Consider the following 123,134-nt stretch of genomic DNA (forward strand, 5'->3'; position numbering starts at 1 on the left):
TATTACAATGCATGCACAAAACCACACACACACATATACATGCAGACACACATATATACACAAATATATATACATACATATATACAGACTGGGCCACAGCAACGCGTGGCAGGGGATGGCTAGTAATCTGTAAAAAACTACACACAAAGTTAAAAACTGGGCATTATACTAAATTTCCTTTGACCAGAAGCTGGCCACTTGGAGTGCCTCTGGTGTCACTGTGAGAAGGTCCTTCATTGTGCATGTGACAGGGCTCAGACAGCATTGTAGTAAGTGGTCTGTGATTTGCTCTTCTCCACTCTCCACTTTGTAGCCACATTTCTTAAGGTTGGCTCTGCATCTCATGGTGCCAGAGCACAGCCTGTTAAGTGCTTTCCAAGTTGTCCAGCCTTCTGTGTGCCCAGTAGGGAGTGTCTCATCCGGTCTCAGCCACTGATTAAGGTTCCAGGTTTTAGCCTGCCACTTTTGGACTCTCGCTTGCTGAGGTGTTCCTACGAGTATTGCTGTAGATCTTAGAAAGCTATTTCTTGATTTAAGACATCAGCATGCTGGCTGATATCCGAACAGAAGATGGGCTGGAGATGTTGCTGCTTTGGTCCTTTCATTACAGGCTGCTACTTCCTGGCAGATGTCAGGTGGTGCAATACTGGCTAAACAGTATAATTTCTCCAGTGTTGTGGGGCGAAGACATCCTGTGATAATGCGACATAGCTCATTAAGAGCTGTATACTGTGGTGAGAGGTGTTCCACACTGGGTATGCATATTCAGCAGCAGAGTAGCAGAGCACAAGGGCAGATGTCTTCACTGTGTCTGGTTGTTGATCCCCAGGTTGTGCCAGTCAGCTTTCATATGATATTATTTCTAGCACCCACTTTTTGCTTTATAGTTAAGCAGTGCTTCTTGTAAGTCTGAGTGTGGTCCAGAGTAACTCCCAGGCATTTTTGTGTGCTGTAATGGTCCAATGGGATTCCTTCCCAGGTAATCCTCAGAGCTCAAGCTCAGAGCATCTCCAATGCAAATGCCTGAATGAAAAAGATTATTTTTCCAAATTATATTTATTAATAGATTTTGCAAGGCTTAAGAGAAAAAGAGAGTTTTTACAACGAAAGTGGTAGAACATATTTGTTATAATCAAGAAAGTAGGAAGAAGAAAGACAGAATATGGAGAGAGAGAAAAATGAAAAAGATTCATTATTGGGATGGGGAAAATAGACTTTTGGTGGTGAGAGCAGTCGTTTAAATGATAGAAATGGTGCAGTGGCCGACGAGGTCCTGCTTCTTGGCAGGGGGGTTGGACTGGATAGCCCTCGAGGTCCCTTCCAACTCTATGATTCTGTGATTCTAGGAGTGGAACATATGAGGACCAGCATTGTGGACCTATTTATATCACAAACAAGATTGGTTTTCTGCCAACGTCATGGCTTCCCCTGGAGAATCCTGGGAAAGTTCTGAAAATTATATTTCATATATTCCTAATCCCTCTCAATGAACCAGCACATTAAAAACCTACTATTTTGTTTATTTATTTATTATTTTTATTTAGACTCTGCCTTTCTCCCCATGAGGACTATAGCTCACTAAACTCCCAGACTGCATGGGCACTAGCTATATTGCTTGGGAGGAAAAAACTGTCAGAATTGTCATCTTTTCTGAGCTCTGTCCAAAGAGAAAGAGGAGTTGCTTGTATCATTGAAGTCCATGATTTAGCTTGAGATTCAATAAACGGATCTGTCTGGAGAAAGGAAGGAGAGGATGAAAACATGCATAACTATCAGCCTTCTCCCCCTGTCCCTGCTGTTCCTGTGTCTCCCTTGCCTCCTCACTGCCCTGTGTGTTTTGTTTTGGCATGCAGCTGGAAGACCAGCCTTTAACTGCACTTGTGTCCCTCCCTCTCTCTGATCCTGTGATGGCTCTGTTCTCCCTTGGCCCTCCCTTCCTTCACCTCAACGCCCCCTCCCACTCCCCAACTCTATTTGTTTCCACTGCAGGGCCTGGAAGAAGAAGGGCTGCAAGAAGGTGTTCTCCTTGGGCAATTCACATACGACCAAGAGGGAGATCCCATTCAGACATTCCACCTCCAGGTAGGACGAGAAAGTCAGGCACCAAATGCTAGGCAAAGTTGGAGTGTTAACTGTACTATAAAGAGGGCAATCAGAGGCTCCCGGTGCTTAAGAGAAGGGGGAAAGGTGGCTTACTCCCACCTAAGATACACTTTATTTATATTCCACTCTTCTCCCCTAGAGCAGATTACAGCATTTACATACATAGGCAAACTTTTAGTGCCATTACAATAATTTACAATGAGACACACAAACAAAGGCAGAGGCTTCTCCTTTCATTTCTGGCTTCTGGAGGCAATCTCTGGCTCTGGGGAGGTGCTTTCTCTATTTTCAAACCGAGGAGCCTGCATTATCACCTCCTGGTTGTGTTGCCAGAAAAAGCATCTTGGAGCATCTCTGCTTTTCCCAGCCGAAACGGTACCTATTTACTCACATTTGCATGTTTTCGAACTGCTAGGTTAAGGACTGGGCTGTGACGCAGCTAGTTAGTAGCCAGCTGCATTATTATTATTATTATTATTATTATTATTATTATTTACTGTATTTGTATACTGCCCTTCTCAGCCCTCAGGCAACTCAGGGTAGTTTACAGAAGCAACGATTCAATGCCCAATACACCATAAAACATTTAAAAGCATGAACACATAATATAAAACCATAACAATAGTATTAAAAACATACATCAATTACGCATCCTAATAAAAACGTTGTCCAATTTCATTGTCCAGTCGTTCCATTTCCTATGTCATTTACCTTGCATTGTCAAACACATTAAATCACTACTGACCAAGAGATCATGAGTTCGAAGCCAGCCTGGGTTGGAGTGAGCTCCCAACCATTAATAGTCTAGCTTGCTGTTGACCTATGCAGCCCAAAAAACAGTTGCATCTGTCAGGTGCATAAGAATGAGGAAGTACTCCATCAAGAACTCGGTGTCAAAAGTGAACTGTGAAGGGGCAGCTCCCCCTGTGGCTGGAATCGAGCATACCCTCATGAAGCCGGAAAGCTGTAATGTTAAATTGCTTCTGTGTCTCTCTGTGTATGTTGTATGTCTATGGCATTGAATGTTTGCCATGTGTATGTGCATTGTAATCCGCCCTGAGTCCCCTGCGGGGTGAGAAGGGCGGAATATAAATACTGTAAATAAATAAAATAAATAGGTTGGCAGGAACTGGAGCTGACAGACGGGCGCTTGCCCCGTCTTGTGGATTCAAACTGATGGGTGACTAAAATGATCAAGGGTCTGGAGAACAAGCCCTATGAGGAGCGACTTAAAGAGCTGGGCATGTTTAGCTTGCAAAAGAGAAGGCTGAGTGGAAACATGATGGTCATGTATAAATATGTGAGGGGAAGTCATAGGGAGGAGGGAGCAAGCTTGTTTTCTGCTGCCCTGGAGACTAGGATGCGGAACAATGGCTTCAAACTACAGGAAAGGGAGAACTTCCTAATTGTGAGAGCTGTTCAGCAGTGGAACTCACTGTCCTGGAGTGTGGTGGAGGCTCCTTCTTTGGAGACTTTTAAACAGAGACTGGATGGCCATCAGTCTGGGGTGTTTTGAATGTGATTTTTCTGCTTCTTGGCAGGGGGTTGGACTGGATGGCCCACAAGGTCTCTTCAAACTCTATGATTCTATGTTCCTCCCTGCTGGGAAGAGACTGTGCAATGTTTTGATTCATCCATTCCAACCGATGAATCAAAGAAAATCAAGCAAAGTTAGACAAGAGGAGGAATAATTCAATCCGTGATCATCCTCTCTTCCTCCACAAGAATTACAGACCTTGGTAATATTATGTAGGGGGATCACAATTCCCAGCAGACCTGGAAGTGTCCTAAGTCTACAAGAGATCGGCCAAAGAGATTACTATCCAATAGTATATCTCATTTCTCAATTAGGAAGAACTTCCTAATTGTGAGAGCTGTTCAGCAGTGGAACTCTCTGCCCCGGAGTGTGGTGGAGGCTCCCTCTTTTAAATAGAGACTGGATGGCCATCTGTTGGGGATGCTTTGAATGCGATTTTCCAGCTTCTTGACATGGGGTTGGACTGGATGACCCACGAGGTCTCTTCCAACTCTATGATTCTCAGACGTCTTCCTCTTTCTTCCCTTCTCTTCTTTTTGCCATCAGGATGAAAACAGGACATCTGCAGCCTTCCAGCTGATTGAGCTCAGAGTCCTGAGCAACTGGGGCCACCCGGAATATACCTGCATCTACCGTTTCCGTGTCCACGGGGAGCCGGTCTCTTAACCCCTCCTCAGGACCACAGTCTTGCTAGTTGGCTACCTCACGTTCTGCGCCTCGGACTGACAAGGGCTGACGGAAAGTGGTGCCAGGAAGGAGAGCCACTTGGGAAGGGCGGCGCGGCTGCTTCTTTTGCTCTGTTGCTCGTAGATGTGGAGACCTCAACAGCCACGCTTCTTGCTCCGTTGATTCTCTCCTGGGGAAAAAAAGCTTTCAGTGTGGAGAGAGGAGGACGAGGGCTCCTTAATTTGGTATTTTGTACTCAGCTGGGTTTTCTAATGTTTTGTTTTTTTTTTAAAAAAAAAAATAGCCTATGCAGTTGTTTATATCCTCCCTCTCTTTCCCACCCCAAACAAGGAATTGATTTCTGAATGTTCTTTTAGAGGGCCATGTCAGGGTAACTCTCATGGCTCTAGTGGCGTTGATGTAATTATCATATACAGGGGTGGGTGGGGTGATGTATTTATAAAAACCGCCTCAGATGAGAGTGGTTTGAGACGTTGTGCTATTGCTTATTCCTTTCTTGGCTTGACAGGAATGTATTGGGTTAATGTGTTGTCAAAGGCTTTCACAGCCAGAACCACTGGGTTGTTGTGAGTTTTCTGGGCAGTATGGCTATGTCCCAGAAGCATTCTCTCCTGACATTTCACCCACATCTATGGCAGGCATCCTCAGAGGTTGTGAGGTCTGTTGAAAACTTGGAAAACGGGGTTTATATATCTGTGTAATGCCCGGAGTGGGAGAAAGAACTTTTGTCTGTTTGAAGCAGGTGTGAATGTTGCAATTGGCCACCTTGATTAGTATTTAATTGCCTTGTAGCTTCAAAGCCTGGCTGGCCAATTGCACCATTCACACATGCCTCAAACAGACAATATTTCTTTCTCCCACCCTGGATATTCCATAACCCAATTTTCTTAGTTTCCAACAGACCTCACAACCTCTGAGGTTGCCTGCCATAGGTGGAGGCGAAATGTCAGGAGAGAATGCTTCTAGAACATAGCAGCAAACTCACAACAACACATTTTTTGGGTTTTCTTACTTAACCATAAAATATAGTTCTGGTGTAGACTGCAGTAGGGGTCTAGAGCACTGCATATTGGGAAAGACAGGGAGAGACAAAGCTTGGAAATGTTATTTTGGGGCCTACACATCCCAAAATCTTAGCTGTAGACCCAAAATGAATGTTTCCAACCTTTCACAAAATGAGCATTTATTTAAAAGAGTCTATGAAGCACTTGAAAACTGGAGCACCATGTCCTAAACGGGAGATTAAAATTAGCGGTTTTCCATGTGAAAACAGTGGAAAAATTAAATTGGAGTACAATAAACCACTCAGTCATATCACTTATTCTTGCATTGCTCTGCAGTGTCTCATTGGTTATAAAGGAATGCAAAGTGACCCTCACACTTACGTCAAATTCCCAGTAAATGAGGGTGATTTGACAACACTGAGTTGTGAATGCACTCGGTATGCAAATAGAGGCACTCATTCCACAGCTGAGTCCAGATAGTAAAAGATTCCAGATTCCAAGAATAAAGCTTGATGAGCCTTGGCTCAAATTATGCCTTTTTTCCACTTGCAATGGAAACAGCTGTGTTTTGCTCTCATGCTGCATGTTTTTTCTTAAAACTCATAATACATTGCTGTAATATAGGTTGGTTGTGCTACAACATAAATGACTTCCTATGGTCAAAAGGGGTTTGATACTGCTCGCTGAGCTTGTGTATTATATCTATTAATATCATGAGGTTGCAATGAGCTGTAGTTAGGAAGTGTCCACTGAACTAGCCAAATCATTCAGTTTGGCCTAGGAGTAATACAGGAGTCATTTTATATGGTGTGTATAAAGGTAAAGGTTTCCCCTGATGTTAAGTCTAGTCATGCCCAACTCTAGGGGTGGTGTTCATCTCAATGTCTAAGCCAAAGTACCGGCTTTGTCCATAGACGCCTCCAAGGTTATGTAGTCGGCATGACTGCATGGAGCACTGTTACCTTTCCGCAGAAGTGATACCTATTGAACTACTCACATTTCTATGTTTTCGAACTGCTTGGTTGGCAGAAGCTGGGGCTAATAGCGGGAGCTCACCCCGCTCCCCACATTCAAACCACCGACCTTTCGGTCAGCAAGTTCAGCAGGTTAGCAGTTTAACTCACTGTCCCACCAGGGTGTATGGTGTGTATACGACCTCATATTACCACCTAATCTTTGGAATTGGCCTGATGGGTGATGAGGAAAGTCAACACACTTCTTTAATTGATGTACTCCTGTAGTATATGAAATGAGGGCAAGGAGGTTAATGACAGGGTCCTCTTTGACACATAATGTTCTAACAACATATTCCTCAGACTCAGAAAAATACTTGTGCAGGGATCTCTATAGGATACCTCCTTGCTAGTGCATTGTTGACAAAGTTTAATTCGTGGTTACACTAGCATAGGCCAGAAAGAGGATTCCAGTCTCGTAGTTCAGGGTGGACAGTGAACTCTTACCACTTCAAAATATAAACAAAAGGATGATAATTTTGAATGTTCTCTGATTTTTAAAACACTCCATATGAGTTTAACAAAACAGCACAGCAAGGGGAAATATATATAAATAACTTGAGCAATGAGGCCAATGTGGCAGGAATTACAATTCTCATCAGGCCTAGGCACCATAGCAGTGGTAAGGAATTCTGGAAGCTACAGTCCAAGAACATTTGGAAACTTCTGCCTTGCAAACACAACCTTTGAACTAAATTCAGTGGGGACACATTTTGTCTTGTTGAAGTAGGACAATGGTTCTCAAACTGTGGGCCCTCAGGTGTTTTGGACGACAACTCCCAGAAATCCCAGCCAGTTTACCAGCTGTTAGGATTTCTGGGAGTTGAAAGTCAAAACATCTGGAGACCCACAAGTTGAGAACCACTGAGTAGGGGGAGGGAGGCTGAGTGCTGGTAGGGTGGCCTTCCATCTCCCCAGGGGTCAGTAATAGACTCTTACCCCTTGGTCAGTGTATTGTGTTCATCTAAGGCAGTGGTTTTCAACCTGTGGGTCCCCAGATGTTTTGGCCTTCAACTCCCAGAAATCTTAATAGCTGGTAAACTGGCTGAGATTTCTGGGAGTTGTAGACCAAAAAAACCCAGAGACCCACAGATTGAGAACCACTGATCTAAGGAATACTACTGAAATAATTACCTGGATAAAGTTGCAAGGTCCTTGACCAAACAGCATTTTGACAATGTAAAATACCTGCCCAAAGAGGAAAGAATCCATACTGAAAATCAGATGTATTTGCATCAATCTGGAGATGGGATGCCTAAGAAACATAGCATAGAAACCTGCACTTGCTCCTAGATAGAGTAAGTTGTCTTTCCTCCCTGTGAATTCAGAGATAAGAAAAATGTTGCTCTCTTCAACTTGGCTATTTCCTTTTGTTGTTGTGTTGGGGGGGGGGGGGGGGCAGCGGCGGCGGTTGGATATAGCTTTCATTTTTTCTGCTTGCCTAGTAACCACTGTGCTTTTGAATGCTGCACATCCTTGAGAAAATAGTGTGAAGATGTAGTACAACCTGTTTTGGGGTCCATGTGCCTGCCAAGAGGATAGTTGTGGAGGCAAAGGCAAGCTTTAACGGATGGCTGCAAGAAATAAAACATATCCCTCAGAGCTCCAGTATTATGTAGGCCCCACTGTTTCAGTGTTTCAAAGTCATACAGTTATTGGGTATGACTCAAGTGACTTAGTGTGGTTATTAAAAGTCTGAGATGTGTTTAGCTAGTTAGGAAACTGATGTAATTTCCTTGTATCCAGCGTAGCTTAGCAGGAATGTATAGATTAGGTAAAACCTCAGCTTGTGATCACTAGATCCTATAAAAGTTAGTTATAATGTAAAGCAGTGTTTCTCAATCTGGAGGTCGGGACCCCGGGGGGGGGGGGATTGAGAGGGGGTTTCAGAGCGGTCACCAAAGACCACCATATATTTCTGATGGTCTTAGAAACCTCTTTGGCAGAGAAGGCTGAAGATCTCTCCGCCTGTCCTTCTCTTCCTTTTTGGAATCAGACTTCAAATCCTCCCACCAAAAGTCCTCCTCTGCTGTGATTGGTCAGCCTCTCAGCCAAGGGGAGGGCTGTTTCTGAGACTCCCAAGTGGGTAGGGGAGAGCAGGCGGGCTTGGCACATGGCAGCATGGTGGGCATTTATGGGTGAGGGAGTGCGTGTGAGGCTGGAGAGAGGCTCAAACCAGCGAATCCCTTCAAGGCATGGGGGTTCTGTGTGAGAAGTTTGGCACAATTCTGTTGTTGGTGGGGTTCAGAATGCTCTTTGATTGTAGGTGAACTATAAATCCCAGCAACTACAACTCCCAAATGTCAAGACCTATTTCCCCCAAATTCCACCAGTATTCACATTTGGGCATATTGAGTATTTATGCCAAATTGGGTCCCGATCTCTCATTGTTTGAATCCACAGCACTCTCTGGATGTAGGTGAACTACAACTTCAAAACTCAAGGTCAATGCCCACCAAACCCTTCCAGTATTTTCTGTTGGTCATTGGAGTTCTGTGTGCCAAGTTTGGTTCAATTCCATTGTTGGTGGACTTCAGAATGATCTTTGATTGTAGGTGAACTATAAATCCCAGCAATTACAACTCCCAGTTGACAAAATCAATCCCCCGCAACCGCACCAGTATTCAAATTTGGGTGTATCGGTTATTTGTGCCAAATTTGGTCCAATGAATGAAAATACATCCTGCATATCAGATATTTACATTATGATTCATAACAGTAGCAAAATTACAGTTATGAAGTAGCAGCGAAAATAATTTTACGGTTGGGAGGTCACCACAACATGAGGAACTGTATTAAGGGGTCATGGCATTAGGAAAGTTGAGAAGCACTGATGTAAAGCAAGGGCTATTTACTCCTCGGTGGATCCAAGAGAGAGCTCTCATAGCTAGTATTTACTGGAGGCAGTAAATTGGCACACAGAGTCGTCATTGTTTGTTCCATCTATTGTCGAAGGCTTTCATGGCTGGAATCACTGGGTTGTTGTAGGTTTTTCCGGGCTATATGGCCATGTTCTATAGGCATTTTCTCCTGACGTTTCACCTTCATCTATGGCAAGCATCCTCAGAGGTAGTCTCTGAGGATGCTTGCCATAGATGCAGGCGAAACGTCAGGAGAAAATGCCTCTAGAACATGGCCATATAGCCCAGAAAAACCTACAACAACCCAGTTTGTTCCATCCTTATTTGCTATGGGTTTAAAATGGTGGAGGGCTACACCAACCAATAGTCTAGCTTTTCAGTCAAGGAGAGGGAAGTTGATAACTGTACTTGTATACCTTTGTCAGGCTTAAAAGTTCTCAAAGTAAGAAGCTTGTGCAATTTGAAGCGATATCAGTTCCAACAGACCTCACTACCTCTGAGGATGCTTGCCATAGATGCAGGCGAAACGTCAGGAGAGAATGCCTCTAGAACATGGCCATATAGCCCGAAAACACCTACAACAACCCAAAAGAGATATTGCCTCTTCACATCCTTTTGCATTGCAGACTCTTTGGCCAACTGCCCCCAAAATTGGGGTCTGGAGCTCTCTAGAAAAATTGGGAAGCTTGCCTCAGTCTTAGTTTTGGTAAAGAAGAATCAATGTATGAATATTTTTCTCTGCGGTTTTTTTACTAGCGAATAATGCTGGGATAATTTTCTAATTATAAAGAAATACCTTGAATGTTTGTTGTTTGCATATGAAGGAAATATTCAGTATTTTGATTCTTAGCTTAGTTTAACTTTGTACTCCCTACGAAATGGGTGAGTGTCGAGCACTGGTTTTTAATGTGTCGCAAATGTGTCTTTTAACATGTTGTAAAATGGGTGAGAGAAAAAGCAAGAGAAGCCTGTGGAGGTGTATATACTGTATATCTAAAATCCCGGGTTGGTCATTCAATTGTATGGAGCGAGGATACGTTCTAAACCAGGCATGGGCCAACTTGGGCCCTCCAGGTGTTTTGGACTCCAACTCCCACCATTCCTAACAGCCTCAGGCCCTTTCCTTTCCCCCCTCAGCCGCTTAAGGGGCTGAGGGGGAAAAGGAAGGGGCCTGAGGCTGTTAGGAATGGTGGGAGTTGGAGTCCAAAACACCTGGAGGACCCAAGTCTGTCCATACCTATTCTAAACAGTTTATTAGCACATCCATTGGTACTATGGAAACTGAATCAATTTCAGATCCATGTTCGCTCCATGATTGCAACCAGGGCACTGCTGTCTCATGCAGATTATTACCTTTTTGTGCTGAATCTCCTAGACTTAAGAGGGCACCCACAGAGTGGAATTGCCTTCTGCATTGCTGAGTTTTGCAGAGTACTGACAAACAGGAAACGCCGTCCACAGCATGGCTTCTTTTTCCCCCCTCTCCCTGTTATGTCTGGTCCTCTTTCACTCTGTAAAGCATCAAGCACAATGGTGGCACTGTATTTATAATAATGATAATAATGCTTCTAAGGAAAAGAAAAACAGCTTTTTACAATGCAGGGTGGGCAAAGGTGGGGGGTTTGTATCTTAAGACTGTAGCCTCTTGCAAATGCTGCACTGTTTTGTTCATTATTTTTTTTAATCTACAGATTGTAATTTTTTTGCCTATGCAAAAGGAATCCCAGACAATAAAAGGTTTTTTAAAAGGTGTCGAAGTTTGTGTGGTCTTCTTACTTCTTCTTAGGCGATCCCTCATTGGCCGAGTAGTATAGTAGTCTTCCAGGATCAGTTTTCTGGTGGATCCGTAGATGACTGTGGAGTTCTATTGATCTGCATCTTCTCCCGCAGTGAGGGAATTGGTTTCCAGGTGGAAGGCAATCCCGGTCTGGGTTGTCTTGACGCACCTTCCTCTTGGCACGTTTCTCTCTTTCGTCCTCCATTCGTGCCTCTTCAAATTCTGCAGCACTGCTGGTCACAGCTGACCTCCAGCTGGAGCGCTCAAGAGCCAGGGCTTCCCAGTTCTGTGTCTATGCCAGAGTTTTTAAGGTTGACTTTGAGCCCATCTTTAAATCTGTGTTCCTGCCCGCCAATATTCCGCTTTACGTTGTTGAGTTCAGAGTAGAGCAACTGCTTTGGGAGACGGTGGTTGGGCATCCGGACACCGTGGACAGTTTAGCGGAGCTGATGGCGGAGGACCATTGCTTCAATGCTGGTAGTCTTTGTTTCTTTCAGCACGCTGACGTTTGTCCGCCTGTCTTCCCAAGAGATTTGCAGGATTACCCGGAGGCAGCACTGATGGAATCGTTCCAGGAGTTGCATGTGATGTCTGTGTGGTATAGTGATTTGAGTATTGGACTATGACTCTGGTGCCACATGCAGAATTCTGAGAAATGTAGTTTAGGGCAGAGCCCTTTTGAATTCTCTGCTATAGAGGTCCTCATCTTCTCAAACTACATTTCTCAGAATTCTGCAGGCAGTAGAAATGCAGAGCTTCCAGCTTTAAAACCCTGGTGTGATAATATGTCTGGTGTTGATTCCATCTTCAGCTATGGAAATCATGAACGTGGCATCATGGCTTGTCAACTTATTTTGGTATATATATCAACTTATTGGTGACCCAGATGCAACGAAAATAGGGTAACCTGAGACTACTATCCTTCATTGAGTCCTTGAGAGCTTTTATTGTCACCAGGCATAGCAACCTGCTGAATTTAATCATAGAATCAAAGAGTTGGAAGAGACCTCATGGGCCATCCAGTACAACCCCCTGCCAAGAAGCAGGAATATTGCATTCAAGTCACCCCTGACAGATGGCCATCCAGCCTCTGCTTAAAAGCTTCCAAAGAAGGAGCCTCCACCACACTCCGGGGCAGAGAGTTCCACTGCTGAACGGCTCTCACAGTCAGGAAGTTCTTCCTCATGTTCAGATGGAATCTCCTCTCTTGTAGTTTGAAACCATTGTTCCGCGTCCTAGTCTCCAAGGAAACAGAAAACAAGCTTGCTCCCTCCTCCCTGTGGCTTCCTCTCACATATTTATACATGGCTATCATATCTCCTCTCAGCCTTCTCTTCTTCAGGCTAAACATGCCCAGTTCCCTAAGCCGCTCCTCATAGGGCTTGTTCTCCAGACCCTTGATAATTTTAGTCGCCCTCCAGCTTGTCAATATCTCTCTTGAATTGTGATGCCCAGAATTGGACACAATATTCCAGATGTGGTGTAACCAAAGCAGAATAGAGGGGTAGCATTACTTCCTTAGATCTAGACACTATGCTCATGATGTTCTTCAAACCCATCTGTTGTCCTTCATGTTGCATGAAGCTTGAAGAAACTGAAGGAAATATTTGGGGTTGCATGTGCATTCAAATAAAATGGGACATAAAGAATTCTCATTTGTCTGGAAACATTGCAGATAAGTCCAGTAAACTTCAGAGTGTATCTTGTTTTGAGATAGAGTTGTATGTCCCCAAAGTCTTATGTAGAGGCATTGCTTGAGGATACTTATCTTGTGAGGGCTTTGTGTCTCAGAAACTGACCTCTCTCAGCCTGGGCAGAGTTAAACATGACAAGATGGGTCACTGCACTGCTTTGGATACTGAGATGCCACTGCAGATGAAGGTGACCCAAAGAGTCTTGTTGGAGCAGACCAAAGGTGTATCTACTCTAGGATTCTGCACACGCAGTACCCAAACGGTTGCCTGTGCATACAAGAGAGTATCCGAAGAAAACTAAAAACCTGGCTGTTTGAACAGGCGTTCGGATAAACGGTGCAATTGTACATGATGAATATAGGATACGGAATTTGGACGATGAATTGGATCATGATTCTAGTTACGAGACATTAATGTGTTGGTATTGATGTGTTATTACCCTGTATATTATGTTGTTTAATGGTTTTTTTAATTTTTTATGCCTGTTGGATTGACTTTTTGCTCTTGTTGTGAACCGCGTTGAGTCGCCTACGGGCTGAGAAACTGCGGTATACAAGCAAAGTAAATAAATAAATAAATAAATAAATTTCTGTGTTCCATAAAAACCATTACAGAGACATGTTGTCTCTGATACATAGTAAAGATAAAGGTTTTCCCTGACATTAAGTCTAGTCATGTCCGACTATGGGGGATGGTGCTCACCTCCATTCCTAAGCTGAAGAGCCAGCATTGTCCTCCGAGGCACCTCCGAGGTCATGTGGATGTCATGACTGCATGGAGCGCTGTTACCTTCCCGCAGAAGCAGTACCTATTGATCTATTCACATTTGCATGTTTTCAAACTGTTAGGTTGGCAGAAGCTGGGACTAACAGCGGGAGCTGACCTCACTTCCCAGATTTGAACCACCAACCTTTCGGGCAGCAAGTTCAGCAGGTCAGCAGTTTAACCCGCTGTGGCACCGGGGGGCTCTGATACATAGCCACAAGTAAAAGGAAACACTTCTAAAAATTTCCAATAGTACAAGAAGTCGCCCTGAGGAAATGTAGATCTCCAACAGGAACATATTTCCTGTCTTCAAACAGGAACAGGGGCCAACAACACATTTTAAAGACCAAATCTGTGTACTAGTTCATAGCTTGGGTTCTCATGAGAAACTAAGGGCCCTTCTACACATGCGTAAAAACCCAAAAGAAACCAGGATAAAAAGGGGGCTAAATGAAATCTGTGGAAAGTGCAGGTGGAATTGGGTTAATAGCTGAAAAACACGTGAAGAAATGCGCTTAAAACCCAATTCCGCCCAAAAGAATGTGCATGACTGTATTATCTCTGCAGTTGTGCAAAACATTACTTCTTTCCAAGCCCTGTGTGGACTGCTCCAGCAAATATACATGTTTTAAAAGTCTGAATTAGCTGATTGGGCTGTCAAAAAAATTGAGCCGTGGATACACAGGTAGAAGCACAGTTGGAAAGCAATTAGAACTCTCTGCAACCATTCCTTTGTTCCAATGTTTATAATATTGGGCTTGGATTTATAATTGGATGAAAAGATAAGAAATCTGCTTGTACGTACATTAGGATTGCCATATGAGCGCATATGAGCTCCAGCACATCTTGGAGATATTTTTAAAAAAGAAACCAAACCACCGCCAGATGTCCCACCCACCCCCCTCCCAATCTTGTGGACTTGTAATTTCTGCTTCAAAGACGTGAGGATAGTGGGGAAACATTTCCTGGGACTGACTAGTCTTGTGTGTGGGCTTGCTGTCAGGTCCCATGGTTTTTTGCCCCACTTTTAAACCTGCATTTTGACACTGTCTGGAAGCACCCTAAGACCATTTTTCAGAATTCCCTACTTTCCATAAGTGAAGGAGTTGATACGCAGCTTGGCCAAATACAGGAGACAAAAAGAATTCTTGTGTAAAAGAGCAGATGTAAATAAATAGCAATTTGACAAGGACCCACTTATTTACACAGTGGTTCTCAACCTGTGGGTCCTCAGGTGTTTTGAGCTACAACTCCCAGAAATCCCAGCCAGTTTACCAGCTGGTAAGATTTCTGGGAGTTGAAGGCCCAAACATCTGTGGACCCACAGGTTGAGAACCACGGCACTTACAGTATGTTTCAGAGCTAGATCTTATCTCCTTTACACTTTTTGGATTCAAGAGTGGAAAGACATTCGCTGCTTCATCTTTTTTTACAGTGGGGAGAACTGAGAAGCATCACAGCATTGATTTTGATATTTTTAAGAAACCTTTCTCTTTTATTTTTCTGTCTTTTTTTCCACACCTTGCCAGCTTCAGTTGTCTTTTATTGTTGGTCACAAAATGAAAACACAATAATGTGTGATTTTTTTAAAAAAAACAAGTGTTTAAAATTGAACTCTTCAGCACTGCACATTCCTTTCAGAACTAAGGAATGAAAGGATAGAAAGGGGTGGGAAGCACACCACACAGAGGCCTTGCATTCCCTTGGAAACAGAGAGCAATGAGATTGATGTACTTCTTAATGTCACTATAACACCAGTGGCATTGAATGGAATGGGTTGCAATCTTGCTATAGCCACTTCATATTCTGCTTTCCTCTGAGGGTGCTATAAATACTGTAGCTGCCATAGATCATGGTGAACAGATGTTAAGGCAAACCAGAGCTTGGAAACATTGGCTGACATTCTGCATTGCAGCTGTGAATTCATAACCCAGAGTTATGACTCTGTAACTGCTCCATATTCCACTATCTTTTGTATTCATGACTGTGGCGTAAATGCTTCCCCAAACCCACCTTAAACTCAAGGGGCCAGCTCTAAGCAATGGAGGTTTGTAGCCCAGTTGAGTGGGGTGCTTCAGGACAACATCACCAGCTCTTCCCATGCAAAACCCTGAAGCACTCTACATCCTGAAGGACGCCATTGGACCTCTGTCACTTGGAACAGCTGCTGGGATTTAAGGAGCATTTCAGGAGAGTTTCAGGAGGTCAAATCCTTAGGTCATTTGTAGCTACATCTATGAACACAATGCAGAATCTCAGTCATTTTCTTTTAAGATTGAAACTCCCTGAATTCTCCAGCCATCATGACAAGCATCTATGTAGACTGGGGGATTCTGGAAGTCCAAAAAAGTAGGTTTCCAAGATATGTGCAAAACTGCCTTCCCCAATGTGGTGCCCTTTAGCTGCTGTTGGAACTGCTCCTATCATCCCAGGGATCTTGTCAATTTAAGCCAGTGATTCTCAGCCTGGGGTCCCCAGATGTTTTTGGCCTACAACTCCCAGAAATCCCAGCCAGTTTACCAGCTGTTAGGATTTCTGGGAGTTGAAGGCCAAAGACATCTGGGCCCCCCAGGTTGAGAACCACTGGTTTAAGTGATGGGGAGCCAGCCATTCTTCAACCCAGCTGAGGGTACCAGTTTGGAGAATTCTGGCATAAAATAAAACTTTTTTTCCTTTCCATCATTCAAACTAACTTTAAAGGGACCCATTCATTCCAAAAACTCTGCTAGGATAGAGAAAGTCTGAGACAGCAATGCAGGAGATTTTTTTTAAAGTTACAAACCGGTGAACTACAAACTTTGTGGTCTTGTCTTCTTCTTTTCAAGCAACAACATGATGCCAGTTAAAAGAATGGGTGCCTTAAACAGACACAGCAAACGTTTTCTATCAAAGTTATAAAAATCACAAACATATGTCCAAATCTGAAAGCACAGCTCAAAACCAGGTTCAGCAAACTGCAAGCTGTCTCTGTAAATGCAGGCAAACCCACCATGCGTGCCATGGTACAGGTAACACTCTTGAGAGGGAATGGAACAACAGGGCGGATGGGTGGGGAACCTGGCCTTTTGAAACTATAGCTAAATGCTCACTGATTTGTGAAGAGAGTGGTGTCTCCAAATACAAATACGTAGGAACGGAGCTGGGAAATGTTACTTTTTTGGACAAGATTCCCAAAACTGTCAGTGATCATGCTGGCGTAGGGTACATCTGGGACATGTAGGGCCCTTCCGCACTCCACAATTACAGCACGACTGTTCCACTTTAACAGTTATGTCTATATCCTGTGGAATCCAATGGTTTGTAGTTGAGTGAAGCAGTAGAGCTCTTTGGAAGATAATTCAATATATCCTTCCCTAAAAAGCAAATCTGAGTATTCCATTGGATTAAAGTGGACTCATAGTGCTACAATTGCAGGGTATAAAAGGGCTATTAATCTAAAGCAATGTTTTCAAGCATGTCTTTCACATGTTCAAAAAAAGGCAGCAGGCATCACTGACAGCGCTTGTTCTTGAGCATTTGGAAGACACGGTATGGAATTGGGAAGTCTCTCAAAGCCAGGAACAATACTGCGTCATCTTCACACCCCACTCTGCTTTGCAGACATAGGCTGCGATTCTACATCTACAGGCAATTCTGCACATACAGTACTGTGTCCTGACACAGCCTGTCAAGTCCTGGGAGGGGTCCCTGCAGTTGCCATTTACCAATGGGAAGAGGGAAGAGGGGAAAGGCCATTCAGAATACAGAGAAGCAGCTAATCTTAGCTCAGTTGGGAGGTAGCAAAATGCGGCTGTACTCTCCAATGGGGTGCACCTGCCCTTTCCTTTCCCCTGCTCAGAGCACCCAGATTTTCACGGTCATGAACTGCCTCCTTCCCAACTTTCCTCTCTTCTGGTACGCAACAGCTGCAGATGCCTCTCCTGGGGGCTCCATAGTGGGAGATTTTTGGACAGAGCACAAGTGCAAATGTATAGCTCTCTATGCCACAACCAAACAGGGACTTACATGCACATAAGTTACACTTACGTACATGTAAATCATTAAAAGGATGCCATTCGTGGCGGGCTGCTAATCCAGATATAGTCTGCGCAAGGACACTGCTTGGCTGGATTTGCAAGAAAAGCATTTGTTTTGAAACAATAGCTTGAAAAGGGACTGTGTGAAATCAACTTTTTTGCTTTAATGGGGACTTTTAGAAGCCACCGCAAGAGGAAGGAGTGTTTTGGGGGGCACCACCATGCAGTGGATTTTGGAGATCTAGGATCTCACTTTAATGCAACTTGGGTGGGGCTGCAGGTTTGAGGAGACCCTTCATGCCAATTAACCTATTACAGTAATTGCTACATTAGAACAAGGGAGGCCTGGCACCCATGTAAAAGCGCCCTGGTGCCAGAAGGGAGGAAGGACTAACTCATCCCAACCAACTAGCACCCTTATACTTTTAAAGGTCTGGGATTTCAGGCATCCATCATAGACAAGACACAGGCTTAGTTTTTAAAAAATGATGGGGTGTGGTAAGAAGGAGAAGGAGGCAGGTACCTTACTGTTTTTTTGTATACCTAGATTCTCCTGAGTCTTCATTTGCATACACACCCGCAAACACCCACACACCCACACACACATCCACCATAATAAAAACTAATAAAAATCATGACTAAGAGCTCACGATGTACAAAATGTTTTGGGGGTCAAGGGAAGAGAAGGTGGCAGTTGGTCAGTCCCACGTGTGCTTTGTCACCTTCGCTAGCTTAAGATACAACCCATCCCTCTCCTTTTCCAGTCCCTCAAGTCATTCTCCAGGAAGGGAAGAAGAGAGGTTCACAGCAGCCAATCAACTGGGATGGATTTTGGTTACGCTGCTCCGGGGTTTTTTTGGATTGACGAAACAGAAGGAAGGGGGATGAATTCCTCAGGGGTGAAAAGAAGATGTTCAGCAGCCACCAGCGGGAGTCATGATAGCCCCCTGGGCCTTTACTTTATGGCGCTGGCCTCCACGTCGCCGGCCACCTCCTCCAGCCTTGGCCTGTTTGGTGAGAGGGAGGGGGGAGGAAAGAAAAAGAAAAACCCAGGTAAAGGTTCAGCGGAAAAGAGAGCATCTGGATCCCATTGCTTAAAACTGAACAAGAAGAGTTGGAGTGAGCAGTATGAATCTAAGGAAAGGACAAATCAAACCAGCTGAACAGCTGAGGATCTTTTCATTCAGCTGGACCTTCAGCAATTGCTTTTTCTTGATAAGGAAGAGGATTTAACTGGGTGGGTTCTGCTTTTTTCCTCTTTCAATCCTGTTTCGTTTCTTCTGGTTATTATTCTTGTTTCTTCGGATTTGTCTTGTATTATTTAATGTTTAAGCTATCTATTTATTTATGCACAACATTTATATTCCACCCTTCTCACCCCAAAGCGGATTCAGGGTGTATCATGGAACACACATGAGAGACTCCCTCCTGGGCACACAGAAAACTGGGCGACTTGGAAGGCACTGAACAGACTGCGCTCTGGCACCACGAGATGCAAAGCCAACCTTAAGAAATGGGGCTACAAAGTGGAATCCACGACCTGCGAGTGTGGAGAAGAGCAAACCACAGACCACCTGCTGCAATGCAACCTGAGCCCTGCCACCTGCACAATGGAGGACCTTCTTATAGTAACACTAGAGGGACTCCAAGTGGCCAGCTACTGGTCAAAGGACATTTAATCTACTACCAAGCTTGCAAACTTTGTGTTTTGTTTGTTTGTTTGTTAAAAAATGCAATGCAACTGTTTGGTCTGCCCCTGACACGATAAAAGCTTCTATTATAACAAATTAAAGAGTTTGAAAGGACGAGGAAGGAAGAGGAAGGAAAGAAAAATGATGCAGCCAGGATGGCCTTTGTTCCCCAAGACAAATGAGCCAAAGCAGCAAGAGAATACAGAAATACCTTATTGCCTTCCCGGTTGTGAGGCTCCTCATCCAGTGCAGGCTGAAGGAAAGTGTTAGAAAGACAGAAGCAGAGATGAGCAGAAAGAGCAACAGTGAGAAAAAGAAGTTCCTTGCCTGGGAACTCCTCTGCATGACTGTTCAGAGTCAAGGCCCATTGATTTCAGTGTGACTTATTGCAAAGGGTTTATTAGGATCACAGTCCAAAATACTCCACAACAGTAAGAGAGGAGGAAAAGACACAAGAATTGTACACAGAGGCTTATACACACACACATGCACACCACTCCAAGAAGGGGAGGATAGCAAAGCAACAGAAGACTCGTTGTAACACAAAGACACAAACTAAGAGAGCTTTTTCAGACTCTTGGCAACCCAACTATAAAGCACAACTTGTATAACTTAGAGACAAGCCTGCTTCTTTGCTGTCCCAGTCAAGCAATTACCAGTTTAGCAGAAGCTTGAAATGCATTTCAATTACAACCTTGGAAGTGGCTTACAATCACCACATGTTTAAGACCCATCCTCCTTTTAAAAAATCAAGTAAATAAAAAAACAACAACATCCTAGAAGATTAACAGGAAGTGATATTTCTTCCATTAAAAAGATCAATAAGACTTGATATCCTCTTGAATAAGTATATTCTACTCCTGCCTTCAGAAAGCAATGCCGACTCCAGACAGAGTTCATGTTCCATCTTTCTGGCCAACACATAAAAGGTCCTTCTCCTTGCTGAGGATGTCCTTATTTCACACATCAAAAGGACACAAATTGCAATCCACAATTTGCAATAAAGCTGTAAGGCTCATACAGGAAAGGCAGATATTTCAAGCTCTGAAACTCAATACATTTAAAACCCTTTTCAGATTAGAGTAGGGACCTCTTCACTCAGGACATTTTGCCCCATTTTGCCACTTTTAGCAGCGGCTTGGAAGAGGCCTTACATGCACCATCTCACAACACATGGCAGGCCCCACCCACATTCCTCCCAAAGTGGGGTGGAAGCGCTGAAAGGCTCTTCCTCCACCGCTAAGTGGGAGGAAAGTGTTGTTTGGATAGTTCCAAAGGAGCTACCCCACACTTCCCTTCCTTTTGCTATGTACTGCTACCCTTTCTGCCATCTGATGGGGAGAAGGAAAGGGTGCCAATTCACCCTTGTCCCATTCCTACCAGGTGCTGAGGGGAGGAGGGAGGGTGTGCAGGGCGTCACGAGCCGCTCCGCAGACATAGGGCCATATGAAGAGGTGGCAAGATTTTTTTTTAAAAAAAAACATTTGATTCTATGATTCTATGATTTTGTCCTTGAACTAAATCTGGAGAATTTCTAATTTTGGTGAGAATTTATAAAAGAATTCTATCAGTTTCCCATTAATATGGAAATTGCATTTTTTACACACCACAACATGGCAAGTACCTTTGTTTTTGGAGAAAATTTTGCTACAAATTTATTCCAGTCCAAGACTGCAAAAACAGAACACACAATATGAATGGGCCTCAAATGCACCCATTTTAATTCTGCTTACCTGAACACCAGCCACCAATATTCCTGCACAAGTTTTGGCAGAGAGGGGGAAAAGGCTCCTCTTCATGACTAGCATTTTACTATGGAAAGCTTGACAGCAAGGAAAGATAACGCTTTGAAATGGGCAATAGGTACTGAATAAGCCATTGTGCATACCTGGGGTTGCTGGGCACTCGTTGGCGCTGATGGGACTGCTGCCACCGAAGTGGCTTCTTCTGCCACTGCGGGACCCGCTGCTGCCATTCCCGCCTGGGCTCCCCCTTCCTCTCGCTTGGTCAGGGGGCCTTTTTTTGTCGACTGCATCTTGATCTGCTGGGGCTTGGAGTTCATTGGAGAGTTATTTGTGGTCTGGAGTAACTGCCAGACAGAAAGAGATGAAGCAAGGTAAACAGATCTGGGGTTTTGCGTGCATGGTGATGCCTGCTCTAAAGCAAAGAATTGACGAAGCAGGGTTTTAAACAAAGGTGGAAATATATGGCCAGCGAGGGCCTTTTGCTTAGACCCTAGAGTCTGCCTACACAACACATTTCCACAAAGGCAAAAGATTGTACCTCTGTAAGACTTCAGGGAGCACGATTCTCTGGCAAAATAAGGATAGGCCCCTGTACCTTGTTTAAACCCCAACTCAAATTCCTTGAGCAAAAGCAGAAGTCAGCTTCCAGTCACTTTTATAAGGAATTGGAAGTACAGTCTCATGCAAAACAGAGTCACCTTAAGTCCCTACACTGGGAGAATGCTGACTGGTAAGTGATAGGGTCAGGAGAGCCACAAAACCCATCAGGCTGTTCATTCTTGATTTGAATATATAGAAAAGAAAAATATTTCTGTCAAATTACACCATTATAGTAGCTTGATAGCACTTAACTCTCATGACTCCATCCTATGAAATCTTGGAATTTCACGTACCATCATGTATTTAGCATCCCACCAAACAACAAATCCCAAAATTCCACAGGATTCAGTCACAGCAGAAAAAGTGGTATCAAAGTGCTTTAACTGTGGTGTGAAAGAAACTTAAGATGGGGAGTTTAATTTCATTGTAAAGCAGAAATATAAAGTGCAAAGGGCCCCACAAAGCCCACCAAAACCAGCAGTGTTACTATCAAGGATCAACAGACCCTTCCAGGAAGCACAATTGAGCAATTTCAAAGAACCTTGTACACAAATCAGGAAAAGGGAGGAAGAAACATGTTTGCATCGCCCTGAGAACTCCCCTTTGAGAAACCCCACACTGTCTTATCCCAAAGCCTTCCCCCACCTTGGTGATAGTGCCCACAGCTTTGGTCCGCCCCTCACGGAAAACCAGCCGCTGGTCTATGTGCAAGTACTCCGGGGTCTTGATGAAACGGAAGTGAACGGTAGCCTTGTCTCCTGTTCGTAAACAGTCTTTGTCCATGCTGAGAATAGTGGCTGTTTGGCGGATGCTGCCACAATGCACTGTGAACAGTAAGATTTTCACAGGTAACTTAGAAGCTATGAAGGAATAAATCTCAACTGCATAGATTATGCCAAGCCATTATGGTCTTTGAGTTTGTTTCCATGATCATGAGTCTTAATTTTGTCAGAAATATTAAAACTTAACTGGGTATTTTTTATTACAAAAGTGTGATTCAAGCACTGAAGTAGTTAATAGGCCGAAGCCTATTAGAGGCAGTGGGCCACAGCTAGTGTCCTCCTGAGGAGAGTGACTAGCCCGAAGCTTGTTAGAGTTAGTGAGCTGAAGCTAATATCGTCCTGAGGAGTGTGAAGTAAACCTCTGTGTGAGAGAAGCCTTGTGTGAGAAAGCTCCAGTGTGAAGGCTGCTGTGTGTAAAGCTACTATGTATTTGTTTATTTGTGTTATGTAAATAGTGCAACCATATTATTTTTCTATAAAGAAAAGCCTCCTATGGAAGAAATAACATTGGTCTCCGTGTTTTTGTTCTCTTTATCACTTTGGGCTACTGGTGCTGAGTCACACTGCTGCTAATAAGTTACTCCGCTGTACATTTATGAGGGGGGTCTTTTGTTAACAAGCCCACTCGTCCCAAAATTTTGCACTCTGTTACTGTAACTTGGGAAACGGGAGGCAATCCACAGTCTGCAGATGTCAAGCCCACCCATTTTTGCACCTCCTCCTGAATCTGTAACTCTGCTACCATGATTCTGGCAATTGTAAAAATTAAAAAAAAACCTCCCACATTTAAAAAGAAGCATGCAGGAAGCAAGCAGCAAGTTTTCACAGTATGCCGTGATGCCTCACAGACTCAGCCTGAAAACTAAATGCAGACTTCCCATGTGCCTTGTTTTGAAGACAAAATATGGCTAGGTTGTTGTAGGTTTTTCGGGCTATATGGCCATGTTTTAGAGGCATTCTCTCCTGACATTTCACCTGCATCTATGGCAAGCATCCTCAGAGGTGGTGAGGTCGCTACCTCTGAGGATGCTTGCCATAGATGCAGGCAAAACATCAGGAGAGAATGCCTCTAGAACATGGCCATATAGCCCAAAAAACCTACAACAACCCAGTGATTCCATCCCTGAAGCCTTCGACAATACAAAATATGGCTTTTTGGAGACACAGAAGTATATTTGGAAGTGCTGGTAGAGTAGTTCCCCTCCCTGGGGACTATGCAGTCCAACCTAGAGTAAACTGTATTGAACTATATTCTGTTACTTTTTTTCTTAGTAAGACAAAGATCATCTAAAACTTCAGAGGCAATCTTAAAAACTGGAAGACTTCCCAAGTGACAAAACCACAGAGACATAAGAATATCTATAACCCAGTGTCTTCAATGTGTAACCTGTGCCGCAGCCTTATTCCCTTCCCCTTGCACAGACACCAGATTGATAATTTCAATGGAACTGATCAATGAGACCAAAAATGATTTTTTCCATGGCCATCAACTCAACCTGCAGCTGAAGCATGGCTCTGACAGTGATACATCAAGCACTCCCTTGGCATGATTCCATTCACTGGGGTTTTCTGCCATTTGTGGCTGCTTTTTCACTAAGTTCTTTTAAGTATCACTAACCACAAACAGGTTCAGTATCTTAGGATCAAAGCAGAAGATGCATGCAAGCACCTCAGCAAACAGCAATACCTACCCATTGCCTGATAACGAGGACTGATGGTGGTCGGGTGATGCAGTACTAGAATTTCTGCTTCAAATTCCCAAGATGCTTGTGGATTCAACCGTGGGGACACCATCACCATACCTTTCCGTATAGAGGAACGCTTGATCTGGGAGCAGAATAATGTAAAACCAAATTTAGGAAGTACTCCAAAAGCTTATTCCAAAAATCAGTTTAATTCCACAGCACATTACAGAAGGAAAACCACATCAGAAATATAAAAGACAGTCATTCCAGAGGTATAACATGAGGGTCATCCAATAGTGCTGAATAGGCATTTTTCAAAAGTGAGAAGCAAAGAGAGGCAAACAGAAAAAAACATTCAAGCAGAGTTCAAAGGACAGTTTGGGTCAGTATAACATTCCTAACTTTAAAGAAAGCCTGGCCATGAAGCTAGTTTGAAGTGTGCTTCAAAGATTTTTATTCTCTGGTCCTTACTAATTGAATATGTTGACTAGAAACACATATGCCAGCAAAATACAAAACACCTAAGGCCTCTATGGCTACAATGCAATCCTATAATTATTAATATGACTAATCCCGCTAAGCGCCATAGAATTTACATCTGAGAAATTGCACATAAGATTGTATTCTAAGCAAGGGGGGAATCATCCAGACTTCCAGATGTTGTTGGGACTGCAATTCCCAGCAGCCTTAGCCTGATTCACTAGTGGCAGGAAATGCTGAGAATTGCAGATCATAATATCTGAATGCTAAAACTCCAGATCGTAACATCAGAAGTACTTCAATACTGAGGAGGAAATGTACAAAACTTCCACTCATCTACTACTCTCCCAAAAGTTTAGGAAAAGCTGTTTTTGGCCTTTGGATATTCTTGAAATACTCACATCTGCAGGCTCCAGATTCATGATTAAAACCAACCAGGGATCACCATGCCCCATATTATTATATAGTGGCAATATGAACAAAGGACCGTTTCAGACAGGGCCCAAAATGTGGGCCCTGTCAGACTTTTACCGTAGGCATCCAAACAACGCTTCAGGTAAAAGAGGATTAACTTGGGACAAAGCAGGTAAACCCTGCTTTGTCCTGAATTAAATAGATACCCCATTAGACCCAGGCATTCCTAAAAGGCCTGGTTCTAATGCAATATGAGCCCTGTGGGGACAGACTCCTGGGACTGCTTCTGCAGTCCCAGGAATGTCCCCACAGCCCAATATGCTTCTTTGAGTTCCATGAACCCGGAGAAGCAAAGAGGGCACCCACCCATTCCCCAACCCCCATGAAAAAGCCCTTAAAATAAGAATAAATGTACTGGGTGTCATGAGGCCTCTCCGGCAGGCCTACTGGCACATAAAAATAACGCACCAGGAGGTGTGTGGGGGGGGAGGGGGGATTCCTCCCCCCTCCCCCCACCTACTGGTGCATCATTTCTATGCACTAGGAAGCCTGCTGGAAAGGTCTCATGGTGCCCAGTAAGTTTATTCTTACATTAAGGGCTTTTGTGTGTGTGTGGGGGGGGGGGGGGGGGGGGTTGGGGAATGGGTGGGTGCCCTCTTCGCTTCTCCATGCCTCTAGTCATAACAAAGCATGCATGTTCACATAATTTAATGCTATTGGGCATGATCATCTTCCTTTTTTATATCCATATGCAGTCCTGGAATCAAACTTCCACAGATATGGAGGTCCCACTGTAATTACAAATATTCTCTCCATTCCTACTTCTGAGTACCGACATTTAGGGTACTAGTTATTTAATTTTTTTTCCCAAGAAGAATAGTACAAGGGATCAAAAGGTTTTCTTCTGGACTAGAACTCCCAGAGTCAGCCCACACATATATTACCACATGGTCCAGGAGATTATAAGAGTTGTGGTGTAAAAAATAGCTTTTCCAACCTCTCAGTATCAGTGAAGTTTACACTTACCTTTTTCAAAGCAAAGGAGGCAGTCTGTCCTCCCCGCACCTCTTTGACTGGCATGCGCTTGCGGTGGATGGACTTCACAGCAATGGGCAGGAAGTTACCCAGCGGGTCTGGACCTAAGAGTAGGGTGTCATTTAACTTGATCAGGCCTCTTAAGGTTGTTCCAGACACCACTGTCCCAACACCCTATATACAGGGAGAAATGAAAAAAGAACTGAGTTATTAACGCTGGGAGAGGAATGGCAGATCCTAGTCCCCATCCTTTCTCAACCCTGGAAAATACGGCAGAAGCAACCTTCCTAGCACCACTCTCCTTACTGGAACAGAATAAGTGTCATCTATTTGGAATTCTGCGGGTTCCTCTTCCCTGTAACTGGTCCTTGGAGACAGGAGATTGAGAAACATCTTAAGCAATTCCAAGTTCTCACCAGTGACATTGGAAATCTGGAATATTGGACACATCCTAATGGGAAAAAAAGAGAGTGAAAAAAACAGAAATTATTCATGACTTTGTGCTATCTTAAACATCATGTCTTGGGATGCCGTGAAAGGAAAATGCCATATAAGACATACTAGATGTCATACCACTGTAGACAGTAAGGTTGGAATCTTAGTTATAATTCCAACAAGTGATTTCTGTTGGAAATAGCAACCTTCTCAAACCTCCACTAGTTATTTGTTTGTATGTAATTCAGATTCCTTACTGTATTTCATTTGTGTATATTGGTATGCAATTTGCCCATAACTCTGTTGTGGGAAGGGCTGCAGACCATGTGATCAGGTCTGGGTTTGTTCAGGGTTCAGCATCCATTTTAGAAACAGACTTCAACATAGAAACTGTATGCTTTCAGACGCTAGCAGGAACAGTATGCTTTTAAGAAGACAGTAGGAACTGTATGTCACCAGCAAGCATAGTTGTTTTGTCTTTCAGCCCCAGTCTTTCAAAATGTTTACCCTCACAACCCCCTCAAACAGCTAAAATTGCTTGAAAACAAAACCAGAAGTGATATCACTTCCTGTGTGGTGTAGTGTCCACATGGAGGGCACTGCTGCGATCATAAATGCCTGCCTTGACTTTTCCTACACAAGACATTCAGAATCTCTACTACTTAACCTGTCAAAGCTGACAACGTGGGACCCTCCAGCAGACTGCAACTCCCATCAGCTCCAGCCAATAATGAAGAGCACTGGGAGCTGAAATCCAACAAGATTTCAAAAGGCTCACTTTGCCCACCCCTGCTGTAGAAGTAGTTCATCTTGCTACTGTGGCCTCTTTATGTGCTTCTCATTTGTCACCTTTCTGAGCTGAAGTTGGACGCAGTCACAATGACATCATCCTTGCTCTGGACCAGCACAGGGATCTTCCGGCATCCTGGGGACTTCAGAAGTCGCTGCAACAGCTTCAGGGTTTCTTTTTAAATCAAATAAAGAAAAGCTATACTTAACATCAAGCAAGTAGTAATTGCATGCAAGCGAGCTAAGCTTCAAATCTGTATCAGCTACTGTTATAGAAATAACTCAGGAGTTATGAAGAAATGGCAGAACAGATGTGTTTTCAATGTCACTGTATTATTTATTATTATTTTATTATTTACTTCATTTGTATATCATTTTTCTCATCGGGGGAGGGGGGGTTCAAAACGGTTTCCAACATATATACAGAAAAATTCAGTGCCTCACATACACAAAAACCTAACATAAAAACAATAACATACCGCTATCAATTAAATAATAAAAACGCAATTACATTTAAACAGTGAAACGTGGAGTTAAAAACATCTTAATATAAATGTTAAAATAACACAATCCAACAATTCTAGTCCAGGGCCATTCCAAATATCAATATCTATTGCACATGATCCTGATTTTTCCTTGTATTGTTTACTGCCCAAATGCTTGGTCCCATATCCAGGTTTATACTTATTTTTTCAAGGTCAGGAGGGAGGGAGTTCCATAGCTGAGGAGCTACTAGCGAGAAGGCCCTGTCTCTCGTCACCACCAATCGAAGTTGCAAGGGAGGTGGAATCGAAAGTAGTGCCTCCCCAGACGATATTAATCTCAGAGATGGTTCATACATGGAGATACGTTCAGATAGGTAAGCTGGGCCGAAACCATTTAGGACTTTATAGGCTAAAGGCAGCATTTTGAATTCTGCTTGGTAGCAGACTGGCAGCCAGTGGAGCTGGCGTAACAGGGAGGTTGTGTGCTTCCTGTACTCCGTTCCGGCAAGCAGTCTGACTGCCATCCATTGAACCAACTGGAGCTTCCAAACAGTCTGCAAAGATGTAGAGTGTGTATATACCTGTGATCCACCAGATGTAGTATTAGAACAGGGGTCCTCAAACTAAGGCCCGGGGGCCGGATGTGGCCCTCCAAGATCACTTACCCGGCCCTTGCTCAGGGTCAACCTAAGTCTTGAAAGCACACAAGAACAACAATCCTATTTCATCAGCCAAAAGTAGGCTCACACTTCCCATTGAAATACTAATAAGTTTATATTTTTAAATTGTTCTTCATTTTAATTATTGTATTGTTTTAAGTGTTTTTTGCACTGCAAATAAGATATGTGCAGTGTGCATAGGAATTCATTCATGGGGGTTTTTTTTCAAATTATAATCCGGCCCTTCAACAGTTTGAGGGACTATGACCTGGCCCTCTGTTTAAAAAGTTTGAGGACCCCTGTATTAGAGCTTCCAGCTTCTTTGGCCATCTGCTATATTAGCTGGTTCTGTTCTGCAGCATACATGTTAACAAGAATGGATGCTGAGATAGTCCTAAAAAAACCCCCACTCCACTATCACTAAAAATAAACACCCTTAAAAGCCCTACAAAAAGTAACTAGAAACAACCAAGCAGTAGTATATTTCTGATTACCCTTTCCAAAGGAGACAGTAATGATTTTTTTCCTAAAAGTTTACTTTGTATCTGTGCATACTTCCGACAGTCTTTTGGAAAACTCACTCCAATTCCTCAATATCCTGCTCCAATAGCAAAGGGACAAGGACAGAGGGTCTCACCACCAACATCCAGTTTTGAGGAATGATTGGGAGCAAGCATGCCACAATATCCAAAGTTACAATCAGCAAGACACCATTTTCGCCAGAGAGATAAATAGCTGTGGATATACTTGGTTCTTGTGGGTTTTTTTGGGCTATATGGCCATGTTCTAGAGGCATTTCTCCTGACGTTTCGCCTGCATCTATGGCAAGCATCCTCAGAGGTGAGGTCTGTTGGGACTGGGAAAGGGGTTTATATATCTGTGGAATGACCAGGGTGAGACAAAGGACTTTTGTCAGTTGGGCTAGGTGTGAATCTTTCAACTGACCACCTTGATTAGCATACAATGGGCTGACTGTGCCTGGAGCAAACTCTTCTTGAAAGGTAATTAGATGTCCCTGCCTGTTTCCTCTCTGCTGTTTTTGCTGTTGCAATTTTAAATTTTTTAATACTGGTAGCCAGATCTTGTTCATTTTCATGGTTTCCTCCTTTCTGTTGAAATTGTCCACATGTTTGTGTATTTCAATGGTTTCTCTGTGTAGTCTGACATGGTGGTTGTGAGAGTGGTCCAGCATTTTTGTGTTCTCAAATAAAATGCTGTGTCCAGGCTGGTTCATCAGGTGCTCTGCTATGGATGTGGATATAGCTTTTGCCTCAGGCCCCTTCTTCATTGCCATATAATCAAGATTGTCAAATCAGATAATTCACATTATCTGCTTTGAATTGGATTATATGAGTCTACACTGCCATGTGATCCAGTTCAAAGCAGAGAATCTGGATGTTATATGGCAGTGTAGAAGGGGCCTCGGAGTGGGTGGCTTCATTTTTCGGCTGACAAAATTGGCAATGTTCTAACACAGGGGTCCTCAAACCCCAGGGGCTGGATGCGGCCCTCCAAGGTCATTTACCCGGCCCTCGCTCAGGGTCAACCTAACTTTGTAACAACTTGAAAGCACACAACAACAACAATCCTATCTCATCAGCCAAAAGCAAGCCCACACTTTCCATTGAAATACTAATAAATTTATATTTGTTAAAATTGTTCTTCATTTTAATGTATTGTTTTTAAGTGGTTTTTGCACTACAAATAAGATATGTGCAGAGTGCATAGGAATTCATTCATGTTTTTTTCCAATTATAATCTGGCCTTTCAACAGTTTGAGGGACGGTGAGCTGGCCCTCTGTTTAAAAAGTTCGAGGACCCCTGTTCTAACAACTTTGAAAAGAGATGTCCAATTTAATCTAACGCCTTGGTTTAAAAACATCTCCCAGCAAAAATAATAAATTGTATTTGCCAGAGCAAAATCATTTCTCCATGAATCCTAATTATCATGATTAGGAGTGAAAAGCATAAGATGCATTTGAAAAAAACAGCTGCTAAGGGCAGTCCAGATATAACACCATCAACATATTTTACTAGAGTCAGCAGCTCTGAAGAACACTGAGTGCCAGCACAGCCTCCTCATCACATCTCTGCTTTCTACCAGTGCGCTAATTATACACTTGAGATGATCCTTGGCTGTCTTATGCATCACATTAACTCAAAGGACCAACAGTCACTGTGTCAGAAGACCTATGGGGCACCTGCACTGTAAAATTAATGCAGTCTGATACCACTTTAACTGCCATAGATCAATGTGACGGAATCCTGGGAGTTATAGTTTTACAAGGTGTTCAGCCATCTCTGGCCAAGAGTACTAGTACCTCATCAGACTACAGATCTCAGGATTACATAACATCGAGTCAGTTAAAGTGGTATCAAACTGCATTAATTCTAATTAGTAACAGGCTATTATTTCCAGCAGCCAATAGGGCTTAGCCTTCTTGTTTCCTATTCCATAAAGGCAAGGAAGGAGCCCCCGGTGGCGCAGTGGGTTAAACCACTGAGCTGCTAAACTTGGTGACTGAAAGGTCGCAGGTTCGAATCCAGGGAGCGGCGTAAACTTCCCCTGTCAGCCCCAGCTTCTGCCAACCTAGCAGTTCAAAAACATGCAAATGTGAGTAGATCAATAGGTACCACTCTGACGGGAAGGTAACAGTGCTCCATGCAGTCATGCTGGCCACATGACCTTGGAGGTGTCTACGGACAACGCTGGCTCTTCGGCTTAGAAATGGAGATGAGCACCACACCCCAGAGTTGGACACGACTGGACTTAATGTCAGGGGAAAACCTTTACTATAGGCAAGGAACATTCATTTCATTTCAGATGGCCTATAAAAGGAGGAGCCAAGTACATACACATCTCAACCCACAAATCCTTTGACAAAGAAGCTCCCTTTTTCTAAGTCTTTTTATGCTGGCCCAGCCAAGCTTCTCCTCTTTCCTTGTGTTCTGTTTCATCGTGAAGTGTTTTTAAATTTTTAAAACAACTTTGGGATAGCAAGGATGGTGCAATGGCGCTGGAGAACCACTACCACAGCATACCAATAGAATTCTAACCAATGTTACCATAAAGCCACTAAACATACAGAAAACATGCTCTGCCAAGGCAACTTCAGCGTCAATGCTGAACAGAAAAACATTACAGAAAACAGAAAAGAGTCCATCGTGGACACAATAATCAGGCACTGAAGATTTTAGACATTGGGTTGATGTGAGTTTTCCAGGCTATATGGCCATGTTCCAGAAGCATTCTCTCCTGAAGTTTTGCCCACATCTATGGTAGGCATCCTCAGACATGAGGTCTGTTGGAAGCTAGGTAAGTTACATTTATAGATCTGTGGAATGTCCAGGGTGGGAGAAAGAACTCTTGTCTGTTGGAGACAAATTTGAATGTTGCTTAGCATTTAATGGTATTGCAGCTTCAAAGCCTGGCTGCTTCCTGCCTGGGGGTCCTTTGTTGGAAGGTGTTAGCTGGCCCTGATTGTTTCCTGTCTGGAATTCCCCTGATTTTTGAGTGCTGCTTCTTGATTTTAGAGGTTTTTAAAACTGGTAGCCAGATTTTGTTCATTTTAATTGTTTCCTCCTTTCTGTTAAAATTGTCCACATGCTTGTGGATTTCAGTGGCTTCTTTGTGTAGTCTGACATGGTAGTTGCTAAGTTTTCTTGGAAATCTACTTACGGCCCCCTCCCTTTCAAAAGAGAGTCAAGACTTGGCTCTTTGAGCAGGCATTTCCAAATACAATGTAATAGACATAGGAAAATGGAATGGTTGAACAATGTGATTGGACAATGTTTTTAATAGGAGATCTAATGTTGATGTTTTTATTGATTTTGTTATGGTTTTATTATCTGATTTTTTTTATTGTATTGAAATTGTATTTTATGGTCTCGGCACCAATTGTGAACCACCAAAGTCGCCTGCGGGTTAAGAGGGATGGTATATAAATATAGTAAGTAAATAAATAAATAAAAGCCATCAAAGGATTCCCCCATGTGGTAAGCAGCCAGACCTTGAAGCTGAAAAGTTATGCAATGCTAATCAAGATGGGCAGTTGCAACATTTTTCTTTAGCTTGTTTTTTTTTCCTCTCTTTTTTTAATTGTCTTTTCTCTCTCAATGTAGTTTTTAATTGTAAACCTGTGTTGAAAATCAATAAAGATTATTGGAAAAAAAAGATAGGCAGTTGCAACATTTACGCTTGCCTCAAGCAGACGAGAGTTCTTTTTCCCACCCTGGACATTCCACAGATATATAAACCCCACTTGCCTAATTTCCATAAGACCTCACAACCTCAGAGGATGCCTGCCATAGATGCAAGTGAAACGTCAGGAAAGAAGGGTTCTGGAATATGGCCATACAGCCCGGAAAACTCACAGCAACCCAATCAAAAGGTGGTTCCTCAGCCTTTTCACCATATCAAAAGAAATGGTTTTGAAAACCACAGCTAATCTAAGATGACTATAGAGATCAAACTGTAAAATGTTAAAGAAGGAAAACTCTGTAATTAAAAAGCAACAAATAGCATAGGGTTATAAAATGCTCTGGCGTGGGCTGGTCATGAAGAGTCGGAAGTGACTGAACAAATACACAACAACATAAAATGCAATGTCAAAAAATACAAATCAGAAATTGACAATTACTGGAAAGAAAAAAATATTTTAAAATTAATCTAGTTTATCTGCAAGCAGTCACCAAGAAAGAAGATGGCAAATACTTCTTGATAAAAAGAATATGTTTGTGTTTACATCCACTTACCTTGGAGAATATTGGCAGGACACATGTCAATCTTGGTCACTACCACAAAGACTGGGACATTGAGTGCCAATGCCAGACCCAAGTGTTCCTTGGTCATCCCAACAATCCCAGCATTGCTGCCCACCTACAACAAGACAAAACATGAGGAAAGGGGTGGTAAAAATAGATGTGGAGAGACAACCACTCTAAAGCTCTGGCTCAGGACCAAACAACACCTACAGCAAAGGAAGTGGGATTGGGAGACAATTAGCCTTTTGAAGGGAACATTTTCATGAGCTGTCTTCCCAGAACATTCAAAGTATGAATGGAGGACATAGTATGAAGTGTGAATGGAGGACACAGTTCTATCTATAGCAAAGTCTGAAATACAGTGCTACACTAAGGAGGAATCAAAACAAACCATATTGGCATCCCTGAAGCCATTCAACTTTTTTGTACTGTGAAATTACCCATTACATTACACATATTAACTTCTAATTTCCTGAATCTCATCTGATAGTGAGAATTTAAGCATCTATTGTTTTCACCAATACCATAACATTACAGTATGACAGATGCTGGAGCTAAATAGCTATTGTTACAGTGACAGCTTACCATTAACATGCAGAAATCAGGTAGATGCCCAGTCATGCCAAAGACAGTAGTCTTCAGGTACTTCTCATGCCCAGCCAGGTCAATGAAAGTAATGACCTTTGTGGATTTCTCACAAATCTTAGTCCATTCCAAACTTCCACCGTGGCTGTCAGGCTTGTTCACAACATTGCCCTCGCTGTCGAAACCCAAGATGTCATTGCCTACGCTGCTGGTGCGCCCCGATTCAATCTCATGCTTGTGGCGAAAAAGCTTCTGGCGAGCAAAACCACGCCCATTGTCCAGCTCACCATGGGTGAGGACGCCCAGCAGAGTGCTCTTCCCAGCATCCACGTTGCCAACCACTGCTACCCTGTAAGAAAAGCAGACAAAAAAATCTATATTTGTGCACTTAAGCCTTTCGAACAGCCCCCTCAGGGCTAGCCCTGTTATTAGATAGCGTGAGACAGGTGCTTTGAGCAACAGAGTTGAGCTGATGTAAAAAGAGAGCATATTGTTAGTTATTCTATTTGCTTTTATTATATTTTTAGTGCCAGGCATGGAGGCAGATGAAAAAAGAACTCACCTGGCTTAGCTTACTTTGCAACAAAATGACTCAGGCCATTTCTAAGTCCCAAATAAGAGGAAACTCTTTAGCATATACAAGATATAAGAGTTTATAGTTAAACAATCACTTCGTAATTATCTATTCTCAAATTGGAGGAATAATAGGATGCTAATGCTCTGAAAGAGACAACTGAATAAACTGAATATCCATGTTCATAGCCAAAGTTCTGTATAATGGGCTATCTTTAAGATAACCATTTTTGCAGGAGTCTACCATATCCCATGCAGCTGTGGACAAGTCTACATAGGGACCACCAAACACAGCATTCAAATGCAAATCAAGGAACATGAAAGGCATGCAGACTAATTCAACCTGAAAAGTCAGCCATAGCAGAGCACCTGATGAACCAATCTGGATACAACATATTATTTGAGAACACAGAAATGCTGGACCACGCTAACAACCGCCATGTCAGACTACACAGAGGAGCCATTGAAATCCACAAGCAAGTGGACAATTTCAACAGAAAGGAGAAAACCATGAAAATGAACAAAATCTGGCTACCAGTTTTAAACAGGACAGTAAATAAAGAGCAATACTCAAAAAATAAGGGAATTCCAGACAAGAATCAATCAGGTTTAGCTAACACCTCCAAACAAAGGATTCCCCCAGGCAGGAAGCAGCCAGGCTTTGAAGCTGCGATGCCATTAAATGCTAATCAATGTGGCCAATTGCAACATTCACACTATCCTCAAGCAGACAAGAGTTCTTTCTCCCATCCTAGGCATTCCACAGATATATAAACCTCACTTGCTTAGTTTCCCACAGACCGCTCAACATCTGGGGATGCCTGCCATAGATGTGGGTGAAATGTCAGGAGAGATTGCTTCTGGAACATGGCCATACATCCTGAAAAACTCACAGCAACCCAGTGATTCTGGCCATGGAAGCATTTGACAACACATTGAACTTCAGTTGTATTACCCTCAGTGGTAATACAAATATTTTTAAAAGTCTTACCATCTTGTGCAAACTCTGTAGTTTGAACGATGATGCTGCAGGTGGAAGAAAAAAGGGTGTGCTCACAGGAGTACACCCTCTTTTTCCTTCTCCTCAGAGTCCAAACCAGCTGCACCTTAAACATCAGAACTGCCTCTCTAACCTTCCCATTAATAAGCAGTCGCTATTTTTTTTGTCGTGTCAGGGCAACCAGTCAATTATATTACATTTATAACAGAACAAAGCAAACAAACAGACAAAATACAAATTGTGTGAGTTTGGTAGTTGATTAAATGTCCTTTGACCAGTATCTGGCCACTTGGAGTGCTTCTGGTGTTGCTGCAAGGAGGTCCTCCATTGTGCATGTAGCAGGGCTCAGGTTGCATTGCAGCAGGTGGTCAGTGGTTTGCTCTTCTCCACACTCGCATGTCATGGATTCCACTTTGTAGCCCCATTTCTTGAGGTTGGCTCTGCATCTCGTGGTGCCAGAGCGCAGTCTGTTCAGTGCCTTCCAAGTTGCCCAGTTTTCTGTGTGCCCAGGAGGGAGTTTCTCATTTGGTATCAGCCATGGATTGAGGTTCTGGGTTTGAGCCTGCCACTTTTGGACTCTCACTTGCTGAGGTGTTCCAGTGAGTGTCTCTGTAGATCTTAGGAAACTATTTCGAGATTTAAGTCGCTGGCGTGCTGGCTGATATCCAAACAGGGGATGAGCTGGAGATGTCTCTGTCTTGGTCCTTTCACTATTGGCTGCTACTTCCTGGCGGATGTCAGGTGGTGCAATACCGGCTAAGCAGTGTAATTTCTCCAGTGGTGTAGGGCGCAGACACCCCGTGATAATGCGGCATGTCTCATTAAGAGCTACATCCACTGTTTTAGTGTGGTGAGATGTGTTCCACACTCAGCAGCGGAGTAGCACAGCGCAAGGGCAGATGTCTTCACTGTGTCTGGCTGTGATCCCCAGGTTGTGCCAGTCAGCTTTCGTATGATATTGTTTCTAGCACCCACTTTTTGCTTGATGTTCAGGCAGTGCTTCTTGTAGGTAAGAGCACAGTCCAGAGTGACTCCCAGATATTTGGGTGTGCTGCAATGCTCCAGTGGGATTGATAGCTGTTGGAGTGAAATTTTGCAGAAGGCACAAAAGGCTAGAAAACAGCCTTCTGAACTCTATTCAGAAACAGTGCTACATGCTTGTAAGCCTCACTTACATTCCTGTACTGACAAGATATTGCCTGTGAACGAGCTCTAAGCTAGAGAAAATTCTTGAGTACCATTTGGCCTCTTCTTTGGTTTTTGTACCATTGACAACAATGACACTTTTTCAGTTTGATACTCACAAAGTTTTACAAAGCAAACCTGGAAGAATATTTCCAGTTTTTAAGCATCCAATTAAAATTTCAGGAAAGGATAAGGATTAGGAAGAGGTGAAAATCAAAGACAACAACCCCTCAACTGTTCAGTTTGATTAATTCCAGGTAATTTGTCCAGTCACAATATACTGTTTTAATCTTCTGAGGATAATATTTTAATTGCCACAAGAAATAAAAGTTAATCTATGTACTACCCTAGAAACCAAATGCCATTTCCATGAACCAGTCTATACCATCCGTTCCACTAGCAACTTTACACAAGATGTTTTTTAATCTACAAAGGCAAAACTAAAATAAATCTGGTGACTGATAGACATAAGGACATGGCTTGAAAAGTGTTGTGCCCAGTGGGGGAAAAATAGAATAAAACCATAGAATAAAACCATAGAAAAAAATAGAATAAAAGCCTCCTATTCAAAGATGGCTTTATCAAGCATGTCTTCAAGATCCTAACTTCCAGCAGTCTGTACACATAACGTACAACAGAAAGAGAAATTTTAATTAGCAAAGAAAAATCGAGTCACTTTCACAGTCAAACCAGAGTAACCAGCTTTCTATTATGCTGCAAGAGAAGCCTGCCAACTAATTATCTCTCCACCTATTTCCTCACCTGACCTCCAAGAAATCATTGTCACCCACACGTTTCCGAACCAAATAGTCGCGCACTTTGCCTCCCGCCTCTTGGTGTTCTCGTAAGAGGATCACATCTGCATCGATTTGCTCTGCCATGCTCTTCACGGTTGCATATGAAGCTTCCATGTCTGCATCACTGAGCCCATACTCAGTTCCATCTAGTTAAACATGGGAGAGAAAGAAAAGGGGATCAGAGACTTAAGAGTATTGTTTTCCCACTTGATACAGAACTTCTACTCTAATCTTGTTAATGTAAACTCATCTTACGACTGGAAGTGGTTATCGTACTTAGAATAGACAAGAGGAATTGTTTTTTGCCCCAACAGCTAAAGTTTGAACTTTAGACTTAAAAACCAAAAAAAGGGGGACGTGGTTGTAAATGTCTTACACACTGGGTGATCTTGAGCAAGTCACACACGCTCAGCTTTAGGGGCCAACCTCCTTGGAATAAAGCTTGTCCAGAAAAACTATGAACATTTTATCATAATTCAGGCCCCTTCTACACTACCCTATATCCCTGGATCTGATCCCAGATTATCTGCTTATCCCAGATTGTCTGGCAGTGTAGAATCATATAATCCAGTTCAAAGCAAATAACCTGGGATCAGATCCTGAGATATAAGGACAGTGTAGAAGGAGCCCCAGAGTTGATTTGAAAGTACATAAAACAATCTGAGGAATACTACAGTGGGGGTGAACAAGTTCCCAGTAGAAGAAGAGCATGCTAAATTCCTTGCCAACCAACCCACTTAACCCACTTAAGAAGCACAAATCAAACTCTGCAGAACACAAATTTATTTTAACCCAAGACCATATTTCTCACACACTTATTTTCGATTAAAAAAGTAACAAATGAAAAATCATTTTTTCCAGCATATAGGTACAGCAAAATGGGTGGCAGTAGAGTCACATGTGAACCACATGTTGCTCGTGCCTACAATGGAAGCAAACAAAAAAAATCAAGTGCACCTGAATGACAATTCCAAATGCTTATACCTTTAACTGTTTGCTCAGACCTATCTTTAATCCAAGCTGGATAGTACAGATCTACTAGTGCATGTGTGTGCATGAGCATGTGTGACAGAAGAGGCAGACTGTTTTATACTAATCAAATGCCTTCTTCCACTACTTGAAGACCCAGCAGGAAAAGCCCAATTGGATCCCTGCTTCTAAGTCAAGGGTCACAATCATGTGGGCCACAGGCCTTCAGAACCATTTTTGCAGCCCTTGGACTCCTCTCAGTGTCCTTTCCATTGTGATTGTTTTGTTATAAAGGGAAAATGGCTGCTCTTTCAAAACAGAGCCCACCCTGCATCTTTTATTTTGCCTAAATTTTCCCCCTGCCAAAAGAGGCTTACAAAACCTGAAACAAATTTTGCTTACCTCTATTTTCTTTTGTTGAGGGCCTGCTTTGGCCTGTGGTGGCTCCAAAAAACTGACATCAGGATACTCACAACCTGCCCACCCATCATAAATAGTTATTCAAATATTTAAAAAACTGTGGTAGTACAAAGGGCAGGAGCTCATATTTGCAAAGACATCATGCAAAACATGTGCATAATGGAAGTCTCATTCACACAACAAATATTCAAGTGCATAAATGCCCCGTGGTTCATGAACTGAAGGGAATTATTTTTGATCACTGGTTTCTCATTCTTTTGAGGATTAGGCTGATTGCGGTTATTTATTTATTTCATATTAAAAGTATTGCATAAATTAGTATAAAATTAATAAAATTAGAAGGAGCACAAGCAGCTAAATATCTTTTGACCAAAAGTAGGTAACAGCAACTGCACTGTCTGTAGCCTCAAACAATTCTTCCTCTGTACATGAGGCAGGACATTAAGGACACGCATACAGATGCAGAATTGGCTGTTCTGCTCCACAGTTGCACAAGGTGGAGGATTCTTTTAGGCAGTGCAATTTTGCCAGATTGACTTTTGATCTGCCACTCCACTTCTGAGTCTGTTCAGGGACTTCCAAGTTGCCCAATTTTGGTTTGCCCCTGGAAGAAGACCCTCACGGGGGGGCCACCCAATTGGGTTGCTGCTATGCTTCCTACTGATATAAGTGCTAAAACCTTTGGTTACTTTAGTGGGGACGAGGAGCCTTTCCCCACTAAATATTCCGAGGAAAGAAAGACAATATGCCCATCTTACTGGGAAAATAGATAGGGATTAATTTTTTGGAATGTTTTGAACTTGCTTTGTTGAAAATTAGAGCACATACACACAAAAATGTAAAAATCCAAGCATTCATTTTGGACAAAAAGCAAAAATACAAACAATACTGTGAAAGTGTCACAGGACACTACATTGCCTTCAACTGGTTGCCTTTTGCTTATTCAAATACAGGTTGGTGTTGTCTATGAAAATGCTTCGTGTTGCTATGGCAGAAGGCAAAATGTGACCAATAAATTTCAAAGCATTAGTCACCTACAGGCAAGGTGAAATGCATTTGTTACTATGAGGAAATAAAAGCATTTAACCCTCAAGTATGAACCACACATTTTCCAAATACCATAATTCAAGCCACTTGCATTGAGCCCTGTTAATATTTTATTTGTGGTACTGGAGAAGGAAACCAGACTCACCTGATCCTTGTCCAATGACATAGATGGTCTCTCCGCATCCTTCATCCATTCTCTCCCACATCTGCCGTAGTAAGCTATCATACTGTTCCGATGTTGGGCTCACCATTACAAGCTAACAAAGAAATAAAATATCCACATTGCTCTTTCTGATTTTGTAAAGGAAAACAAAGCCACCTACCCAAATGCCTGGTTAGATATCAGAGATCACATTCTCTCAAAAATGTTTCTCTTATACATTTCAACTACATCATAAAAGATCCATATTGTACACCATAAAGGGATGAAGTCCCCTTTGAATGGGATTTTGTTCTCTGAATTTTGTTTTCATTTTGAGCTAGTATTAGGGGAAAAAAAGTGGCACTTCTCAAGAACAACTTCAGAAATTGGGCTTTGCAACAGAACTATAGGAAGGGATAAAATGCAAATTATAATAATCACTTCAAAGGGAGAAGTTACAATAGCCCGCTTCCAGCTATCCTTCCAGAAGAAGTCTGAAGCCTTTTTTATTCAGGCAGGATTTTAAAGAAGAAAGTTCTCAAATGTGAGGGGTGTGTGTTTGGTGGTATTTGATTATATTTCACAATGTTTAAGTGTTTTGAGAGTTTAAAATTATTTTAACTAATTTGTACATTATATATTACATGAAATAATACTAATAATGTTGCAGTACAGTAATATAGTACAATATAGTAATATATAATACTAATATTGTTATGTTAATTATTGTATGTACATATAATATTGATATAATATTGATCATAATATTATAATGTAATACAATATAATACTAATAATAATGCAATATAATAATATAATTGTATATTACATATTACATGTAATATTACTAATAATATTACAGTATAGTTGTATAGTACAATATAGTAATATATAATACTAATATTGTTCTATGCTAATAATATATTGTATATACATAGAAATTCATAATAATATTATAATGTAATACAATATAATACTAATAATACAATATAACATATTATAATAATATTGTAATATAGTAATACTAATATATTAGTATTGTACATGTTGTACAACCATGTTGTAAACTGTTCTGAGTCCCGTCCCCCGTCCCCCCAAGGGTGAGAAGAGCAGTATAGAAATGCAGTAAATAAATAAATAAATAAAATTCTATTTTAATATTTGTAAGCTACAGATTTTAAATTGTATTTTGATGTTGTCAGCCGCTTTGTGGCTTGATCAAGAGATAAAAGCGGAATAATAACAAATATAATAAATTATTTAAATGAAACAAGCAATCTTGCTACTTTGACATAGTTAATATACAAAAAATAAATCAAAGGTGCTAACACTTCACTACATTATTATATACAAGGAGGATATTATCATGTCCCTTCATGTCATTTCTGACTGACAGTTACTCTGTCATTGGTTTTTCTAAGGCTGCAAGAATGTGACTTGCCTATGGTCGCCCAGTGGGGATCCATGGCTGAGTGATTTGTGCTGAAGTTTATAGTAATAGGACATTCTGCCTTGGTTAGACCACACCTGGAATATTGCGTCCAATTCTGGGCACCACAATTGAAGAGAGATATTGACAAACTGGGATGTGTCCAGAGGAGGGCGACTAAAATGATCAAGGGTCTGGAGAACAAGCCCTATGAAGAGCGGCTTAAAGAGCTGGGCATGTTTAGCCTGAAGAAGAGAAGGTTGAAAGGAGACATGATAGCCATGTATAAATATGTGAGAGGAAGTCACAGGGATGAGGGAGCAAGCTTGTTTTCTGCTTCCCTGGAGACTACGACACGGAACAATGGCTTCAAACTACAAGAAAGGAGATTCCATCTGAACACGAGGAAGAACTTCCTGATAGTGAGAGCTGTTCACCAGTGGAACTGTACTTTGTTTAATGGGTATGCTATTGTGTATGAGATTTATTTTAATTGCCTTGTATTGTGTCTGTTATTGCTTGTATTGATGTATTGCGGGCTCGGCCTCATGTAAGCCGCACCAAGTCCCATGGTGAGATGGTAGCGGGGTATAAATAAAGCATTATTATTATTATAACTCTCTGCCCCGGAGTGTGGTGGAGGCTCCTTCTTTGGAGGCTTTTAAACAGAGGCTGGATGGCCAACTGTCAGGGGTGCTTTGAATACAATATTCCTGCTTCTTGGCAGGGGGTTGGACTGGATGGCCCATGAGGTCTCTTCCAACTCTATGATTCTATGATTTGTGTATTAACATTGCATCTGTGTAGTTAGAGAGTCTTCATTTTTAGGCCTGTTCCTGGGGTTTTGTTTTTTTAATCGCCAAGGTAGTGACATCTCTGGCCCATCCTCTGTTCAGATATCAGCCAGCATGCCAACACCTTAAATGAAGAAATAATTTTCTAAGATCTACAGAAATACTAAAAGGAACACCTCAGCAAGTGAGAGTTCAAAAGTGGCAGGCTAAAACCCAGAACCTCAATCCATGGTTGATCCCAAATGAGAGACTTCCTCCTGGGCACACAGAAGGCTGGGCAACTTGGAAGGCACTGAATGATTCAAAAACTTGCATTGGAGAGACCACATCATCTCTATGTTATTAAATATGGTTTTCTGTGGGCGAGCAGATGGCGACTACTGGATGGCATATGTTCTGTATCAGAAACTTGAGCTGATGTGGTCTATCCAAGGCAATTTTCTGAATCGGCACCCCAAATAACCAAACCGAATCTAAAGTTGACCAAAAATTGAATCGTAATCATTTTGGTACTAATGTTAGAGAGTCAAAAAAAGGTCGGAAACCCCTGTGACTTCTATTCATTCACACTGGTTAGGTGTCACTAACCATGGCATGTAAAGTGGTGTCAAGTGTAGAAGTCTGTGATCCTGCATTATCCTGACATGCATCAGATAAACAGAGGGTGTATCTGCAACAGGTATGGGCCAAGTTGGGCCTTCCAGGTGTTTTGGACTCCAACTCCCACCATTCCTAACAGCCTCAGGCCCCTTCCTTTGCCCGCTTAAGCGGCTTAAGCGGCTGAGGGGGAAAAGGAAGGGGCCTGAGGCTGTTAGGAATGGTGGGAGTTGGAGTCCAAAACACCTGGAAGGCCCAACTTGGCCCATACCTGATCTAGATGCCCCAGAGAGGGTCTCACTTCGGAATAAGCGGCCTTTAGGGGAGTGCTAGAAGGCTTTGGCATCCCAGAGCTCCGCCATCGGCGCCTGCCACGTCCACGGCCATGAGAAGCAGCGCCAACCCGCGTTGGCACGTTCAGACGAGCGCCAGGATACACGGGAGTGAGGGGGTTGCCTCAGACAGGGTCCCTACGGTGGCCGAAAGGGCCTTGAGCGAGAGGAAGCGGCCTACCTTGCTGGTGAGGTCGAGCTCGGGCTCTCCGTTCAGCACCTCGCCGTCCTCGCTGCAGTCCGAGTCCGGGACTCCTCCGCCGAGGTGAGGCCTGGCAGGCGAAGGCGCCGACCCCGGAGCCCCGGCCCCTCCGCCGTGAGAAGCCGGCTCCGGGGCGAACATCGAGGCCGGCACCGGCGAGCCTCCCATCGGGGAGCGACTCCGCTCCGTCGCCATCTTGGCAGCCCGGGCCTCCTCTTCCCCCTCCCCCTCCCCGGGGCTCATTAGCATAGCCACGCCCCTCCTTCCCTCCCTCGCGCGCGCGTGTCTAAATTATGCCCGCGCGCTACTTAAGAATCCGCCAATCAGGGCGCAGGGTGATGAATAATTGCCACACGCATTAAGCCACGCCCCTTTCAAGAACCCATCAGCCTCGAAATGATTGAGAATAGCTCCAGTCCTGTATTTTAGAGACATATCCCAGGGGGTGGGTCTTGAAGGCTGCTTCTTCTTAACCAATACGGAAGAAGAAAAGCGTGATAAACCACTCTTCTAACCAATCGCATTCAATATTCAAATAAAAGGGTATAGCGGCAAGAAGAAGGCGGGGTTTTTACTTTCGTAGCCAATAAGAAAGCGATATGGGGACTGTAAGGCCAATCAGATTTTAGTAACTGTTTATGATCTCGGATGGGGATTTCCTCTATTTATTTGACTATTTCAGACCGAGATAATCCGAAGCAAGGGCTGATGACACAGGGTTGAAATACATTCCAACGAGGGAGGGTAATCTTATGCAACCGAGATGTCACAGGGGAGAATTGGATTAGAAAATACACTCCATTTCCTTGTTGTCTGCCCTGTGATTGGTTTCAAAGGTCACAGGCAAGATCTCATGCAATAATTTTGTGTATCCAGACATTTCCTTCACATCTCATCCGGGGATTTCTTGCTTGCTTCAGTATCAGTGAGATGGTGAACCTGATCAGGGCTGAAATCCAAATGGTCAAGGAGCTATCCAAGGTGCTGAACCTATTTGTGAGCTAAGGTTCAATGTTTGGAATGGGTCCTAGCAGTACAGAACAAGTATGGGCAAACTTGAGCCCTCCAGGTGTTTTGGACTTCAACTCCCACAATTCCTAATAGCCTACAGTCTGGGTTGCTGTTAGTTTTCCAGGCTGTATGGCCAGAGCATTCTCTCCTGACGTTTCACCCACATCTATGGCAGGCATCCTCAGAGGTTGAGGGGACTATTATATGTTAGGAATTGTGGGAGTTGAAGCCCAAAACACCTGGAGGGGCCAAGTTTGTCCATGTTAATACACAAATGTCCTATTACTATAAACTTCAACACAAATACCAATTGGAGTAATGAGAAAAATACCAAACTAATTCATGAATGAAGGGACCTTGAAAGAAACCTAAAGGAGGGATACTCCTCTTGAAACAAGGACATAAAAACACCCGGGAACCTTGTTGTATTCCCAAGACTGTTTATCACATTTTGAATTCGCATGGGACAGTATTGGATATGTTGAAGTTTGTCCACACGACCTTTGGAAGATCTAACAAATCATTTTGAAAAACATGCGCATTCACACCTAGCTCCAGCAGACAAGAGTCCTTTGTCTCACCCTGGTCATTCCACAGATATATAAACCCTTTTTCCTAGTTCCAAAACACCTCACTATCTCTGAGGATGCTTGCCATAGATGCAGGCGAAACGTCAGGAGAGAATGCCTCTAGACCATGGCAATATAGCCCGAAAAAACCTACAACAACCCAGTGATTCCGGCCATGAAAGCCTTCGACAATACAATATTATGTTTGTTACACTGTTGTAAATTGTCCCTACGTGTTTGCTTCTCATGCTTGTGTATTATAGGCGTTAGTTTGCTATTTTTCTCATTACTCCAATTGGTATTTGAGCTGAAGTTTATAGTAATAGGACATTTGTGTATTAACATTGTATTTATAGATGTCTGTGTAATTAGAGCCAAGTTTGTCCATGCCTGGTATAGAATCACAGAGTTGGAAGAGACCCCAAGGGCCATCCTGCTCAACCCCCTGCCACAAAGGAAAACACAATCAAAGCACTCCCAACAGATGGTCATCCAGCCTCTATTTAAAAACCTTCAGAGCAGGAAAGTCCCCCCGCATTCCAAGGCAACATCTTTAGGTTTCAGATATATGTATTTGTCTTCTTGTGGAGGCCAACCTCATGACTCTCCAAAATGCCACATGACACCTCTTATTTCCATCTTCTTCTTCCCTTTTTTCTTCTTGTTCCTCTTCTTCTTCTTGTTCCTTCGTGCTTCCCAAAAGCTATTTTGTTGATTCTGTAATGTGGTCAACTGATACTAAGAAAGCAATTTGGTTTTACCAAATTGAACCATAAGAATAAACAATGCAAAAAGGAATCATAGGGATGCTTAAAGGACTATTCAGATATACCCAATTGCAATCAGCATGAATTTAGCCATCCATAGTTTGGAAATATTATTTTAAAATTCCCAAAAGCAAATGATGATCTTGTTGTTGTTTTTAAATAAAGGAAATATTTTTACTACACCATTGCATATAAAATGATGTTGGATGTCAGCATCTATATATTTTGGTTTCTACACAGGGTCCTGGAACCAAACCTCAGCAGATACCAAGGGCCCACTATATTATGGGTGCACTCACATAGCTGTATTTGTAATGGTACTGTATAGTATATTATAGTTATATATAATATGGATATTGTGCTATCCTAATAATATAATATATTGTATATATATATATCTTGTAAGCTGCTCTGAGTCCCCTTCGGTGGTGAGAAGGGCAGCATATAAATGTCGTAAATAAATAAATAAAACCTTGGTGTTTGGATTTCTCTTAATTATTCTGGTGTGTATGTCTGTCTTAGCACAGTCTAAAATTATAGGCTCGAGTCTCCCTTCTATGGTTGTGATGACATCTCCTTTCAACCAACAAGCAACGGGCAAATTTTATTGAACTACAACTCCCAGAACACCACGTTAAACAATTACAACCAGGGCATTATGGGAAATGTAGTCCAACATTCTCAGAGTTCCACAGGCTCTGGCCACGACTAAAACGATCAAGGGTCTGGAGAACAAACCCTATGAGGAGTGGCTTAAAGAGCTGGGCATGTTTACCCTGCAGAAGAGAATGCTGAGATGAGACATGATGGACATGTACAAATATATGAGGGGAAGTCATAGGGAGGAGGGAGCAAGCTTGTTTTCTGCTGCCCTGGAGACTAGGACGCTAAACTATGGTTTCAAACTACAGGAAAGGAGATTCTACCTCAGGGGTCCTCAAACTAAGGCCTGGGGGCCAGATACGGCCCTCCAAGGTCATTAACCCGGCCCTCACTCAGGGCCAACCTATGTCTGAAATAACTTGAAAGCACGCAACAATCTTATCTCATCATCCAAAAGCAAGCCTACACTTCCCATCGAAATACTAATAAGTTTATATTTGTTTAAATTGTTCTTCATTTTAATAATTGTATTGTTTTAAAGTGTTTTTTGCACTACATATAAGATATGTGCAGTGTGCACAGGAATTCATTCATTTTTTTCTCCAAATTATAATCTGGCTCTCCAACAGTTTGAAGGGACTGTGACCTGGCACTCTGTTTAAAAAGTTTGAGGATCCCTGTTCTACCTGAATATTAGGAAGAACTTCCTGACTGTGAGAGCTGGAAGTTTCCTAAGTCTACAAGAGATAGGCCAGAGATAACTATCCAATATCTCATTTCTCAGTTAGGAAGAACTTCCTAACTGAGAGCTGTGAGAGCTGTTCACCAGTGGGACTCTCTGCCACGGAGTGTGGTGGAGACTCCGTCTTTAGAGGGTTTTAAGCAGAGGCTGGATGGCCATCTGTTGGGGGTGCTTTGAATGTGAGAGCTGGAAGTTTCCTAAGTCTATAAGAGATAGGCCAAAGAAATAACTATCCAATGGTATATCTCATTTCTCAATTAGGAAGAACTTTCTGTGAGAGCTGTTCAGCAGTGGAACTCTCTGCCACAGAGTGTGGTGGAGACTCCTTCTTTGGATGCTTTTAACCAGAAGCTGGATGGCCATCTGTCGGGGGTGCTTTGAATGTGAGAGCTGGAAGTGTCCTAAGTCTACAAGAGGTAGGCCAAAGAGATAACTATCCAATGGTATATCTCATTTCACAGTTAGGAAGAACTTCCTAACCGTTGAAGGCTTTCATGGCTGGAATCACTAGGTTCTTGTGGGTTTTTTCGGGCTATATGGCCATGTTCTAGAGGCATTTTCTCCTGATGTTTCGCCTGCATCTATGGCAAGCATCCTCAGAGGTAGTGAGGTCTGTTGGAATTAGGAAAATGGGTTTATATATCTGTGGAATGATCAGGGTGGGACAAAGCACTCTTGTTTGCTGGAGCTAGATGTGGATGTTTCAACTGACTATTAGTATTAAAAAACTCTAAAATTACAACAGCAAAACAGCAGAGAGGAAACAACCAGGCACATCTTAACACCTCTCAACAAAAGATTCCCCCAGGCTCAGCCAGGCCTTCAAATGCTAATGAAGGTGGTCAGTTGAAGCATTCACACCTGGCTCCAGCAGAGAAGAGCTCTTTGCCCCACCCGTCATTCCACAGATATATAAACCCATTTTCCTAATTCCAACAGACCTCAATACCTCTGAGGATGCTTGCCATAGATGCAGGCGAAACGTCAGGAGAAAATGCCTCTAGAACATGGCCATATAGCCCGAAAAAACCCACAAGAACCTAACTTCCTAACTGTGAGAACTGTTCAGCAGTGGAACTCTCTGCTATGGAGTGTGGTGGAGGCTTTTAAGCAGAGGGTGGATGGCCATTTGTCGGGGGTGCTTTGAATGCGATTTTCCTGCTTCTTGGTAGTGGGTTGGACTGGATGACCCACACATGATGATTCTACGGCTCTTTCTTTAGCGCCAAACTGCAGGAAAAAAGAACACCCATGCGGAGGGGGGCGGAGCTAAGTAAGCACCGCCCTCTCTGACGTTGGTCAGCGGCGGGGCGGGGCTAGCGAGCGTACGCGCGACGGGACCCCCCTCCCTCGGGGCTGTGTTTTGTGTTGCGCATGCGCGGGCTCCTGGGTGGCTGTTGGTCCAAGGCAGGTTTGGGGCCGCGGACTGGTGAGTAGGGAGACCCTCTTTGGGGGTCAAAAGAGGGGTATTTTGCCTCCGTGCCGTCGACGCAGGGAGATTCCTGAGGGAGAGGGGAGCCTGTGGGGTTCCTGAGCCTGTGGGGTCTCTACCTCCCCTTCTAAATGCATGGTTTTTGTCCTCCTCCTCCTCCTCCAAATAAGCAGGCATTGTGGGCCTGTCTGTCCCTCATAAAGAAGAGGCCTGAGAAGAGGGAAGGGAAGGAGATGGAGGAGGGCTGTCGGGATTGCACAACCGCTTCTCTGTCAAACAGGCCCGAGTTGCAAGGCAAACACAAGCTCCCCTCCTTTGGCCTCTCACACAGTACACTCACACAGATAGGGAGCTATATTGTATCTCAGCCATGGGCAAACTTGGGCATTCCAGGTGTTTTGTACTCCCAACTCCCACCATTCCTAGCAGCCTCAGGCCCCTTCCTTTGCCCCCTCAGCCGCTTAAGCGGCTGAGGGGGCAAAAGAAGGGGCCTGAGGCTGTTGGGAATGGTGGGAGTTGGAGTCCAAAACACCTGGAAGGCCCAAGTTTATCCCCAGCTCATTGGACAGAATAAGGTGGCATTCTTGACTGGCTTGAAGGCAAAAAATGTGTGTATTACGTTAAGAAAAAGCATGGACCAACAGGAAGGTTGATATAAAAATGATATAATATAATAGATATTATTAATGTAAATGAAATGTTTTTCTACGATGTGCTGTGTCCGCCGTACTCCAATTTACATATGCGCCCAAATTTCATATAAGGGGTTTGCTTATTTATTTATTTATTTATTTGTGACATGTATATGCCGTCCTTCTCACCCCAAAGGGGACTCAGAGCGGCTTACAAGTAAGCCATAGATGCAGGCGAAACGTCAGGAGTGAATGCCTCTAGACCATGGCCATATAGCCTGAAAAACCTACAACAACCCAGTGATTCCGGCCATGAAAGCCTTCGATAATAAATACAATATACTATATTATTATCATAGCACAATATTAATATTGTATATGTATATATGTTTATATGTGTGTGTGTATATATATATTGTCGTGTCAGGAGTGACTTGAGAAACTGCAAGTCGCTTCTGATATGAGAGAATTGGTTGTCTGCAAGGACGTTGCCCAGGGGACGCCCAGATGATTTTTGATGTTTTTATCATCCTTGTGGGAGGCTTCTCTCATGTCCCCACATGAGGAGCTGGAGCTCATAGAGGGAGTTCATCCGCCTCTCCCCGGATTTGAACTGCGCCACCAGGGGCTCCAATATTATATATTACATTGTACTATAACATTATACTGTAATATTAGTAATATTACATTTAATATAAAATATATAATTATAATATCATGTTATTATTGTTAGTAATATATTGTATTACATTATAATATTATCAATATTATGTGTATATACATTAGATTATATTAGATTATAAGCACAGTGCAGGAGACAAGATGGAACTGCCTTCCTGGCCCCTCTCTTCACTCTGATCTCAGAGCAGCAGTTGGTGCTGGGGGGGGGGGGGGGGGGGCGGTCCCAACTGATGACACTGGAGGCAAGATGGAACTGCCTTCATGGCCCCTCTCTTAATTTAATCTCCAGTTTGTTAGTAAAACTGAATTACTGTGTTGCGAAATGATGCCTGTCTAAAAAAAGTGAGCCTGAAATGTTTGGATACCTCTGCTCTAAGACCTATAAACATACAGGTTGAGCATCCCTTATACTTCATCGCACTAGAACAAGGGTCCTCAAATTAAGGCCCAAGGGCCAGATACGGCCCTCCAAGGTCATTTACCCGACCCTCACTCAGGGTCAACCTAAGTCTGAAATTACTTGAAAGCACACAGCAACAACAACTCATCAGTCAAAAGCAGGCCCACACTTCCCATTGAAATACTACTACTACTGCTACTACTAATAATAATAATAATAATTTTATTTTTATGCCCCGCCAACCATCTCCCTTAGGGGACTCAGGCGGCTTACAAGGGACACGCCCAAGATTACAATTAAAACACATATTTAAAACACTTTAACCAATTCAAAAATCAGATAAAACAAATAACAACACAATTGAAAGCAATATAAAAACAATACAGCTGAAAGAAACATAGCTGAGGTACAGAATCTATGAGTGCAATACATTTTTACGGGAGCGCAGGAAAGTACAACAATACAGTAAACTGGGCAGGAAATACTGTCAAGCACATGTTTAGGTAGGACGTATGCCAGTGTAAAATACGAGCCGGTGTAAAGTGTGGAACTTCAATTAGGGACAAGAAAGTTACTGATGAGCTGCTTAGTCAAAAGCACACCGGAACATCCAGGCTTTTAGTTGACTACAAAAGGAGGACAAGTTTATATTTGTTAAAATTGTTCTTCGTTTTAATTACTATATTGTTTTTAAGTGTTTTTTGCACTATAAATTAGTTATGTGCAGTGTGCATAGGAATTCATTCATATTTTTTTTCAAATTATAATCCGGCCCTCCAACAGTTTGAGGGACTGTGACCTGGCCCTCTGTGTAACAAGTTCAAGGACCCCTATATGAGAGAATGAACCCATTTAAAAATCTGGTTTCTGCCTCCTGCAAAATTATGGGTTTTGTAGTTTAGTAAGGCTGTTAAAGGCTGCTCCCTAAACTACAAACCCCCGCAGGAGGCAGCAAATGGATTTAAAGTGGATTCATTCTCTAATGTAATGAGGCCTCTTATCTGGCATGAAGGCACAAATATGCTTGTGAGGTTACAGAAAAGAATGGATATGGAAGCAGGAGGGTTGGAGGTCTTCGGTGATATTAGACAGGCCTTGGGTGGTATAAGGGGCTGCAGTAGCACAGCGGGTTAAACCTCTAGCTGCAGGAAATCTGCTGACTGGAAGGTAGGCAGTTCGAAGCCGCGAGTGTAGGTGAGCTCTTGACTGTCAGCCCTAGCTTCTGTCTACCTAGCAGTTTGAAAGCATGCAATGCAAGCAGATCAATAGTTACTGCCTTGGCGGGAAGGTAAAAGGGTGTCCCATGCAGATATGCCGGCAACACAACAGAGATGTCTATGGACACCATGCTCCTTGGTATGGAAAAATGGAATGAGCAGCTCCCCATGGCTGGAGTTGAACATCACCTCCAGATGCCAAAGATAGAAAAAGGAGAAGGCCTTTATCTCTGTCTGTGTTGTATGTCGTTGTTCACTGTTTGTAAAAAGCATTGAATGCTTGTCTCATGTGTATTTTAATCCACCTTGAGTCCCTCTGGGGAGATAAAGCATACTATAAATAAAGTTGTGTTATTATTACTATAAATGACCCTATTTAGGGTAGACCTTATAAATGATCCTATTATGGCAGGCCTTATAAATGACCCTACTTTGAGCCTAGAAAACACACACACACACCTCTGCCCCCAATCTAAACATCTCTAAAATGGGGTATGTCTTAAAGTGTCATGTGCGTTTCTTATATATAAATACAGGGGTTTTTTTCTTTCTGTGGTCCTGATGAGATGGTGGGCGGGAGAGAAAAAGTGCATCCATGAGTCCCCATGTTGCTTACTCCTGATATAGAATCTTAGAGCTAGAAGAGACCCCCAAGGGCCACCCAGTTCAACCCCCTGCCATGTAAGAAGGCACAATCAAAGCACTCCCAATAAGGCAGCCTCTGCGGAAAAACCTCCACACTCCAAGGCAGCCTATGTTATTCTCCGACAGCTCTTACTCTCAGGAAGTACTTCCTATTTTTTTCAGTGAAATCTCTTTCCCTTCCATTGATCCCTTGTGCCTGGTCTCTAGAGCAGCAGAAAGTTGTTTTTTCCCTCCTCCTCAATAGGACACCCATTTAAATCTTGAAACATGGTTCTCATGTTCCCTCTCTACCATCTCTTCTCCAAGCTAAACATTCCCCTGGAGGAAAAGAGGAAGGAAAAAGAGAAGGAAGGAAGAGAAGGATGGAAGGAAGGAAGGCTGGAAGGGAACGCAGGGAGGGAGGAAAGACAAAAGGGAAGGAATGAAGGAGAAAGAGAGGGAAGGAGGGACGAAAGAGGGAAGGAAGGATGAAAGGATAGAAGGGAAGAGGAGGGAGAAAGAGGGAAGGGAGGGAAGGAAAGAAGAGAGGAAGAGAAGAAAGGAAAGGTGGAAGGGAATAGAGGAAAGGGAAGGAAGAAGGAAAGAAGAAAGGATGAAAGGTTAGAAGGGAAGGAAGGAGAAAGGGAGGGAGGGAAGGAGAAAGGAAAGAGAGAAGGAAGGAATGATAGGATGGTGAGAGAGAGGAGGGCCTGAGAAAAGAGCCCTAGTGGCTGCATCCGGCCCCAGGTTTGGCCATACCTTCATTAATGTATAAGTCTAGAAATGTTAATTTAAAAAAAAGCAACCGAACATAGCTGAGTTGACTTATTCATGGGTCAGTGTGAGTACTGTACATCAGCTCTTATCACAATAGGAAGAGTGGCGAAAGGCAAGAACTTTATCTCAGTAGAACATAAAAAGCCTTAACTCCACCATGGCACCACTTCTGGCCTTTTTTAATGCCTGGGTGGGAAATGCCGGCAGTGGCCCAAGGTGGCTGGTCCTCCAAGGCGACATTGGCACTTTCCCTTCTTTGCTGAACAATTCTTGAGGGTAGTCTCCAAAACTACCCTCTACTTATACATTAGGTCAACTTATACATGAGTATATACTATACAGTAAACATGTTTCTTGTTTAGACTTGGGTCCCGTCTCCAAGATGTCTCATATATGTGCAAGTATTCGAAAATCCAAAATAATCCCAAATACAGCACAGGTCTAGTCCCAAGCATTTCGGATAAGGCCTGTTCAGTCTGTAGCAGTTTTCAAAACTTTTGTGTACTTCTGTGTTGTTTGGTGTAATAAAAACCCTCTACTTAATTTGATCATTTCTTTCTCTTTTTAGGAACATACAAACGATTGGGCTTGGAGTATTCTGCTTACTGAAGGCAGAACAGCTTCTTTTCACTTCCTGCCTTAGAAGAAACTGATCTTTCTCTGCTGCTTGGCATCTTTGCTTGGAGAAAACAGATCCTCCCTCAATAATGCAAAAATGCAGTTGATGCTACTCTTGGTCTGTTGTATTCGTTTTGGGCAACAGCAACCTGGCCTTTAATTAATTTCATACTGTTTGTCTTTTTCTGTCCTTTTAAAGGGGCAAACATATATTCAGAACTTGAGTCTTGGTTTTAGAGATATCTTTGACCAAAGGAAATGGAGGAAAAGGAGCGATGTGACGAATTCTATTTGACACTGTGATATTGGAGCCATGTAAAATATATACCAAGGGGAGACGAGGAGAAGGGCAAAAGTATACTAAGGACAATTTCTTTGCAAGCTAAGGGAGGCAAGAGAATAGGGAGAAGAAAAATGATCCACATCTTAAAGTTACTTTTGCAGCCATCGAATAACGTGAACTGTTAAAGCAACAAGACTTTTACTTGGCTCAAGTGGAGTTGCTGAAAAAGAAACAGTTTATTTGTTCTTTGCTTGTCTGATGTGTGGAGAAACACCTTATCGTCTCCCATCTTCACTGCTTATATCACAGAGGAAAATGAGTTGTGTGCCATGGAAAGGTGACAAAACCAAATCTGAAGCACCAGAAACACCACAGCAGACACCAGTGCGTATTTATCACGAAAAACAGCGTAGGGAGCTGTGTGCGCTCCATGCTCTCAATAACGTCTTCCAGGATGGCAATGCCTTTACGCGAGATACATTGCAGGAAATTTTCCAGAGGTAGGAAAATCATGGTCTTTGTCTCCATTCTCATGGAAGAGGATGGATTGTTTGTTCTTTCATGGGTTAAATGTATGTTTTGGAAACTATAGAATTGATGGAGCAAATTAAAAAGACATCTAGGATAAAAGTACTGACTGTGAAATAGTTTACTTGTTCCCATGATTTACGGATACTTTATTAGAAATATTGCCCCCCCCCCCCCACCCCCAGGTGTAGTTTGGAGGAGTCCACATGTCTGTCTCAGTCCCAGAACAAGAATTAAAGTCTCTCTAGGTCTTATTTGTGCATGTTCTTAATATGCAAACATGAAAAATTAGATACCTGCATGTAACAATTGAGGAACCAGAGGCTGTCTCAAGTTTCCTGCTGATGGAAAATGCTGCCAGTTTATTGTATTTAATATAGGTCTTAGTATCATGTGATGAGGGTGGTTACTCATTCTTCTCTATACTGGTAAACTGGCAGTAGTTTCCCCCACTCAGTGACTGGAGCTTCACTGTCTTTTACAAGACCTTCTGTTCTCACACATACCACTCCCTTTTCAATTATCCTGGTTGCTCGTCATCCTTTACTGTAGCTGTTGTGTGCCTTCAAATTGTTTCTGACTTATATTGGTACTTACAAAGTTGCCTTTGAGTATTCCTTGTTTAAGAAAGCCATGTGAAATTTTTTGGATTGCTGTAAATTAACAGGTGACCTGAAGGTATATGCACGACACAAGGTGATTTTCTTGACAAGTTTTGTTCAGAGGAGGTTTGCCTTCCCCTGGGGTGACAGGGTGTGATTTGCCCAAGGTCACACTAGTACATCACACCGACTCTCATATTATCATTTAGAAAAACAAAAAATAAGATTATCCCATTAAAGTTGTAAAGTTATATCATTGTAATTGTCTTGAAAACAGGGAGGCCTCCACTGAAAAATTAGATTGTAGGCATTTACAGCCAAAATGCCCCAGCATTTTTAAGGTTACAGTTCAATGTTCACTTCATTGAGTCAATCAAATTGAAGATGCAGTGGGGGGCGAGGGATACATTAAAATGTACAGGATTTGGCTGTGTTTTTTAATGAACACAAATAGAGAACTTTTCTCAAGATGCTATATAGACTTGTGTAGTTATTAAAACAGGCTCCAGTATCACCAGAAGTGATCTGAACTTTGTGCAGGCCATTTCTCACTCCATGAAAAAAAAATCAGATATTGATAGACTAAAACATTGTTAGGCTTTTATAATTTTAAGCACCAATTTACAACTTTTGAATTCAAATTAAATTACATTTAAATTCAAATTCTTTCTTTTTTGGATAGAGTCTCATGAACAGAGCTGCACTTTGTCCACCTCTGCTGAAAAGTTCACTGAACCCTTGAAAGCAGTATCTTTTAAAGGAATGTAATTTGGTGACAGAAAAATCAATATGAATGCTTTTATAGGTTCTTGTGGTTTTTTTTCGGGCTATAGGGCCATGTTCTAGAGGCATTTCTCCCTCTAGAACATGGCCCTATAGCCCGAAAAAACCCACAAGAACCTAGTGATTCCAACCATGAAAGCCTTCGACAATACAATGCTTTTATATTTTAAAAAAACCCTTTGATATTGCAGGGAACAGAGGAGGGAATGATTTGAACTGTCATTTTAAAATGTTTTAATCCATCTACAAGCTTATTTCTCTAATCTGTTCTGTTTCTGGCAGTCTTAAGTTTGTGCTATGTTTCATGTTCAGGTTGTCTCCTAACACTATGGTGACACCACACAAGAAGAGCATGTTGGGAAATGGGAACTATGACGTGAATGTCATCATGGCAGCTCTTCAGACCAAAGGTTATGAAGCCGTTTGGTGGGATAAGCGCAGGTAAAGAGGGCCACATATTAGGAGAGACTTAACATTTTGGGAATGGTTCCCACCTGGTTTTATTCCTGAATGTGAGAGCTTTACTTACCATTGCTTCCCTCCCACCCCCACCCCACTCTCTCTCTGTTCAGGGATGTTAATGTAATTGCCCTTTCTAATGTGATGGGCTTCATTATGAATCTCCCCTCAAGCCTCTGTTGGGGTCCACTGAAACTTCCTCTAAAACGGCAACATTGGATCTGTGTCCGTGAAGTGGGAGGTACCTACTACAATCTTGACTCTAAACTCAAGGTGCCTGAATGGATTGGTGGTGAAACAGAACTCAGGTACACTGTCTGCTATTTGTAACTACGTTTGGAAGCTCTCTGCCTCTACACTCACCAGGTTCAAAAATAATTCTTGCTAAATTTCTCACTTTTTTGCTGTGAAATGCTTCAGTATGTCCACTGGGGGCATAGGGGGAATTTCCACCACATCCCTATGTTCCTAAGAGGCGTTTGGGAGCATTTTTACAGGAGCAGATGCAGCGCTCCTGCATTTCCTATCGCTTCACAGTTGCCCACCTCTGCTATATAGGATAATCTGGATAATCTAAGCAACCACAAAGGTGAAGCATTCACAGCAAAGGGTGAGAATGGTAATTACACGCCTTAATCTGGATGTTGTCATTTTATTTTTTGAGTTATATGCACTAGTAATAGGAGACATTTGTCATTTTCTCTAGTTCTTTGCACCTAGTTATAATCAGATAAATGAGTTTATTTCTTGTCTTCATAAATTCTTTTCTGCTGATACTTTTTAGTGTAGGTATAAAAAACAAAACTTTGTTGCTTAGGTTTTTCTGTGTCTGAATTATAACCACTAAATGCCAACTCACCAGACAAGGTCCTACTTTGAGCTGTAGAAAATCTTCAAATTCAATACTTTCTGTAACTGCGAAAGTAGTTATAGAACTACATAGAACAAGAATATACATAGAACATACATAGAACAAGAAATGACTCTCAGAGAATATATGGGTTGAGACAAAGGGAATTAATTATCTTTTAGTAGTGAGAAGTTAGATAAACAGGCCCAATGCCTTGATTTCTAGATAAAAAGTCATAAATAATTACTATTTATATTCTGCTCATGCAGCAGCCAGTTAGCCCAATTGATATTTGCGTCTGTATTTTTCCTTTTTACAGGAAGTTTTTGAGGCATCAGTTGCGAGGAAAGAACTGTGAACTTCTTTTGGTGGTGCCTGAGGAGGTAGAAGCACATCAGAGTTGGAGAGCTGATGCATGATCTGCAAAATCCCTGCCCTCACACTACAGTACTGTTCCCTCCCCTCACCAACTTCTAATGTCCTGTGATGTGGATAACGAGCACTCTTAATTCCTCTTCCCCGGAATTCTGGAGGGTTATTTTCTCCATTATGAGGGTGCAATAAGGCAGCCACAAGTCATTGTCAGGGCCAGCATGAAAGGAAAGAGTTGCTTCAACGCATAAAAGGAGAAGGAGGCAGAAGTCTGCTCTGTGCTGTTTAACTATAGTGTGATTTGAGTGAGGTGTTGGAATTTCCCCCTACTTTCCTTTTCTCCTCCACGGTCTTAAAAGACTTTGTAGCAGGTTGAACACTACTATCTTCAGAAGTCCCCAAAGCTGGATGGGGTGGCTTCAGAGAAGGGCTTGGACAAGAATTTCCTTCCATATCCATGTCTCCCTCCAACACCAAACTACGTAGAAGAAATCTGCAAATCATATGGGTCTCTCAGGAAACTCTAGATATTCTTAGCAATGGTATGGTGCTTGTGGACTCCTTTTTTGTAATAGTAATTGTGCCAAGAATTAGGGGATATGTAGACAAAATGGGACCACCGTTACAGAACTCTACAGGAGTCTGTGGGGTTCTTTTCTCATACTCTTTACTATAACTGTGTCCTTTTATTGGTCTGAGAATGAAAGACTGAATCATTTGGAAAAGAGATAATTAATTGATGCTTATTTAAAAGCCTCAAGTATTTTTGTTAGGTGGGCTAGATGTAGCCTGTGTTTATTTTTCTTGTCTGTCGGTCCTGTAATTCAGGGAAAATACTCACTGTGCAGGGAATAAAATTGCAGGCTGTTTGAGGATGGAATCATGGGATGAAAAGTAAACAGAGTCAAGTTTCAGTAAGGTAGGAAGCTGATGGAAAGGCAAATTTTAATTTCCGAAGATTTATGGGGAACAGGCTCTAAAAGTTAGAGCTCTGTGGCTTCTGTAGCAGTTGTCAGTTGAGGCAGTGTGTGTAAGTAACTCTGGGTGTGAGGTGGGAGCTATTTCCAAAAGGTCGACAGTGTTGCATTCTTCTTAACTGGCAACCCACTCTTCTCACCAAATCAGTGGTGGATGAGAAGATTCTGTTAGGAAATTCATTTTCCTTGTCACCTTGTGGAGGTGTTGGGCATCGTTTATTCTTCTCAGTTACCAGATGAAATGGCATTGTGGCTGATCTTTCAATCTATTAATTCCTCCTTGAATCCAGATTGTTCTCTTGTTGAATTTTTTACTGCTTGTTGCCAGCTTCATTTACAATAGTGTTCAAGGAACAGATAGAAGATTCGTGGTTCAGCATTTCATGTAGGGAATGTTTAGCTACAAAGGGGGCCTCCAAGGATCTCCAGCCTATCGGTTCTGAATACGAGGAAGATATAGCCCTTTTAAGCTAGCATTCCAAGTACCTATCCTCCCCTTTCATAATTCAATACTATGTAAGTGGCATCAAGCCAAATCTTGTTTATTGGCCTCTGGATAACCTGCAGGCATTATAGTGGAAACCCAAGATGGCTGTTCTCTGCATGTACTATAGTCCAGACCTAATACTTCTATTTCAACAGAAGCCTCCCCATTCTTCTGGGCCACACATTCCAGTGACCAAAACCAGCTGGCAGAATTTGTACACATCTCCACACTTTTCACAAGCAGAACACCAAGCTTGCAGTTCTGCTTCTAATTTGAAGCCATTTTTTCAAATGTTTAAATATATATATATATAAGCAGGAAAGACTATTCTCTACGCTGTCTAAAATAGCACTTTGGAGAGACTGTGTTTGCATGGAACCCAATGGACCAGTGCACAATATGCAAATCTTTTGAAAACCTATGGCTGTTTCTGTCCTCTCTGTGTATTTATGCCATTGTTCTGTCCACATGGAAAGTAGTGTGATTCAGCAGCTCAGGAAAAGGGAACATGGGATCACACACACCCGGACCGGAGTTATGGCAAGAGGAGAGAAACCAGCTCAGTTCCATTGCTTGGGAATGGAGAAGCCCATAATTGTTTTCTTGCTTGTTTGGTTTTGTTATAGCCTTGTCTTGGGTTTGTTTACAGAGATGTATTTTGTTTATCCAAACATTAAAAATAAGAAAACCTTCCTATGTATCTTGTCACTTCATGTAATAATGAAGATATAAGGAGAAAATAAACACATGCTGGTATGAGGTATCCTCTGAGAAAATCTTGTCCTCTACAGGTTTGAGGGAAAGTCTTAGTATTCAGCATAAAGCAAGAATGGTGTAAATTAGATCTGAAATGAAGAAAACACTTGTTTGCACTGAAACTATTTAATACAAAAGTGCAATACTTTACTTTGATACTAATAGATTCAGCACAGATAATTAGCAAAATTGACTTTTCCTGCTTCACTTATTTTCGAAACATTATAGGACAGAAGACTTTAATGAACACTAGATTCTTCTCCATACTATACCTGCTGGCACGTTTCCTGCATTTCTTGCTCTTAATTCTTTTGAGACAGATCTTAGATAAAGCAGGAAGGGAGCACAAGATTATTCACACAGATAACACTACTGGCTAAAGCTGGCCAGTGTTGGACTTGTCCTGAGGTGGTTTTCTGGAGGTAAGGATACCAAATAGAAGCTTCGAAAGTCCTTGCAGCAGCCGATTATAACATTGATTCAGTGGGTGTATGGGAAAATCATGACTGTCAAAAGATGAAGGAAGAAAACCCATCTCAGGAGATCCAGATTAGGGTTCTGCCTCCATTGTGAATAGGTGAATGTCCCACAAAGAAAAAAAGGCCCCAGCCTTAACCCAACAACAGTTCGAACATATGATTTCAAGCTTTCTTCCATGTCATGGCTCCAACGAAGCTTAATTAAATCTTTCCAGGAAGAGGTGGCAGAGCACCTGGCATTCCTCCAGAAAGTCCTGTGTTGGGTCCTAATAAAATCTGTAAGAAATGAGAGACAGAAAAACCATAAGCAAGATCAGTAATCAAATCTAATTATTGGGCAGGATTCCCACCTTAGATCTCATGTGTCTCACAGTTCATTTGCATCCCACATGCTCATAAAAAATGAAAAACCAATGCTCCCAATTATTTTGCAGCAGTGTTATTCTTACAAGGAGAACAAACCACTTCGCAGATTGAAGATATTTGCAGCCCCAACCCATTTAATGAGGGCAGGAAACCAACTAGGGCCAAGACCAAACTCCTATCAATGAGGAGGGCAATGTTCTTGAGTACCATTTGGGAACAAGGCAGGAATATTAGCTCAATGAAAGGTGAGAAGGATAAAAAATATGATTCTTGGTAAATGAGAAGACAGGATTACATGCATTCTGGTTAGGAAGCCTCAGCCAGCTGTCATCACACAAATGCTTTGCACTTAAAAGAGAAAAGCCTTTGCTCCTGAAAGCACTTAAAGCCAAGGATCTAAGCCAAGTCAATCAGCATAAATGTTTTGTACTCAGCTAAATACCGTTGATCACCAGTATACAGAATGGAGGTTAATAACGAGAAAAGAAGCAAAGATCCAAATATTAATCCTATCTTGAACCAACAACAGTAGCAACTGAAAAACACTATAATAAAGGATAAAATGTGAATATGCATGGATGATCTGGATTGCATCTATCAATGATAGGTAGGCAAACTGAAGCCTTAAAACATATGACCCATCAGCATTGTTTCAATGCTCTCTAGCCTCCAAATGTCTAGGATCATGCTTTTTTCCAGGCAAAAAAGGATGGACCACCTTTTTTATATATATACCTCCAGGACTGGAGATTAATCTTTCAGTAGTCATAAGATTCCCCTACACATTTTAAGAAGGGGGAGAAGAAATTTCTCAAAATTAGAAGTAAACTTTCAGCCACTTGTGGGTTCTTTTCTTTTTAGGCATTTGGTGTTGCCCTAGAGCAGTGGTTCTCAACCTGTGGGTCCCCAGATGCTTTGGCCCACAACTCCCAGACATCCCAGCCAGTTTACCAGCTGTTAGGATTTCTGGGAGTTAAAGACCAAAACATCTGGGGACTTGCAGGTTGAGAACCACTGCCCTAGAGGGTCCTAGGACAAGATATTGCCCCAGAGATTCTCCAGTTTCCCACCCCTGACTACTCTTGGAGTAAGCTGCAGTTTGCTTTTTGCTATCAAAGGGTTTGTGGTCCATGTGTATGCAGAAGAAATGATACAGATGTAGAACTATATCAAATAAAACTAGTTAACTGGATGATGTGACAGTTAATCATGGGTTGTCTTCAGCGGTTATGCTAGACTGAGGATAGGAGATCCATAGATGAAAGGAATTCACTGTATCAAATTATTGAATTGTTGCACTAGAACTGTTGAATTAAAAGACAAGACAATATAAAGCTCACCTGCCGCTGTTGCATCTGCTGCTGCTGCTCCATCTGCAGTTTCTCAGTTTCAAAAACAACAGGGAGAACTAGGATCATGAAAGAAGTTGTCCCAATCCACAGAGCTGCCCTGGAGAATCTTTAGGGAGGAAAGGTCAAAAGCAAAATGTTTTCTGTTGTTGCTTGAATAAATACCTCAGGTCTGAAACAGACCCGAGGTATTCCTTCATATAGCCACATCTGAACCTTATGCTATTTCCCTTTTCACCATTGCATTTTTGCCTCAAATTACAACTACTCCATAATACCCATCCCTGAAAATTAAAAATCACTCTATGCCTTCTCATCTTGACCTACTGACATGCCATCAGTAAGGAATTAATAAATGGAGGCATAACATATAAAAGCTGCTCAATACTTGTATTACAATTAGATTATCTTGAAAATAAAACATTTCTAAATTTTAGATTGGAGATAAGCTGATAGTTTGAAGATGGTCTGTCACAAAAGTTCAGCCCTCATGCACCCTTAAAATGTGCTATGAAAGTCTTGGAAATCCTGCATTTGGCACAGAAATGGGGGGAGAGAAGAAAATTCCAATTCACACTGTACTGGATATGGAGAGGCTTCACTGGATTCTGACCCAGGAAAACTGCAAGTCACATGCTCTAACTTGTCCTGTGTCGAAGTTTTCGAATCCACAAAAACCCATGGACTTAAATGCCAGATAACTTCATCAAACATTACAAAATGATTTTAGGCAAATTCGGCAATATTTTTGTTAAATATTTCCACAATATTTTACACAAAATATTGTGGAAATAAAATGCTTAGTAATTAGCATTTAACTTCCCAAGACCACAGCAAATACACAAGTTTTAAAACTAATGCATAAAGTTGTAAACAACTTGGGATCAAATTATCTGAAAGAATACATTTCCTTGTACGGGAAACCTGTACCACATGAACAGTCCTGAAGGTGCCCTTCCTACTGGACTACAATCTCCATTTACTAATAGCAACATGGAAATGGATCCTTCTCTGTACTCTCCACCATGTTAAAAGGGCCAGTAGAATGCTCTTTCAAATCAGAAGTAACCAGAAGTAACTCAGACAGGCCCAAATGTGGCAGAAAATTCCCTTACATCTGCTACAGGCATTTTAGAACAAAAAGTGAAAAGAAATAGCCATAACATGAGCATAGTAGCTTCATGTGGCCAATAGGCTGTACTTTGCCCAGTCCTTCTTTAAATTCTAATGCTTTAAAATTATCTTCTCAAGCATAACTTTCCTTAACAGAAGATATGTAGGTTTCAAGCAAATTACAGATTATTGTTTTCCATTTTTAAGAGACAAACATACACACACACATTAGTAACAATTAATAGAAGATAATCCCATGAAGGCAGGTAGAATAATGGTCTGAGTGTTAAGACTATGACTATGGATGCTGGTGTTCAAATGACCATAGGCAAGTTCTACTCTCTGGGCCTCTGATAAAGGCCTTTGAACAAATCTTTCCAAGAAACCCAGATGCTACACTGCTATTCCCATCATGCCTTACAACTGGCTAGATTTATTTTATAGCAACACCAGAAGCACTCCAAATGGCCAGTTACTGGTCAAATGACATTTAATAGAATGCCAAGTTTTAAAAAAATACATTACAACTGTTTGGTTTGCTCCTGATATGATAAATAAATAACTGGCTACATTGGTTGAGGATGATCAAAACTGTAATCCAGAAACATCCCTAGACTACAAGTTATGCATCCCTGCCTCAATCACAGGCAAAATAGATGCAGAACTAAAGGGAGGAAGGGGACATTCATCTAACATCCAAATGAAGAATATTTCATTAGGTCTTGTGTTGCAGGGTCATCTTGCAAATGACTGAGGAGAAGGGCTGTTTGTGCATTGGGAGAGGCAACGAGCAGTAACTTGAAACTCTATGCCCCACCCTTTCAAGGGGTAAAAGTTTCATTCATGGGCAGTTTGTGGTTGCAGATATATAGCAATTTCAAATCAGGTCAATCTCTTTGAAACACCCTGTATAATAATCACCATTACCAGGAACGACAGATATCGCAGCCTGATTGCCCTCGCATCCAAAATACAGAAAATGCAAGGACTAGTTGTCACACACCACAACACAATGGAGATAACACCACCTATTTTTCCTTTCTTACCTGTACATTTTCTGGGCTATAGAAAGCGATACGTCAAAAGTTGCTCCAGCTGCAGATCGAAGACTGTCTGGGAACATCTCTGTCAAACCCCAAAGTCTCTCTCCCAATGTCTCATCCAGCTGTAAAGGAAGAGAAAAAATGTTGGCCTGGTAGTTCTGCATGATGATTGTTAAAGGGTCTACATGTACAGTGATATCTTGAGTTAAGAGTTTAATTTCTTCCATGACTGAGTTCTTAACTCAGAACACACTTATCTTAAAGCAAATTTTCCATTGAAATGCTAATAATCTGTTTGGGCCCCTCATAATCCCCCTTCCTATTTTTGTGTTACATGTTTTTAAATAGGATATTTACTCTATAAATAACAAATTATGTATAAATGCACATTATCATGCAACAATAAACAAAGAAAGATCAACTGTAAAATGGTAGAAGCAAAAAGTTGTGGCAAGGAAGCACAAAGTGAAGAGGCAAAAGCATCATTTTCTTCATACTGTACTCATTCCAGCCTTCCTCCCTCTCTTGCTCTCTCTCCACGATGCCAGACATACCAGGAATAAAAAACACACAAAATCAACTAACCCAAAGTTCTTCAACACAAAATAGAGCAGAGGACAACAATCTTTCAAAATAGACAAGAGCATGAGGTACAGAAGCTGCTCCCTTGAAGTCCTAATACTCTGTCGCTGGCGCTCCCTCTGACGCTAGCTTTTAACTCAAAATTTGGCAAACCATGGGCCGAGCAATGGGTCTTAATTAAAAACACTCTTAAGTTGAGGGTCCACTGTAGTTTTCATTGTAACGTTACCATTTACAGTTTTTAATTTTATGTTTATGCTTTAATTCTGATTTTTCTAAAGAAAATTAGCTTGCTTTGTTTCTTAATACAGGCTGAGCAACCCTTATCCAGAATCTTGAAATATCTCAGAATCCAAGTGTTTACATGGCTAGCTAAGACAGTGGCACCTTTGCTTTGTACACAAATGTGGTTTCATGGATGAAATTATTAAATACATTAATAATAATAATAATAATAATAACTCTATTTGTATACCGCTCTATCTCCCCAAGGGGACTCAGGGCAGTTTCCAACATTTAAGGTAAAACATTCAATTGCCAGAAAGGAAAACCATACAGACAAATTAAAATAAGCATCATAAAACATAAAATCCTACTAAAACGTACATAAAAAAATTAAAAACCAATTCCATTATAGTTCCATCAGTCGGGTTCAAAACATCAATTAAAATTAAATTAAATAGACAGAATACTGGGCACTATGTATATTTATTTATGACATTTATATCCCACCCGTCTCACCCTGAAGGGGACTCAGAGTGGCTTACAAGTTATATACACATACAACGTATCATATTATTAGCATAGCACAATATTAGTATTATATATTCCTATATTGTACTATACCAAAATACTGTAATATTACATGTACTATAAAATATACCATTATATCATATTGTTACTAATAGTGTTATATTGTATTACATTATAATATTATCAATATTATATGTATATACAATATATTGTATTAAATTATATCAGTAGCACAGCACAATATTAGTATTATGTATTACTATATTGTTGCTGGGGGAAGAGGCTCTGATGACCCAGGAGACATGTCGGAACTGTCTTCCTGGCTCCCCTTCTTCACTTTGGTCTCAGAGTGGCAGCAGTTGGTGCTGGGGGGAGGAGCTCCCAACTGATGACACAGGAGACAAGGTGGGGCTGTGTTCCTGACTCCCCTCTTCTCTCTGGTCCCAGAGCGACGGCAGCTGGGGGGAAGGGCTCCCAACTAATGACACAGGAGACAAGGTGGAACTGTCTTCATGGCTCCCTTTCTTCACTCTGGTCCCAGAGCAGCAGCAGTTGATGCTGGGGGGAAAGGCTCCCAATTAATGACACAGGAGACAAGGTGGAACTATCTTCCTGGCTCCCTTTGTTCACACTGGTCCCGGAGGGGCAGCAGTTGATGCTGGTGGGAAGGGCTCCCAATTAATGACACAGGAGACAAGGTGGAACTGTCTTCATGGCTCCCTTTCTTCACTCTGGTCCCAGAGCAGCAGCAGTTGATGCTGGGAGGAAGGGCTCCCACCGATGACACAGGAGACAAGGTGGGACTGTGTTCCTGGCTCCCCTTCTTCACTCTGGTCCCAGAGCAGCAGCAGTTGATGCTGGGGGGAAAGGCTCCCAATTAATGACACAGGAGACAAGGTGGAACTATCTTCCTGGCTCCCTTTGTTCACACTGGTCCCGGAGGGGCAGCAGTTGATGCTGGTGGGAAGGGCTCCCAATTAATGACACAGGAGACAAGGTGGAACTGTCTTCATGGCTCCCTTTCTTCACTCTGGTCCCAGAGCAGCAGCAGTTGATGCTGGGAGGAAGGGCTCCCACCGATGACACAGGAGACAAGGTGGGACTGTGTTCCTGGCTCCCCTTCTTCACTCTGGTCCCAGAGCAGCAGCAGTTGATGCTGGGGGGAAAGGCTCCCAATTAATGACACAGGAGACAAGGTGGAACTATCTTCCTGGCTCCCTTTGTTCACACTGGTCCCGGAGGGGCAGCAGTTGATGCTGGTGGGAAGGGCTCCCAATTAATGACACAGGAGACAAGGTGGAACTGTCTTCATGGCTCCCTTTCTTCACTCTGGTCCCAGAGCAGCAGCAGTTGATGCTGGGAGGAAGGGCTCCCACCGATGACACAGGAGACAAGGTGGGACTGTGTTCCTGGCTCCCCTTCTTCACTCTGGTCCCAGAGCAGCAGCAGTTGATGCTGGGGGGAAAGGCTCCCAATTAATGACACAGGAGACAAGGTTGAACTGTGTTCCTGGCTCCCTTTCTTCACTCTGGTCCCGGAGGGGCAGCAGTTGATGCTGGGGGGAAGGGCTCCCAACTAATGACACAGGAGACAAGATGGGACTTGTCTTCCTGGCTCCCTTTCTTCACTCTGGTCCCAGAGCAGCAGCAGTTGATGCTGGGGGGAAGGGCTCCCAACTGATGACGCAGGAGACAAGGTGGAACTGTCTTGTATATGTAAGTATTCCAAAAACTTTTAAAAAATCGAAAGTGTGGAATACTTACAGTCCCAAAGATTTTAGATAAAAGGATGCTCGACCTGCATATTGTTAAGCCTGCTTCAGCCCCATTATAAGGAGATATGTATGATATAAATAATTGCAACAACACAAAGCTATTGGATAATCCTGTCATTGCTGCTACTGGAAGAACGACTGACTGGGCAAGATTTCCACAAAGGTATGGGCCAACTTGGGCCCTTTAGGTGTTTTGGACTGCAACTCCCACCATTCCTAACAGCCTCAGGCTTACGTGGCTGAGGGGGTAAAGGAAAGGGCCTGAGGCTGTTAGGAATGGTGGGAGTTGCAGTCCAAAACACCTGGAGGGCCCAAGTTGGCCCATGCCTGGTGTAGATGCATCCAAGGTCACCCAGGGCTGAGCAGGGATTGAAACCCGGCCCCCAGAGCCCAGGTCTCCTTTCCTCTTCCGACAATATCTTGAGCAATTAGTCCTACTTCTAAATCGGACCAATCCCAGCTCTTGCACGGCTTTCTCTCTGAACCCACTCGCCCTTGCAATCCCTCTGAGGCTCCCGCATGGGCCTCATGCCGGGCCCGCCCCGCCTCCGAGGCGCCTCCGCTCGCACGAGGCCGGCCCCATCCCCACTCCCGAGCCCCACAGGCAAAAGAGGGGCCCCAGACCTCGTCGTCATCGTCCTCCTCGACCTCCGCTCCCAGCTGCTCGACCTTGCCGGCGCCGCCTTTGGGCAAGAGCAGGCCTTCGGGAGACAGCGGCGTCGCGGCGGCCATGACTGCAAGCGAGGACAGCGAGAGCGCCTGGGCAGCAGGGTAGAGTGTCGTCGGAAGTGAGCGCGGGAGGGAGTCTGCGTGGAGGAGCCGAGCTGCGACATCTAGTGGAGGGGAGGGCAATGAACAGCCCAGCAGCAGGTCCTCTCTCCTTCCACTGTCACAGTATTCAGGAATCGCAGTGCTCAGTCTGTCTGGACTATCCTCCAAAACACAGGATGCCCTGACAAATTTGTGAACATCCTGCAGCTCCTCCAGGATGGCAACAGTCTTCCAAAACAATGGCTCCCAAAGTGACCCATTTAAGGTGGGATCAGGTGTCAAACAGGGATGTCTTATTGCCCCAACCTTATTCTCTAGGAGATACAGCTTAATGCCCGAGGTACAGCTTAATGGTGTGACATTTAGAAAATGTTGACTATTTCCACTACCTTGGCAGCCACCTCTCCACCAAAGTCAACATCGACACCGAAATACAACACCACCCGAGCTCTGTGAGTGCAGCATTTTACCGAATGAAACAGAGAGTGTTTGAGGATCGGGACATCCGTAGGGATACCAAGGTGCTTGTCTATAAAGCTATTGTCCTCCCAACCCTGCTCTATGCCTGTGAAACGTGGACTGTCTACAGACGTCACATGCAACTCCTGGAAAGATTCCATTAGCGCTGCCTCTGGAAAATCCTGCAAATCTCTTGGGAAGACAGGCAGACAAACGTCAGCATGCTGGAAGAAGCAAAGACCACCAGCATTGAAGCGATGGTCCTCCGCCATCAACTCCACTGGACCGACCACGTTGTCCGTATGCCCGACCACTGTCTCCCAAAGCAGTTGCTCTATTCCGAACTCAAGAATGGAAAACAGAATGTTGGTGGACAGGAATAAAGATTTAAAGATGAGCTTAAAGCCAACCTTAAAAACTGTGCATAGACACCAAGAACTGGAAATCCCTGGCCCTTGAGCACTCTAACTGGAAGTCAGCTGTGACCAGCAGTGCTTCAGAATTCAAAGAGGCACAAATGGAGGGCGAAAGAGAGAAATGTGCCAAGAGGTAGGCGCCTCAAGCCAATCCTGACCGGGACCACCTTCCACCTGGAAACCGATGTTCTCACTGTGGGAGAACATGCAGATTTATTTATTTATTACATGCATTTCTACCCTGCCCTTCTCCCCCCCCCCCCCAAAAAAAAAAAAAAAGAGGGATTCAGGGCGGCCTCACATAAGAATCAAGTGATGCTGTCAACATATAAACAACAAGGGTTACAATTAAAACAGTAAAAATCATTAAAACACATTAATCATAAAAACACACCTACGGACCCACCGCCAAGATACCACATCTGGAGGACCATCATCCTCGAGCTATGAGGGATCGCCTAAGTAAGTTTCTAGGAGCACCCGGTGGTGCAGCGGGTTAAACCGCTGAGCTGCTGAACATGCTGACTGAAAGGTTGGCAGATCAAATTCAGGGAGCGGGGTGAGCTCCCACTGTTAGCCCCAGCTCCTGCCAACCTAGCAGTTTGAAAACATGCAAATGTGAGTAGATCAATAGGTACCACTTCAGTGGGAAGGTAACGGCACTCTATGCAGTCATGCCAACCACATGACCTTGGAGGTGTCTACAGACAACGCTGGCTCTTCGGCTTAGAAATGGAGCTGACTACCACCACCCAGAGTCGGACACGACTAGACTTAATGTCAAGGGAAAACCTTTACCTTTACTTATTCTCCATCTTCATCGCTATGGTTCCGCACCTTGTTGATGGGAAGCTTCCCACCAGTGTGGAAATCACCTGTCGGACAGGTGGTAAGCTATTTAACCTCAGCAGACTCAAAACCAAAACCACGGTCACAACAACATCCATTATAGAACTCCAATATGTTGATGTTAATGTAATCTGTACTTATGCAGAAGACGACCTGCAAGTCACTCTACATTTCTTTGCAGAAGCATACAAGAAGCATTGTCTATCACTGAACATTGAGAAAACCACAGTGCTCTTCCAGCAGTCACCAGCCAATCCCTCTGCAATGCTAGAAATACAGTTTAATGATGTAATGTTAGAAAACGTTGGTCATTTCCACTAGCTTGGCAGCCACCTCTCCACAAAAGTCAACATCAACACTAAAATACAACACCGTCTCAGCTCTGCGAGTGCAGCATTTTTTCCGAATGAAGCACAGAGTGTTTGAGGATCAGGACATTCATAGGGAGACCAAGATGCTTGTTTATAAAGCTATTGTCCCTTCCAACCCTGTTATATGCCTGCGAAACATGGACTGTCTACAGATGTCACACTCAGCTCCTGGAACCAAAAGGAAGAAACGTGTCAAGAGGAAGGTGCACCAAACTAATCCTGACCGGGACTGCCCTCCACCTGAAAATCAATGTCCTCACTATGGAAGAACATGCAGATTAAGAATAGGTCTCTACAGTCACCTATGGCCCTACCGCCAAAACCCTACTTAGAAGGCAATCGTACTCGGACACGAGTGATCGCCGATGATGGTGATTCAGGGTTCATCTGTAGAATTAATGCAATTAGACCCCACTTTAACTGCCATGGCTCAGTGCTGTGGAGTCATAGTTTCATGGGGGCACCACCAGCACTTTCCGGCAGAGCAGGCTAGAGGCTTTGTAAGACAGCTCCCAGGATGGCATAGCATTGGGCCATGGCAAAGTGGCATCCAGCTGCATTGCAGTTGTAGGCCATTGACGATTATACATTATTCTTTAAAAACAACTGGTGTTTTCTATTTTTTAAAAAATCACCTGAATATGCAATAAAATATACACACAATGAAACAACAAAAACAATGTAATAATTTTATTTCAAAAATATAAAAATAGACAAAGCAATTTAATTCCAACATTCTACATCACAGTCATATGAATTGAAGAGAATATAAAAACATATATAAATACCCAAAAGGAGTTGTTTTTTGTTTTTGTTTTTTTGCCAAGACCAAAAAAACAAACTACAACACAGGAAAATGACTGAATCGGTATTATAATAAGGCCAACTATAAATAGGAATAATCTATTCTTACTTATAAACAGCACTGGAACACGAGAGAACAGGAAAGAAATCAGACCAAATTGAGCAGACATCTCACATTTCTGCTCTGTGTTGTAATCCTGTACTTCAGTCAATTTTGCAATAAACACAACTGAAATTCAGTTATACTATAGTCAGATTATAAACTGACTATGGTATGTAACTTTTAAAATAGGTATCAAGATATTTTATGTTATTTATGCTCATCTCAGGTACAAACAATTTAGCTAACCGGTCCTACAAAACTAGAAGTCTATCAAGTTCAGTCTCACTACTCAAGTTCACAGCTAGGCCCTTGAGACACTCAAGAGAATTCATTGAGAAGTCAGTCTGAAATATATGTTATGACAATGGTCTTATACAGACATCATGGTAAACCATCAGTAGTGGCCTAGTAAACTAAGTTATCACAAGCCCAGAATATGGACTTTATTTTGTGTCATGTCTATACTTTGAACCAGGATTAGGAATTGTGTGGCCCTTCCAGATACTGTTGGACTGTAGGTCCCATCAAAAGTGGCCAGCATAACCAATCGTGAAAGTGCTGGGATCTATAGTTCAATGTCTGGAAGGCTGCACAATTCCTATCCTACTTTAAACTGTGGTTTACAGTTGACTTCTGGTTCTGGCTTGTTTGGAAGCTTTTAACTGTGGTTTAGATAAGAAAAGCTGTGATTATATCCAATTATCTGACCTACGGTATGTTGTTCCTTGCACAAACAGTAGGGAATTTGGCTACACTAGAATTGTAGGCATATGTGTCTTATGTCTGCATATTCTAATTTAATGAACCAGAACGTGATCATCTAAACGTAGCCAATAAGATCATAGAGATATAAGCTGTGACTGTGCTCTCCTCTTTTATTCAATATCCACACTCCAGAAGTATTTGTTGTATTGGCTTTGGGTAGAGAGAGACACACATTCATTATTATTAAGTAGTTCACTAGCAATTGACCTGAGTAAAAGTGTGCTGCAAAGATATATTCAATTATATTTGGATAGAAGCTTCAGAAGGAAGAAAAGGAACGACTGCCTCCTGACAAGACTGGAGAACTTCTTAATATATTTCTCTTGGGATCTTGGCTATATATCCTCTGAGGACAAGGACAGCCAGGCCTTCCAAGGCAAATGTGGCCTCACTGTTTCTTGGAGTAGTTCCTTTTGGCCAGATTCTCTTGCTCTTTCCTTCCCCATCTTCTATCCTGCTGTTCACTTTCTCCTTCGACTGTAATTTTTCAATTCTTCCAGTTCCTTCTCCATGAGGTGGGACTCTGCAGTTGTCTCAGAAAGCTAAACACAAAGCAAAATGACAGTGGCATGACATTTTCCTGTGGTGCATTTGTGCTTGGAAAAGATATATTATTTTTCTTGTTTTCTTGTGAAAGCTTTACTTCATCACCTTTTTCTAACATCAGTTTCTAAAGGAACAAATGGGTTGCTGTCCACAAATGCTTAAGCCAAACAAAAGATTTTAGCTTTTAAGGTATCACAAGACTCTTGGTTATTTCCACATCAATGCATCATCCAAAGAGCTTTTGGATTTGTTCTGGAGCAAATCTGATTCTCAGTTAATATAGAATACCAGACCCAACTGTCACCCTCTGTACTAAAATATGCCCTTCAGAAAACATCTAACATTGCTTTGCAGTTTATGTATTCGCAGAGGAGAGCTATCTTTTGGGCAACTATTTATCTGAAATTAAAATTGTACTTACATGAGATAGTTATATTGGAATTCAAATGCTACTACAGACCACTGACAAAGCTGTACTGATGATGGCATAAACATCCAGGCATTGTTAATACATGTAACAGAATAAAAGACAGAAGCAAATGGTCCCCTACTCACCATATCCAACAAAAGGTCCACTTTCAGCCGTAGTAGATTATTCTCCTCTTCCAGCTGCTGGTTCCTTTTGCGAAGGCGCTGTGTCTCCCGGTGGTCCCCAGTGCTCCCTAATGATTCTGGAAGGCAGAAACTGGCACTAAAACCATCCCACATTACAATCGAGACATCCAAGGTGTGGCCCTGTTTTGGCCAATAGTAACCAAATGCTACAAATGCCCAGACATGCTAGGATGTGTCAGATGTCTTTCAAGAAGGAAATCAGTATAATGAGGTTTGATAGAACAAGGAAAAACTTAGAACCAAGTTAATAGAAGCCCCTTCTACACAGCTGAATAGAATCCCACATTATCTGCTCTGAACTGGAATATATGGCAGTGTGAACTCAGATAACCCAGTTCAAAGCAGATATTGTGGGATTTTCTGCCTTGATGTTCTGGGTTATATGGCTGTGGGGAAGGGCCGTAAGACAACAACGCAAATCTCACACCTGGCCCTAAAATAGCTGAGATCAATAAAACCTAAAGCGAAAGTGGGGAAATGGGGCCTATGTTCTACATTAAACCCTAAAGGCCATTTGTCACCCTTCAAGGCTCCCCACCTCAATGTTTAAGGGAATTTAAATGTGTTTAACATTTAAAAATGGCCTGCACACTCTGTGGGGGACAGAGAAGGCAATATCGTTGTTTTGTAGCCCCCTCCCTCCCTCCTTTTGGGCCCAGAAGAGGCTTTCTTTTTCCAAAACTAGATGTAAATTTCATTCTTGACTCAGTGTTTCAGTTGCTGAAATTAGATGATGTGATGAACATTTTGAAAAAAACAAAAAGATGGGCACAGCCTTCTGTGTTCAATCAGAAACGTGCAGCCTCTCTCTCTGAGGTCATTGCCCATCCCTGACCTAAGAGTAAGTATTCAAAGGTACAGAGAAAGAGAGAGAGCACCAGACAGTGGCTGTAATGTCTGAGGACCTGGAAAGGAGAAGCAAGACCTTGGATCTGATTGCTTTTGTCGCTTGACTTACAAAATGTCTGCTTCCTCTCACCTGCTATCCACAGGCCATTCTCAAACTTCAGATTCTGTCCAGTAAGACTCATGACAGGAGTGCCATATTCCAGTCCCAGCTCAATCTCACGGGTAGATCGGTCCAGCTGTAGGGAGAAAGCCAACACACCACTTTATTAAATATTTCATTTCTGTTCCTCTCTGGGCCAAAAGTATTGGACTATTGGATTATGACCTGTTAGGATCATAACCTACTGGGGATTATGACCTGTTGGGATCATAACCTATTGGATAGCAGAGTTTCAGGAGTGTTCCTTTAGTTTATTGGGTAATGGATGATCACTGGACACGTAAATATCTTGTTTCTATTTGATGCTCTCAGCAGACAAAGGTTCAAGTAGACATCTTTAAAATAAACTGTTTTACTCACAATTTCATGTATTTAAATATACAGGTACATTTTTTATCAAGTTAAACTTTAAAACTTTTCAGTTTGTATCTTTAGCTTATAGTCTTCAACAGTCTCTTCAAAACTATATTGCTCTGTACAGCTTTCCTTTATGAAAGTCTACAGTGCCACTCTAAGCATCTATTTTGGATATGGATCTGCCCATTCCTGTCCCAGATGCAAGAACTCACCGAGTGCAGATTGGAAAGTGAAGCAGATTTTCTCGGTGGAGTCTTCTTCGGACTGAATGTGTTTCCAAAAAGAGGCATGGCTTCTCAGCCTTAAATCCTTTCTCCGGTTACCTAATCTAGTGAGAAAGTAACAGAAGCAAAGTTCACCTCCTAAAATTCTCATATAGGTTGAATATCCCTTATCCAAAATGCTTGGGACCAGAATGGATTTGGATTTCAAATTTTGAAATACCTGTTTTTGCATACATGTACTATCATAAAAAGTGGGCCCCAGGTCTAAATGCAAAACTTATTAATGTTTCACTTATACCTTATATACATAACCTAAAAGTAGTTTTATACAGGATTTGTAATATACTTGTACATAAAACAAAGTTTGTGTACATTGAAGCATCAGAAAATGAAACAATGCAGTTGGATACCCCTTTAACTGTCATAGCTCAATTCTATATAGAATCATGGGAATTGTAGTTTTACACAGCCATTAGTCTTTTACTTTACTTTGACTTGTTTTGTGGCTGGGGGATTCAATGTGGTTGTCCTGCCCATTTTAATTAGCAGCTATTGATGTGTGTTTATTGATTATTTTATTTAAATTGAGTTGGGTTTTTTCCTATTTTTTGTAAATGTTGTCTTATGTTAATTGGTATTGTTATTGTTATTGATGTATGTTTTTATGACACTATTACAGGCATGGACAAACTAAGGACCGGGAGCCGGATGTGGTCGCCTGAGCAATTATCTCAGACCCTCCTCATTTTCCTTGTCCTTTTGGCATAAGGACATGGTAGCCCGCCACATCCTTATGCCAAAAAGACGAGGGAGGAAGGCACGCAGTAGATTAGAGCCCTCCAGAGCACTCTCAGCCACCACCTGTCTCACCCTCTTTCTCTTGCCAAGAGAACAGCCTGAGGATCCGGAGAGGAGGATTGAAAGGAGGCTCGGGAAAGAGGATTGGGGCAGTCACTGTGTGTTTTACTTTTTTCCCAGCATAAAGATGGGGTGAGCTTAAGCGGCCGAGGGGAAAAAGGAAAGGGTCTGAGGCTGTTAGGAATGGTGGGAGTTGAAGTCCAAAACACCTGGAGGTTCCAAATTGGTCCAGGCCTGTTTTAACCAGTCATAAGTTTAAGGTATTTAGGTAGCAAGGCTGAATAATCTTGTCAATGGGTGCATCTACTACACTGTGAAATTGATGCATCTCCCAAGATCCCACTGCACTGAGCCATTGTGGTTGAAGTGGTGTCAAACTGCGTTAATTCTACAGTGCAGATGCACCCTAAATCCCAAGTACCATCATCCACTTTTCTATTGTCTCTAGTGGAAACCAGATATTCTGCTCAAGAGACAGCACCACAGAGAGTCCCCTTAATGTGTTGGACTACAACTCCCATCACTGCAAGCATCAAAGGGAAGGTAGTCCAATACATTATGATTATTACTATACATATAATTATGGCAGAAAATAATAATATAGGGAGAAGAATGAAAAATGTGGGATGCTAGGAAGTTCCTAGCCCAAAGCTCCCCCCAAACAGGGGTCCATCACACCCAACAGTAGCCAAATGGATCTCCTTACCCCGTTATAGCCTTTAGACCAGTTGGCGCATGCGCACTTCCACCCGATTTGTTAGAACTCCGCGGCCAGCGGTACCCCGGGGACGCGTCCCACAGCAGGCGAGACCATTTACGGGAGAGGGGTGAACGACGATTCCAACTTACGACAAAAAGAACCGTCGGTAATTTAAAAAAAAACCCGAATCTTTACCACTAACAAAAAATTGTATAAACCTGAAAATAACTAACCACTTCTTTTGAGGGTAGAAATTCGACGACGAATCGAGCACCTATCGAAAAGTCTACCCTTCTAAGTTCATGGAATGGTAGCGTCCCAACCCGCCGCCAAAGAAGGAGCGAAGGGGAGTCTCTGAGGTAGGACTGTACCATTGTTATATCCGGGGGGGGGGGGTGTTTTCAGAAGGAAAGCACTTTTAAAAACAACAGAGAATAATGTCATCCTCAGTGGCTGGGCTAAAGAAGACATTAATCCACATAGTTAATATAGGAATGGTAATAAGCCGCTTCTGTTTACTTTTTCCCGAGGGATATAAATGGTTTATCCACGCATAGGGTTGCCATGGTGATAGAAGGAAGCCGGCAGAACGTGGCCCGAACGTTCCCCACTTCCGGCCCAGAGTAGCATAGGCCTGAAAGAGAGCCTGAACGGTGTAATCGAGGATTAGAACCACGAAGGAAGCGGTTCTCCTGCCTGGAAAGGAAGGAAGCTTCTCTCTTCCAAGGCCTCGAAGCCACACAGTTGTATATTCTCTTCTATTCCTCTTTATCAAAGTCTTATGTATGTGTGTGTGTTGGTTTAATTGCCCTGAGTCAATGCTGTGGGATGCTGGAATTTGTAGTTTGTCGAGGCATCAGCGTTCTTTGACAAACAAGGCTCAAGACTTCATAAAACTGTGATCGGAGGTGACCCACAACCCCCCCCCCCCCCCCCCCCCCCAGGACTCTGTAAAAGATAGTTCAAAATCAGGGAATTCATAGTTTTGCCAAGGACATCAGGCTGGAATGATCCCATAATCCCTTATCTCTCCTCCTGTTTTTGTTAATGGACTCCGACTACTCAGTCCCTGAACTTCCATGCACCCCCCATGAACATTTATGAGTTCTTATGAACTTTATGGGTACTTTTATAAACTCTTGCCAAACTTTATGAACTTTGATCGACTTTGGGGGGCTGACGTGACTTCCCCTTAGACCAGGGGTCCTCAACCTTCCTAAGGCTGTGACCCCTTAATACAGTTCCTCATGTTGTGGTGACCCCCAACCACAGCATTATTTTTGTTGCAACTTCATAACTCTAATTTTGCTCCTGTTCTGAATCATAATGTAAATACCTGATATGTAGGATGTATTTTCATTCACTGGACCAAATTTGGCACAAATACCCAATACGCCCAAATTTGAATACTGGTGGGGTTGTGGGGGAGATTGATTTTGCCATTTGGGAGTTGTAGTTGCTAGAATTTATAGTCCACCTACAATCAAAGAGCATTCTGAACTCCACCAGTGATGGAATTGAACCAAAGGTGGCACACAAAACTCACATGACCAACAGAAAATACTGGAAGGGTTTGGTGGGCATTGACCTTGAGTTTGGGAGCTGTAGTTCACTGTAGCACTGTGAACTCAAACAATGATGTATCTGGACCAAACTTGGCACAGATACTCAATATGCCCAAATGTGAACACTGGTGGAGTTTGGGGAAAAGGACCTTGACATTTGGGAGTTGTAGTTGCTGGGATTTATAGTTCACCTACAATCAAAGAGCATTCTGAACCCCACCAATGATACAATTCAGCCAAACTTCCCACACAGAACCCCCATGGCCAACAGAATATACTGTGTTTTCTGATGGTCTTTGGCGACCCCTATGATACTCCCTCATGACCGCCCCCCACCCCCGGGAACCCGACCCCCAGGTTGAGAAATGCTGCCTTCTCTCTTCACAGGCCTCGAAGCCACACAGCTCTGTGTATGCTCCCTTACCCCATTTCTCATTCCCTATATGTATGTATATATAAGTAAATGGCTCTATCTATCCGGATCTCGGAGGGCTGATGGCCAGGCCATCCAGAACAATGGACATACTGGATCACCCAACAAAAAAGGACATCTTTCCATCTGCGAGGAACCGGGGATTTGTCATCCAGCTCCCTTCTGTGCCACATCTTGCTCTCCCAAAACTAGCATCAACTTCATCAATGAACTCCGTATCGCAGGACAGTTTGACAAATGACCTAGCCTCTCGGGGCTAGATAGGAATGTTAATTCATGGAACCAAACAATAATCTAGGCCAGGCTTGAGAGCATTCCATAGCATTGATGCAGAGCAGTTATAGTGCATTCATTCCATAGCACAGAGCACCCCAAGCTTTCCTTTTCCATTGCTGGAAACTTTGCTGTTCTAACACTTTCGGTTCTAAACAAGGAATCCTAAGGAGGCAGTCACTGTAATGCTCACCCCTTTTTTTTTTTGGCCAAATTACAAAGAGCACACTTTTTGGGTTGCTGTAAGTTTTTCGGGTTGTATGGCCGTGTTCCAGAAGCATTATCTCCTGATGTTTTGCCTACATCTATAGCAGACATCCTCAGAGGTTGTGAGGTCAATATGAGGAATCATAAAATAGCACGATAGCTTAAAGCAAACCAGGTTAATCAGGATTTGTAAATTTTATCCAACAGTGATTGTGTTTTGCTGTGAGAGACTGTATGAAAATACGGACTTAATGGAAATATGTCATTTCTCTCCTTAGGCTTTAGTTCTTATTTTAAGAGGAAAGATGGAGCTTATAAATACAGAATCTTTTGTGAGTCCTTTAAAGGGATTTTTGACATTTCCATCAGGAACCCAAGTAAGGAAAAGTAATCCCCTCCTTTGTAAATTAGATGATAAACCACGCTGTATCCTTTGTTCCCATGGTAAATGTTTAATAAAGATAATTCTTGTGTACATGTACATATCTGTTTTATTTCATTTTGAAATTTATTTTGAAATTCTAAAATTAGAAAAGCACATCTAATTGCGGCATCTTGTAGTTTTGTGCTTTTAGATCTAGTGTTTACCATAATGTGTCTTTCCACAACTCCATATGAGAACCAAGGGGCTGGGAGTTAATAATGAATTTGTTTGTTTTCATAGAATACCTGCCAAAAAAACCCTAGGAATCATTCTGTTTATGATATTTTGTGTTTTCATTACTTTGCATGTTTATTCACCAAAACTAGCTGCTGTATCCTCAACCATTATGTTTTACTTCTGATTTACATTAAAGATGACTACTGCTATACAAATAGTTATTTGGTGTTTCTTCTACCCATGTTTCAAGAAATTATGATATAAATTTGGGAAGATCTTAAGCCATCCTAGATTGTTAGTCATAAAAAATAAAAATAATGTTAACCAGCCCTGCAAAACTGTCAAGCCAATGTAGGCAAACAAATAATGTTAACCCTGAGCATTTGATATAGGACATGGTAAGAAATCAGCAGTGAACCAAGCAATGAGCTACTTGTGGACCATTACATGAGCTATCAAATGGACACCAGTGAATTCAACAAAAATTATAAAAAGAAAACACCCCCAGTCACAGAGTCTGTCTAGCATTTGAAGGAAAAGCTACTGGTTACATTTCCTAAAGTTTTCCTTCTCTTTCCAGAAGACATAGGATTATGTTCCTACAACAAAAACACTAATGTACTTAGCTTATCATGAAGCCCTTCTTGTGTTATACAAACAGACCTATAGCCTGTATTTTTTAATATATGATTAAAATTTGTTCAGTAAATATTTGAGTATATAGAACAGGAGACTGAGTCTAGGTCATTGTTCTGTCTATCCATGCAATCACCTTTCTACCTCATGATAATACTAATTATTACAAATCTGTAAAAATGTATCTTCTTGGAGCATTTACTCTTTGGTCTTCATCCAAAAGCCGCTTTGAGTCACCTAGAGACATAAAGCGAGTATAACTATAATGATAATGATATGATGATAAAGCTTCCAGAGCGACATACAGAGTAATAAAAGCAAGCCACAGTCTTGCACTCTAAAAGCACATGGAAAAGAATGGAAAGAGATCAGAAGGGGTTTAAAGCAGTGGTTCTCAATCTGTGGGTCCCCAGGTTTTTTGGTCTACAACTCCCAGAAATCCCAGCCAGTTTACCAGCTGCTAGGATTTCTGGGAGTTGAAGACCAAAACATCTGGGAATCCACAGGTTGAGAACCACTAATTTAAAGGAAATCTGAAGTACCAGATCTTAATTGTTATGTAGTTTTAAGATGGCTAGTAGTGACTAATATAGACTATTAAAAGAAGCAAGCAAAAAGAAAAAAGCAGTAAGAATAGTAATATGAAAATTTTAAATCCATCTTCAGAATGTATCAGAAGATTCCTTAACCAAGAACTGTTTAGTGTATGTCATTGGCAGTATTTCAAAAGTGAACAAGAAAATTGCTCATTTAGAATTGGGACTGAAAAGATATGACAGTAGCGATGTAGTAAGTGTCATTGAAACATACTGTGTAAGAAATCTCAAGGTTTTCTAATTCTTTTTTTTTTTCAGGCAAAGTATGGTTGTTTTTTTGTTTTGTTTTTTTAGTTTCTTAGCCTTTCTGACAAGTGGAAATTAATGTCATATTGTTAAGTGGAAGAGAAGTCAAATGTTGGTATCTTTGTAGTTGCGTGGTTCTAGCATATGTTACCTTTTCACCAAGTACCCTATATCTAAATACTCCAAGCTTTTGCACATGCATATACAGGCAGCAAAATTAGATGTCAGGTAAAGGTGGTGCCCATCTTTTTATATCAGTCAGTTTTCAAACAAAATCCAGCAGATTATTATCAGAGTATACATACTGTGCTCGTCTTGTAGACATGCATGCTTTTTTAAGCTTGACCAAAAGAAAAAATGTTTGAAAGTGCAAAATTGAGGACATGGTTTCAGCTAAGATGATTTTAATGGAAGAAGTTTTAGTATTTTCATTTTTCATTTTAAATCAGTGGCCTTTAACAGTCCTTTAGTGGTGTCCAGTGTATGTACAGTATGAACGAAGCACTTATATTTTTAATTTAAACCCCAAATTTCTTGAACAGCTTGTTCAAGGGGAGCGGGGAAATGGGAATGTAGTGGGAAAAATGTAGGAAGTGTGAAAGAAAGAAAAAAGAAGAAATGGGTGTGTGGTGTCATTTTATTCATATTTATTCAGATGTGAGCTCACTGTTCTCAATTTCCTAGTTATATCTAGTTAGAATTACAGGCTCCTTGCTGGACGAGGATTATACTGTGACAATCCTGAAAATTTCTTGGCCTTGGATAGGATTTCATGTAACAAGAATTAGAAAACAACAAGACAATTAATATCTTTCTATGGACAAATCTACCGCTTAAGTCAGTTTCAAACTGGTATTGGTGAAAGTGGTTTCTCTGTACAAATGATCACCATACATAGAAAATCCTGGAACCGGTTTGAGACCTGGATGGTGGTTACATAAACCATGGAGCCCTAATGCACATTGAGGGCTTCGTTCATGTGTTTTTGTGGGCATGTCTAGCTACTGCAGTTTCAAACCAGTTTTGAACTGCATTAAATGGTCAGTGTAGGTCGGACCTATATACCTTTGCTTTTCCAATCTGCCACAAAGATGTTGCTTTCTAGTAGTTTATAGAAAATTAGCGTGTAACCATCCTTGTCTCTTACTTTGTCTTTCAAGGTGATTGATGATACAGCACTGAAAAAACGTGCCCTGAAAAGGGGTGTTAAAAAAGGGAAAGGGGTGAGCAAAATAACAGGTAAGCATAACTACCTTTGACAATGAAACATTGCTCTAAAATCTTCCAAAGTTTTAATTATAATATAATTTTAAGTTCTAATTTCCCAACTTGTCATTGGCTCATTTCAGATGTCATACAGGTTTGCGGTTTGTACTAAACATACTATGGTTTGAACTTCTTTCCCTGCAGAAGGCAATTTTTTGCTTTAGAGTTGTTTGTCTGCCTTCCTGACCCATCTTCACATAATAGACTTCTGTGTACATTGCTGCCAGTATGCTGATGACACCAAACTCTTCCTTCAATCCAAAACCAATTCTAAACCAATTTCTTTTGTCAGAAGTGAGGATTAATAAATTTACAATTAGTCCAGACAAAATTATGTACTCCATTGGGTTCTGCAGAGAAAATAATTTTATGAAGAATTCTGACACAATATGATAACAGGTGATGGCAAAGTACATCACATTTCCTGCAAGCTTGCATAGCTTAAGATATGCTGGTAATACCAAACTATAGTTTTATATCTGAATGCAAATAAATTCCTCATTCAAACACATCCTGAGTTTATGTACCAGGGTGTAAATCCCATTTTACATTATCATACTTGCTACCGACACCACAAGTTTCACATTGTAGTGTAAACATCTAGATTACTTCACTTAAATGAGATACAATGGCTTGCATTAAAGGTTTACCTTCAACACAAATTATGAGAGTTTGTAGATACAAGTGGACCTCAGTTAATGAGGTAAATTTATTCCTTGAGTCCACTTCTTTAACAGTAACATGTGTAGAAATAACATGAAAGAACAGGAATAGGTTGCTAATTTTCTTCAAAATTACGGTAACAATATACATTTGAGAAATGAAACAACCAGATCTAGTAAACCTTGCACAAATAACTAAAAACATTCTAGAAAAAAATTGAAAGCTTCTTCCAAAATGCATCTTGGATCGATTCTTTCCCCTTCATCAGCCTCCATTTTTCTTATGATTTCCTTTTTTGATGATTAGGTAAAGGTTTCCCCTTGACATTGAGTCTAGTCGGGTCAGACTCTGGAGGGTGGTGGTCATCTCCATTTCTAAGCCAAAGAGCCAGGGTTGTCCGTAGACACCTGCAGGGTCATGTGGCCAGCATGACTGCATGGAACACTGTTACCTTTCTGCTGGAGCAGTACCTTTTGATTTACTCACATTTGCATGTTTTCGAACTGCTACGTTGGCAGAAGCTGGGGCTAACAGTGGGAGCTCACCCCGCTTTCCAGATTCGAATCACCGAACTTTCGGTCAGTAAGTTCAGCAGCTCAGCTGTTTAACCTGCTGCACCACTGGGGGCTCAGATGATTATGCTTTTTCAGTATTCAAGTATAGCCGGTGTGGCATACTAATCTTCTTTCCCTTGTTCTTTCTGTTTTGCTTTTCACATATGCTCAGGAAATTATTCTGGAGATAGCAGTTTATCTCACTTGTACACAACCACACACAGTTACAATAGGTTAGCCTAGAGTAGAAAGTCTCTAGACCAAGCTTTATTGCACACTTTACTGCAGACATACTGCTGCAACTCAAGAATGAAAGTCTATTTTTCTTCAGGCTTCCTTCATCACCCTTCCAATGCCAATATTGTAGAAAACTTCCAGAAGAGCGGAAAAGAGGGGCTGGAGTAGGCTCCCATCAAAAGGGTGTAAAAAGAGCTTCATTGTCCGAGAGTTGTTAATTGAGATATACCCGTATAAGCAACATTTTTAATTAGCATTTTGCAGATGGTGAATAATTTCAAACCACAATCCCAGTTTTTTCACTTAACAATTCCATTGCTATAACTGGAGATCCTATTCATATGCTCAGTGTGGCTACCTTTTACTTAATTTACAGAGAAAGACCAGAAGGGGACACAAAAGTTGAGTAGCCATAGCTCAGAGACTAATTCTCCAATATCTCCAAGAAAAATTGCTCTTAAAAAGGTACGGTACTATTTCAGGTTTCAGGAGTCCTTTGCTTTTGTGCATATTTGGGTTAGCATGATTCAAAATGATCATAGACTTTGAGCTCAGAATGATGTGAATATTCATTGAAGAAGCCATGCTGGCTCAGACTGCTTTAAACATTTCTATCATTACTGCTGCATTTGTGTTGTATTCGTAGTTAGCATTCCCATAGTGCCCTTCTTGCTCTGTTGGAATAACATTGCTATTAAATGGAGAGAAAACAGATCGTACAAGTGTTGCTTGAGCTCCTGGTATTTGTATCTATAGTTCTTGGCTGTTGTACACATGCTCAATTGGAAAGATGATACTGAATGTAATGCTTTCTAGAGCAGTCATGGCCCCAGATGAGCCCCCGGTGGCACAGTGGGTTAAACCCCTGTGCCGGCAGGACTGAAGACCCACAGGTTGCAGGTTTGAATCCGGGGAGAGGCAGATGAGTTCCCTCTTATCAGCTTCAGCTCCTCATGCAGGGACATGGGACAAGCCTCCCACAAGGATGATAAAAACATCAAATCATCCTGGCGTCCCCTGGGCAATGTCCTGGCAGATGGCCAATTCTCTCACACCAGAAGCGACTTGCAGTTTCTCAAGTCACTCCTGACACGACAAAAAAAATGGCCCCAGATTTGTAAGTGATAAAGAACAACCTGATGGTGCAGAAAACACAAACAGAGTATTCATTTTTTCCTGGAAATTCTTCCACAGTAGAATCACACAAATATTGGAACGTCAAGAGGTTGAAGTTGGCTTGCTTTTTGCATTGGAATGTGAGTCTTTTACATTGCTCATCCATTATTTGCCTTTAGGTTATGGTCGAAACAGATAAACTGGTGGAGTTGTTTGAGTACCCAGGATACTCTCATGAAGAAACAACACCACTGCCAAATGGGGTAGAGCTAGATGACATTTTGGAGAAGGTGATTCGGGCCCAGAGAAAAACATCAGTTGCCCAGGTATGTTGCTATCCTCAACTCTCCTGGTATGTGACAATCTGGAAGGGCTAGGAAGGATGGGTGAATTGTGTATGGGTGTGCATGCTTTTGTGTGTATGCTTATGTTTGTGCTCATGTGTGTCCATCTAGCACATCTTTTTTTCTGACTGAGTACTCCAGACATTGCTAAATGGCTATATTTAGAGACCTTTTTCATTAAAAGGTTACTTGTCCCACACCTGCTTGGAGGAAAACCTTACAATTCAGGTTGCAAGAACCCAAACATCATGTAATCCAGGGATGGACAAACTTCGGCCCTCCAGGTGTTTTGGACTTCAACTTTCACAGTGCCTAACAGCCTGTGCGTGGAAGGGTTATGTTTTGTTGCACCTTGCAAACCGCCGGTTCTCATCTCATTTATTTTAAGTCCAAAACATATGGAGGGCCGAAATTTGCCTAAGCCTGATGTAACCCAATTCCCTGGCACTGCTGTGCTTACTGATTGGGGTGGGGGGGCAAAAGAAGGTGCAACGGTTTATTGACTGACCAACAGCAATGTGTGTGTGTTCCCACCTTCTCTTCCAGTCTTCTTTCTTTACACTGTAATTCAAATCTCCCGTTGTTTGTCAAAGCACAGTTTGCTATTATACCCAAAGTAGAAAACTGTAGTCTAATATCAGAATATGAAATCAAGAGAGGGAAAGAGATACCTTTTTTGGCTTGTGGTTCAAGCCTGGATCAATTTCCAGTTTGAATATAATAAGAAAGGATAGTTCACAAACTCCAGTTGATATTTTTTAATTGCATTGCAAGAAGGAGTGAAAGAGGGAGTACAGCTAAATCATTACTTCTTAGTGGGCAGTGTTTGGGATCCTGACCTCATTGGTCCATGTTATACCCCTTTCAGGCTGTACAAGTGTCCAGAACTAGTAGAGCCCAATAAAATTATTAGACTGAAATCAACATATCTGAATTGTGCTTGTGAGTTTTAAATGTTCCTGACAGTCACAAACCCTGGATTCACATTCTGGCTTCTTAAGTTACTCTGCATCTTATTTAAATTGGAGTGCTGTCATTTAAAGTGATCTAATCTTACTAGTTTACTCCTCTAATGAAATTTGATTGCATTGTGGATGAAAAAGATACAAACTGGGAAGTGAAGAAAACTATTTCCATTGCTGTTTTATAAAGAAAATTTCTGTAAAAGTGTTGTTTGATTTCTTTACAGACAAGCTGGTCACTTCAAATGCTGCGCAAGTTTCTCAGTGCTCCATGCATCCGAGCTATTGTGCTGGACAGTTTCTGGTGGCAGTTTCTACAACTGTATCGTGTAAGAAAACAGCTGAAAATGGGTTTTGGCAAATTCTTTTGGTCATACCTTTTCACTTCTGTTTCTCTAAGCTTTTGACAGCTCTGAATTTCTCAGAATGATGCATTTAGTTCCACTAAAACTTTTAAATGTCAACCAATGAAAGAGTGAGGATGGAAATGAAGGCCTGACTTTTATTCTTAACTCCAACTAGAGGCATAGAATCATCTTTCAAAATTAGTTCAGTGGATATACTCGAATTAGACTAATACCTGGATTTAGGTCAAATATAACAACTTACTCTATATACTCATGTCTAAGTCTAGAGATTTTAGTAAAAAAAAATCAAACTGAAATCCTGGGTTGACTTATGAACAAGTCAATATGAGTACTGTACTAAAAAGGAACCATGCCCTTTTCTGAGGAGAGTAGCAAAAGGCAAGAGCTTAGATAATGTTATGAATATTTACTCAGTTCACTTTAAATGTCTTATATTTCCATTAAAGTTCTTTTGCACCATGATTGTTTCTGATTTTGGTCTTAAAATGTGCAAATAGTAAGCCAGGGACAACCAGGTGCAAAATGGAACTATTTATTTATTTATTTATTATATTTTAGCCCACCATTCTACCAAGAAATTCAAAATAACCCTTTGTATTCACAACAATCATGTAGAAAGTAGAAAGAAATAATAGATTACAAAAGTAAGGCCTTAAGTGAATGTCTAGACCAGTGATTCTCAACTTGTGGGTTCCCAGGTTTTTTGGCCTATAACTCCCAGAAATCCCAGCCAGTTTACCAACTGTTAGGATTTCTGAGAATTGAAGGCAAAACATCTGAGGACCCACAGGTTGAGAACCACTTGTCTAGACACTCTTTTGAAATCAGTAGCATATTTGACATCTGTTATTCATATTCTACCCTTACAGTCCAGGAAAGTATAACATTGATGTTCCTATGCCGCTGTTTAAAACATTATTTTTTAAACAACAACTTAGGAATATTAATACTGAAATATAGCTACATTTATTTAAAAAGGCAGGGATATAGAATATAGATTAATTTTTGGGATACTTAAGTCCATGCAGTTTAATACTCATATAGCATTTGCATTTTTAATAGTGCTATACAGCAGAATAGAAACCACACAATGTTTTTCAGTACTGAAGAACTGTAATCTCTGCAGTAAACTCCAGTAAATGGTCTCAGCAACTGCATTTTGATCCAGTTGAAGTTTCAGATAGACTGCCCCATTTATCAGTACATGTTCACTTATAATAGGCTGCTTCCATTGAGCCCCCATCACCATGGCATGCTAAGTAAAAAGATATGCCTCTTTGTTAACCTTTCCATTTATTTCTCTCTCAATAGCCAAATAAAGAGATTCAAGGACATTTATTTGAACGCATTGCAGAAAATTATTCCCGCATTCTCTTGGGCTGCCACAAGGTTTCCAACCGGGAACACATCCTTATAGTAAGTATGTACACATCTGAAAACAGATGAGACAGGTATTAGACTTCATACAAGGAAGTGGCATTGGATAGCCTTGTGAAGAAAACACATTACCTTCAGCATGTTGCGATGCTTTCATTTAGAGCTTGTAAATACTGGAAGAACTTTGAAGTATGGCAAACTTCTAATTCCTAAGTTATGCTTCTTTCTCTTGTATATACTCAAAATGTATATTGGAGATATGAAGAAAGTGGGAGTTGCTCAATCAACTTGCCCCAGCAAATCTTTCCCAGGTTATTAAGCCCACAAACAGTATTGAACATTCTACAATTTAGCAATTTATACTTTCCCTGCCCTCCCCAATCTGCTGGGATTCACTGGTTCTCTGCATGAACTGAAAGTATGATGAATCGTGCACAGTAATCTTGTGTTGATGGATAAGATAGGTAACAAATAATAATAATAATCATCATCATCATCATCTGACACCTAGGGCTTCTGAAATACAGTTTGGAAGAGCAGCAGCAACAACCATATTGGTTTGGGTCTTTGAATAATGAACACAAAGTTGCTGGAAGAGTTTTGACAGATCTTTTCTCTTTCTCTCTTTGCTTGAAACTTTAGTTTTTCCCATCAATATTGAGTCAAGCTGTGTATACCTGCTTCTGCTACTGTTTCTCAAGGTCCTGGTTCAATACCCCAGAATTCAAGGCCCAGCTCTGTGATGTATTCTCTGAGTGGTTTGGAGGTGAGATGGCCTTCTTCTCTATGATCAGTGAATGGAGTGCTTGAAGAATTTCCTATTCCAGACTCTTTAAAAAGCACAGCATCTCATCCACATCCTAAGAATCTTAGAATCTTATAGGAGACCAAACCAAACCCCATGGGATACCAAGAGTCCATTGTAAGTACTTTGCTGCTCACTCTCAAAACTTTCTTCTAATTTCCCCTATAATATAGGCATCCGACATGCTCCAGGGAGCTACAAGAAATGGAATTACTCCAAACTGGAACCAGAGCGGTCTAGGAGAGAAAATTTGCTCTCAGGAAAGGCACAGTTGAGGACTGGTAAGAGATCCCCCCACCCCAAATAACCTCCTTTTGCAGTACAATTGTAATAAAACTTAAGTTTACTAATTTAAACAAAAGGCCCTGTCTTAAAGACATAGGTGACAGGGCAAGTATTTGGCAATGAAAACAGAAAATTACCAATAAATTTCATGGCACAACACACGTTATGTACATTGCAGGTATTTTACATTTGATATGGTCTGTGCTAAGTGGAGTATTTTCCTCTAACAACCATGAAATTCTGAACATTTATCCAATGAAAATTACCTGCAGAACTAGATCATAACAATCGACATGTCTCTTTTATTTCCATAGGCAGCGCTGTTTCCTTTACTAGTGACACATTTTCTCGTGCTTTGCAATTCCAAAAGGTAAACAATGACCATTGTAATGGCCCGGATTACGCTCGTGGATTACATATTTAACTCTTAATGTATTGTTTTTAAATGTTTTAATTGTGTTAATGTACTTTTAAATTCTATTTTAATATTTATTTAAGTGTACATTGTGTTTTAGGGCATCCAATTGTTGCCTGTATGTAATGCTGCCTTGAGTCACCTCTGGAGTGAGAAAGGCGGGGTAGAAATGGCGTAAATAAATAAATAAATTGATTTTCACACACTTGTGCTGGAGATATGGCTATTAATATAAGCCTTGGGATACATTCTATATATGCCTTGGAGAATAGGAAGATCTTGCCTGAGTATCAAGAATTTGGATTCATATCAATGACCCTCTCCCCAAATAATGCTATTATTTTAAGAAAATTTTGCACTTAGCCATTGCTGTTAACTTGCTTTAGCCAGAGGCAGAGCAGGATAAATAGTGTTCATTGATCCACTTATACAGGGTGAGGCAGCATAACTTCCTTTTTTAAAATGCGTGCCATTCAGTCGGTTGAAGACGTAGCGGAGCACTAGTGGTCTCGTTCGAGAGGCAGGAGTATAAAGTTTTGTCCTGAGACAGTTCAATCGCCATCATGTGTTGGAACAGTGAGGAATGTGCTTTTGCCGTTGAGGCCTACTTTTCGAGCGGATTTGGAGTGGCCGGCCTGCTCTCCAGATTTGGCCCCTTGTGATTTTTTTCTATGGGGTTTTTTGAAATACTGTGTTTATGTGAACCGTCCAAGGACCCTACAAGATTTGAAGACCAACATCCAAGAAGAAATTGCCAACATAACGCCTGCTATGCTGCTATGCCAATGTTCACATAGTCCTTTGAAAAGAAAAATGAATCTTGAGTAGTACATGTTACTGTGTGCTTCGTGAACTGACACAACACAATCTGTATTATGCCAGTCCACAAACCACACTTCTCCAGATTCACTATTGCCTCCCACTGTAACCAAGACAAAATATTGCATATAATTTGATATAAAATATTTCCGTTTTCTTTTGGTTTAGAGGGGCAGATCTCCAGGGAAGTCCACTAAAATGACCAAGAGAACACCTTCTGGGCAAAAAAATCAGCATCCCAAAAAAGGTACCACATTTACAAGTAAAGTATTATATTCAGAGTGGCCTCTAAAAGAGTCATCCACAACATTCCTCCCAGCTAATATAGAAGCATTGATTTAATGTATTTTCTTCAGATTTGAACATTGTCAGATTTTACACTAACTAAAGCATATCCCATGTTTTGAAAAATGAAAAGGAACCTGAATCAATTGGTTGGGTTTGCTATACCAATGAAGGTAATATTATGCAGCTATTCCATGTTAGAAATAAATGGACTTGCTTTAAGGGTAGTATAGAACATCTTCAGGTTCCCATGGAACAATAAATCCTTGCTATGATTTAATTAAAGGTTCAGTTAAAGACTCCAAGGTGGTAAGAGTTGGTTTGATTACTTCTTTATATCTTAAAAAAATATAACTTTGATGAATCTGAAACTAGTCCTGTACAGAATGGAAATGTGTTTCATATATGTTGTCTAGTTGGGCATTTATTTTGGGAGAAAAAAAATCAAATAACCTGTGTAGCCCAGGTTTTTCCCAACCTCAGAGTGAACTTTTTTATTTATTTGTTTTTCTGAAAAAAACAAAGGATGTATGATGACAGGTATCAGAAGGTAGTTTGTGGGAAGAACTTTTTTATCTCTATTTACTGCAGATAATCAAGGTATTTGGCAAAAGGGATTATCTATTATGTCATTTATCTTTCAGGTAATATTAAGAAAAACTGATTTGAAATCTGGAGCTCACATAAATTCTATCTCAACCCATTCCTTGTATTTATCTTTATTGATTAATGGGAGAGGTTTTTTCAACTGAAATGTATATGGTATTTGTAATCCTCCATCCAACGATTTTCTATATATTAAGGATGTTTGAACTTGGTCCATGTAAGGATATTTGTTTTGATTTGTTGCATAACATTTCTGAAATTTAATTTTTTTATTTAGCGGTAAAGACTTAAACATTTGTGTGGTAACTTTAAGCCTTATATTTATTTAAATTCTTACAGCACAATTGACTAACATATCAAAATAGTGGGATTTTTTTTTCAGAAGAAGATGCCTTTTCTAAATGTGTGTCAAGTGATTACCACCTTAAAGAAGATGAGCAGAAGGATTCATGGATCAAACAGCAGAGCTCACAAAAAACAAAGAAACTGAAGATTTCTTTGATTCCTCGAGAGGTAATTCTAGACCTTTGTGACAATTCTTATCTCAACTGATTATTTGGCCCTTAAACTACTTTCTAAAACAGAATGTTTTTTTATCTCACAATCTGGCCAAACATCCAAATGAGTTCTGGATTTTTTTTTTGTATGGCTGTCTCTAACTAGCAGCTTTGCATTGGAACTGATGGAGAAGTTAGGATGATCTGAACTTATTGGTGGAAGGTTACAAAGGCCAGCAGGTCATGCGATCATTCGCCACTGAATGTGGATGTTTGCAAATCAGTATACTAGTATATCAGCCTTCCTTGTCCTTCCTATTCTGGAAGAAGACAACAGAATAGGAAGGACAAGAGACCTCTTCCAGAAAATTAGAAACATTGGAGGTAAATTTCAGGCAAAAATTGGTATGATAAGAAACAAAGATGGCATGGACCTAACAGAAGCTGAAGAGATCAAGAGAAGGTGGCGAGACTATACAGAAGATCTATATAGGAAGGATAATAATATCGAGGATAGTTTTGACGGTGTGGTGAATGAATTAGAACCAGACATCCTGAGGAGTGAGGTTGAATGGGCCTTAAGAAGCATTGCTAACAACAAGGCAGCAGGAGACGACGGGATCCCAGCTGAACTGTTTAAAATCTTAAAAGATGATGCTGTCAAGGTGATGCATGCCATTTGCCAGCAAATATGGAAAACACAAGAATGGCCACCAGACTGGAAAAAATCAACTTATATCCCCATACCAAAAAAGGGAAATGCGAAAGACTGCTCCAACTTCCGTACAGTGGCCCTTATTTCTCATGCCAGTAAGGTAATGCTCAAGATCCTGCAAGGAAGACTCCAGCAATACATGGAGCGAGAGTTGCCAGATGTTCAAGCTGGGTTTAGAAAAGGTAGAGGAACGAGAGACCAAATTGCCAATATCCGCTGGATAATGGAGAAAGGCAGGGAGTTTCAGAAAAACATCTACTTCTGCTTCATTGACTATTCTAAAGCCTTTGACTGTGTGGATCATAATAAATTGTGGCAAGTTCTTAGTGGGATGGGCATCCCAAGCCACCTTGTCTCTCTCCTGAGGAATCTGTACAAGGACCAAGTAGCAACAGTAAGAACTGACCACGGAACAACAGACTGGTTCAAGATTGGGAAAGGCGTACGACAAGGCTGCATACTCTCACCCAACCTTTTTAACTTGTATGCAGAACACATCATGCGATGTGCGGGGCTGGATGAATGCAAAGCTGGGGTGAAAATTGCTGGAAGAAACATTAACAACCTCAGATATGCAGATGACACCACTCTGATGGCCGAAAGCGAGGAGGAGCTGAGGAGCCTTTTAATCAAGGTGAAAGAAGAAAGCGCAAAAGCCGGGTTGCAGCTAAACGTCAAAAAACCAAGATTATGGCAACAAGAATGATTGACAACTGGAAAATAGAGGGAGAAACCGTGGAGGCCATGACAGACTTTGTATTTCTAGGTGCAAAGATTACTGCAGATGCAGACTGTGGCCAGGAAATCAGAAGACGCTTACTTCTTGGGAGGAGAGCAATGTCCAATCTCGATAAAATAGTAAGGAGTAGAGACATCAGACTGGCAACAAAGATCCGCCTAGTCAAAGCCATGGTCTTCCCTGTAGTAACCTACGGATGTGAGAGCTGGACCTTAGGGAAGGCTGAGCGAAGGAAGATCGATGCTTTTGAACTGTGGTGTTGGAGGAAAGTTCTGAGAGTGCCTTGGACTGCGAGAAGATCCAACCAGTCCATCCTCCAGGAAATAAAGCCTGACTGCTCACTGGAGGGAAAGATACTAGAGACAAAGTTGAAGTACTTTGGCCACATCATGAGGAGACAGGAAAGCCTAGAGAAGACAATTATGCTGGGGAAAGTGGAAGGCAAAAGGAAGAGGGGCCGACCAAGGGCAAGATGGATGGATGGCATCCTTGAAGTGACTGGACTGACCTTGAGGGAGCTGGGGGTGGTAACGGCCGACAGGGAGCTCTGGCGTGGGCTGGTCCATGAGGTCACGAAGAGTCGGAGACGACTGAACGAATGAACAACAACAACAGCAACAAGTATATCAGCATTAGCACACCTCATAACATGATGCTTCAAGAAACCTTAGGCAGATATACATATATTTGCATGCTTGAGGGGGAAAAAACAAAGTAGTCATGGCCATGCAGCCACCAATAATGCAAATGAGAAGAGTTTTTCTCAGGCAAACACACATCAAGGCGACAACTGTGGTTGCTTAAGACAAATCTGATAAATTCCCTTTCATGTCAAATCATATAGTACAATTATCTGTTATTATCAAAGAAAACCATTGGATATCAAATTCTAATGACTATTTTAATGTTAAACATTAAGTATTCAAACTTCTGGAATATATTTTCCATCAACATTTTTAGAAGATTTTAAAGAAGTGACTCCAGAAATCTCAAGTTATCAAAGCTTTCCCAGATACCTATTATTTGAGTATTTCCCCCTATTCCATCCACTGCTCCAAGCTGAGCCTACATCAGATTTCTGAGGCATATAAACAATTTCATTAAATGGCCAGACTAAAACAAGAAATCACCAGTCGTTCACACAAATTTAAATGTATTATTTAATTCGTAAAAAGATTTCACCCATGATGAAAGTTTTTTTAGCTGTAAAATACTGTATTCCCAAATACGTTTTTTTAATGTAAGTGACAATTATTCTCATTTATCTTGTAGTCACACCCAGCCTGTCCCGGTCCTGAATTCGTCTGGCATCGCTTTAATATTGGTGGACGCAGCCCATTAATTGAACGCTTTCTTGAAAAACGACATGCTCTGTCAAAGGGAGGATGTGAGATCTTCTTGCCTAGGCGGGAAATCTGCAAGCCAATACCATATCCTTATGGCGTACATAGGGAAAATGAGGATGAAGATTCAATGACTTTAGTGGTCCATTCAAGTTAAATGGAAATGCAAGCAAAGTGAAGGAAGAGTTGGATTTCTTAGTCCTGTGTTTGTGGTCTTAAGTAGTTAGATATAAGACCTTGCCCTGAACCTTCATGGTCTGCATTACATTTGACTGTTTAATAGCAAAGGCCACAATCTACTGCTCAGTTAAGCTAATTGAAGTCTATTGATTTCAATCGGGTTTTAAATCTGTGTAAAATTTAGTTAACTATTTGCTACTATATTCAGATATCATTCCCTACTAGAGTATATACACAGCTTCATTGGGACTTAAATAAACGTTGACTTAACTAGTCCCATCCATTGGGTTTAGTGTTTGAAATATTTGCCTAACCAAACCCTTAATCAAGAGTGTACAGGCAGTTTCCAAGTTATGAACAAGATAGGTTCTGTTCTTAAATTGAATTTGTTTGTCAGTCAGAACAGGTACATTTTTAAGTGTAACTCCAGATAGGTGGGTAGGTAGGTAGGTAGATTCGAGCTTTGGAAAGCACAGGGGAGGGTTAACACTCCTGTGGAGTTTGTTTTGCTGTCTGTGCCCCTGTTCAGAAGATTTCACCTCACTTTCTGGCTTGTTCTGTATTGGTGATAAAGCTTCAGTGGAGACGCCTTTCCCTCATACCTCTTCCAGGAGTGAATGTCCCTTCAAAGGGGCAAATTTCTCTCACTTCCTGTTGTGTCACCCCCATTTGTAACTATGAGCCATTTGCAAGTCAAGTGTTTGTAACTCAGGGGCTGGCTGTATTTATGTGTATATTAAATACCTAGACATAATTTTCTATATTGGTAGGGCTGACATTTTACTAAGTTTTATTTTGTTACATTGCTTCTGTTTTTTAAAATCTAATAATTGCTTTCTGTGATAATTGGAGTAGAATTTTCCTTATACACAAAAAACACAGAGTCTGCTCAGACTTATGCGGAAGTGGTCAAGGAAGGTTTTAATATGCTCTGCCAGAGGCACAAGGCGTTCAGAAGGACATATCTGAAAAATCGGAAGGAAATGAGGAGTTTTGATAAACAGTTTAAGGCTAACCAAGAACTTTTCAGGTACTAAAAGAGGTTTCTGAGCATTTTTTCTGGCATCCCCATCTCAAATGAGGGAAATAGGAGGACTCCCAAAAGGCCTTCCCACTATCATCCTCTTCTACACTATTGAAATGTAAATGGTTGTGGCAACTAATTATCTTAATTTGATAATTCAGTTTATCTGTCCTTTTTATGTTTGTATTATTTTACACTGGAATGACCAGAAAAAAAGTTAAATTTCTTTGTGTATTTATTGTGTACAGCCCATAACTTGTTCCTCTGCTGCTGCTGTTGTGTTTTCCAGTTTCTTCCAACTTACAATGACCCTAAAGGGAATAAGTTACAGGGTTTTCTGGAGCTGAGAGTATGTGACACATCCAATGTCACACAGTGGATTTCCATGGCCAAGCAGGGAATAAAACCCAGGTCTCTAGAGTCAAAATCCAGTTCTGAAATCATTATACCATTCTATCTCACTGTTTTCTCTCTACATTATATTATTTTGTACAGTTCTAGCATTTTCCCAGCATTTGAAAAAAATTCAGTATGAAAACCTTTAAAGAGAATGCATGTACAAATCCACAACTTTCCCTCCACTTGCCTCCACAAGTAATCAGAACCTGGGATTCTGTTTAGTTGTTGTGTTCTTCATCCTTCTTCCTTTTTCTTAAGTTTCAAGGGACTTCAAATGTAATAAATTTTATCTTTTCTTTTGTCACTTTTGCAGGCAAGAGATGCAGGAAGAGATAAAAAGAAGACAGGCCCAAAAGCAGAAGGAGTCATTCAGTGCAGAGGCACTGATTAGTTCCGAAAAGATTACAACCCATTTCTCAAAAGTCTCCTTTGTGTTATAGTAGTTTAATGTATATGGCCTGCAACACTTCTTAATTCCTATTTTGAATTGAATTAAAGTATCCCTGATTAAAATCAGATTGTAAATATTTGAGATTGGTTTTTGTAAATTAATTTTAGTCTTAATTTATAGAAAGAATATATTTTTAAATGATTTTATATAAGTATATTGCCGATTTGAAACATTCGTTCCCTAAAGACAATATAAGATGGTGCTCTCAAACAGTAGTTGATATGTGGTTTCTATTAAGAATCAAAATTCTAAAAAAGCCCAAGAAAAAAATGTTGCCAGCATTTGTGAGGAATCAATGGCACCTTATGTTTCTTATATCAAAATGTGTTTACTCTGGAAAGGTACCTTACCATACTTTTTAACTTCTAATTCTGCTTCTGTTTCAGAAAATTATGCCTTCTTCGTATTTTTGTTTGCTACAGAAATAGTTCATTTTTTAAAAACAAAGATAGTCTATGGTGGTATACAAGTTATGACCTACATAGTTTTTAAAAATCTCAAATATTCTTTCAAAAACATTTTTTTCACACATACTAAATATATTATGCTCATGTAAAACAATTTTTGATTCATTGAAACAATCTTAAATTGTCAGTACAGCAGAGTCTCACTTATCCAACCTTCTCTCATCCAACGTTCTGTATTATCCAACACAGTCTGCCTCCCGCCTGGATCCACAACTGTTTCAATACATTACGATGTTTTGATGCTAAATTCGTAAATACAGTAATTACTACATAACATTACCATGTATTGAACTGCTTTTTCTGTTGCTTTGTTGTAAAACATGGTGTTTTGCTGCTTAATCTATAAAATCATAACGTAATTTGACATTTAATAGGCTTTTCCTTAATCCCTCCTTATTATCCAACATTTTCGCTTATTCAATGTTCTGCCGGCCAGTTTATGTTGGATAAGCGAGACTCTACTGTATATGCCATATATAGAGAATTATAAAACTAAACACGACACTGCTTCAGTTCAAAGGAACTTTACATTCCCTACAAAAATGTGTTTTGGGGGATCTTTTTGATTAGCAAACACTGTTAAACTCTGAAGTAAGATTTAGTCCATTGTTTGTGAAAACATGCATTCTCTTCAAGACTACGTTTACAGTTTATGATTTACCACAGGTTGATTTTTATTTTTCCACTTTGGAAATATAAACATCCGTTCTTGTACCTGCAAGGTATAATCTTTTGCAGAATTTAGCGCTGGCATAGATGGTCATCAGCACAGAATTCAGACCTCTTTTTTCAAGTGTCTCTCGTATGTCTTCAGGATTTGAAACAACAAAGGTAATTCATAAGTAGTAAAAATAAATTATTTCAAACAAAACTCCCAGTCCTTTCACAGTTTCTTTTTCAAATATTTGAGAGGACACGGGCTAAACATTTCTCTCTCACACAGACTCTTCTGATGTGCTGAGAGGAGCATGTGTTTGCACTGATACACATAGGAACTAGAACCACAGAATTATAGATTTGTGGGGAACCACAAGAGTCTGCTAGTCCAATCCATTGCCATGCAGGAATCCACAGTTAAACCACCATGGGAAATGGTAACCCCATAACAATAGTGAAGGATAGTCTACTATCCTCTGGAGTAGGGTATCCTTATTAATAAAGGGACTTGGGGCGGCTTACAAGGTGCTACAAGTGTAGTATATAACACAAGCAGTACATGAGTATAAAAAAACCCACTATTAATACATCAAATAAAATAAAAACACAATTTAAAATGCAGACGATCTGTAGTTAAAACTAGCCACTTCCAATCACAACTGTCAATACTATCAAAGAGGTTCCCTTGATTTGTGTTGTTGAAGACTTTCATGGCTGGAAGCACTGGGTTCCTGTGAGTTTTTCGGCCAAGTATGGCCATGTTCCATAAGCATTCCCTCCTGACGTTTCACCCACATCTATCCGCAGAGGTTGTGAGGTCTGTTGGAAACTAGGAAAATGGGGTTTATATATCTGTGGAATGTCCAGGTGGGAGAAAGAACTCTTGTCTGTTTGAGGCAAGTGTGAATGTTGCAATGGTCCACCTTGATTAGCATTTAATGGCCTTGCAGCTTCAAAGCCTGGCTGGTTGCTGCCTGGGGGGAAATTCTTTGTTGTTATGTGTTAGCTGGCCCTAATTGTTTCCTGTCTGGAATTCCCGTTTTTGAATGTTGTTCTTTATTTACTGTCCTGATTTTAGAGTTTTTAAAATACTGGGAGCCAGACTTTGTTCATTTTTATGGTTTTTTCCTTTCTGTTGAAATTGTCCACATGCTTGTGGATTTCAATGGCTTCTCTGAGTAGTAGTGTACCTGGTGGTTGTTAGAGTGGTCCAGCAGTTCTGTGTTCTCTGATAATATGCTGTGGCCAGGTTGGTTCATCAACTGCTCCTGATTCTCTTTTCTTGTCATTTGAATCTGTTGATCCGTGTTCACAGTTTCTTGAGCACCAGAAAAGGATATTTACACCATATTTTACCTTCGTAATTCACAGCGGTGAGCTGTGGGCCAGTGTTGATGCAACAAGCCATTGGCCTTTGGTCTCAAGAGTTTCCAGGAAAGGAAGAAGCATATTACTCCCCAACCTTCTCTTCTGCAAACTAAACATACTTAGTTGTTGTAGGTTTTTCGGGCTATATGGCCATGTTCTAGAAGCATTATCTCCTGACGTTTCGCCTGCATCTATGGCAAGCATCCTCAGAGGTTGTGAGGTCAATATGAAGACACATAAAATAGCACGATAGCGTAAATCAAACCAGGTTAATCAGGATTTGTAAATTTTATCCAACAGTTTTGCTGTGAGAGACTGTATGAAAATATGGACTTAATGGAAATATGTCATTTCTTTCCTTAGTCTTTAGTTCTTATTTTAAGAGGAAAGATTGAGCTTATAAATACAGAATCTTTTGTTAGTCCTTTAAAGGGATTTTTGACATTTCCAAGGAATGAAAAGTAATCCCCTCCTTTGTAAATTAGATGATAAATCACGCTGTATCCTTTGTTCCCATGGTAAATATTTAATAAAGATAATTCTTGTGCACGTGTACATACCTGTTTTATTTCATTTTGAAAATTTATTTTGAAATTGGAAATTAGAAAAGCACATCTAATTGCGGCATCTTAGTTTTGTGCTTCACCATAATGTGTCTTTCCACAACTCCATATGCTAACTAAGGGGCTGAGAGTTAATAATGAATTTGTTTGTTTTCATAGAAAATCTGTTTATGCAAAAAAACAAAAACAAACAAACAAACTAGGAATCATTCTGTTTAGGATATTTCATATGTCTTCATTGCTTCACATGTTTATTCACCAAAGCTAGCTGCTGGATCCTCAACAACCTCTGAGGATGCCTGCCATAGATGCAGGTGAAACGTCATGAGAGAATGCTTCTAGAACATGGCCAGATAGCCCGAAAAACCTACAACAACCCAGTGATGCCAGCCATGAAAGCCTTCGACAATACATTACACATACTTAGTTTCCTTAGCTGTTCCTTAGCTGAGAGGGGCTGTTCCTTTAAGCTTAAGCGACTGAGAGGGGAAAGGAAGGGGCCTGAGGTTGTTAGGAATGATGGGAGTTGTAGTCCAAAACAGTCAGAGGGCTGAAGTTTGCCCATGCCTGCTATAGAGTCATGCAAGAAGACGTAAAGAAATTGTAGAGAAGTGTTCTCCCTGGTAATTTTACGTCCTGTGCCCCTAACCCTAGTGAATGTGATGGCTTGACACAATACATTTCATCTCCCCTCGCTCCAAAAAAAGATTCAAGGCAGCTCATACCAATACAGATCACAAACAGTCGATACATAATATCTCCTTATTCATTTTTTGTCCAAATATTCCTTTCAGTCAAGATTTTTTGGAGAAAGGCTCGCTTTCTTCTCAGGTCAAGCGGGAGAAGAAGGTAACTCGGCCTAGTCTGGCCTCGTGAGCCGCCTCTCGCTTGAAGCATCAAAGCCCTCTTTCCCCAGCAAATTCCTTTGCTATATTTTCATTTTATTTTTATAGCAGTGTCACTGAGTTAAAAAGAGATAGATAGATAGATAGATAGATAGATAGATAGACAGACAGACAGACAGATCACAAATATATGTTGAGAAAGATCTGGGAAAGGTGACTTAATCCCACACTGGAAATAACTAAGGCGTGTCAGAAGACTTCCTCATCCTTTGAAAGGTGACTTCCACTGTCATCTGGTGGGAGTTGTTCCGATGGAGCACATTTTGTGTACCCTGGGGATTTGTTCCTACCATCCTTATGAAGCAAACATAATATATTATTGTTGTGTGCCCTCAAGTCCTTTCTAGTCTATGGGAACCCGAAAATTGCCCCCATTACAGGGTTTTCTTGGCAAGTTGTTTACCATTGCCTTCCTCTGAGGCTGAGAGAGTGCAACTTGCCTCAGTTAATCTCCATAGTATTTCAGAAATTTGCTTTTCTGAAATACTTGCTGCAACTGTAATTATGTATACATGAGGGGTTTTACACACAGATACAAACCCACCAGAAATATTATATATTAGCCATATTATATATTTGCTGTGGCCTAGTCTGTGTATATGTGCTTTGTGTGTGTATATATATGTGTATATGTGTGTGTTTGCCATGTATATATATGGTTTTGCGCATGCGTTGTATTTTTTTTTTTTTTTTTAGCATTTTAAGTCTCTTCTGTGTTTTTATGAGTGATGGTTTCTCATTGGCCTGATGGGTGTATTGTGTCCAAATTTGGTGTCAATTCATTGAGTGGTTTTTAAGTTATGCTAATACCACAAATGAACATTACTTTTTTATTTATATAGACTAGCCATCCCCTGCCACGCATTGCTGCGGCCAGTCTGTGTATATGTGCTTTGTGTGTGTATGTATGTATGTTTATATGTGTATATATGTGGTTTTGCGCATGTGTTGTAATGTATTACTTTTAATTTTTGGCTTTTAAAATCTCTTTCACTGTTTTTCAGTGTTTTTATGAGTGATGGTCACTCGTTGGCCTGATAGGTGTATTGTATCCAAATTTGGTATCGCTTGGCCCAGTGGTTTTTGAGTTATGTTAATCCCACAAACAAACATTACATTTTTATTTATATAGATTGTCAACCCTATAATCTGTATATACTGATGTTATGGCTAAGACACAGTGTTTTGGGCCTATGTGAGTGTAGCCTTAATATGCATCAGTTAGGCAATCATCTTTAGTGGGTGTTACCATTCCTCCTGATCCCGCATCCATTTCTTCTTGTAGCATGAAAGTGTGTTTGTGTGTTGCATGGCCTGTTCCAGACTCCCGAAATTATCCTTCCCTTCTGGACTATGGAGGATGATGCCTCATAAAGCTGAAGTAAAATCCGTCAAGATTTGGTACATGGATTGTAAGGAGCAGGCCATCTTCTCCCTTCCTCAGCAGCAATCCTATTTTCTATTCCTGGGCCTATATGCCATTGTAAATGTGTAGATTATGCTTGTAGCTAAATTAATTAAAACTAAATTAAAAATGAGCGTAAACAGATGAGCAGCAACTTCTCCAACTTCAGATATCCAACGCCCTATCTGTTTCTCACATCTGTGGTTTTAATTTTGCATTTTCTGCGTGGAATTCTCTTTATATTTCAGATCCAACTGGCTATCTTTATGCATTTTAGAGCTGAGAACAATGATGAAACAAGGTCATCTTCAAAAATAGATAGACATGTTCTTTTTCTTTTTTTCCATTACTATTTCCCACCTTTCAATACTGCAATAATTATTGTTATATCACTTCAGGAAAAAATATTTTGATATTTTCCAAAAAGGTATTTTGAAACATGATGCGTGGAAAGCAGTAGAATTTCTTTTCCTTGATTCAATAACTCTTTTCTTTTCAGCTGTTATCTCACTGAATTGAAGCTGAGTGATTGGGTGACAAGTGTCATCCTACAGGTTCAAGTATGCTATAATTAGAAGAGAATGAAACATACTGAAAGTGAAACAGTAACTTTATTTTTGAGATTGTGAAATCTACAATTTTTACTGTCTCGTTTTCTCAAAACAATTTGATTGTCTAGTTTTTGTGTGGGAAGCACTTGGAAACAATGCCATATAAAATCTGCAAGGTTATAGTATCAAATTATCTAGTGATGTAGGGAAGAGAGTCTAGCACTTTTCTCTGATAAACTAGTTATTGCTGCTTCAGAGTGAAGGAAATATTGGGGTTCAATGGAAATGTACAACTTTCCCTTATATATATATGGTAATAAGATGCACATTTAATATTGTTTTTAAGTTGTTTTTAAATTGTTTTAAATTGTTTTTAAATTGTGTTAGTTTTTAGCCTGTTCGTGTAAGCTGCTCCGAGCCCCAGGGGAGTGGCGGCATATAAGTTTGAATAATAAATAAATAAATCTGGTTGCAAAAGCTCATTAGTGTGAAGAGTAACTATGTCTCTTACAGCAATAGTTTTGCTTTAAATATGTATTACAAATATTCACAAGTATGGTGAACTGAAAATGAGCCAGATTAATTTCAAAGGCTAATATGCCAAGAACCATTTCTTAAATTTTAACCCTTTATTTAAAAAGGACCTATTAATCTATCTTTCTTTGTCATTGATTCGGAGAGTACTTAGATCAGTGCCAGTCTCAAAATGCACTTCTATTTAAATTGTATTTTATTTAAATTGTATTACTTATTTATTACTGTACAGGGTATTGAATATTGGCCATTTTATGTCTGTGAGCCACCCTAAGTCCCCACGAGGAAATGGGGCAGGATATAATACAGTTTTGTTGTTGTTAATATACTATTTGTTGATATTTCTTTTTATCTTTATATATGTTAACATTATATAATTGCTTTCTGCAGTACATACTGACATCTTAGAACCACTTCCTTCACAATGAAATCTATGGAAGATCAAGTTGTACAAGAAGAACCAGGATACCAAGATGATGAGGTAAGGGTTCAAAGCTGATCAGCACTTGTTGTCATTGAGGATGCTTCTATCTATACTGAAGGCATAATGAAGTTTAGTAGTGGATTAAAACAAACTTGTTTCAATGTACAGCACCTACACAAACACCCCAGGAATCAGTTTGAGGCTAGAACAGTGGTCACAGTATTCGCTAAATGCGGATCAGAACTGAACCCAGGAACCTCAGTATCTGCGGTTGGAAGTGATCAGACAGCCACTGGAGAATGCATGTTTCCCCCATATTTGGCATCCCAAGAGTGGTTTATTGACTTTGCCCATTCATGCTATACATATTGTAAGTCCAGGCAACCAGAGGGTGATAAGAAGGACTTCCTAACAGATAGAGATTACCTGTCAGACAGCAAAATCCTTTCAATCCTTGGTCTAACCTTGGGGTGGAGATCCACATCTGTTTCAACCTCAATAGCAAAATAACCAAGCTTCTGGTTGTTGTTTTTTTTTCATATTCCCTCAGGAATCCTTTTTCCAGGATATTGATCTTTTACAGAAGCATGGAATAGTAAGTACATTCTAAAGTGTTTCTTTACTAATACTGTCTGTCTTGTAAAAGGATAGCCAGTCAAGATCCACAGTCAAATGTTTAAAATCTTTGATAACTTCAGACCTCTGGAAAGAGTGGTCTGTTTCTCCTTTGGCACCCTGCTGGATAGAAAGAAAGATATGGAGCAGAGAGAATGGTGCCAGAAAGAAAAAAAATATTGTGGCAGAAAGTGAGAAAAGGGTGACGCCGCTGCATACTGCAGGCATTTGTCCTAGGCACTGAAATATTTCTTCCTCTGACATATTCTCCTTCCACCCTGAATGTGTCTCTCCATGATCTCAACAGACAAAAAATAATAATTCTGTGTCACTGTTCTAATAAATTACAGATTGTATAGAGCCAATGTGGCATAGTAGTTTGAACCATGACAATGACTCTGGAGAACAGGGTCAAAATCCTAAATCAGCACTGAAAAACCCATTTTAGAAAAACCTAAATGTAAGGAAAAATAAAATTGTGACTGATTAATGTTCCAGGAATAACATCCACAGACATCAAGAGTTCAAATCATATTTTCTCTTTTCATAGAATGTGGCTGATATCAAAAAGTTAAAATCAGTGGGAATTTGTACAATCAAAGGGATTCAAATGACAACAAAACGAGCACTATGCAACGTGAAGGGACTTTCAGAGGCTAAAGTGGAGAAGATAAAAGAGGCTGCCAACAAGCTTATAGTAAGAAAGTTCTATTGCTCATAATGAAGATTATCATCAGTGGTCCTTTGGATGTTAAGAATGTATAATAGTTAATATGCTTAGCAAGCCATTGTAGATTAGAATTGTTGTGGTACTATGGGGTTGAATTTGGACTAGGACTGCGGATATGAAGGGTCTGTTCCTGGCGAGCATTTATGCTAACAGCCAGTGTTCCAGAATAAAGAACACACTCACCAGCTGAAGACAGCCACCAAGGTTTATTTTACGATCTATCCAGGAAGGATGCAAGTAAGGTTGGTGCCAAAAATGTACAGGCATAACATGCAATACAGAGACACGAGGTTTTATACATGTGTCCTGATTGGCTGGTGCTCTGGTGACGTTGCCGCCTCCAGGTGGGGATTCCTGGTAGAGGGAAGGAGATGGAAGGGGGTTGGCCTGAGGAGGGCCAATCAGTTGTTGGGGTGCGGCTCTCCTGGAGGGCAGCAAGCCCAGGAAAATCTATGTACATATCAGGAAATACAGAAGAGTCTCTGATTGGTTTAATTGTTTCACTCCATGGTGATGAGGAAGTATCCTGAGAAAGGCAAGGGTGAGGAGCCTTAGAACAAAAGATAATGATCTTCAATTAAGCCTTGGATGTTAAATAAAGGAATTTAATGATTGTATATATCTTGAGTTTTGGTTTCAGCGGACAGCTATCTCTCAGCCTAATAGAACAATCAGCTGAGCAATTATGAGCCTGTAATATCAGATCTAAAGTGGAAACTGCCTGCTGATCCCTACATGGACACAATTGATCTTGATTGCCACCTTTATCTAGGGTTTTTTCCCACCCCTAGATATCCAGGGAATTCCCCAGCAGAGTCAGCAAGGAGGTAATGACCCCTGTGGCTGACTCAGGCAGAAGTCATATTATTAATATATTAAATACATATAACGGTAAAATATACAAGATAGGTATAGATCTACAAGGTAAGATCCAGTTTATTGAAGGGTTGAAAAAGGATAGATTATTTAAGAGATTTGCTGCTGCAAATCCGATCTGCACATGCATTGATACATATCAATGCATGTCTGTGAACCATTAATAAAAAAGATATTAAAATGAAAAGGGGCTTTTTAAGGGAGGGTTGTGGCTGCTAGTTTGTCTGTCATATGTGCCCTTTGTTGGTGTGGCGGAGATTCAGTGGTGGAGGGGAGGGGAAAATTAATTTCATTCTGGTGCCCTTGGATAACTATAAAACACCAGAGTGGGGTGTGAGCACTCCGGGATGAAAAATAGTTGCAAAGGTCACTACACTTTCTCAGACTGTATATGTACAATCCTTACTTCAAATGTAAGGATTACTGAGTCCATACATAGTTCTCAATGGATAGAGAGCTAATTTACTTTAGAATAACAGGTAAACTGTAAACCAAGGCATCTGTTGTATAATTAGATGCATTGACAAAAAGCATACAGAACCTTGCCCAAAATTTCCACTTGATGGTAGTTCTGTTCCTTTTTACTTTAATAATATGTCACTATAGTTGTTGATATATTCCACGTGGAATATTTTATGGTTGGTAGAACTCTTTCCCATTTTGTTTTGATTTGTTTTGAAGCTAAAAACAGCTGTATCTCATGGCATGTTCACTTTGAAAACAAATACAGTTAATCATTAATTTTAAGATGTATATGGTAAACACACAAAGAAAAAAATTAATAATAAATTCATTGGTTCCGAAATTTGAAATGGTTTTCTGATTCGGTTGCAAATGTGAAGATTTATTTCATTGTCTTCTTAAAAAATATTATCAACCAAATTGTCAAGATTATCTGATTCTAAATCCATTAAGGTTGCAATCTCATGCTTGCAGTCAATGAGATTTACCTCTGAGTAAACATGATTGAAGAAAAGAGTAAGTTTTGATTTAAAGATCCAGCATTGTTGTCTTTTATTAATATGCAAAGGATTTTAAATTTCTTAAATAACAGTGTCTTCTCTTAGGATCCTAATCTGTTTCAACTGCTTTGTGTTCTACACAGGAACCAGGATTTCTAACTGCTTTTGAGTACAGTGAGAAACGGAAGATGGTATTTCATATCAGCACAGGAAGCCAAGAGTTTGAGTTAGTAAACAATAAATACTGTTTTCTATTTAACCTTCCCTGCACATGTTTTGTTGCTGCTCTGTTGGTTTTATTTTGCTTATAAGTTTCCAATAGGTAAGCACTTAGAGATACCATTGCCATATTGAATAGTCCCTAGTCAGTTAAGAAGTTAGAGTTTAAATTATTCTCCATGTGAATATTATGAAATTTATTTAAGGAATAGATGTAAAAGAAGATACTTTAAAAGCACATTTTATTGTGAACTAGAAAATGTCAACATGTACTGTTTCCTACATAGTACAAAAATAAACTCCAGCAAAGGATCACCGCCTTGTCGGGGCGCTGGAGCTTGAGCACCTCAATGATGTCATGAGCGAAACCGTGAAGGGACACCCAAGATGGGACGGTTGTGGCAGAGAGGTCAGACCAAGCGTGATCCCTGGGGAAGGCAATGGCAAACCACTCCAGTATCCTTGCCAAGAAAACTAAATGGACCAGTACAACCAGAGATATGTCGGTATGCCATTGGAAGATGGGACTCCCAGGTCGGAAGATGGCCAAAATGCTACTGGGGAGGAGCAGAGGATAAGTTCAATTAGCCCCAGATGTGATGACGCAGCTAGCTCAAAGCCGAAAGGAAGGCTAGCGGCCGACGGTACTGGAGGCGAACGACGAATCCGATGCTCTAAAGATCAACACACCATAGGAACCTGGAATGTAAGATCTATGAGCCAGGGCAAATTGGATGTTGTTATTGGTGAGATGTCAAGACTAAAGATAGACATTCTGGGGGTCAGCGAACTGAAATGGACTGGAATGGGCCACTTCACATCAGATGACCACCAGATCTACTACTGCGGACAAGAGGAACATCGAAGAAATGGAGTAGCCTTCATAATTAATAAGAAATTCGCTAAAGCGGTGCTTGGATACAACCCAAAAAATGACAGAATGATCTCAATTCGAGTGCAAGGAAAGCCTTTCAACATTACAGTGATCCAAATATATGCCCCAACCACAGCTGCTGAAGAAGCAGAAGTAGATCAGTTCTATGAGGATCTGCAGGACCTACTGGATAATACACCAAAAAGAGACATTATTTTCATTACAGGAGACTGGAATGCCAAGGTGGGAAGTCAAATGACAACTGGGATCACAGGCAAGCATGGTCTGGGAGAACAAAATGAAGCGGGACGCAGGCTGATAGAATTCTGCCAGGAAAACACGCTGTGTATAACGAATACTCTCTTCCAACAACCTAAAAGACGGCTTTACACATGGACCTCTCCAGACGGTCAACACCGAAATCAGATTGACTACATCCTTTGCAGCCAAAGGTGGCAGACATCCATCCAGTCGGTGAAAACAAGACCTGGGGCTGACTGTAGCTCAGATCACGAACTTCTTATTGCCCAATTTAGAATAAAACTAAAGAGATCAGGGAAAATACACAGACCAGTTAGATATGATCTCACTAACATTCCTAGCGAATATACAGTGGAAGTGAAGAACAGATTTGAAGGACTAGATTTAGTAAACAGAGTCCCAGAAGAACTATGGACAGAAGTCCGCGACATTGTTCAGGAGGCAGCAACAAAGTACGTTCCAAAGAAAAAGAAAACCAAGAAGGCAAAATGGTTGTCTGCTGAGACACTGGAAGTAGCCCAAGAAAGGAGGAAAGCAAAAGGAAACAGTGATAAGGGGAGATATGCCCAGTTAAATGCGCAATTCCAGAGGTTAGCCAGAAGAGATAAGGAACTATTTTTAAATAAGCAATGCATGGAAGTGGAAGAAGACAACAGAATAGGAAGGACAAGAGACCTCTTCCAGAAAATTAGAAACATTGGAGGTAAATTTCAGGCAAAAATTGGTATGATAAGAAACAAAGATGGCAGGGACCTAACAGAAGCTGAAGAGATCAAGAGAAGGTGGCGAGACTATACGGAAGATCTGTATAGGAAGGATAATAATATTGAGGATAGTTTTGACGGTGTGGTGAATGAATTAGAACCAGACATCCTGAGGAGTGAGGTTGAATGGGCCTTAAGAAGCATTGCTAACAACAAGGCAGCAGGAGACGACGGGATCCCAGCTGAACTGTTTAAAATCTTAAAAGATGATGCTGTCAAGGTGATGCATGCCATTTGCCAGCAAATATGGAAAACACAAGAATGGCCATCAGACTGGAAAAAATCAACTTATATCCCCATACCAAAAAAGGGAAATGCGAAAGACTGCTCAAACTTCCGTACAGTGGCCCTTATTTCTCATGCCAGTAAGGTAATGCTCAAGATCCTGCAAGGAAGACTCCAGCAATACATGGAGCGAGAGTTGCCAGATGTTCAAGCTGGGTTTAGAAAAGGCAGAGGAACGAGAGACCAAATTGCCAATATCCGCTGGATAATGGAGAAAGGCAGGGAGTTTCAGAAAAACATCTACTTCTGCTTCATTGACTATTCTAAAGCCTTTGACTGTGTGGATCATAATAAATTGTGGCAAGTTCTTAGTGGGATGGGCATCCCAAGCCACCTTGTCTCTCTCCTGAGGAATCTGTACAAGGACCAAGTAGCAACAGTAAGAACTGACCACGGAACAACAGACTGGTTCAAGATTGGGAAAGGCGTACGGCAAGGCTGCATCCTCTCACCCAACCTTTTTAACTTGTATGCAGAACACATCATGCGATGTGCGGGGCTGGATGAATGCAAAGCTGGGGTGAAAATTGCTGGAAGAAACATTAACAACCTCAGATATGCAGATGACACCACTCTGATGGCCGAAAGCGAGGAGGAGCTGAGGAGCCTTCTAATCAAGGTGAAAGAAGAAAGCGCAAAAGCCGGGTTGCAGCTAAACGTCAAGAAAACCAAGATTATGGCAACAAGAATGATTGACAACTGGAAAATAGAGGGAGAAACCGTGGAGGCCGTGACAGACTTTGTATTTCTAGGTGCAAAGATTACTGCAGATGCAGACTGTGGCCAGGAAATCAGAAGACGCTTACTTCTTGGGAGGAGAGCAATGTCCAATCTCAATAAAATAGTAAAGAGTAGAGACATCAGACTGGCAACAAAGATCCGCCTAGTCAAAGCCATGGTATTCCCTGTAGTAACCTATGGATGTGAGAGCTGGACCTTAGGGAAGGCTGAGCGAAGGAAGATCGATGCTTTTGAGCTGTGGTGTTGGAGGAAAGTGCTGAGAGTGCCTTGGACTGCGAGAAGATCCAACCAGTCCATCCTCCAGGAAATAAAGCCCGACTGCTCACTGGAGGGAAAGATACTAGAGACAAAGTTGAAGTACTTTGGTCACATCATGAGGAGACAGGAAAGCCTAGAGAAGACAATTATGCTGGGGAAAGTGGAAGGCAAAAGGAAGAGGGGCCGACCAAGGGCAAGATGGATGGATGGCATCCTTGAAGTGACTGGACTGACCTTGAAGGAGCTGGGGGTGGTGACGGCCGACAGGGAGCTCTGGCGTGGGCTGGTCCATGAGGTCACGAAGAGTCGGAGACGACTGAACGAATGAACAACAACAAAAATAAAATGCAGTCTTTCCACATAGGTAGATAATATATAAAACAAAATAAATAATAATTTCACATTGCTTTCTTTGCTTCATAGTCTTATTTTACTAACCTTTTCTTTCTCCCATCTTCTAGTAAGCTTCTGGGAGGTGGGATTGAAAGCATGGCAATCACAGAAGCCTTTGGAGGTGAGTCTGGGTGCATGGGTTTACTGTGCTTGACTTTATTGGCTTGTTTCTCTCTCTGCAATGTCCTTTTTGGCATTTCTGTTGGATTATACCAGTTTATGTCTTGGAGTGGCTGACACAAGTGTTTATGTGATTACTTTAAATGAAAGTTCATTTTAAGTCGTGTCCTAAGGATCTTCTAACACCAGCCCCTTCTCTAACACAAGGAGCCCATTTTTTTCTACTTGGAATTGCACTGAGAAAACAAAAATACATTTTGGTACAATGCCAACTTAATGGTGTTGGTTATTGTGTTTACTTTCCCACAGTCTGGTCATTCTTAATCACATCTTTCCTCTTGTGATTGATAACAGCTAGGTAAGGTTTGCAAACATTACATTGGCCTATACACATTTTGGTGCCTCCAATATTAGACCTGTTTCTGGCTATACTTGACTTCCTGATTCTAAAAATGGCAAAGTTTTCCTCTATCAGCTCTAATTTTTGAGATATGCCATCTACCAGTCTTCATCTGCTTGCCCATAGAGAATACTGATTATAATATCTAAGAAACTAGAGCTGATGCAGTTGATCCAATACAATTTTCTGAATCAGAGCCCCCAGTAGCCCCAGGAACAGGCCAAAATCCAAGACGCTGTCGTATCTTTATTTTGAATTATAATAGGACATCCTTGTAAATGTGGTGTCTGTGAACTGTATTATAATATCTCTTCTTGGATGACATTGCAAGATCTGGTGTGTGTGTGTTAAAGCTCTGTTGAGTTAATCATTTCATCTTATTGCCTCTGCACACACCTGTAGACCTTCTATGGCATGGGCTTTGTGATGAAAGATTTAAAAATTGTGTTAATGGTTGGAAATATTAAGGTGAGCATCTTTAGTACTAAAATGTATTTCTGTTTTTGACTTTTTTATTAGAATTCCGAACAGGCAAAACACAGCTCTCCCATACTCTCTGTGGTATGTATGTAACAATCCAATGAAAGACAAGAGGTAGTCCCTCGATTGCTGAAGGATATTTATTTATTTACAGTATTTCTATCCCGCCTTTCTCAGCCCGAAGGTGACTCAAGGCGGTTTACAAAAGGGCAGCAATTTGATGCCATAACAATCTTAAAAAATACCTGTTTGAAACAGCATGTTTTCCCCATTTTAACACTTTGCACTAGCATTTGTATTGTGAGTAAACCCTGGAAAGTAAGGTAAAAGGTAAAGGTAGTCCCCTGACATTAAGTCCAGTCATGTCTGACTCTGGGGTGTGGTGCTCATCTCCATTTCTAAGCTGAAGAGCCAGCGTTGTCCGTAGACACCTCCAAGGTCATGTGGCTGGCATGACTGCATGGAGCGCCGTTACCTTCCCGCTGGAGCGGTACCTATTGATCTACTCACATTTGCATGTTTTCGAACTGCTAGGTTGGCAGAAGCTAGGGCTGACAGCGGAAGCTCACGCTGCTCCCCGGAATCGAACCTGCGACCTTTCGATCAACAAGCTCAGCAGCTCAGTGCTTTAACCCACTGCGCCACCGGGGGCTCCTTTTCTGGAAAATAAACACAGGTGTAATTTGCAAATCTCATCAGTGGGTTACATGTACCTGTGGAATTATTGCATTTCCCTTTACATCTAGTTTGACTCTGAGAATTGTTTTATCTATATATCTCTTATACTGGCAGTATACATAATTATGATTTCTTGACTGCAAGTTACCAGGCTTTTAGATTTGTCATTTAATATTATGCATTATATAGTGACAGCCCAACTTCCAGGAGCGGATTATACTGGTGGGAAAATTATCTTCATTGACACAGAAAACACTTTGTATCCTTTCTCTTAAGATATTGTATTCTAACAGAATGTTTTGGAAGAGTTTCCTAATGTTAATAATACAACAAGAAGTATGAACTGTATAGGCAGTTCCAGAAGTTACAAACAAGATAGGGTCTGCAGATTTGTTCTTAAATTGAATTTGTATGTAAGTCGGAACAGGTACATTTTTAATTGTAACTCCAGATAGAAACACACATATACACATTCATACATACACACCAGCTTTGGATAGCAAAAGGAAGAGTTAAGACCCCTGTAGTATTTGTTTTGCTGTCTAGGCCCCTATTCAGACGATTTCACCTTACTTTCTGTCCCTGTGACCACTGGATTTTGAAAAAATTGGCTTGTTGTAGAAAGAAGTATTGGTGAAAAAGTGTCAGTAGAAACACCTTCCAGAAGTGATATTCCCTTCCAAAGGGTAGATTTCTCACAGTTCCTGTTGTCTCACTCCCGTTCTTAACTATGAGTCGGATGTTTGTAATGTGGGGACTGCCTATAGTGAAAAAAACAGAGCTATTTTTTTTATTAAAGCTGACATTTATTGAGCAGACTGTGCCAAACAAGTAATTGGTTTTTATTAAATAATTTATGTTATTTTATGTTATTTGATGTTATTTTTATTATTTGCATGTGTGTATTGGATCTTCACTTTTATATTTCAGAAACTAGTTTGTAAAGATATTCCTTAACTAGAAAACATTCCAGTCGTCCAGACCGTCTTCGTGATATTGCTGATCGCTTCAATGCAGATCATGATGCAGTTCTTGACAATGTCCTGTATGCACGGGCATATACTAGTAAGACTACAATTCAGCTCGAACTGGAAATCCTCTCGAATTATGAGATTAACTAATTGTCATAAATATAGAAATGCAAGGAGAAACAAAAACAAAAACAGCCACTTTTCTCCTTGCATTTTGTATTGCGATCAAGTTCATGGTAATGCATTCTCATTTATTCCACATGTATAGTATTATTTTACTGGAAATTCCAATAATCAATGTACTAAACAGAGGCTGGATGGCCATCTGTCAGGGGTGATTTGAATGCAATATTCCTGCTTCTTGGCAGGGGGTTGGACTGGATGGGCCATGAGGTCTCTTCCAACTCTTTGATTCTATGATTCTAAATAAAAGTAAATTCTATTGTATTATTTTAAAGACCTACATTTAAAATTAAACTATAAGCGTTATTTACATTTGGAAGACCCACAGTATATTTTTCCTCACAAAGAGGAAAAACATTGTGCTTCTAAGTTCTTTCCATTGAATGCATATCAAAGCACCCAACAAGCCGTGGGCTTTATCTGCAGCATAAAGAGTACAGTTACCCTAGGAAAGAAAAGGAGTTAAATAATCTATAGTTACAGATATAAGATTAATTTTAATTTTTTGTCAAGGCATACATTATATTATTTTTCATTTTTCTATTGCAGAGAAGCTGTTTTGAATACTTGAGTAGGATTTAAAAAATATCTTAACTATGATATTTTGTGGAGATAACCTTGAATATAACATTATTACAGATCTCAGGTGAAATTCTGCAGCAGTTACAGGCAATTGTACTAAAAGAGTTTTTATAATAAAAGGAAAATGAATAGTCTATTATTTTAATGTGATTTAGGTGTGAATTTTATTAGTATATACAACTCTTCTTACTGGTTGGATATTTAGATTCTCTTAAAATGTGAAATTTTAGATAGGAAATAGTGGGCTCAAAGCGTTTTATAGGCTTGGATACAAAAATCTTGACCAGGGCAAAATAAAGCTACCATGAGGCAACTAGAATATAGCTCTATTTGCAGATAAATTATATTGGTGTTCTTTCTTACAACTTCAACTTTGGTTGCAAACTGCTTTCCCTGTTTTTAATATTCTTCCATGGCACAAGGTGAGCATCAGATGGAATTGCTTGACTTCGTTGCTGCCAAATTCCACGAAGAACCTGGCATCTTCAAACTATTGGTATTTTTGATGTTCCTGTTAGCTATTTGCTCTACTTCCTTAACATATATATTGCGTGTTTTGAAACTAACTTTTTACAAATCTTTCTCACACAATTATTGCTGCAGGTTATTGATTCCATTATGGCCCTGTTCCGCGTGGACTTCAGTGGTCGTGGGGAACTGGCTGAAAGGCAACAGAAACTGGCTCAGATGCTATCAAGGCTTCAGAAAATATCAGAAGGTAGACGAAACATTACAGACAATAAGATGTTGCTGATTCCCTTCATAAAAAGCGAGTTTTTATGTAATTCATTCAAACTTTCAAAAGTTACAATATAATTATCAAACAATTTACCAGAACAGTTGTGAGAAATTCATATTCAGATCTCCATGTTACTAGAAAACATTGGATAAGGACATCTCCACATGGGAAAAAATATCTGGGAGTCTCAGATTTTGTTCCTGCAGAAGCCTATTTTATTTTGAAAATCTACAAGATGTTTTCCTCAGTCCAAACAACTTCCTGTGCATTGAAATACATGTCATTTGCACTTCCTAAGTCTGGTATACTCCCCAGTAATTTTGAAATGAAAATGGTTTTAATACTTGCATCTGTATTCCTGTTGTCTTAGAAGCAGTAAAGATGGTTTCCTTCAAGTAAACACATTGATTGTTTTTAGGGCACAGATGCAACAGATTAAGCAAAGGCGAGGAAAATTTTGTCACTAGAATAAAATGTCCCTAGTGCTTAACTCGTTTAATATTTGTAAAACAATATAGCATGGTGGCTATAATTTAAGATATGCAAATGAGGTCATATTACTAGCAGAAAATAACAAAGAATGGAAAAAATTACTGCTCAGTGTCAAGGAATCAAGTGCAAAGGCAGGTTTATGCCTGAAAATTAACGAAGCAAAAACAATGGTCACAGATTATTTCCATAACTTTAATATATACGATGTAGGCATTATAAATAGTTCTGATATTTAATAGTTTTAAATTGCTCTTCTTTCTGTTTCAGACCATTATGCTATTTGTTAGGAATGGTTTAGAAAGGGCTTTATCCTGCTTTGTGTCATTAAAAAAAGCTTTCTAGCTTCTAGTTCTCAACCATATTATACTTTGGGAAAGTTGTTGTTTTGAAAGTCAGCACATGTTAAAGAAATAAATAATCTTCAAGACATTGTTCAAAGCTCATTGTTAGGGAAATGAGATAAAATGCAATATATTTACATTAAAATGTATTAGGGAAAATCGAATAAAATATAGCAGCTGACTGAAAAGTCTTGATAGAACTAAAAGATATCCGCCTGCAGAATTTTCCACTGGCATGGAATCTTACATAATCACGTTTTCTGAATGTTTCTGTTTCTGGGGAGATAACTGTGTTCAATGTTCATCAGTTGGTGTAAAAATTGTGTTGTTGCTCCTTAAATTTTAAAAAGTCTTTATCTTATATGAACTTCTATTGCTTGCAGCCCACTTCATAGGGTACATGGTGACGTAAATGTTGCACTGCTACCAAGCTGAAAAAGATTCCCAGTGGGAATTCTATTTAAGTTAGTTTTCTTTCTTCATGCCTATTCTTTTCCTTTGGTCTTTATTCTTGTAGAATACAATGTGGCTGTCTTTGTGACAAACCAGATGACTGCTGACCCAGGAGCAACTATGACGTAAGCATTTTCCTGATGGTATTACGAACCACAAAAATAAAAACTAAAGTAGTCTTGGAATGATGTTTAGATAGCTATTTATGAGGCAGATTCACCTGAAAGAAAAGATAAAAGATAAAGGAAAAAGATACCCAGAAAAGGTGGAATTCTGGAAGAACGGGTTGACAAAGCATAATAACAAAAAATCACATGAAAGAATTAAAATAAGAAAAATGTGAAAAATTATGTGGCTACACAGCAAACTCAAGGAGGAAGTGAAAGCAAAAACAAGTATGTATATAGAATGAGAGGAGGGGTGAATCACCTAAGGAAGAGTACAAATGTGTAGCCCAAGCTGGAATAGTAAAAGTGAAAGTGAAAGAAGCTGTGTTTCCCCCCCCCCCCCCAAAATAAAATAAATTATGTATCATTTTCTTATGTATATTTGAGGTCTTTTGTTTTAATAATGGTGGTGATTTTTAAAAGAATTCTTCATTAATAACAAATATTTATGTGGAATATGTGGATTAAAAGGCCTGCATAGTTTATGCATTCTCATTTGTGAAGTGGACAGGAATCCATTGATAGTCTGCCATCCCAAGTATCATGTCATAATGACAGAATCCAGCCTCCCCAAAACATCAGCCATCACAGGTTGAATATGGATTTTCCCCACGTTTAAATTACTTATAGCTTCTTCACTATGGCTGGAATGCCACAGGCAGTTTGGCTGCAGTCTGACCACTGTTGCTTTCAAGAATGCTTGAACTCAGTCTTTGGATCTATGTCACCTGGGATTTTTTGCATCAGGTTCCAGCTAAATCAGAAAATTACCAGGTATAAGTGATATGGTGTAAGATATGTAATGTGTATGTAGATCAGGAAAGGATCTTGCCCATAAATCAAAATCAACTGCATTAACAATTCACATTCAGTTGGTTTGCTTGTTTATTTAATTCAGCTTTCAGGCAGACCCTAAGAAGCCAATTGGAGGCCACATCCTTGCTCATGCTTCCACAACCAGGATTAGTTTAAGGAAGGGCAGAGGAGAGCTGCGTATTGCCAAGATATATGACAGGTAATGTAGAGTATGAATAAACTGATAAGAGTTCCTGCTACAGAATACCTGATTATTGTGACTAGTGTCTAATTCTGCTTTGGAAAGGGTGGAAAAAATAAACTTCAATAAATTAAGTACAGTATTGCATTTTGGAATTAAGATTTACATTTCAAATAATAGGAAAAAGTAATTTCTGACTTTTTTCACTCCCTCAAAAGATCAGTGTTTATAATTTGAAGTTATCACTAATGAGCTAAGGCTTTACCTTATCAAGAAATATAATGTGTTGTTTAGTATTCAGATTTACTGAACATGGACACTTCTAGATAAAGTATCTACAGGAAGACTGCTGTCTGTCATTCATATTTAGGTTGGGATCTTAATGATGCTGTCACTGTCATCCTGACATACCTTCCTGGTGATGCATCTGCCATCTGAACCCCCATTCGTAACTATGGGAAAACTGAAAGAGCAGACTAGTAGGCATGGATTGCATGAGCATGCATGACCATTATGGTGGTCTGAACATGTGCTACTGAGGCATATAGGGAAGTTGTTGCTGGGAAAGCCAGATGGCATATTGGTGAAACCACTTCTTTATTTGTTGCTTGCTGTGAATTTCCATTTGTGAGCCATAATATAGTGTCTTGAGAACAGGGTCAGTACATTTGTTGGAAACAATGACCTGTGAAGGCGAGGATAGATGACGCATTGGACACAGCCTAATTCTAAAGTAAATGTGTTGATTCTGACAATAAAGCAGAGCAATCTCCTTGCTATTAAGCAGAAGGCAAGGATACCTCTATCAGTCTCTTGAGTAATTAACATTAATATCTACTTAATGGAACTAATTTCCATGGAATTAGTTATTATCCACTCAAACACCAAAATTAGCTATTTAACTATGCACTTGATTCTTTTAAAAACCTTGAGTGCAATTACAGAGTTACACAAATATCACATATTTTGAAAATAATGTGTAGATTTCATTACTGATTTGATTAGGATGGGATGGTGCCAGCATTGAATATCAATTAGTACCAGATATGTGAAAGAGTCTAGCTTTCTAGCTTGAAGGCTGATGTTAATGATATATGAACATATTGTATGCCCCAACATTTGAAAAGTCCACTACAATTTCTCCTGCTAGAATAATACCAAAAAATGTATAGCACTTGATTATTATCTGTGCATTAGAATCATAGAATCATTGAGTTGGAAGAGACCTTGTGGGCCATCCAGTCCAACCCCCTGCCAAGAAGCAAGAAAATCGCATTCAAAGCACCCCCGACAGATGGCTATATCCAGCCTCTGCTTAAAAGCCTCCAAAGAAGGGGCCTCTATCACGCTCCATGGCAGAGAGTTCCATTGCTGAACAGATCTCACAGTCAGGAAATGCTTCCTAATGTTCAGGTGGAATTACTACTGCTACTATAGAACATGGCTTCTTAAACTTTTCTACTTGTGATGTCTGAGAAATGTTTATCTGGCCCTAAAATCAAACATTTACTGATAATAAAACAGTATTTGCAGGACTTGCTAAACAGGCTGATTTTCCCTTTTTATGAGGTATAGTTGAAGTGTCTTCTGCAGCACCCTCAGTAAACATTGCACAACAACTTCGTGTAAATGTCTAAAACAGCCACTAGGTGACATCAGGAAACCTTTACTGTTGCCAATTTTTTTTCTGAAGCCCAAGTTTGAGTTAAGGGGACACATTTGCAGTCTGAAGGGCTCAAATCCCTGTTCAACCTTCAAAGAAAGAAAAAGACAAACAGTCTGAAGAAATTAGATTTGCCATAAGTTGGAAATTACTTGAAGCACAAAACAACAACAATACTACTAGTGTTGTTGAAGACTACACTGGGTTGCTGTGAGTTTTCCGGGCTGTATATCCCAGAACATGGCTTCTGGAACATGGCCACACAGCCTGGAAAACTCACAGCAACCCAATATTACTAGTGTTGCTGTTTTATGCCTTTTTCCTAGTTTGGGATTCAAAGCGGTTTAGAACAGATTAAAAAGAATAATTAAAATACAAATAATATAAATGTTAAAAGACGATAAACTATCATAAAATAAAAACCAGTTAAAAACTTAAATCATTGGGGAAAATCAGCACAACAAAAATAACGGAAAGTTGAGCATATTGTTTATTCAAAACAAACCTTGTTTGCTTAGTCCTTAAAGTCCTGTTGGAACAGAAAGGTCTTCACCTGTCTGTGCAATGGAATTAGGGAGGATACTAGTCTATCTTCCTTAGGAAGGAAGTTTCAGAGCTTGGAGGAAACCACCAAGAACACCCACCAGCTGTAACTGTGGCCCCATCTACACTACATTATATGGTTAGTGTAGATGTGGCTTCCAAGGGTGATGGGACAGAGAGAGAGACCTCCCTAGTAGATCTCAAAACACTGGTATGTTCATAAGGGAGAATGCAGTTCTCCAAATAATCAAGACCAGAGATCTAAAGTTCTATGTGTGTATAGATGGTGATTAAATAGTGATGGGTTGCTGTGAGTTTTCCGGGCTGTATGGCCATGTTCCAGAAGCATTCTCTCCTGACATTTCGCCTACATCTATAGCAGGCATCCTCAGAGGTTGTGAGGATGTCTGCCATAGATGTGGGTGAAACATCAGGAGAGAATGCTTCTGGAAGCTGGCCATACAGTCCAGAAAACTCACAGCAACCCAGTGATTCCAATCATGAAATCTTTTGACAACACATGAAGTAGTGATTGTTTTGTTCAGAAGCAAAGTAAGACAAAAAGGATAATTGTAAAATAAGGATTATGTCTACCATGTTCAATTTTACAATACATTCAGTAAAAAAAATCTTCTTAAGCATTTTTACTCATGTTTGAGCAAAATTTAAATACTATCCATCTGTAAGACTTTAGTTCAATTTTTCTAAACATCACACCTACATCCATACTGAAATTGGAATCAATTTGTTTTTTTTCCCTCAGCCCTGAAATGCCTGAAAATGAAGCCACATTTGCAATAACGGCTGGAGGAATTGGAGATGCCAAAGAGTAGACAGGTTGTTGTGGTGAACAGCTGAGGCACTTCATTGGTTCAGCATTCATTGTATCAAATTCAGATTTCCACATTCAATTTTTAAAATCTGGTTGCTGGGGGCTTTGTGGGTTTTTTAAAAAATTGGCAACAAGTAGCTTGGCAGAGGTAAGGTGCCAAGACATACTAATCACAGGTTAAGAGTCACCTAGTTGTCTTGAAAATGAAGACTTACCAACAAACCGCAAAATATATGAAATGATTTTTTAAGATATTTGACCCTGGTTATTACTGGATACTGGGTTTTTTTCTTCTTAAAACAATATTTAATTTAAACAACCTACCTTAATCTAAGGACCCTTGTATATTGTTGCAGTTTTTCTCTATATACATGAAAAATAGAAAATAAACATCTTGGAATGTTACTGAAAATGAACTCATATTAGTTTACTATCATTTTAAGAATTGTACTTTGTATCCATAGTTTCCAGATCAACCAGAGTTGTATTGGAAAATGGAAATTGTTTGTGCAGGAGGAATGGTAGTCTTTATAAAGTTTTTAAAATTACACGAGTCTTGAAAGATTTATTTTGTTGAAAATTAAATGACTGTATTTCTGCTTTTAATAAATACTAACAGTTGCCAGATTTTCCGTCTGTGAAAAGCCTTAAGCTACAAAATCTCATCCACCATGATATTCTATATGTTTGTCTCTAAAGACTGTTACTTGAAGGTGATGCTGAGTACCTCCAAACCCAGAAGAAGGGTTTAGCTATTAGTAAATGCACATGCCAGGTATCATGTTCTGCCTGTTCCCTTTTCTTCCTCTGGTGCAGTTTTAACAAGATTACGGCTATTTGCTTCCAATTTAAAGTAACTGCAACATATCCTTTTGTCCAAGCTTGGGCAATGTGTGAAGCTTGCTGAGTGGTTAGCACTAGTAGAGAAGGCTATAAGGACCCTGTAAAGTGTAAAACTATAAATCCAGGATTCTATACTACTAAGCTATAGAGGTTAAAGTTGTGACAAACTGCATCAATTTCACATTAATTGCATTAATTCAAATCATCACCCAAAGAGTGATGATTTGAATTCCAGCTTCCTCAGTTTTAACTGTCCCAAACATTACACAGGTTATCCTTTATGGCAAAATATGTGTCTTCGTTGGCTGGCTTGTATAAAAAAGGTTTCTCCACGGCTTGATGAACCAAACATGGCACACATACCCTTCATTAGCCAACTTAAAATAATTGAAGGGTTTGAACTATTAAAAAACCTACTCCTTTTGAGCCCAGAGGGAAAGAAAAGGAACAAAGCTGTTGCTAGGTGACATGTGTATGAGGGGAAGGGAGGAAGAAAAGGAGAGAAGGAAGAAAGTACCGGGAAAACTAGGAATCTCCACAGGCTTTTGGAAGCATGACCCTTTCGGAAATTAATTGGTTTTCACACTGTTTGGAAAGGCATGACCTTGTTAGAGATTATAACCTTTTTGTAAAGTATGATCTTCCTGAGAAGAGTTAAAAATATGCTTGAATCAGTCTTCTCCCTAGTAGTAAATATACACTAGTATTTATGCAAGGCAATTTAGGCTTCCTAGCTGTTAGGCTGATATACCTGGTTCTCTCTCTGAACTGTTAGGAACAAAGATATGCCAATGCATCAATATAGCAGCTCATCGGAAGTGTTATTTTCAATAGCCCAAAAATATATCTACTTTCCCATAAAATATATTGCTTTTAAATCATACTTTCAAGAGACCAAAAAATAAAGTAGTCTTTGTTAAAAGTTAACATATTTTATTTACTTACAAACTTCATGTATTTAGCATACAGGTACATTGCTTATTGGTTTCATGTTAACTGAATTATATTTAAAACTGTACTATACTGTACATCTGCTGCAAACAGACTCATATATTAATTGACACCTCACTTCAGCATACTATCTACACTCCTGCTCTAACTGACATTTACTGTCTCAACTAACTTCTAACTCCCAACTGACTCGACGTTGTACCCCAGATAGAGTTCACCTTGCCATTAGCACAAACCAGAAATCCAAAAGCAGTAGTAAAATACCAGTCGGATGAGAGCACATATAAAAAGGGGAAAATCCCCCAAAGGAGTAAGAAAGGCAAAATCCAACAGATAATCAGAAAAGGTAGTCAATATATAAAAACCCAACCAAGCTGGTGAGGAGTAAAACACTTCAAAGGCAATAATCCAAATGGTACAGGAAAACAAGAATCATAATATAAACATGAATCCAGAAAAACCATGGCTATAAGAACTTAAAACATGAATCAAAACACCCAGGAACCTGAACTGGAAACATGACTTGACATCCTTACTATTAAGCAGCGTTGCCTGATCTGAACTCTCAATGAGACACTATCTAATTTAAGAGCTGCAAAACATGAAGGCATTTTTGACCTTGAGGTTCTGGCTTGTGAAACTTTGCCTGTGCATCTTTCTCAATTATTCTTTTGGATTTCCCGCACCTGATGTTTTTTTCCCTTAAGTTCCAGCCTGATATCCCTGTCTAACTCAACTGTTCTCTTGGATGAGCTATCTTGGTCTGCTAGGTCTTTATCAGGAGTTGCTATGCTCCTTGTGGGTGAAAGGTCTTCTCCCTGTCTGCTGGACTCCAAAACAGTTCCACTTTCAAACTCATTCACCACTCCCTCAGGCTCTGAAACCCCAATCCCCTCACCACAACACTCAAGCCTCAACTGACTTCTGACTTCTCAACTGTGGTGTTCCACAGGGTTCAGTCTTGTCCCTCATGTTGTTTAACATCTACATGAATGTGCTAGGTGAGATCATCTGGAGTTTTGGAGTTCAATGCCATCTGTACGCAGATGATGTCCAACTGCACTCCTTTCCACCAGATGCTAAGGAGGCTGCCCAGGTCGTGAACCAATGCCTAGCTGCTGTGACAGTCTGGATGAGGGCGAAAAATTTGAAGTTGAATCCAGACAAGACAGAGGTCCTCCTGGTCATTTGCAAGGATGGGGTTACATTCCCTCTGAAGGCGCAGGTTCGCAGCTTGGGAGTTCTCCTGGACTCATTGCTGAGCCTGGAGCTTCAGGTTTCGACGGTGACTAGGGGGGCTTTCGTACAATTAAAACTTGTGTGGCAGTTGCACCCATACCTTGGAAAGTCAGACTTGGCTATGGTGGTCCACGCTCTCTTTACATCCAGGATAGACTACTGCAATGCACTCTACATGGGGTTGCCTTTGAAGACTATTTGGAAGCTTCAAATAGTCCAACAAGAGGCAGCCAGGTTAATAACTTGGCACACAACTCCCATGTTACGTCAGCTCCACTGGCTGCCTGTTTGCTACCGGGCACAATTCAAAGTGCTGGCTTTGGCCTACAAAGCCCTAAACACCCTGGTCCAGTTTACCAGTCTGAATGCATCTCCCTTTATGAACCAACATGAAGACTAAGATCTTCTGGGGAGGCCCCGCTCTTGGTCCTGCCTCTGTCACAGGCGTGTTTGGCGGGGATGAGAGAGAAGGCCTTCTCAGTTATTGCCACCCGGCTATGGAATTCCCTTCCTGATGAGATTAGATCAGCCCCCTCTCTTCTGTCCTTCAGAAAGATGCTAAAGACCTGGTTGTAGGACCAAGCCTTTGGGGCAGTGCAATGATGCAACAATAGGGAACTTCACTGACCAGGGCCAGCATGGTGTCTCGAGACGGTTTTGAACAGCTGATTTAAAAGTAGATATGAATGATTTTAATGTTTGTGTATATTTATAGTTATTTTATGTCCCGGCATGGAATATTTGCTGTTGAGTCCCCTTCAGGGTGAGAAGGGTAGAATACAAATGTTTCAAAGAATAATAATAATTCTAACTGACTTAACTGACTCCAACAGACTTCTGATTCAAACGCATTCTGAAATGGAGTCCCACTCTGAACACTCTAAGAACAGGGTCACGTGATCTCTAGTCCCTCCCACAACCTCTAACAACATAGAGTTAAGGGCAAAACTGCATACCAATATATACATACAATATAGCCAGCAATCTCAATTATATACAAAAACAAATATCTAGTGTAGGAAACTGGTAGGA

General features: G+C 40.9%; 7 protein-coding genes across 11 annotated transcripts in view; 4 read left to right on the forward strand and 3 right to left on the reverse strand.

Moving 5' to 3' along the window:
- The window catches only part of SUN2 (Sad1 and UNC84 domain containing 2), a 44,916-nt gene extending 39,272 nt beyond the window's left edge, over window positions 1-5,644 (forward strand). Inside the window, exons 17-18 of the mRNA XM_060777058.2 lie at window positions 1,990-2,082; window positions 4,187-5,644. Of these exons, the coding sequence (XP_060633041.2) occupies window positions 1,990-2,082; window positions 4,187-4,306 (213 nt within the window). The 3' untranslated portion in view covers window positions 4,307-5,644. The remainder of the gene's footprint in view (window positions 1-1,989; window positions 2,083-4,186) is intronic.
- Window positions 5,645-16,194: 10,550 nt separating this feature from the next.
- On the reverse strand, window positions 16,195-43,329 carry GTPBP1 (GTP binding protein 1). Of its 2 annotated transcripts, XM_060777055.2 has the most exons (13): window positions 43,073-43,329; window positions 39,743-39,854; window positions 37,127-37,307; window positions 33,607-33,955; window positions 33,013-33,136; window positions 27,174-27,288; window positions 26,196-26,340; window positions 25,881-26,063; window positions 23,967-24,102; window positions 22,139-22,317; window positions 21,037-21,237; window positions 19,360-19,401; window positions 16,195-18,464 (listed from the first exon to the last, which is right to left on the reverse strand). In XM_060777055.2, the coding sequence occupies exons 1-13, from the start codon at window positions 43,286-43,288 to the stop codon at window positions 18,372-18,374; spliced, it is 2,076 nt and encodes a 691-aa protein (XP_060633038.1). In that variant the 5' UTR covers window positions 43,289-43,329; the 3' UTR covers window positions 16,195-18,371. The 2 variants fall into 2 exon arrangements, with proteins under 2 accessions (XP_060633038.1, XP_060633040.1); XM_060777057.2 differs by lacking the exon at window positions 19,360-19,401.
- A 4,778-nt stretch (window positions 43,330-48,107) lies between these two features.
- Window positions 48,108-59,199, forward strand: JOSD1 (Josephin domain containing 1). The gene is made up of 5 exons (XM_060777054.2): window positions 48,108-48,214; window positions 53,117-53,949; window positions 55,675-55,803; window positions 55,935-56,129; window positions 56,991-59,199. Exons 2-5 carry the CDS (start codon window positions 53,708-53,710, stop codon window positions 57,088-57,090), a joined length of 666 nt encoding a protein of 221 aa, XP_060633037.2. The 5' UTR covers window positions 48,108-48,214; window positions 53,117-53,707; the 3' UTR covers window positions 57,091-59,199.
- Window positions 59,200-59,370: 171 nt separating this feature from the next.
- TOMM22 (translocase of outer mitochondrial membrane 22) lies at window positions 59,371-67,494 on the reverse strand. Its single transcript, XM_060776253.2, has 4 exons — window positions 67,347-67,494; window positions 63,617-63,735; window positions 61,449-61,566; window positions 59,371-60,018 (listed from the first exon to the last, which is right to left on the reverse strand). Exons 1-4 carry the CDS (start codon window positions 67,452-67,454, stop codon window positions 59,944-59,946), a joined length of 420 nt encoding a protein of 139 aa, XP_060632236.2. The 5' UTR covers window positions 67,455-67,494; the 3' UTR covers window positions 59,371-59,943.
- A 2,769-nt stretch (window positions 67,495-70,263) lies between these two features.
- On the reverse strand, window positions 70,264-75,681 carry CBY1 (chibby 1, beta catenin antagonist). The gene is made up of 5 exons (XM_060777053.2): window positions 75,576-75,681; window positions 74,000-74,115; window positions 73,401-73,506; window positions 72,362-72,477; window positions 70,264-71,802 (listed from the first exon to the last, which is right to left on the reverse strand). The coding sequence occupies exons 2-5, from the start codon at window positions 74,075-74,077 to the stop codon at window positions 71,722-71,724; spliced, it is 381 nt and encodes a 126-aa protein (XP_060633036.2). The 5' UTR covers window positions 74,078-74,115; window positions 75,576-75,681; the 3' UTR covers window positions 70,264-71,721.
- A 186-nt stretch (window positions 75,682-75,867) lies between these two features.
- Window positions 75,868-95,654, forward strand: FAM227A (family with sequence similarity 227 member A). 3 transcript variants are annotated; one of them, XM_060777052.2, is made up of 16 exons: window positions 76,184-76,315; window positions 78,326-78,473; window positions 79,988-80,073; window positions 81,287-81,365; window positions 83,223-83,311; window positions 84,142-84,288; window positions 85,496-85,597; window positions 86,948-87,052; window positions 87,656-87,779; window positions 87,992-88,099; window positions 88,418-88,473; window positions 89,506-89,584; window positions 90,611-90,741; window positions 93,452-93,609; window positions 94,583-94,732; window positions 95,439-95,654. In XM_060777052.2, exons 2-16 carry the CDS (start codon window positions 78,353-78,355, stop codon window positions 95,563-95,565), a joined length of 1,662 nt encoding a protein of 553 aa, XP_060633035.2. In that variant the 5' UTR covers window positions 76,184-76,315; window positions 78,326-78,352; the 3' UTR covers window positions 95,566-95,654. The 3 variants fall into 3 exon arrangements, with proteins under 3 accessions (XP_060633034.2, XP_060633035.2, XP_060633033.2); XM_060777051.2 differs by lacking the exons at window positions 76,184-76,315; window positions 94,583-94,732; window positions 95,439-95,654 and adding an exon at window positions 75,868-75,928 and having other exon boundaries at window positions 93,452-93,870; XM_060777050.2 differs by lacking the exons at window positions 94,583-94,732; window positions 95,439-95,654 and having other exon boundaries at window positions 76,184-76,352; window positions 93,452-93,870.
- A 5,665-nt stretch (window positions 95,655-101,319) lies between these two features.
- Window positions 101,320-119,696, forward strand: DMC1 (DNA meiotic recombinase 1). Of its 2 annotated transcripts, XM_060777048.2 has the most exons (13): window positions 101,320-102,507; window positions 103,001-103,045; window positions 103,616-103,762; window positions 105,777-105,859; window positions 109,497-109,549; window positions 110,468-110,509; window positions 111,296-111,365; window positions 112,080-112,171; window positions 113,265-113,338; window positions 113,446-113,560; window positions 114,932-114,992; window positions 115,933-116,049; window positions 119,001-119,696. In XM_060777048.2, exons 1-13 carry the CDS (start codon window positions 102,451-102,453, stop codon window positions 119,068-119,070), a joined length of 1,026 nt encoding a protein of 341 aa, XP_060633031.1. In that variant the 5' UTR covers window positions 101,320-102,450; the 3' UTR covers window positions 119,071-119,696. The 2 variants fall into 2 exon arrangements, with proteins under 2 accessions (XP_060633031.1, XP_060633032.1); XM_060777049.2 differs by lacking the exon at window positions 115,933-116,049.
- The last annotated feature ends 3,438 nt before the right edge of the window (window positions 119,697-123,134 follow it).

The sequence above is a fragment of the Anolis sagrei genome, chromosome 5 (genome assembly GCF_037176765.1).
Source record: "Anolis sagrei isolate rAnoSag1 chromosome 5, rAnoSag1.mat, whole genome shotgun sequence".
NCBI classification, from domain to species: domain Eukaryota; kingdom Metazoa; phylum Chordata; class Lepidosauria; order Squamata; family Dactyloidae; genus Anolis; species Anolis sagrei.

Excerpts from the sequence above, each read along its gene's own strand:
- GTPBP1 (XM_060777055.2), bottom strand. The coding sequence starts at position 43,288 with ATGGCGACGGAGCGGAGTCGCTCCCCGATGGGAGGCTCGCCGGTGCCG. Across the intron at positions 27,289-33,012 it reads TCCTGCCAATATTCTCCAAG|AAACCCTGAAGCTGTTGCAG; the intron begins GTAAGTGGATGT and ends TGATTTAAAAAG. Across the intron at positions 22,318-23,966 it reads TCCTCGTTATCAGGCAATGG|TGCATTGTGGCAGCATCCGC; the intron begins GTAGGTATTGCT and ends TACTGTTCACAG.
- JOSD1 (XM_060777054.2), top strand. The coding sequence starts at position 53,708 with ATGTGTGGAGAAACACCTTATCGTCTCCCATCTTCACTGCTTATATCA. Across the intron at positions 55,804-55,934 it reads GTTTGGTGGGATAAGCGCAG|GGATGTTAATGTAATTGCCC; the intron begins GTAAAGAGGGCC and ends CTCTCTGTTCAG. Across the intron at positions 56,130-56,990 it reads GGTGGTGAAACAGAACTCAG|GAAGTTTTTGAGGCATCAGT; the intron begins GTACACTGTCTG and ends TCCTTTTTACAG.
- TOMM22 (XM_060776253.2), bottom strand. The coding sequence starts at position 67,454 with ATGGCCGCCGCGACGCCGCTGTCTCCCGAAGGCCTGCTCTTGCCCAAA. Across the intron at positions 63,736-67,346 it reads AGGAGGACGATGACGACGAG|CTGGATGAGACATTGGGAGA; the intron begins GTCTGGGGCCCC and ends CTTCCTTTACAG. Across the intron at positions 60,019-61,448 it reads AGCAGATGCAACAGCGGCAG|ATTTTATTAGGACCCAACAC; the intron begins GTGAGCTTTATA and ends CATTTCTTACAG.
- CBY1 (XM_060777053.2), bottom strand. The coding sequence starts at position 74,077 with ATGCCTCTTTTTGGAAACACATTCAGTCCGAAGAAGACTCCACCGAGA. Across the intron at positions 72,478-73,400 it reads GAATGGCCTGTGGATAGCAG|AATCATTAGGGAGCACTGGG; the intron begins GTGAGAGGAAGC and ends TCTGCCTTCCAG. Across the intron at positions 71,803-72,361 it reads TGGACCTTTTGTTGGATATG|CTTTCTGAGACAACTGCAGA; the intron begins GTGAGTAGGGGA and ends CTTTGTGTTTAG.
- FAM227A (XM_060777052.2), top strand. The coding sequence starts at position 78,353 with ATGGAGCTTATAAATACAGAATCTTTTGTGAGTCCTTTAAAGGGATTT. Across the intron at positions 85,598-86,947 it reads AGTTTCTACAACTGTATCGT|CCAAATAAAGAGATTCAAGG; the intron begins GTAAGAAAACAG and ends CTCTCTCAATAG. Across the intron at positions 88,100-88,417 it reads AAAGGCACAGTTGAGGACTG|GCAGCGCTGTTTCCTTTACT; the intron begins GTAAGAGATCCC and ends TTATTTCCATAG.
- DMC1 (XM_060777048.2), top strand. The coding sequence starts at position 102,451 with ATGAAATCTATGGAAGATCAAGTTGTACAAGAAGAACCAGGATACCAA. Across the intron at positions 105,860-109,496 it reads ACAGGAAGCCAAGAGTTTGA|TAAGCTTCTGGGAGGTGGGA; the intron begins GTTAGTAAACAA and ends CCCATCTTCTAG. Across the intron at positions 112,172-113,264 it reads GTATGCACGGGCATATACTA|GTGAGCATCAGATGGAATTG; the intron begins GTAAGACTACAA and ends CCATGGCACAAG.